This window comes from Chanodichthys erythropterus, chromosome 23 (assembly GCF_024489055.1).
Source record: "Chanodichthys erythropterus isolate Z2021 chromosome 23, ASM2448905v1, whole genome shotgun sequence".
Classification (NCBI taxonomy): Eukaryota; Metazoa; Chordata; class Actinopteri; order Cypriniformes; family Xenocyprididae; genus Chanodichthys; species Chanodichthys erythropterus.
In genome coordinates this window covers 22,570,294-22,714,472 of record NC_090243.1, presented here as the reverse complement: position 1 = coordinate 22,714,472, position 144,179 = coordinate 22,570,294, and the positions used below count along the sequence as shown (strand labels likewise).

The 144,179-nt window shown below is 37.6% G+C and overlaps 4 protein-coding genes across 17 annotated transcripts in view; 1 reads left to right on the top strand and 3 right to left on the bottom strand.

Annotated features, from left to right (window-relative positions):
- Positions 1-32,569, bottom strand: part of ptprma (protein tyrosine phosphatase receptor type Ma) — a 188,444-nt gene extending 155,875 nt beyond the window's left edge. For 7 of the 11 annotated variants that reach the window (XM_067377872.1, XM_067377874.1, XM_067377878.1 and 4 more), the window contains exon 1: positions 32,065-32,569. In XM_067377872.1, coding sequence (XP_067233973.1) covers positions 32,065-32,146 — 82 coding nt within the window. In that variant the 5' untranslated portion in view covers positions 32,147-32,569. The remainder of the gene's footprint in view (positions 1-32,064) is intronic. The other 4 variants (XM_067377880.1, XM_067377882.1, XM_067377881.1 and 1 more) reach the window with 2 other exon arrangements.
- Positions 32,570-49,691: 17,122 nt separating this feature from the next.
- lrrc30a (leucine rich repeat containing 30a) lies at positions 49,692-50,558 on the bottom strand. The gene has a single exon (XM_067378644.1). It carries the CDS (start codon positions 50,556-50,558, stop codon positions 49,692-49,694), a length of 867 nt encoding a protein of 288 aa, XP_067234745.1.
- An 8,145-nt stretch (positions 50,559-58,703) lies between these two features.
- On the top strand, positions 58,704-104,261 carry lama1 (laminin, alpha 1). The gene is made up of 64 exons (XM_067377689.1): positions 58,704-58,737; positions 59,272-59,349; positions 64,815-64,985; positions 65,155-65,267; positions 70,144-70,386; positions 71,151-71,330; positions 71,432-71,521; positions 72,025-72,142; positions 72,252-72,430; positions 75,385-75,490; positions 75,569-75,726; positions 75,883-76,023; positions 77,415-77,567; positions 78,052-78,153; positions 78,260-78,474; positions 79,481-79,592; positions 79,690-79,800; positions 79,880-80,007; positions 81,456-81,542; positions 81,636-81,847; positions 82,768-82,874; positions 83,052-83,232; positions 83,320-83,456; positions 83,535-83,768; positions 84,051-84,194; positions 84,270-84,452; positions 84,548-84,733; positions 84,813-84,940; positions 85,114-85,234; positions 85,894-86,034; positions 86,127-86,245; positions 86,353-86,439; positions 86,513-86,706; positions 89,145-89,287; positions 89,370-89,468; positions 89,556-89,667; positions 89,771-89,927; positions 90,016-90,226; positions 90,497-90,613; positions 91,495-91,658; positions 91,740-91,878; positions 92,210-92,297; positions 93,127-93,243; positions 93,594-93,776; positions 93,867-94,021; positions 94,094-94,237; positions 94,442-94,575; positions 94,656-94,803; positions 96,308-96,432; positions 96,573-96,723; positions 96,801-96,945; positions 97,024-97,165; positions 97,256-97,370; positions 98,794-98,961; positions 99,038-99,189; positions 99,261-99,443; positions 99,592-99,775; positions 100,278-100,384; positions 101,622-101,811; positions 101,902-102,054; positions 102,134-102,287; positions 103,520-103,653; positions 103,721-103,937; positions 104,017-104,261. Exons 1-64 carry the CDS (start codon positions 58,704-58,706, stop codon positions 104,175-104,177), a joined length of 9,285 nt encoding a protein of 3,094 aa, XP_067233790.1. The 3' UTR covers positions 104,178-104,261.
- A 352-nt stretch (positions 104,262-104,613) lies between these two features.
- Positions 104,614-132,154, bottom strand: arhgap28 (Rho GTPase activating protein 28). 4 transcript variants are annotated; one of them, XM_067378275.1, is made up of 15 exons: positions 132,002-132,154; positions 121,094-121,269; positions 119,059-119,279; positions 116,677-116,749; positions 116,304-116,476; positions 115,794-115,959; positions 115,630-115,721; positions 111,618-111,695; positions 111,252-111,411; positions 111,096-111,178; positions 109,195-109,392; positions 108,957-109,091; positions 107,096-107,223; positions 106,955-107,019; positions 104,614-106,879 (listed from the first exon to the last, which is right to left on the bottom strand). In XM_067378275.1, the coding sequence occupies exons 1-15, from the start codon at positions 132,091-132,093 to the stop codon at positions 106,788-106,790; spliced, it is 1,932 nt and encodes a 643-aa protein (XP_067234376.1). In that variant the 5' UTR covers positions 132,094-132,154; the 3' UTR covers positions 104,614-106,787. The 4 variants fall into 4 exon arrangements, with proteins under 4 accessions (XP_067234376.1, XP_067234377.1, XP_067234379.1 ...); XM_067378276.1 differs by lacking the exon at positions 132,002-132,154 and adding an exon at positions 128,738-128,889; XM_067378278.1 differs by lacking the exon at positions 132,002-132,154 and adding an exon at positions 123,837-123,948.
- Positions 132,155-144,179: the final 12,025 nt, after the last annotated feature.

Below are 144,179 nucleotides of genomic sequence, written 5' to 3'. Positions count from 1 at the left end.
TATTATCGTGGAGGTCTGAAGCTCTGAGCTGAATGTTGTGTTTGGAATGAGTCCAATGCGGCCCATTATAGTTCAGCATAGTTTGGGTCTTACGGGGCCTTTCAAACATGTTCTCCATCAGACTCTAGATAGAGACTAGAGTTACATCAGCGCTGAAAGAGACGAGTGTCCAGACAGAATTAACTGCAGCACACTCGTTAAACTCTCGCTGTATGACACACACTCTCAGTCCATTGTGAGGTGTGTTTATTTCACGTCCTGGTTTTGTTCTCCAGCGTCTCTAGACCTGCATGAGTGTCTGACCTCAGGACGTCCTGTGACCCGTTTATCCTCTGATGAGAGGAAATGATGTTGTATGAGTAGCCATCTGTTTTTACCAGGCATATTTAATAGAATTCTGTTCTCAGTCTCAATCTTCAATCAGGAGTTTAAGCTGCCGGCAACATTTTGGCGATTTGGAGGATTATTGTGGGGATTTATGGAAAAGAAGCTGTTTTCTCTGAAATATCATTATGGCTGAAGAGCCGTCGTGTAAATTGAGAATTGGTGAAGTTTAGAGTCGCCCTGTTTTATCTAATCAGACTCAATGCAGCAATGAAGACATCAAGATGTGCTCAACGTCTAAAGCAATTCTTCAAAACTTCATTTGAAATTAACAAAAAACATAACAGATTCATTTACCACAGATTAGATGGAGTGTTACTTTACTAAGTGATTAGACTTACAATTATGATTCACCTGCTGGACAATAAAACAACAACAAAAAAAATCCACAGATGAAGATTAAATGAGAGACCTGAGCGCCCACAACCACTCTAATAACCTCCTAGCAACTACCCAGAACACCTTAACAACCTCCTAGCAACCAGCCAGCACACCTAAGCAACCTTTAGCAATCAAACAGAAAGCTTCTAGCAACCTCCTAGAAACTATCCAGAACAGAAGAAATCTATTAACAACCTCCTAGAACAACCTAGCAACCTCCTAGCAACCACCCAGAACAGTAGCAATCTACTAACAACCTCCCAGAACAACCTAGCAACCAACCAGAACAACTTAGCAACCCTCTAGCAACCACCCAGAACACGGACAATCTTCTAACAACCAACCCAGAACACCCTAGCAACCTCCTAGCAACCACCCAGAACAGTAGCAATCACCTAACAACCAACCCAGAACACCCTTGCAACCACCCAGAACAAGTTAGCAACCTCCTAGCAACCACCCAGAACACGGACAATCTTCTAACAACCAACCCAGAACACCCTAGCAACCTCATAGCAACCACCTAGAACAGTAGCAATCGCCTAACAACCAACCCAGAACACCCTTGCAACCACCCAGAACAAGTTAGCAACCTCCTAGCAACCACCCAGAACACCCTATCAACCTTCTAGAAACCAGCCAGATCACCTTAGAAACCTCTAAGCAACCACCCTGAAAACTAGCAATCTTCCTAACAACCACCTAGAACATCTTGCAACCACCTAGCAACCACAAAGATCACCCTAGCAACCACCCAGAACATGAGCAATCTCCTAACAACCACCGAGAACACCCTAGCAACCTCCTAGCAACCAGCTAAGCACTTTAGCAACCACCCAGAACACCCAGCACTGTTTTACACAAGTAAACACAAAAATCCAGAGACTAAAACAAACATTTAAAATATCTTTAAGACTGCAAACAGTGATTCATTGCTAGTAAAATGACCACACTCAAAAAAAAAAAAAAAAAAATGCTTTTAATACAATTATTAAGCAATACAAGTCATTTATTTTGCTACTTTGTTAGCTGACTAAGGCTTATGCAAAAATGCAATATAAACTTGCACATTTAAATAATGTAATAATAGTAATAACAATGACAGTTTCATGTCTAACTCTTCTCCTCGCCAGGCTTCTTGCGGTCAGGAATGAACTTACAGTGGTTGTAAACAGAATGAAGGTGTTTACAAATGAAACTCACTGGTCTGCCTTAAGTTTATCCGAGCAAACCTGTGGACGATCACAGCCGCTCTCAAGCTCTGTTTAGTTTACCGTAGTAATATTTACAGAGCGTGTCTTTCCCTGGTGTCCTCACACGACCCTGCTATACCAGCACCTTCTCTAAACATTCAAGGGTTTCAGAGGATGAGAATAATGAGAATTCCAGTCAAAGCCCGGACAATATCGTTCATCCACCCCGGCAGCTCTGAGCATTCCAGAGAGGATTCATCTCAGCGTGAGACGGCTCTTCAAAAGCTCCCCGAGACCATAAACTCTCCCGCTCCTGGTGTGAGGAGCCTGTGGCGCTGGTTTACAGCCTTGATTACCGTCGAGAAGGTTCCTCCCTTTTGTCTCCTCAACATAGATCACTTTACAAATGAGCTCTCGACTGTTTCTCCTAGACAACAGTGACAATGGCAAACCCAGTCATCTGACCTTCAGAATGAAATCAACAATGTTTCAATGTTTATTTTACAACTATTGACTCATTTGGGTCTGTTTTAAATTCTCCTCAGGAAACCTTTCAATATTTGAAAAGTTTAAAAACGTTCTCAAGACGACCCAATTGACAGTTGGTGGTTTGGTGTCAAATGGTTGACATTCTGTGATGGATCACTAATGAGTTAACAGTTTGGAGAGGTTATTCCACAGTTTTCAAGACAACATGTGTTGATATTCCTCACACAAAACCCAGAACTTCTGCTATTAATTCAGCAAATGTTTATATGTGAAAGTAGGAGTGTATGATACTTACAAAAAAAGGATATCTTGATATTTTTGGGGATTTTCTCGATAATTAGACGATATTTCGCTGAGTGTGTTTATTGTGTTGGCACCTCTGGCAGGTTTAGGACAGTTTTTAAAATATTCTTCATATTCTGTGTGGTAGTCAGTTTGCTGCAGTGAGAGAAATCATCTTTTCCAATAAGTTTAAATCGACTTTCACCTTTTATGGGCATTCCTACCTTTATGAAGCCTCTTTTTTTACCTAATTAAATGTGTGCATCATCTTTTGTGTCACATTTTTCCATTTAATCAAATTAAATTGGAATAATAAGACACAATAGGGCTGTTACCAATCAAATGAAATCAGTATCAACAAAATTAATCTTTGAGGAAACAGAAGCATTTATACGCATTTACACAGACTGTTTAATGCAGCTCAGAGGGACATGAATGTGTTTAACCTGCAGTTACAAACACATAAATAATGTTTTGATGTTTTAAACATAAAATGTTTTTTTTTTTTTTAATGAAATGATAGGTGGCAGCAAGTCACTGTTAATGAGTGAGTCATTGAATTTTAACCGATTCATTCAAACGGCTGATTTATACAGGAATGAAGCATTTGACTGTCTTAATGAGTGAGTCATTGAATCATTCATTCAGATGATTCATTCATTCAGTAACAAAACTCAGACGCAAAACAGTCCTGTGGCTTTGTTTGGAACTATTTTTGATGGCAAAAACAGGCAATATGGTGTCTAAAATGTAAGTCACTTAATATTAACTTCTTGTTTATTGAATTGTTGTATAAAATCAATACCACATTTGTAATCATGCTGATATTTGGAGAAAAATATCTCTTGATTAAATATATTAACTTTTATAAATATAAAAGATATACAGAGGTATTTTTGCCTCTTATCTTGAATATTGAGGGTATTATAAATAGATTTTAACAGACTAAATCATGCAGTAAAAGTTTGCACTCTAAGCGCACAAGCGCACTAGCCTAACCTACTTGACTACATCTGTAGTAAAGTGAGGGACATGTCAGATCGCACATTGTTAACGATATACATCGCACACTCCTGTGTGAAAGCAATGGTTTAAATGTCATTCAGAGCTGTTACAGTGGAAGATTAAACCACTGGAACATTAGTCAGAAACTACTGCGCTGGCTTGAGATCTCCATCTTCAGCCTCATGTGACTGAATTGCAAATTCAATGCTAATCTGGAGTGTCATGAAAGGCTCTCTGTTCCTCTGCTCAAACATGGAGAAGATCGCCCTGGAGAAAGCCGGAACTGATCGATGCCCCGTCCGCAATGAAATGATTGCACAGTAATAAGAAAATTGCAGGGAAATGCAATGCATTTCTTCCGCAAACCTGCGTCGAACAATGGAGGCTTTGTTGGGTTGCCAGGCAGATTCGTGTTGCTGCTGTGGATGGTTCACTTTGTTCTTGGGTGGCTGTATGTGCAAGATTTATTACAGATGATGCACAGATATTATCTGTAAAAACAGCAAGATAAATACAAGCGTCAAACACAAAGCCCCTCATTCTTATCAGAGAACAGACGCAGCAGTGATTCGATGACCTCATGACCTCACAGGAAGAAAAACTCCACCCTCTTCTCAAACGTTTCTGTCATGGTTTACTCGTTTTGCTCATGACATTACAAACCTGCATGCTGTTATTCTGTTCTACAATAGTGAAGCCTAAACCTCACTAAATGAAATGTAAGAAGCTTGTAGCTTCTAGATTCACAGGAGCTTCCATTAGCTCATCTCGTAATCTTTCCCAGAGTGCCAGTGTGTTTGATGCTTCAACATCCAGACGATAAGAGCTCAGCGCACCACACCCAGTGACAGGGGTGGGAAACTCCACTTCCTGTCCTCCCAGCTGCTCTAGTGCTGATAGGACGTGTGTGTGTGGATTTACTCCACAAACATCACCCTGTCCTTCCTCTACGCTGCTCTCCACGGGCTGGGAGCTTCCCAGCCAGATTTCACACACCCACACAGACTGAAACACACACCACAGCCCCAGAGACAAACCAGAGCCAATAACATACCACTGTACACACACTCGAGCGCAGGGCTCAGGACGGCTCGTACCACAGACAAGACTGCTTAAAATCTCAGTTGAGATTAAATGGAGAGCAAACAGAGACTAGTGCTGATACATCAGAGAGCTCCGCGAGCAAAGAAAGAGCAACTTATGAGCAAGAAAATGTTTCTTGCCCCAGGGTTATTACAGTTACTAAACTAAAACTAAATCTATAATAATAATAAAAAACACTGTTACTTTAAACAAGTAACAGTTTCATTTTTCAATTTCTAGCAACCACTCAGAACAACTTCAGACCCTAGCAACCTCCTAGCAACAACCCAGAACACCCTAGAAACCTCCTAGCAACCAGCCAGAATACCTTAGCAATCTCTTAGCACCCACACAAAACACCTTAGCAACCTCGTAGTAACCACCCAGAAAACTGCCAAGTTGCAACCTCTTAACAATGTCTCAAAACACCATAGCAAACACCTTCAGACCCTAGCAATCTCCTAGCAACGACCCAGAACACCCTAGCAACCTCCTAACAACCAGCCAGAACACCTTAGCAACCACACAGAACACCTTAGCAACCTTCTATCAACCACCCAGAACACCCTAACAAGTAGCAATGTCCTAACAACGACCCAGAACACTGTAACAACCACTCAGAACATTTTCAGACCCTAGCAACCTCCTAGTAACTACCCAGAACACCTTAGCAACCTACTATCAACCATCTAGAACACCCTGGCAAATTGCAACCTCTTAACAATGACCTACAACACCCTAGCAACCACTCAGAACACCTTCAGACCCTAGAAACCTCCTAGCAACCACTCAGAACACTCTGGAAACCACAGAGAACATCTTAGCAACACCCTAGCAACCAGCCAGAACACCTTCAGACCTTAGAAACCTCCTAGCAATGACCCAGAACACTATAGCAACCTCCTAACAACCAGCCAGAACACCATAGCAACCTCCTAGCAAACACACAAAACACCTTTGCAACCTCCTAGCAACCACCTAGAACACCCTGGCAAGTTGCAACCTCCTAACAATGACCTAAAACACCCTAGCAACCACCCAAAACACCTTCAGACCCTAGAAACCTCCTAGCAACCACTCAGAAAACTCTGGCAAACACAGAGAACATCTTAGTAACACCCTAGCAACCACCCAGAACACCTTCAGACCTTAGAAACCTCCTAGCAAAGACCCAGAACACTCTAGCAACCTCCTAACAACCAGCCAGAACACCTTAGCAACCTCCTAGCAACCACCTAGAACACCCTGACAAGTTGCAACCTCCTAACAATGACCCACAAACCCCTAGCAACCACCTAGAACACCTTCAGACCCTAGAAACCTCCTAGCAACAGCCCAGAACACCCTAGCAACCACCCAGAGCACCTCAGCAACCTCCATTTTTTTATTTTTCATTTAGTTTGACTTGATTTACTAAAATAACTAAAATGGAAATGAAAATTAATGAAAAAACTGTTATAGTCAAAACTATAGTCTAACTAAACTATAGTCATTAAAAATGAATAACAAAAATGACAAAACACAATGAAATAAAAAAAAACAAAAAAAAAAAACTTAAACTTATTTCATTTCAGCTAGCTGCCAAGGCAACATTTCTCATTTTCATTTAGTGGATAAAATAACTAAAAGAAACAGTAAATATTAAAAATGACAAAAAACTTTAACTAAAACCACACACACACACACACATGTAATTACAAACTATAACTGCGTCTCAATGACAGTAAAATAACCCTGTCTCACACTCGATCAGTGAGCAGCAGTGCTCGATGTGTCGCTGGTTGTTAGGTCATTTCTGGTCATTATTTGGGATCAGTCCCGTGGGACGGCTGCACCACCCCTCCCTTCTCCTTTACACATTCTTCCCTGCTTCCTGAAGATACGGCTCCAGGGAGAACAGCAGCGCGGGCAGGAAAAGGAAAAGCCTGGTGCAGCCGGGCGGAAAATACCAGGCTTGACAAACGGGGGCCACAACATTTGTCATCCTCCACCACAAAAACAAAAGTGCACAAAGAAAAAGTGCTGCATAAACACAAAGCTAATGAAATTAAAAGTTAAGGCAGAATAATTAACTGTTTCATAGTCTAACGGTGCTTAATTAATTCCAGGAACTTGTAGAGGGAAACGAAGCGCTCTAACACAAGTAATAAAGACCGTCAGTGTAATGGACAGACCACAGCGCCGTGATTTATGACCGAAGGGACTCAAACTACACTGCAAAGAAAATGAAACGACCGTCCGAAGCAGATGAGAACTGCTTAAGATTGTCTGAGCAGATGAATATGTACGCGGCATGTTTTCTGATTAAATCTCAGTGCGGTCGGAGTCATCGAGACGGGATTAAATTTCCCTAAATCCAGATGATCTTTAAGCGAGAGCATAAATTTGACTGAATAAGATGATCTCGTTGGACCATCTGCACAGAGAACAGAAGGTTATCAGGCATTTATATTCATCTGACGGATGAACGGATCTTGATATTGACGTTAATCACAGCATATCATGGCACTGGACATCAGATCCCACCACAGAAGAACAAAGAGGGGAAGGAATCTGCACTTCCTGTTGACAACGAACCACCAGGTCTAAGCAATCGGTGCCACACTGCAAAATAACCGGCAAAGTAAAACAAACATTTCTTTGTGTTTAAGACAGACAGAGGTTTTCCTCTGGACACTAAAGCACCAGCGTCCGATAATGACATTACTGAAGTGTGGCGTGGCGATGGCTCACTCGCCGGGATCCACACGACACGGGCGGCTGGAACCGATGAGAAGTGACAGCGGGCCAGAGGAGAGCCGTACGGTCACATGACTCACTCCGGCCCTACAGGCCACAATTCACACACATGCACTGGTGAGAAACACACTGACGGACAGACAGCAGGTACTAGGACAGCAGACGGTTCTCGTTTAATACGCTCTCTTTATACGGTCTCTATCTTTCCGCTCTTGTTCTCCTAACATGCAGCAGGCGTGTTTCGGGAGGATCGAGTTACACTCCCCCAACATTTGCCCTCCACATTGATTTCTATAAATGGAACATTGATTGTGAGCAAAGTTCAGGAAACGCAGCCAAAACTCCACCCTGAACAAACCCTCTGACCCGAACAGCTCGTCGTGCTCGTGCTTCACTGCTTATACGCTCATAAAACTCTTCAAACTGATAATGCCGTATTTAAATATATCGATACTGACATTATTTATTAAAACTAAGGCATATCAATGTCAAACTTAGGGCTGCAAGATTGATCAGAGATTTCCATCGTTGTACAGGAAACACACTCCTGGTCAGTATAATCCCCCCTAACGTCTTCAGTTCTCCTGGATTGCACACTATCAGTCGAGCGGGAATGAGATTCGGCTGTTTTTTGAGTAACTCCTGTGATACACGAGGAGCATCAGTCTTTGATCTCTTTCCTCTCTGATCCTTCAGTTTGAAGGGCAAAGGAGACGTCGTGAGATCAGCGAGTCGATCTCTCTGGAATTACTGAAGGGAGGAATATAATCACCGCAAACAAACACTAATTGGAAGCTAATTTTGTTAGCTCTTGCCTGGCTGATTTATGGCCTCCGGGTCGGTATGAATAATTAACAGGCGTGGCGTGGATCGAGGCGTTGGACGCATTACGGCCACTGGATGCATTTGACAACGATAAGATGCAAAATATGAGTGCTGTTTACATGAGCAAAACCAAGTCAAATACACTCTAAAATTATACAAATGATAGAGTACATTATGTAAGAAAATACTATTTCAGCTTTTCTACTTCAAAATTTCATGTTTAATTCATTGTGGTTACTTGCCATTTCTTTGTAAAATTTACTGGCAATTTCTGAGTAAATGCAACACCAAATTTTTATGAATATAGCCTGGATTTATGGAAGCTTGTTTCTGCCACTAAATAAAAAAAGTAAAAACTTTATCTCACAATAATGACTTTTTTCTCAGTATTGCAGAATTGCAAGATATAAAGTCGAAATTGCGAGTTATAAAGTCGGTATTGCGAGATATAAAGTCGGAATTGCGAGATATAAAGTTGGAATTGAGTTATAAAGTCAGAATTGCGAGATATAAAGTCGGAATTGAGTTATAAAGTCAGAATTGCGAGATATAAAGTCGGAATTGCGAGTTATAAAGTCAGAATTGAGTTATAAAGTCAGAATTGAGTTATAAAGTCGGAATTGCGTGATATAAAGTCGGAATTGCAAGATATAAAGTCGGAATTGCAAGTTATAAAGTCGGAATTGCAAGATATAAAGTCAGAATTGCGTGATATAAAGTCAGAATTGAGTTATAAAGTCAGAATTGCGAGATATAAAGTCGGAATTGCGAGTTATAAAGTCAGAATTGAGTTATAAAGTCAGAATTGAGTTATAAAGTCGGAATTGCGTGATATAAAGTCGGAATTGCGTGATATAAAGTCGGAATTGCAAGTTATAAAGTCGGAATTGCAAGATATAAAGTCAGAATTGCGAGTTATAAAGTCAGAATTGAGTTATAAAGTCAGAATTGAGTTATAAAGTCGGAATTGCGTGATATAAAGTCAGAATTGCGAGTTATAAAGTCAGAATTGCGAGTTATAAAGTCAGAATTGAGTTATAAAGTCGGAATTGCGAGTTATAAAGTCAGAATTGAGTTATAAAGTCAGAATTGAGTTATAAAGTCGGAATTGCGTGATATAAAGTCGGAATTGCGTGATATAAAGTCGGAATTGCAAGATATAAAGTCGGAATTGCAAGTTATAAAGTCGGAATTGCAAGATATAAAGTCGGAATTGCGTGATATAAAGTCGGAATTGCGAGTTATAAAGTCGGAATTGCGAGTTATAAAGTCGGAATTGCGAGTTATAAAGTCGGAATTGCGAGATATAAAGTCGGAATTGCGAGATATAAAGTCTGAATTGCGAGATATAAAGTCTGAATTGCGAGATATAAAGTCAGAATTGCAAGTTATAAAGTCAGAATTGCGAGTTATAAAGTCGGAATTGCGAGATATAAAGTCTGAATTGCGAGATATAAAGTCTGAATTGCGAGATATAAAGTCTGAATTGCCAGATATAAAGTCAGAATTGCGAGTTATAAAGTCGGAATTGCGAGTTATAAAGTCGGAATTGCGAGATATAAAGTCTGAATTGCGAGTTATAAAGTCAGAATTGCGAGTTATAAAGTCAGAATTGCGAGATATAAAGTCTGAATTGCGAGATATAAAGTCTGAATTGCGAGTTATAAAGTCTGAATTGCGAGATATAAAGTCTGAATTGCGAGATATAAAGTCAGAATTGCGAGTTATAAAGTCAGAATTGAGTTATAAAGTCGGAATTGCGTGATATAAAGTCGGAATTGCGAGATATAAAGTCTGAATTGCGAGATATAAAGTCTGAATTGCGAGATATAAAGTCAGAATTGCGAGATATAAAGTCAGAATTGCGAGTTATAAAGTCGGAATTGCGAGTTATAAAGTCAGAATTGCGAGTTATAAAGTCGGAATTGCGAGATATAAAGTCTGAATTGCGAGATATAAAGTCTGAATTGCGAGATATAAAGTCAGAATTGCGAGTTATAAAGTCGGAATTGCGAGTTATAAAGTCGGAATTGCGAGATATAAAGTCTGAATTGCGAGATATAAAGTCCGAATTGCGAGATATAAAGTCAGAATTGCAAGTTATAAAGTCAGAATTGCGAGTTATAAAGTCGGAATTGCGAGATATAAAGTCTGAATTGCGAGATATAAAGTCTGAATTGCGAGATATAAAGTCTGAATTGCCAGATATAAAGTCAGAAATGCGAGTTATAAAGTCGGAATTGCGAGTTATAAAGTCGGAATTGCGAGATATAAAGTCTGAATTGCGAGTTATAAAGTCAGAATTGCGAGTTATAAAGTCAGAATTGCGAGATATAAAGTCTGAATTGCGAGATATAAAGTCTGAATTGCGAGTTATAAAGTCTGAATTGCGAGATATAAAGTCTGAATTGCGAGATATAAAGTCAGAATTGCGAGTTATAAAGTCAGAATTGAGTTATAAAGTCGGAATTGCGTGATATAAAGTCGGAATTGCGAGATATAAAGTCAGAATTGAGTTATAAAGTCGGAATTGCGAGATATAAAGTCAGAATTGAGAGATAAAAAGTCGCAATTACCTTTTTTATTTTATGGCGGTAACAAGCTTCCACAAAAATAGATATAAAAATTATAGTAAAAAAATCAAATAAAAAACTCCAGATCACATGATTTCACAGTAAGTAATCAGGTCTGTATCACACAAATGATTAAAAATACTACAGTTCAAAAATGAAATACAAATATTTATGCTTGCCTTAGAAAAAACAACAACTAAACAGCATCTGCTGCTTCTCTCTTCCTCCTCTTCTTCCTCTCATTAAACAAGCAAGAGTTTGTCTCAGCCTTCATTGGCAGAGAAAGACGGATTAGAAGAAGCCGAGGTGAAGAATGTCTGTCTTGACTGGATCTGTAAGAATGAAGGATGCTGGTGTGGACAGAGTCCATCTCAGAGGGCCGGCTGACATTTCACTGGTGTTTGTCTGAAGGAGGTTACAGGAGGCGCAGACCGCCTGAAGTCTCTGAATGTCAGACTGTCCACCAGATCTTCTCCGCTTGTTCTGAAGCAACATGCAAGACGACAGCGTGGGTCACAACATTCTGCTCGAGAGAGCGCTTTAAAATCAAGGGAATACAACGCAGCGAGCGATCATCATCGCGCTGACATGAGCCGCTCGCGACCGCACGAGCCCCATCCTGTTCCAGACGCTACATATTTCATGAGGACAAATTTGCAAAACAGAACTTACAACCCTCGCCTGAATATTTCATGGAGTCTCGCGCTGCGCTCCCGTGTTTATGGATTCTATATGCTGGTTATTAGAGCAGAAATAAGAGCTTCTGCTGCGTAAATGAGAGTCACACACCTGAGCGGCAGAAGAGAGGAAATTTACCATGCATTAAAATTTCATATTGGCAATCAAACTGTATTAAAAGTTTGGGTTCAGTAAGATTATTTTTTGCTTTTTGAATCAAATTAATACTTTTATTCAGCAAGGACAAAGTAAGTTGATCAAAAGTGACAGTAAAAACATTTATAATGGAGTGTAAACGCTGTTCTTTTGAACTTTCTATTCTTCAAAGAATCATGAAAAATAAAATGCATCACAGTTTCCACAAAAATATGACTGTTTTCAACACTGATAATAATCATAAATGTTTCTTGAGCATCAAATCATCATATCAGAATGATTTCTGAAGGATCATGTGACACTGAAGACTGGAGTAATGATGCTGAAAATTCAGGAATAAATTACACTTTACTATATATTCACATAGAAAACAGCTGATTTACATTGTAAAAATATTTCACGTTTTTTACTGTATTTTTGATCAAATAAACACAGCTTTGCTGAGCAGAAGAGACTCTTTCATAAACATTAAAAATTTCGCCAACCCAAACTTTTAAAGGATAATGTAGGATGTTTTTGAGCATCTTCAGTCTAAAAGTTAGTAAAGTTGTTAGATTTTCATCAGCAAGGGTCAAACTATCACTATTATAATGCTTGTTTGTTTTTTAAATGCCATACAATTTCATGGAGAAAATAAACTCTATCAGGTTTAAACTCTATAATGTCTCTAATAAGGTTCCCAGCAATTATTTACATCCCAAAACGTGTCCATGTGATCGTCACATAGAGGATCCAGAATGAACACTGGACTCTGTCTGCATGTATAAGATCACATGAATGCGTTCAGGGTCGCAGGATGGACAGACGGAGTGAAGGATGATAGAAATGTCAGCCGTTAAATGGCAGCGAGTGCCCAGCGGTGTTCGGTCCCTCCATGCGCCGCTTGTCTGCTCTGATCCGTCATCGTTACAGAGATGCAGCACCTCAGGAGACGGGCTGCCAGCGCCCGAGGTAACCTTTACCCCTCCGTCGCACGCTTTTACCCCTCTCGCTCTCGCGGCCTGGAGCGTCTGTCCTCGCCTGCTGTCAGAGTCGCTGCTTATCGCTCGCGATCGGCCGGAAGACGCTGCGTCACATCATCACCTCCGCCTGAGGCTCAAAGAACCAGTTCACAGTCATCATCACCTTCCTCCATATTCACATGATCACATCAAATCGTTCCTTCCAGCAAACTATCAGAAGCTCGCACTGTTCTCTAAAGGTAAATCTCTGTCCATTCAGCAGGTTTCTAAAGTTTAATGGCTTTGATGGGTCACATCTCACACCCGAATTATACTTTTGCCTTGACGAGAACATGTCCAGGTCACATTTCACCCTCAAATCACAAGAAAAACACAAAGAAAAAATGCTAACACTTTACAAATTAGTGCATTAACTAACAATGAAGGATACATTTGTTGGTTGTATTTTTATTAACAGAATAATGAATACTGTATTTATTGTTAGTTCAGATAATTAATATTAACAAATGCAACTTTCTCTCTCTCTCTCTCTCTATATATATATATAATTACATTTTCATGATTTGTTATCGCAACATTTTTTGTTTTGTCAAATCAACTTCAATAATTAATGCGGTTCAGATAACTTAATATTTTGAGTTTCTGTTAATTAAATCAATTGCCTTCATTGTATTAACTCAAATTTTTAATTTCAATGAACACAAAATTTTAAGGCAACCAGGTAACTTACATTAAGTTAAACCAATATATATAAATATAAAAATATATTTTATATAAAGTACATTATTATTACCATAATATAATTTTATATGAAATCTAAATATTTTATATTTATATTTTTTCACATGCGTGTTTTTGCTTTTTTAATTCTTCTTTTATTTTTCATTTTTTTACATTTTTAATACATTTTTAAAATTAAATCACCTCATTTCACATTACAATAATGAGAATTTGTAATCACTGTAATGAGAATTGGAAGGTAAATTAGCTTAATTGCCATAAAAATAATGTTACAATGCAAAACAATGTTCATTAAGGCTTCATTTGCTTCATGATAAATATAATTTCTTGCATATTTCTTTTGATTTGGGTGTGAAATATGACCTGGACACACTCTTGACAGAACGATAATGAGAATGCATAAATGTAATGATAATTGCGAAAGTAAATTTGATTAATTTTCACTGAATAATGGAAATTAAACACACAATGCTGCAATGCAATTCATTCAAATCACGGTACATTTAAGGCAATGCAACAAAGATTTACATGATGCATAAATTACACATATTATATATTCTTAGTTTTTAATAATACATCACAATTTTTTTACATTATTGTAACATGTTTTTGGGGTAAAATGCATGAAAATAATGTTGCAGCGGTGTCATTTTCCTTATGCAAAATATAATTTCTTTCAAACTGGGTCTAAAATGTGACCTGTACATGATCTCGACAGATTTCGTGAGATTCATCCCTAAATCTGGATGCAAAAATCCCCTCCTGACCTCACGTCAAGACTCCCGCCACCTGTCATTAAGACATATCATAAATGCAAAGATGGAAGAGAAGAATTAGAGTGTGATGTGTAAGAGGATAACCGCACCAGGTCACCGTCTTAATCTCCAAACCAGAAACACTTACAATAAACTTCCATCTGGGCGTCAGTGATGATATTAATAGAGAGTTTCTCATAATTGCTTTCCTGATGTCAGATAATACACACGGTCTAATCCTGACCTGCTTTCACTGGAGCCCGAGGACCAGGAAAATAACGTCTCATGAATAGCAGATGATTATTCAAAGAGAGCATTTCCATATCATGTGTTCTAAACAGAGTTTATTATCATACAGACTCCGAGAGCTTTCCTAATGGATCAGAACGCCACGTCTTGATGCTTGAATATGCACTAAAGATGGCCAAATAATGTCATGTGAATTACATCACACTCGCTGCATCAATTCTGGAGCATTGTGAATATGATTCGATTTTTACATTGCTGATGAAAACAAAAGAGGATAGAATATAACACTACAACTATAACACTACTAAGAATACCTCAAAAAGCACTTACATTTCTAAAACTGGGAGTGTGTCCATAAAAACACCTACATTTACTGGAAAACGCCTCCTGAATAATCTCACAAGCAGTATTTCAGGGCAGTAACTCATGATGGTGAAATGCATGTGGGCAGAAACGAAGTTCTGTTTTCCCTAAACATGGAGACGGAGAGTCCTGCAGCACTGCTGACTTGGATGTTTCCTCACTGAGGTTTATTAAAAAGGGATGTGGAGTTAAAGCCAAGATCCCGGCGGGGAACGGACAGCAAGCCTCCCCGAGAGAGCTGGAGCAATGCTTCCCAGGAGAACCAGAGATGATGAAATACTTCACACACACACACACACACACACACGCTCTGATGGGAGCGCTGTAATCAATAGGGCGACAAATGAACCTGCACGATTGACTTCAGCTTGTTCATTCATTATTAACGGCTCAGGCTAAATGAACTTAAATTGAAGTAGCAGGCGTTTGACAGCCCTAAGCTTCTCATTTAGCATTCAGCAACAAATCTTAATGTGAGGGCGACTGAAACACAGATACAGCTCCCGAGACGCTTCAGGACACTCGTGATTATGAACCAAAGGTGGACACTGTTTTCTCACCGAGAAAAAGCTTTCGCTCCTAATCATAAAGACTGAGTGTTATTTAATTGAGATACTATTATAGGTTCATTTCACATAAACTCAACCCCGGCTCAAATTTTTGGTTTTGTTAATATTTTTTCAAACAGAAATAGTGATGAAAGCCAAAATATTAAATTTCGCAAATGTATATTTACTGAGTAATCCACTATTTTGTAGAGTTTGGTTAAAGTGACTATTTTCACCTGGAGCCAAATTAGAGCGGTGTAAAAATGACTTTATAAAGACGGCAGCATCATTATTTTATTATGACACAGAGATTGGTAGATCTATTAGTGAAATCTGTTGACTTTATCAATCTTTGTGTCATTATATGCCAACGGTGACCGTTCAAAAATGGCAGAAAAGCACTTCTTGTGTTCTTTTCCTCAAGTTTGCATGCCTGTAACTCAAGAAGTATTAAAGATATCTTAATATCCTTTTAGATTCTGGTTCTGAACAAACATTTCTTTTGGTATCTTCATTTTAAATGCCCTCGATGGTTCAGTCCCAGAGATATGGAGATCTTAATGCGGCTCCATGAGTAAATTGGTCAATTATACACATTTTCAGTGGCCAAAAACAAAACGTGGGTCACTTTGCATATAGATGATACTTCTTTCTTTTAAAGAGGAATATCTGAAGAACAAATCATGTTGAAACTAGAAAAGTATCTTGTGTTTTTCTATCATCTCAATTGCATAAAACATTCCTGAGTGCCATAAATACTCCTTTTCCAAAGTTTGCATGTGTGTAACTCTAAAAGTATTCAAAATATCTTAATATCCTTCTAGATTCTCATTCTCAATAGACTTTTCTTTTGGAATCTCCATTTTTAAGGCCCTTTATAGTTCAGTCCCACAGATATCAAAACAGCTCCATGTTCAAATTGTTGAATTTTACCCATCTTCAAAATGGAAATTTGGTTGATTTGATACGGAATGACCCTATAGTTTTTATTTTATTTTTATGTTTTCCCTTCTAATTTTAGTTAAGTTAATTTTAAGTATAGTTAATTTTAGTTGTAGTCATGTTTATTATTTTATTATTTTTTAAAAATGTCTATCTAGTTAACTATAATGATAACCCTGTGAGGACTCGTAATCGACATGTTACTCTGAGATGTGGGTGTCGTTAATATCCCAGCATTCAGGAGTTTATAAGAGTTTCACCTGCTTATTTTCCACCACAGCGTTCCAGCTCACAGAAATCAGGTCACACGCCGCAACTTCCACAGAAGGTTTTCCGATGCATCAGACGCAATAATTGGAGCTATCAGCGATACATCAAAAGAAATCCCTGTGGGAACTGCAGCGGATTCAAGGTTCGTCTTTCTGGAGAGTTAATTAAGATGCGAGCTGTGATTCAAAGGGACACTCGAGTGTTTGGGTGTCAAACTAAAGAGAAAATCAAAAAGATTATTTTAAACAGACCCTATTATTCTTTAGTGTGTAATGTTGCTGTTTCAGTTCTTCTCCATATCAGTGTCAGTGTTTCTGAACTCCATCTTGAGTCACAATAGTCCTCATTTAAATAATTAATGTGCAGAATAAAGGGGTGGGGCCTGGTTGAGTTAGTTAGTAGTGTGTTATGGTAAGGGGCGGGACATTTCCCAAACACCAATCCCAACACACCGCTCCAGCCGACCAATCAGAGCACAGTGTGCTTTTCAGAAGGAGGGGCTTCATAGAGACAGGAACTAAATAGAGCGTTACTGACAGACTGGGAAGAGAGGAGCTGAACAATGGAGAATATGAGGAGAATAATCAACATTCAAGCAGAAAAACCTGTTCAAACAACATCAAGACTGTGTAAAAAGGCATAATATGCACATATGCACATGACCGGCTGGGAACCCGAGGTAAACACGCACAGATGACGGATCTGAGGACCTGCACTGAGAAGATCAGAAGCTGAGGAGGGGGTCGAACTCCGAAGGGTCCCGACCCGGAGAAACACGCAGCAGGTGGTTTGACGGCGTGCCACTAAAACACACACACACACACACACAGACAGGCAAATGTCTGTGAAAGGTCAGCGCTGACACGCCGTCCCCCTGATGGAGACACAATCCAGTGCCGTGGCGGATCTGCCGTGTTGCGGTGGAGTGATATTCCCACAGCTCTCCTGCAGAGAGAAGGTCACGTCCGGCCCGCAGCACCACTGAAGTCCTGCTTACCGTCACTCTCAAAGGTCTCGTCCCATGAGCGAGCTGTGAATCTAACTCTGTATCGCTGCTTCGCCTCAAACGATGTCACAAAAACAAACCATTTGTGAACACTGTTAGCCGTGAAAAGCACTGAACACACACACATCTTTAAAGCAGACTTACTGAAGTACATTAAAGGGGTGGTTAATTATGATGGGACTGTTTTAACTTTAGTTAGTGTGTAATGTTGCTGTTTGATCATAAACAACATCTGCAGAGTTACGACACTCAAAGTTCAATGCAAAGAGAGATATTTTCCTTTACAGAAATCACTTTTTAAGGCTGGTAGAGACTACAACGAGCTTCTTCCCGGGTTGTGACATCACAAACCCTAAAATTTACATAAACCCCGCCCCCGAGAACACACAACAAAGGGGGCGGGGCCATGTTGGGCTGCTTTAGAGAAGAGGAAGAGTTGTTGTTGACATGCCGTCATTTTACGCCAAAGGAGGGTCAATTCAACACAAAAGATGAACATGACGGCACATGCTAGTGGATGAGTTGAATCAACTCCACAGCAACTACATCAATTTATCCACTAACCATTCAGAAACGTCTAAAAGTTGTAACTTCTTCCTGAGTCTCTCCATCAGTGTCGACTCCGGTTTGAACAATGTAAGGATGAACACTTATTTGCATTTAAAGGGACACACACAAAAACGGAGTGTTTTTGACAAGCTCTAATAAATGATCTGTGGGGGATTTTGAGCTGAAACTTCACACACACATTCTGGAGACACCAGAGACTGATATTACATCTTGACAGGTCCCTTTTAAAGTAATAGTAAAGCCAAAAAGGTTTTTGAGACACCCAAGTATTGTCATTGCCTGTAATCTCACATATGCTGATCCTATAATTACAGCCGCTACTAGAAAGACTCACTTCCCATTCTGTCCTGGGATGAAGGTCTGTGTGTAAAAGTGCTGACGGCTGATTTTCACGAGCATAAACAGCTGTGTGTTCAGTAATCTGTGCCATGTGGCCCAACACACACAGAGACTCAGCAAAACTGCACTTAAATGCACATCTCGGGAACACAAGAGGCTCAGATCGCTCTAAATGTCCCACTGTCTCTATAATCACAGGCCTGTCGGGAAATGAACTCCCGCTCTGCGCTGATGAGGGTTCGTCCGCGCGCCGTGGCGTCTTGAACACTATCTGTTGAGCTCTGCGTCTGTCATGCCCGGCACTCTTTGCAATTTAACTGTCAGAGAGACGGAGAGTGAGTGCGAGGGCCGTGGAAATGGATTCCTGCATGACGGGATGACATCGGGTCCGGCCTCCTCTTTAAAGACAGAACAGCCCACCGGAGGAGATCCAGGCTGCAGGTTTGGGAGCAGCGAGGACACTGACTGCTGACAGAAACACACGCGTCCTCCCTTTGACAGCAATTAGCAGTGTCACAGTTTCATTAAAGCTTCAGCTTTCAGCTTAACCCGGTTCTTTAGAGCGGAGATAATAGGACGTCTATCCATGCTGTTACAGTCAGGCTTTGTTCAGGAAGTGGCTTGAAGTTGATCTCATGGATACAGAAGCAGAAACAAAGCAAGAATCACGGGTTTGGGGGAAACGCATCGATCAGGGTTTAGTGCTCTGAAATGAACTGAGAACGCTTTTTATATGAAGAGTTTGGTTCCGAAACGTGATAAACGCCATTTAAAAAAAAATTGTATTGTATCTGGTCGGTATTGAAAAGTCATTTATTAATTCTGCGCAAAATGCGATATCCGTCGTGTTATTCTGTCATGTTTTCTCCCTTTCTTTCCAAAACGTGACAAACGCCAGTCTCTCTTCTCTGCAGAACGCGATATATCCACTCAACCAATCACAGCGCTCCATTCCACACACTGTAAACATTGAAGGCTTTTTTAAAAAGCCGTTTTTAATACCAATGTACTCGACAAATGTGTTTATTTAACCGCGCGGTGGCGCCAGACACTCTTTAATCTGAAAAGACAAACCATTTATAACATTAACAAGATGACTAGTTGAATTCTACGGAAGAGGATTAGGGCCAAGCAATAATTAAAAAATAAAACCATCTCAAGATTAAACTCGTTAAATTTCGAGAAAAAAGTCGAGATAAAATGTTGAGAATAAACTCGTTAAATAACAAGAAAAAAATCGTTAAATTTCGAGAAAAAAGTCAAGATAAAATGTTGAGAATAAACTTGTTAAATAACAAGAAAAAAATCGTTAAATTTCGAGAAAAAAGTCAAGATAAAATGTTGAGAATAAACTTGTTAAATTACTAGAATAAACTCATTAAATTACGAGAAAAAACTTGTTAAATTTAGAGAAAAAAGTCAAGATAAAATGTTGAGAATAAACTCATTAAATTACCAGAAAAAATGTGTTAAATTTCGAGAAAAAAGTTGAAATAAAATGTTGAGAATAAACTTGTTAAATTACTAGAATAAACTCGTTAAATTACGAGAAAAAACTAGTTGAATTTCAAGAAAAAAGCCGAGGAAAAATCAAAATGTTGAGAATAAACTTGTTAAATAACAAGAAAAAACTTTTTTTTTAAATTTCGAGAAAAAAGTCGAGATAAAATGTTGAGAATAAATGTATTCAATTATGAGAAAAAAGTTGTTTAATTACGAGAAAAAAAATAAATCATAATTTAATGGATTTGTTCTCGTAATTTAACGACTTTTTTTCTCAAAATTTAACGAGTTTTTTCTCGTAATTTAACAACTTTAATCTCGAGATGGTTTTATTTTTTTATTATTGCTTGGCCCTAATCCTCTTCCGTAGAATTCATTTTGGGAGTGACGACTGAATGTATTTTCAGTAAAATGTCTGTATATAAGATAAATATTGACAGACTCTGTCATATATGTGGATCAACTTACTTTGTTGTGTATTTTCAGTTTGAAAAATAACTTTTATATTGATGGATTAATTGCATGAAGGTGTCATGGGGTCAGCTGTTGTGAGCGTGAATGTCTCATCAGCCTGTGCATCATGTCTCAGCGCAGGAGTGTGTGTCTGTTCATGGTTTGTTAGTATTAGTATGCTCCGTTCGCAGACGGCGATGCTGCGTCCCGCTGTTTGCTATTACTGCCCCTCCAGTGACTAAACAGAGGCTGCGAAACGCCCGTGGCTGGACTCGATTAGCTGCGAGAGACCTTCCCATTCAGTTCCACTGCGTAAACCCTCCGCGGGGGCCCGGCGACGGTTCACGCTTGAAAGCAACACTTAAGAATCTGACAACAAACCAAACTGCTTCAATTTAATCCATCTCCCTGGGTGAGAGGAGTTAGAGGTAAACATATGCCCTCATTATTTGCACTGCTGCATCTTGAGATTGCAGTTTCACTGTGGATATATGCAGACGTTACACCGCTGAAGAACACAAAATGACCCCGTTTACCTTTACAATACTCGTTCCAGGTGTTATTGTTCCCTATGCATCAGTGCAAGTTCTTCTAAAAGGAAAAAGTGTTCGACACCGACTTTACAAGAGTGCAGAAATGCATCACATTATAATAAGGATCTGTTTCATGTTGGCTAGATCATGAACTTTGCCTGATACAAAAAAGGGAGTTGGAGAGTTTGGAATATTTGGATGAGGCCGTAAGTATTGAGGAAAAGCCAATGACCTACTTATTCTTTGGTTGTAAGGGTGAGTCTTACAAAATACCCACCCTCTCAAGAGAGGGGAGCAAATTAGCCATGATGGGACGAAAGCCACAGAACAAACACTCTGTACTGCTGCATGATGGGAAACAACATTACGGCTAAACCCAAGAGAAGGGCGTCTCCCAACTGCCCCGGTTTACTAATGGAAATGAAGCGCTCATTCATGGAAAGAGAGAGACAAACGCTGCTTTCAAGTGTCCTGGGAAGAGCTTTGGACATTATATACAACCGGTCAAATGTTATGATTTTCTTCTGCCCATCAAGGCTGCATTTACTTCTGGTGAAAATGTGAAATATTTGTACAATTTAAAACAGCTGTTTTCTATGTGAATATATAGTAAAGTGTAATTTATTCAGCATCATTACTCCAGTCTTCAGTGTCACATGATCCTTCAGGAACCGTTCTGATATGCTGCTTATGTTGGAGCGGCCGAATGAGCTCAACATACACAAGCTACAGCACACAAACAAGCATTCACAGTGATCCTCTCGTACTGTTTCTCAAACACACTCTTCGTGAAGACGGAGAGCCAGTGCAGGGTTGGTAGTGTGGTTCAGGCCTGTGAGGCAGCTTTCGGGTCTGTCCCTGTTAATGCGGCGCCTGCGGACACGCCTGCGGCTCTGAGCTCCACCGGCTCCTGCGTCTCACATCTTATCTGCCTGCCTGTCCAAATGACCCTCCTCTCAGAATCTGTGGGCTTTATCTGCACATGTGCCTGTCTGCATCTCGTCTTCACCTGACAGCGATGCAGCCGCCACTCTCACGAACCCCAGTTTAGATCAGTTCTGTGTCACTTCTGCTCCTCTTCAACTTCAGCAAACAAAGTTGCCTGGGTTTTGTGAGATACGCTTCGTTTTTTGTCTCGGTTTGGGCAAGAAGTTGGAAGCGCGGCTCTCTGGACCAGCCAAGTAGCACCACACAGAATGATTTTCTTTTCTTCACTGATCTAAACAGGGATTTGCTTAATTTGGCATCTATTGGATTTCCCCAGCAGAGATTTGCCTCGTTTATCATTGTGGAGGGGCTCATTTCATGCTGCTGGCTCCTCTTCAAGCTTCTGAAGCAGTACGGTACTGCGACAGTGGACAGAAAGGATCTGCTCCACGAACCCTGCCATCCTTCGGGAAAAGCACTAAAACTAATTCTTTGCTCCATTGGGAGAAACAGTACAACGTCCAATAAAACCTCATGTACAAACCCCAATCCAACACTCTAAATATTTGCTGGGTTAAAAACAACCCAAGTTGGGTTGAAAATGGACAATCCCATCAACTGTGTTGTTTTAACCCAGCGGTTGGGTTATTTTTAACCTAGCAATTGGGTTGTTTTAACCCTGCGATTGGGTTGTTTTAACCCTGTGATTGAGTTGTTTTAACCCAGTGATTGGGTTTCTTTAATCCAGTGGTTGGGTTGTTTTTAACTCTGCGATTGGGTTGTTTTAACCCTGCGACTGGGTTGTTTTAACCCAGCCATTGGGTTGTTTTTAACCCTGCGATTGGGTTGTTTTAACCCAGCCATTGGGTTGTTTTTAACCCTGCAATTTGGTTGTTTTAACCCTGTGATTGAGTTGTTTTAACCCAGTGATTGGGTTTCTTTAATCCAGTGGTTGGGTTGTTTTAACCCAGCCATTGGGTTGTTTTTAACCCTGCGATTGGGTTGTTTTAACCCAGCCATTGGGTTGTTTTTAACCCTGCAATTTGGTTGTTTTAACCCTGTGATTGAGTTGTTTTAACCCAGTGATTGGGTTTCTTTAATCCAGTGGTTGGGTTGTTTTAACCCAGCCATTGGGTTGTTTTTAACCCTGCGATTGGGTTGTTTTAACCCAGCCATTGGGTTGTTTTTAACCCTGCAATTTGGTTGTTTTAACCCTGCGACTGGGTTGTTTTAACCCAGCCATTGGGTTGTTTTTAACCCTGTGAATGGGTTGTTTTTAACCCTGCGATTGGGTTGTTTTTAATCCAGCGATTGGGTTGTTTTAACTCTGCGATTGAGTTGTTTTAACCCAGCCATTGGGTTGTTTTTAACCCTGCGATTTGGATGTTTTAACCCAGCCATTGGGTTGTTTTAACCCAGTGAATGGGTTCTTTAACCCTGTGATTGGGTTGTTTTTAATCCAGTGATTGGGTTGTTTTTGTTTAAAAATTACTGTACTTCTTGCTTAAAATGAACCCAAAGTATGTTGGAAATGAACATTTATTAATAAGTTTAATGATTAAACAATAAACATTTATTAAATTGCTTAATAATGAATGTTCACCTTTTGATTATTATTGTTGCCTCTAGTAATTATGTGTCTGATTTTTAATATCTAACAAACTTTGGGTTCATTTTAAGCCAGCCATATAGTCATTTTTATACAATATTTGGGTTAAATAAAACTACCCAGCATGTTGGTCAAACATTTAACCCAAGCGCTGGGTCAAAACAACCCAATCACTGGGTTTGTCCATACTTAACCTAACTTCGGTTGTTTTTAACCCAGCATTTTTTCCAGTGAAGATGACTGCGACACAGGAGCGACGGTCCGTTTCAAAACGCCAAGATTCACATTCTCGGAACGTTCCGGAAATGTTCTCTCAAACGTTCTTCCATTAACATTAATAGAACATTCAATGTTATCTAGTCTTTAATAATGTCCTCAAACCATTAGGGTTAGTAATGTTACAACTTTCTTCCCTCCTTTCTAACCACCAATCAAATAGCTCAAAAATGATCATTCCATCATCGTTTACATCATTTAAATCTTTGCAAAATGTCCCTATATCATCGCCCAGCTCTAATCTGATAAACACGACTATAAAGCTGATTTGATGTTTTTTGGCCACACAATGGAAGTCAATTGTTTAGTTCTCAACATGCTACACAGTTTCTTCTTTTGTGTTTCACAGAATAAAACAGGAAAGTCACAGAGGTTTAATGACACGACGATGAGTAAATGATGACAGACTTTCATCCAATCAGTTCCCAAAGGATAAAGTCAGTTCCTGCCCTGCATTGTTTGACTTGAGTCTTGTGTTTCCTTTTCCATTATGAAAGCAGAACGGGTTTCGTGTTGACTTAAAGAACCATATCTCACCTGAACATGAAGCCACAGAAACCCTGAATAGACTCAGAGAGTTTTTATAAAGATATCCTCATTGTGAGGTCTGTCCTCTCGGTAACAAGTTTAGCCCCTAAAAAGCTCAGCTGCTCTAATTTTCAAGAGCGTTCTTAACCTCACTTAACTTTGCCCACGCCACAAGAGATTCCCCCTCCAGTTCCTTGAAAACGAATGACATACATACTGTGTTTCATCCATCAAGAGCAGATGAAATATGAGGTGTTAAGGAGCGGACCATGTCCTGGGGCGCTTCATAAATCCATATATCCTTCCTGCTCGGAGAACAGTGACAATGACCCAAAAACAGGCACACGGAACAAGTGCCACAAGAAAAGCATGCAGGAGTGCTGATACGGCCGTCAAAACGTGTTTCCGTGCGGATCCGGCAACACAAATATGAAAATGTTTCTTTTGAAGATTCAGATTTAAAGTGTTACATGAACATTCCATTTTGCAAACACTTTTCTGAACATTCTGAAACAAGTTGAATTCTATTCTATCACTAACTAAGCAACACAGATACCGCACATATTCACGTTTAATGTGGAAGGTGGTGATACAGATGTAAAGCAGCGATGGTTTCTCCACATCGACGCCTCAGGTGCTCCAGACTGTCTCATTCTTACTCTGCATGGCTTAGAGAAAAACTGTATAATGCCCAATTAAATATTTACACGCATTTGCCTTTCAGCTGTTATTGGGCTCATTTTAATATCATATTCCCTTTGCCTTCTTCTCAAAAGCCCCTGGAGTCGCTGTAAGCACCCAATTCAAGGTTAAAAAGACGTCCCACCGCTGTGAGCATTACTCCAAAAGGAGCTTCAATAAGAAACACTAATGCTGCAGTTTTATTTCGGTTCAATATTAATTTTACAAATTACACACATATTTTGCATAATGTTTATTAATGATCCAGCTCCCTTCGGTGAGCAACTTTCCGGCGCGCTGCTCCACAGTGAATGCTTGCATCAGCAGCATCTGTGCTTCAGCGTTCTTCTGATTCTCCAGCACACTACAGCTCTATCCCAGAAACCAACACCGCAATGATGCGTAATCAAAGCCAAGCCTCTGTTTCATTATCAATACAAACACTGGTTTACTCGGTGTGCGCATCATTGGTTTATTAACACGTTATTATCAAGCATGAAATGAAAACAATCTATTTTCTAAATTTGCATTAATAGATTTTGCATCGTCACGCTCAGCTCCGCCTCCATGAGTGAGAGCCACGCCCACATCTCAACATCCAATGCAACTTAAGTATGCATTTTTTAATTCATGCATATATCAAGCACAATCAAATCCCTAAAACACAATCATTGCATTTGTCTGAATATTTAACGTCACACACTGAATTATCAAAGAAACAACAGACTGCACTGATGGCATCTTTACTTCACAATGCTTATTGAAGACAACATGCACATAATAACCACTGGTTACTGTTTAAAAATAGCCGTTTGGTTCTTGTATTCATCTAAAGTTGTAGTGGAAAACTAATTACAGATGAAGGCTGTGAGCTGAATACACAGAGCGGTTTTCCTCGAGTGTTTCACTGAGACGGTATTCATGCAGCGGCATGGGAGTCTAAACAAGATGTGCCATTATTAAAATGGAAAGTCCTCCATTTTGGCTCTAACTGTTCTGGCATTTCCTGCGTTCCCGTGGCCGAGCGGGAGGCCGAGGCTCTGAAAGGGCAGGTTCAATGTCAGCACTCACTGATTGGATTATTAATGCAATTAAATCTGCACTCGTACACTGGGCTGGAGTTATCTGGAGTGTGAAACGACTGTTGTCAAAATAACACGAGAGGAAATAAAACTTGGTTTACCTTGAACTCGACTGAGACGAGTTTTTACTTTCCACTTAAGATTATATTAACGATTATAGAAGCATTTAAGCAAACTCACATTCAGATCTATCCACAAAAAATGATTCAAGATTCGAACAAATCCTTGCTGGCAAAAGCAGACGGTCTGATTCTAGTGGAGGAGAACAGAATGAAACATGAAATAAACACCAGAAACAACGTGTGAGAAATAATTAGAGTGTCATTAAAAAAACTATGTGGCACGACACGGTCCTCGCGTGCAGCTCAAATATTTACGCCTCCTCTATTTAGCGTCGACGTTAATAAATCTCTGGGATTAACGCCGGGCACCGATGCTTGGCAACAATTAAAAATGTCACCAAATGTGGGAGACGAACACATGGCGGCCGGTTTCCTCTGAGCCTGAACGGAGGAAACTTCTGCTTTCTTCTCTTGCCTCGAGCGGAATATGATGATGAAGAGGCCAACTTCCTGTCAAAAAATCTTTCAACCTTCAAGAAACAATGGCCTGAGCATAATTAGGGCAGGAGAACTACCCAGCTGAGCAGGACATGTTCTGGCAAGGGTTTGAACAAACGTTCCTCCAGTAACGTTAATAGAACGTTCGATCTGGTCTTTAATAATGTTCTCAAAATCATTCATGGAGTTTTCGGTTTCATTAGAGTTAAGTCTGACTCTGAATCAGTTCTTCTTAAAGAGCACATATGATGCTTTAATGTGTAATGTTTCAGTTTTATCAGTGTTTCTGAACTCCTCCGTCTTCACAATACTCCTCGTTTAAATCATTAATATGCATAATAAAGGGGCGGGGCCTGACTCCAACTGACCAATCAGAGCACATTGTGCTTTTCAGAAGGAGGGGCTTCATAGAGACAGGAACTAAACAGAGTGTTACTGACAGACTGGGAAGAGAGGAGCTGCAACCATGGAGAATATGAGGAAAATAATCAACATTCAAGCAGGAAAACCTGTTCTAGTAGAGCACAAACACAAAGGGCAAAGTATGACCTCTTTAATAAATCAGTCAAAATCATGAATCAATTTCAATCACCTGATGCTGAAGTGGGTCAATTTCTGTCATTAAATCTGTGTCTGCTTCAAGAAACAACGGCCTGATCATAATTAGGTCAGGAAAACATGGAAAAGTGCTGCAGTGAAGTTAAATGAGTTGTTAATGAGTCAAAGGAGGGCCATTAAAACTCTGCAGACGCAGGATGACAGTAATGGAGATATCTGCCTGTGGTCAAACACGCGCAGAGGTGCGTTCACCCGACGGCGGGCTGAGACTTTCAAAAAAGCCTTTGAAATTGGGACGGCGCCGGCCCATTGTGGATTAATTAGCGGTGTTTTTGAGCTGACAGTCACCTACAAAGGAGCCGCACCGAACTGAACAGCAGCCGTCATATTATTAGGGCGTAATCACCCAGTGCTTGTTTATTTATGGCCGTTTATGAAGCGTGATGATGCTACGGAGCCGCTGGCGGACCACCTGTCCACCTCATGCGCCGCAGCAGGTCTCTGCTGGTGGAAGCGGCTGATTCATTAGCTTTTATGCTCGTTTGTAGCCCACCCGAGGACGAGCGAGCTTTCATTAGTACAGCGCTGTTTACTCAGCACCTTACACACCGCTAACACACACACACACACACCGCTGTCTCTGCAGGTGAGCTTCGACACCAGCGCTGTGTGAATCACACACATATCCATAGGCGGAGCGTGTCTAAGGCTGGCAGTGGGTCAAAAATCAGAGCGGGCTTGGCCAAGAATGCATCTGCACATTTAAACTGAATCTAGTAAGAAAGTGAAAATGAAAATTAAATGGAAAGTGTTTATTGCGGCATTTAATATAGATCTGCTCATGTTGCATTGTACTTGTTATGCCCTATAACCAATCACACACGATTCTGTTGAGCTTACAATTGCAATGGCCAATCAGAGGCGTTCAGAGTTTTGTTCAGTGCTGAGTTCTGCACACTCAAATCCTCTCGTTATAATTGAACTTTAACAAAAAGTATAGTTATTATGTAGGCTAAATAAGATATTCATTGTTCAGTTAGCTTAACCGATTAGCAGAGCTTTGTGAGATCGCAATGAAGATGAGTGACAGCGTAGTGGAAATAATGGAAGGGCTTTTATGCACGCTTTCTAGGCCAAGGTATGGAAGCTCGTTTCCACTTAATAAAAAAATTAAAACATTACCTGTGACTTTTTTTTCGAGTTATAAAGTCAGAATTGCGAGGTATAGTCACAATTCTGATTTTTTTCTCACAATTCTTACTTTTTTCTTGCAATTCTGATTTTTTTCGCAATTCTGACTTTTTTGTTGCAATTACGAGTTATAAAGTCAGAATTGTGAAATATAGTCACAATTCTGATTTTTTTTCTTGCAATTCTGATTTTTTTTTCGCTATTCTGTTTTTTTTTCTTGCAATTCAGATTTTTTTCACTTTTCTGATTTTTTTTCTTGCAATTCAGATTTTTTTCCTCACAATTCTGACTTTTTTGTTGCAATTACGAGTTATAAAGTCAGAATTGTGAAATATAGTCACAATTCAGATTTTTGTTCTTGCAATTCTGATTTTTTTTTCACTATTCAGATTTTTTTTCTTGCAATTCTGATTTTTTTTTCACTATTCTGATTTTTTTTCTTGCAATTCTGATTTTTTTTCACTATTCTGATTTTTTTTCTTGCAATTCTGATTTTTTTTTCACTATTCTGATTTTTTTTCTTGCAATTCTGATTTTTTTTCACTATTCTGATTTTTTTTTCTTGCAATTCTGATTTTTTTTCTTGCAATTGCGAGTTATAAAGTCAGAATTGCGAGATATAGTCACAATAATTCTGACTTTTTTCTCTTGCAATCGCAAGTTTATATCTCAGAATTGTGACTTTATAACTCGCTTTTGTGAGAAAAAAAAGTCCGAATTGCGAGAGAAAAAAGTCACAATGCTGAGATAAAAAGTCGCAATTACTGTTTTTAATTTTTTATTTAGTGGTGGAAACGGGCTTCCATAATATAGGCCTGATTTATTCAGAATTTGAAGATCACATGTTTTTTTGCATTTATGTTGGGATGTGTATAGGTTGCTGATAGGTGACGCGTAACTATTTCATGACATAGACTCTGTGTTTTCATGCAGGAAGTTGCTTCACCCTCCGCCTGCACATATCTGTGAATATGCAACAAAAAACTAGTTTGTAATCCATATATAGTTTTATGAAGCCTCTCATTTCAGCAGTAGTCATCATACACTAAAACAAAATGATAGTTTTCTGTAATTTAAGCACAAAGTATACATGTACATTAAATGTAAAAAAAAAAATGAAGGTATCAAAAACTGATTCTGTGAAAAGGGTTCGGACAGCAAGAGTCTGATTCATGAACAAATGACTCTGATAAATAAGTCAAGAACACAAAATGAATCAGTTTCAAACGGTGTGTGTGTGTGTGAGCAGAGCTCAGAGGACGCACTGGAATTCAGCACAAGGGTTCAGAAATGCGTCTGGCACACACCGGTAAACTATCGAGGCTCTCCGAGACGGCCGTGTGTCTTACACAACCCTACAGTGAACCACTTGGCAACAACCTCACATGACTAACTCAAACATTCATGTCCGTTTCGTCTTATAGCCGGCCTCCTTCAATTAAAACGCAGATCTAGTTTCAAACTCCCATGAGTCTAGAAACGATTCATGAACATGATTTGGACTAATTAACCCTCTACAGCACAGCGTTGCCCTCAGGAAACAGAACATTTTCTTAAGCCCTATGTTTAGTACATAATGATTATAACCAATTAGAAAGGTTGAGGAAGCACCAAAGAACAGTCCAGTAAGGTCACTATCAAGCACCATCTGAAGGTGGGACATCCTCTTCAGTTCTGGTGTGAGGAGAAGGCAAGATTATGTGCTTTAGTAAAAATATGTGTGTGTGAAGGTGTAGAGAAGCCTTTTGTCAGGGTTTTTTTTTTTTTTTTTTTGCATGTTCAGAAATTCAGTTTTTCTTTTCGTTGTGCAATAAGGGGTACTTTTCGATGGTGTTTTGGACAGTACCTCACATTGGCAATAATAAGAAGGGAAGATGCAGGAACACGTAAAGTAGTAAAAATGATAACACACACCTCTATTTCACAGCAGAGAAGAACTGCTTTCTTAAATTTTCGTACGGAGTGAAATCTTGAAGTACATTATATGACATGACACAAACCTATGCATGGATCAAATTCAGTATATCAATGTTTTTCAAGTGGTTTTCCCATTTTACTTAATGATTCCTTGACATTTTTCCTCTCTGAGCATTGTCTTATGATCATTTTCTCCCATTGTTGCACAACGATGCCCTGAGGCAATGAAAAGAAATGTTGGGAGAGGGTGCTCAGGAAATGTTTTATCAATACAATGTTCCCAAATGAACCAAAAAATGTGGAATATATTTTTTTATTCATGTGCCATCAACATGTGTGCAGTAGAGGGTTAAAAGAACTAAAGGACGGAATTAAACTATTCACATATTTCAAAGCAGTTAATGTAGATGCGATCATCTGTCAACAACAACAATCAAACAGAACAATGTGAATCAGCAGGTCTGAATCCACGGAAGAGGCTGTTAGCTCAGGATATCCTCTGCGTCACCAGTCAAAATAATCTCCAGAAAGCTCATCCTGCGCTGAGGGCAACGGTCAGTGAATCTCAGCTTCTTTCTCCAACGCAAAAATCACTTCAACTGCATTAGAACTGAACTGACACTATTATTGGGGCATTATTTGCATCTTTGTAATGGATTTTAACCATGCATCTCCATTTGTATCACTTTATAATGACTGCATTCACGAAAAATCTTTTGTATTTATATATCCGTGACTTTTCCATAAAAAAAAGTTGCCTGATATTTCCAGGATCTAGCAGAACTACTCATTATGTGTCACACAAGCATCTGAGCATCTCATTTATTGGATTTTTGTGGGATTTGTATGATAGTGGGAATCTGGAGTTAATCATGTGTGATCACTGCTGCCCCCATCAGGACACCGACGGAATAACACCACAGCGACATCTGCAAAAATCATTCATCTCACTGAGATTAAAGCACTTCAGTATGCAGTTTAATTCAGGTAAATGCATAAGCAGCCGCCTCATTTACATCTACTGTAGTAAAGTGTGAAAATCACTCACGCATGTGTAAGTTTAGACGAATCCTGCATCTTTAAAATCATGCATAAAAACTAAATAAAGTGCATTAATAAAGCACACACATGATGCTCTTCAGGACAGAAACACACACAAGCTGTTCTGCGTCACATTTGACTGTTTTGCATTAAAATGATAGAATAACTGCAGATAAAAATAGCACAAAGGCTCTCTCTGTTTGAGTGTGTTATCTAGTGAAACACCCGTGACTGACAGCTGCTGGACACACACAACTAACGGCTCACTCCTGACAGGAGTATATTCACCTCAGTGTTTAGAAAGGATTACCATATTCACCATGGTAACTATCCAAAAAACATATCGGTACTTCGTGTTAGTTAAGCCAACAGTGCGACTGAAACATTAAAAGAATGAAATCCACAGATGAAACGAGCTCGTTTTATTGCGCAGACGGTGGAAAATCGTCATTCGCGCATTTGGAAAGTTTTGCGGCGCGCGTCAGAGACTCGATCTCACATCAAACACAACCGAGGCGCCGCGCGCTACACGGTGACAATGAACGAACTTTATAAAGTTCATCCGATCCTTTACATCCAGCGGAGACACTCAATCTCTGCGGAACTTTCCCGAACCATTTGCGCAACGGACGAACTTTCTGAACGTCTCCGGCAATAACCGATTGTTCTTACCTTGGAATTCTTGAACTGCTCCGGCTGAGATCAGAAGAACATCGGCGAAAAAGAGAAAACCCGTTAAAAGTCTCCGATCCATAGCGGGAGCCTCGCAAACGCCACCCCGCGCTCCTCTCGCGCTCCGCGCCAAACCCAAATTATTCCCGTTCGTCTGAGCAGTGACGCGCGCGGAGCCGTTACACCCCAGTCAGGGTCTTTGCACTAGTTTAACTGAGTCCGTCCGTCGTTACCGACTTTAGGACCGCCGCCGGAGGAGCGTGACGTCACCGCAACGCAAGCGCGCGCTCTCTCTCTCTCTCTCCAGCAGAGGGGCGTTCGCGTTCTGTGCCGCGCGCTCGGTCCTCTCGGTCTCCGGTGGAGTTGAATCGCGCACGCAGGTTCAGAGAGACGTCGGGGATTGTGAGCTGGAGCTGAGCTGAGCCGTGGGTTAGTTCACGAGAGCAGTGCGCGTGGCCATCAGAGGTGGATGTTCCCAAAAGTCACACGGAACGCGCACGGAACTGCTGCTCACAATGTGTGTGTGTGTGTGTGTGTGTGTGTGAGAGAGTGTGTGTGTGTGTGAGTGTGAGTGTGTGTGTGTGTGTGAGACGCAGGGAAACTTTGAAGCAGTGGATTTCAATCTGGGGTCCGCAAGGGAGTGCTAGAGGGTCCAGCAAAAAGGACTAAAGAGAAAAAGTGTAAAAACAAAACTGGAATAATATTAATAAAAAACAACATTTTATTGGTGTAAATAAACTAATTAGATTAAAATAAGGAGTAATATTCTGTAATATTTAAAATTCAATCCAAGTAGTATTTTTGATACATTTATATTATTCATTTATCATAATATAACTACATTTGGTCTTATGCAAGAAGCTATATAGATGACTTTTAAAGTTTAGTTTTTATGAAATGATCCGACTGGAAATTGATTGGATCCTTTGTTTTGTTTATTGTTTTTTCTGTTTATTTTTAGTTTAAATGTTTTTATGTTTTAAGGCGAGACACCCCAGACAACTAACAGATATCACCATACTTCCCCAGCTGATTACATTAAAAATTGCAGACATTTTTTTTGTATTACAAGTTTTCTAAAATGTTATGTTTAAATATGCAAATGAGGCGTTATTTAATTAAATATGCGCTAATTTGCATAAATTTCTAGAACAAAAATGTAAATATATTGGATGACGTCAGGTTCAAAATTCTTGTTTAATTTTTTTGGACATATTAAATTCAAAGGTTTTTACAGAGAGAATTTTAGATATCTGTTTTTATCACTCCATAAATCAGAAAATACTATCAACAGCCGAAAAATATGTTTTCACCATTTTTTAGGAATAAAATGTTGCACAAAATCAATTATATATATGAACAAATTCCTCGGTAAAGACCTTCAGAATATAGATAGGAATAAAACTGTAAAGTTTAGTTTAATTCATTGAGTTTAATGTGTGTAAGTTCTGCTGAAGTGGAGATTTCTGACTCAGAGCAGGAGAAAAACTCATTTTGAGAAAACGGCCTTTAAAGATATTTACTGGAATTGAAATCTATAGACGCAAATAGATAAAGTGCTATAAAATATACACTTAAAAGTGTATTTTGGATGTTTTCTTTCCACCAGCCTGAAATAAAACACTATGAAAAGCCAAAAAACTGACAGGTGCCTGAAAAAACAGTGTTTTTGCCTGTAGCGTCTCTCCTTAAGTCTTTATTGAGGCACTGGTCGTCACATTTTGACTCAAATAAATAAATATATTTTTAAATATTTGGAAAAGTACAAATGCACAGTGATCAAAGCGTTTTTGATATCTGTAATACTCACAAACATGAAGCAAAAATATGTGAAACACAAAGATATGAAGAAGTGCTCAAATAACCTCTTGTCATGTCTTTGATTTCAAAGAGGAAACGATTAAAAAGGTTCATTTCATCTGGGCTTCTTAGGCTTCCTTTTTTTCTTAATAAGAAATACTGAATAATAATATTTGAATTATTTTGAAATGCATGATGTGGACTAATCTGAAGTGTTGAAATGAAACATAAATCACAGCTGAACAGAAGCTCCAGCAATCACATTTTCCATTGGTCAAATCATAGATAATTAATGTGTATTTTGAGTTTCTGTTGATTAAATCAATCGCCTTCATTGTATTAACTCAAATTTCTCATTTCAATGAACTCGAAATTAAGGCAACCAGGTAACTTACTTGTTTAAGTTAAACCAACAATTCTTTTTTACAGTGATAAAACATGTCACAACTTGCCCCATCCTGACATTTATGTCAGTTTTCAGACTTAATCTACGTGAATCTATATCAGTGTGCTTTCATTGTGTTCACTTGTTACTGATATTTTTGTTCGGAAGACAGAATTCCCCACAGGTGATCCTAGTTTACGTTTTGAACTGGACGTTTGACTCTAAACCTGATACGACCCACGGGACGGTCTCTTGTGTGTAGTCACGGCTGTCATGTTTGTCGTGTGATGAATCAATAAGCATTAAAGAGGCAAGTATTCCCATCTGCTCTCGGATCAGTTTTAAAACATTCATCCTGGAATACGAGGCAGTTCCCAACATCCGGTCCTCGGCCCACAGCACGCCTGATCCTGACCCCGTGTTGACATGTTTAATTGTCCAAACTCTTGCCTGTTTATGTCTCTCCTCTTAACCAGCTCATAACCTGCTGAGTTGCAAAGCTTACCATCTGCTGACCGCAACAGTCTCGTTTCTGAAGCTGAAGCACTTTTTGAAAATCTCCGGATAAGCGGGTGTGCTGAATGCCGTGAACATACATGTGGTCCAAACGGTTTGGATTTGACCATCTGATTAGATGTGGAGTTCACAGATAATAAAATCAGACGTTCATCCATTCTCCTGTTGACCACGAGCTCTTTCAGCAGCAGGTCAATGATCCTTAAAGACACAGACACACGTTTGTCTGCCACTGAATCTGATTCGATACATGAATTTCTAAATGATCAACATGATATTTGCACACAATCTGTTACAGTCCTTCTGTCGTCTGATTGATAGTTTAGATATGTAAGTCTTTTAGTACGGTACATATTTTTGCTCAGTTTGAATAAAACTAATGTTTTTTCCTCCACGTTCTCAGATTATATGCGCCATAAAAGCCTGATGAATAAATTATACTCAACAAAAAAACAAAGTTTCATTAAACTTCCATTTCAAAAAGTAAAAAAAACGTTCTGACTATGTTTACGAGGTTAAATATAGTTCAGCATTAGTCACATGAATTAAATATTTTTGAGTTCTGAGGATCTGTACGTCGGCTGAAACGAACACTGCGACACTATAATGTTTTCAAGCAGGACTGATGCGGTCTGGTTTGGAGATCGGCAGAGTAATGCCACATAAATGCCTCTATATTTAGTGCTCTGAAGGAGAAGCGAGCGAGAAGGTCTCCGCGGCCGTAAACATGTAGAGTTTCAATTAACAGGACAAACACATCTGCCTCCGTCGCACACACACAGGCCAGAGACCTTGAGACGAACCAAACAAACGGGAGCTTGAAAGCTGCCAGCTGTATGTGGTTCACGCAGCGGGTCTCTGGGCACAATTTGGGAAAGTTTTCTGTTAAACAAGGTTATTAAATTTAAAGCTGACAGAGTGGCTGTGTGTAATTGAATTTCGTTTGTATTTTGGATGTCAAAGACCTCAGAAACTCAACCTCAGTCCATTCCTTCAAAACATCTGACTTCGTTTGTTCGCGTTTATGAGGAAGAGCATGTTCCGATCAAACACGTCCATAAAGCAAATGTTTGTAATGCAGTTCTCGTAGATGAGATTAGCTCACCGAAGAGCTTAAGGAACAGGAACCTGCAGATATATCATGACACTTGATAGATAACGTCTCACAGCGTTTCCTTAACAAGGTCAAGACACAAAGTCACCAGACAAACTTACACAAACTCAGCTGGAGTGAACCGGTTGTCTCTGGCTTTGAGCCATGTTGACATTCTCCGATGTGATCATTCACTCGACGGGAGAAACTGTGACTTCCTGGGAAATATATGGAAAAATTACAAACATTGGTCACAACATACCTTCATCATCATCATGAGCATGCATGCACATACATATTTATATTAATATTTGGCATAAACTATCAATACACTTTAAGCCAAAAACATGTTTGCATAATTCAAAATGAAAACAAACTTAATTAAAACTAAATCCATAAAATGATCCCACTAAAAGGTTCTCTATATGACAGAACCCTTTAAGATGCTATATATATATATATATATATATGATGTATATGTTTATATATAATGAACAAAGAAGAAAAACTGGACAAAAATTCACCAAGGACGTTTTTAAGCTGTGTCAGTTTGCCATATGCGTTTGATTTGTAACATGCTCTTTGAAATGTATTTTATGGCACTTTGTGGAAATACAGCAGGAAACCTGCAGTTCATTATTGTACGTATGGAGCAGAAGTTGCTCAAGGCTATTGTGCGCATCAACATACATCTCTCGCATATATTCATAAAACAAATGGCAATATCAAGCCAGACTGAACGTATAGAGACATGAAGGACAGCCATTCACTGCAGTAATCATTTTTCCTTTCAAAATTACATATTTCCATTCCTAAACATATGGTGCAAAGCCATCCAGCATCGGATTCGGTTCAGAAACACAGATGTTTTGATCGAGTACACAGATATATTCAATTAAGATTTCCTTTTTCTCCACATCAGTGGAAGTTCAACGTGTTTCTGCTTTAGCAACCAAAGATTTTATATTGATTTCAACCATGTCAGTCACGAGTACAAAGGACAATCAGAGAAAGGGCTCATGGGAAATCAATGTGTGCCATTTATAAAGCTTTCCTCATGTTATACATGCACTCCTAGAGAAGAGCTGGCTCATGGTCAGTTTTCTCCGTCTAAAATGCTTCTGGTGGAACTTGCCATGTGAGTAAAAATATACAAAAACATCATGTTTCAATACTGCAAAAGCTCTACTGTTCTGTGGTTTAATGAATGCTTTTAATGAACTGATTACGGCTTCATGATTATGACATAAAGATACTATTCAACAGCAATAAATGCCAATTCATATCTAATTCACACTCAGGAATTGAAATTGAGCCTTCATTTCTCAATGTCACACTTTCTCTTTATACATTGAATTATTGAGCCGAATACGAGTGAGCCTCATGAACTCTTCAGATGTGACGCAGGCCTATTTCAGTTCCCACAGAAACACCAGTTGACCACTAGAGGGCAGAATCCTCACTGGAGTCCAGCAGCTTCAGCTCATGTCTGGATCTCTGAGCTCATCTGAATCCTAGAGCGCTGAAATCTGCACTAATTAACGGCAGACATATGCATTTAAAATGTACACACACTTTTAACAACAAACGTTCCATTAATAATGTTTTTGTACTAACGTTCTGAGAACATTAATAAAGACCAGATCATTTTGAACAAATATTATAGTAACGTTACTGAGAATGTTTTAATCATTGAGAGAACCTTGACGCACACTGAGAATGTTCCCTGTTAGTTGGGACAGCAGTCATTGGTACTTCCTGAACACTCTTTATTGGTTCTTTGGCATCGATGGTTCATGAAGAACACCAGGAACTCAGGAACTCTCCACTACGGTAGTCCCGAGAACTAAGTGTCCCCCTGAGGCCATTTTGGTTTCATTTGCACTGGCAGTAGGAACTCTGAAGTGATGTAGGATGAGCGGAGGATGGATGACGCCGTGATCGTTCCTATAACTAAAATCATTCCCAGTTCCTGCAGTGCGAACACGGCAAAAAACGTGAACTAAGAAAACGTTCCTATGATGTTTTCACAAAAAGAACCTTTCAGTAAAAAGTTCTTAAAAGAACAATTTTTTGAACAATTTTCTGTGCAATGGATTTTAAAAGCGACTTTCACACCAGAGGAACGTTTTCCTTTAGTACGTTTTTTGGCGTGTTCACACCGCAGGACCTGGGAATGATTTTTATATAGGAACACATTTTGGACGGACTAAATTATCTTCTACTTTAGAGTAGGGTGTAATGGTGCGTTCAAGTCATGTTTATTTACAAACTGAACACACATGAACGCCACCACATATAGCATTATGTAAACAACATAGGAGAACGACAGAGGAGAGATGAATTTCTTGGATAAAGTTTGTTTTTGTGCACAAACTTGACGCTTCATAACATTAAGGCTGAACCACTGCAGTCACATCAACTATTTTAATGATGTTTTTACTACTTTTTTGGACCTTGAATGTGGTAATTATGTTGCTTTCTATGGGGGATTAAAAAAAAAAAAAACTTGGAAAAACTCAGATTTCATCAAAAATATCTTAATTTGTGTTCTGAAGATGAGCAAAGGTCTTACGTGTGGAACGACATGAGGGTGACTGATCAATGACAGAAATTTAATTTTTGGGTGAACTAACCCTTTAATTTAAGAAAAGTTACTCTTATTGCCATATGAAACACCAGCAACCGTGTTTTTAAAAAGCCTTGTAAACACACAGTTGAGTTTACATATGCTTCATGAACACGGAAAACAGCGATAGATGGAGCGATGCCGAAGTCTAGGCTATGGAGTTGTTGTTGAATACTGTGCTTACGGTCGGATTCAGAGTTCCTACTGCCGTTGTGAATGCAAGCAGGAAAATGAACCTAGTTCTCGGGGGATCGTACAACTACCTGCTGCATAAGCCCCTCATTTTGAAACTTTCATTTTTAAGAGTAGGCCTAAAGAGTGATGCTATTTGTTTGAGGCGGGACGACCTGTTTGCCAAACCAATGAATGAAAAGCTGTCTGGAATCAATCATTTCCAAATTAAACACTTGAATCTGCATTTATTTAGAGTCTTTCCCTCCTGCTCCAGGCAGAGCTGGTAAAATCATCCTGAAGACGCAGAGGAACAAAAGGCGAGCAGGTCCAAGTCTACAGCGTCCAAAATCCAGAATGAGCATGACAAAGACGAAGTAGTTTAATCAGCATCCAAGAAGAACGAGAGGAGGAAATTGAAAAAGTGCTGCGCCAAAAGCATCTCAGTCCTCCAGAAAGCGGCAATGACCCGAGAGCGGGTCAGTGATTCACACAAACAAACAAATCAGTCCAAAATCTCCCTGTATGCTTTCATACTGAGAGCAGCCCATTATAGAGCGGCTCGAGGTGAGCGTTATCTACAGCAGCACACATACATATATACTCACACCTCATTAGTCATCGTCGCGAGTGCAATTAATGCAACAGTTGCAGGAGCGTCATGTGAGTGTGATGCAGTGCAGCGTAACACAATAACTCCAGCTCACCTTGAGTGTTTCGGTCCGATAAGACACACACGACAGCAGAATGTGTCCGGGCTTGAAGCACTTATTTACACCTGTGTTTGTCTGGAGGTGTTTGTAACCCGCCAGAATTCCTCCGAGGGGCCGGGCGGGTTTGAGCATGTCAGCCGTGTGAGGTGAATTCATGAGGCGTAGCGCCGCAGGACGCCTGTGATGATGGAGGAACACAACACAACTCTGTAAAACCTGCTTTTGTTACCTTAAAAGAGCTGTTTTTACTTGATTAACTCATAAAAAGTTATTTTGTGAAGTTCCTAAACGTAATTTAGGGAGGAGCGAGACCATCTAATCTTCCAATCAACAGCCAGAGTATATAAGCAGCTGCTTACCTCTCTTCAGTCTCAGCTGTTCCAGCATCCCTCCACCTCCCCAACTCCACCTTCATTTCAGGTACCTTGCCCTATGTAATCATATCCTATATTTATTCACTGGGGGGGGTATCAGAGCTCGAGTTGAAGATGCTTCATCGAGCCCCTCCTCAGTGGACAGCAAGCCAAATTAGCTAAACTAATACCCTAAAGATTATATGGGCAAACGAACTCGTTTAGTTGGTATAAATTTATGTATTTAGGTTACTGAAGTCCTGAACCACACGGTGAAAAAAAAAAAAATGTATTATTTAAACATAAGTCATTATTTCAAGATATTAAGTCGTAATTTCAACATTATTTCGAGATATTAAGTCTTTTTTTTAAAATATCTTGTTATTTCAACATAACTTGTTATTTTGAGATATTAAGTCGATATTTTGACATTATTTCGAGATATTAAGTGGATATTTCAACATCTCGTTATTTCGACATTAAATCGCTATTTTGACATTAAATCGTTATTTCAACATAACTTATTTCAACATATTAAGTCGATATTTTGACATTCCAAGATATTAATTTGATATTTCAACATCTTGTTATTTCGACATTAAATCGTTATTTCAACATAACTTATTTCAAGATATTAAGTTGATATTTTGACATTCCAAGATATTAAGTCGATATTTCAACATCTGGTTATTTTGACATTAAATTGTTATTTCGACATCTCGATATTTCGAAATAACGATATTAAGTCGATATTTCGAAGTAACAATTTAATGTTGAAATAACGATTTAATGTCAAAATAACGAGATGTTGAAATATCGACTTAATATCTTGAAATAAGTTATGTCAAAATAACGATTTAATGTCAAAATAACGATTTAATGTCAAAATAACGATTTAATGTCAAAATAACGAGATGTTGAAATATCGACTTAATATCTTGAAATAAGTTACGTTGAAATAATGATTTAATATCAAAATAACGATTTAATGTCAAAATAACGATTTAATGTCAAAATAACGATTTAATGTCAAAATAACGAGATGTTGAAATATCGACTTAATATCTTGAAATAAGTTACGTTGAAATAATGATTTAATGTCAAAATAACGATTTAATGTCAAAATAACGATTTAATGTCAAAATAACGATTTAATGTCAAAATAACGAGATGTTGAAATATCGACTTAATATCTTGAAATAAGTTACGTTGAAATAATGATTTAATGTCAAAATAACGATTTAATGTCAAAATAACGAGATGTTGAAATATCGACTTAATATCTTGAAATAAGTTATGTCGAAATAACAATTTAATGTCGAAATAACGATTTAATGTCAAAATAACGATTTAATGTCAAAATAACGAGATGTTGAAATATCGACTTAATATCTTGAAATAAGTTATGTCGAAATAATGATTTAATGTCGAAATAACGATTTAATGTCAAAATAACGATTTAATGTCAAAATAACGAGATGTTGAAATATCGACTTAATATCTTGAAATAAGTTATGTCGAAATAACGATTTAATGTCGAAATAACGATTTAATGTCAAAATAACGATTTAATGTCAAAATAACGAGATGTTGAAATATCGACTTAATATATTGAAATAAGTTATGTCGAAATAACAATTTAATGTCGAAATAACGATTTAATGTCAAAATAACGATTTAATGTCAAAATAACGAGATGTTGAAATATCGACTTAATATCTTGAAATAAGTTATGTCGAAATAATGATTTAATGTCGAAATAACGATTTAATGTCAAAATAACGATTTAATGTCAAAATAACGAGATGTTGAAATATCGACTTAATATCTTGAAATAAGTTATGTCGAAATAACAATTTAATGTCGAAATAACGATTTAATGTCAAAATAACGATTTAATGTCAAAATAACGAGATGTTGAAATATCGACTTAATATCTTGAAATAAGTTATGTCGAAATAACGATTTAATGTCGAAATAACGATTTAATGTCAAAATAACGATTTAATGTCAAAATAACGAGATGTTGAAATATCGACTTAATATATTGAAATAAGTTATGTCAAAATAACGATTTAATGTCAAAATAACGATTTAATGTCAAAATAACGAGATGTTGAAATATCGACTTAATATCTTGAAATAAGTTATGTCGAAATAATGATTTAATGTCGAAATAACGATTTAATGTCAAAATAACGATTTAATGTCAAAATAACGAGATGTTGAAATATCGACTTAATATCTTGAAATAAGTTAAGTCGAAATAACGATTTAATGTCGAAATAAGATTATTTTGACAACTTGTTATTTCAAGATATTAAGTCGATTTTTCAACATATTTCATTATTTCAACATTAAATTGTTATTTCAATATCTTGTTATTTTGACATAACTCGTTATTTCAAGATATCAAGTCGTTATTTCGACATAACTCGTTAATTCAACATCTGGTCATTTCAACATTAAATCGTTATTTCGACATTTCGTTATTTCAACAATATCTCGTTATTTTTCGACATCTCATCATTTCAACATTAAATCATTATTTCGAGATCTCGTTATTTCACCATAACTTGTTATTTCAACAATATCTTGTAATTTCGACATAAGTGATTATAATATATCAAGTTTAATAAAAAAGCCGCAAAATTCAATGTCTTCATACACACAAAAACACACACTGAACAGGATTTCGTAAAAACCATAGTACAACTACAGCTGTTTTAAAGTTTTACATGATATTGTGGAGACTTTAGATGAAAAGTATTATTGTGCATGTCTGTTTGATTTAACAAAGTCTTTCGACCCAGTGGATCATGATATTTTGTTAGATATTCTTAAGTGTTGGATTATCAGATAAGGTAGTTCTGTGGTTACTGCTTATTAAAGGAAGAACTCCATGTGTTCAAATAGAAGGTGTTCAGTCAGATTTAATGGAGGTTGATTAGGGAGTCCCCCCCAAGGGTCTGTGTTGGGACCATTATTATTTACTTTAAACATACATTGTCTTGATTCCAATATGCAAGACAATAAGACAATAACATTAATTACTGTTCGGCCCCTTCTAAGCAGCAATCTTTGGCTTATTTACAATCTGCCTTTGACATCATTCAAGCAAGGTTTTGTGCTTTAAAGCTGGTTTTAAATATTGAAAAAACAGTGTATGTTATTATCAAATTCTAAAAATTCTAAAACGTTTAACATCAGATAACGTTGTCTTTTCAGATTGTCCAATTTTTAAAACAACTGAACGAAAATCACATTATTTCTATGTGCAGAATATGAGTCAAAGATTTTTGTCCAGAAGAGAGCAAGTGTAAATTAATTTGATGAAATAAAAACTCCGGCACACTGAGAGCAGAGCGCATGTAGATGTTTTTATCATGATTTTCTGATACAGATGCATCATTTCATCAGGCACTATGAAGATCTGATTAATGCTGAGATCTTGACTGAATCCCTAAATACTCTCCATCATAACTGATAGAGTTCATGATAATCATGCCATTTATTCCAGTATAGGCTTAATAAAGAAGAGTAATCACATTTCATTTCTCCAATCATGACAGAAAACATCTTTAAATTTACAAGTTTAATTATAAATTGTTACAGATCCTCCAAAGCTTCACCCCTCCTGAAGTGGCTCATGAAAACCGTGACCTTCACAACGAACAGACCTCATTTCTTTAAAGATCAACGATAATGTGAGAAAATATTTTTGATAAATGAATCTTGAAAGATAGAGCAGGTTCTATTACAGACAATAGACAATGTCAAATGTGTAGCCTTGTAAGAGGATGTTATTTAAAGGAACCGACCGCCAAACATTCAGTCGACATGCCACGTAACAAAATAATTATGTGAGGACCGGATGTGAGCATATCTTAAGCCTTTCCAATGGCACTATAAAGAAAAGGACTTGACTTTATTTTCAACCATGGATAGATTGTGTTGGACCTAAGGACTATATGATGCCATTAGAAATCAAATATGCTGGGAATAGGAGCCTAATGCTTATGGGAAACACACCCCTGTTTGAAGATGTGCGCATCAGGTGAACCAGGCTGGGCGAACCGAGCACCGCTTGTGACGTCATTGCCGTTGAAGTTGATGCGTGGTTATTAGTTGTTATTATTATTGGTTGTGACGAAACCCCAAACACGATTTTTGAATTTGAGAGCGAACAATTTCTTGAGTTTGAGGGTAAATTATTTTGAGTTTGAGAGCGAACGATTTTCGAGTTTGAGAACGAACGATTTCTTGAGTGTGAGGGTAAATTATTTTGAGTTTGAGAGCTGAGAGTGAGTGTGTGAGTACCTTCTCTCCTCTCTGGCCTGACATTTGGGGGAGGATCATCAAGCTTTTGTGGTGGATCAGGACCTGCAAGGAAAGGTAACTGCAGCATTTGTGGGAAAAAACAGAAACGAAATTTGCGATATGAACGCGATATTGCGTAGCTTGTCAGTGATCTACGGCGATAGCTGTGTCTGAAACCGCTCCCTATCCACTATATAGTCCACTATATCGGGTGTCGGCCATTTTGTAGTGGTGTCCGAATTCTGTGAACGACTTCATTCCCTACATTCGTTCACTACTTTATACCCACAATTCTCTCTGATTTCGAGTGTACATTCGATGTACACTTGCTGAAGCACTATTTCCCAAAATCCAATTTTTTTAACCTTTTTTTTTTTATTTATTTTTTATCACTACTTGAATAAAACCTACTAAAATGTAGGGGGACATTATTATATAGATGAATTAAAAAAAAAAAAAAGAAATTATATTAATAAAAATATTATTTTTATTATTAAAATATTATGTAGGCATTAAATCAATTTAATGTGTTTTTACTAACAGCAATGTGTTTTAATAATTTGTGGCACTGTTAACTCATTAAACTTTAAAAGATGATTATTTAGTGGATGATTTAAAAAAATTCGTTAATCATAGCGTATTCAAATTATAACGGTCGCCTGAGGGCGCTCAAAGACCACGTCATCTGTGAGCGTGAGCGTTTCCAACAACTTTATTAAAAAGCATAAATACATGAAATTATATACACTTGTTAATGTGTTTATTTTTGTTTGCAGTATTTTATAGTATTAAATGATTATGAACACATTAAGCATGACAAAAAAAATATACATCGATTAAACTACAAAGCTGGCACAGAGGCATGTATGATTACAAAATAAAGTCATTATGATTGTTATTGTTATTAACATTGTTTTATAATGTAAATAACATGTAGGATAAAATAGTTTTATCGTGTGTCGAGCCGTTTCTGAGACAGATATCTCCGACGCACAGTGTATACGTCAGCGTCCGAATTCACTCACTTCATTTCGTTCACTCCATACAGATATAGTGCACTCAAAAGCCATACACTATATAGGGATTAGTGAATGAGTGAACGAGTGAGTGGTTTCGGACACAGCTTCTGTCTATTAAATGCCGCTCCATTTGAAAGCAGGTGATGGTGATTTAGCAGTAATCAGGGAACCGGCTTTACTGACGAAATGTGCGTGACAATCTCATGCGATATATCGCCCCGCCCTATATATGTATATATATATATATATTATTTGTCACTCCATATCTCTTGGTAAGAAGATATGCTTAGTTTTATGATGATGAAAGCTCTATAATTTTTATTGTGGGGGGCAAAACAATGCAATATAGTGATGATTGATAGATGAACAAATAAATATTTCTCTGTTGTATCATATTTGATACACAAAATATACAAAACTTTCTAAATGACAACCATGCCCCCACAGTTTCAGAAAACCCTATGGGGAAACACTGCAATGTAACATTTTATAATTTCTTTTTGTTTGTTTGTTTGTTTTATTTGGTGTTACGTATGAAATAAAGGTATTATCTGTGTTCTTTTAAAAATTACAAAGCCCAGTGGTTCTTGAGCTTAGAAAAGTAATAAAAATGTTAGAAGAATATTGACTCTGTTGTATTTTCACTAAAAAACTACACAAGAAATGCCGCAAATTTTGAGAAAAGCCGCAGCAAAATCAGTCATTTTAGGCCGCAGAAATCAGAAAAAAATCCCACAAAATCCTGGAGGGGCTGATAAATATATATACAAGTTTGGAAAGATTACTATTTTTAATGTTTTCAAAAGAAGTCTCTTATGCTCATCAGCCCTGCATTTATTTGATCAAAAAAACAAAAAAGGAATATTGTAAAATATTATTACAATTTAAAATAATGGTTTTCTACTATAATATACTTTTAAAATATAATTTATGTCAGTGATCAAAGCTGAATTTTCAGCATCATTACTCCAGTCTTCAGTGTCCTGATATGATGATTCATTACAAATGATGTGCTGCTTAATATTTTATACTTTTTTTCAGGATTCTTTGATGAATAAAAAGTTAAAAAAGAGCAGCATTTATTTAAATAAATCTTTTGTAACAATATACACTACCGTTCAAAAGTTTGGGGGTCAGTATTTCTTTCTTTCTTTCTTGGAAGAAATTAACTTTTTTTTTCAGCACGGATGTGTTAAATTGATAAAAAATGATAGTAAAGATTTATATTGTTAGAGAATATTTCTATTTTGAATAAATGCATTCTTTTTGACTATTTATTCATCAATGAATGCTGAAAAAAGCATCACAGTTTCCAAAAAATATTAAGCAGCACAACTGTTTCAACATTGATAATAAATCATCATATCAGAATGATTTCTGAAGGATCATGTGACACTGGAGTAATGATGCTGAAAATTCTTGATGAGTGGAAGAGACCTCTTTTGAAAACATTAAAAATAGTAATGTTTCCAAACTTTTGACTGGTAGTATATACATTCTTCTACAGACAGGGGGCGCTAGAGCAACAACATTTTAGATGTTACTGGTTTCAGAACATTCAGAGAACATTCAAAAGTAACATTGTTTGCAAAACTGAATGTTTGTCTTAACGTTTGTGTAACCAAGAAAAGAGTTTTTAAAAACTGGATGTTTTGGACATTAAGAGAATATTCAGAATGTTTTCATAACTTAATAGGAAAATGTTCTTAGAAGATATTTTTGTGAGCTGGGAGCATTGTGTTTATTATTATTTTATTTTTGCATGCCTATGGTGGATAATGTCGCGTTAACACAGCTTTACTATGGTATTTTGGCATAAACTATAGTATTTGCATAATGGTCATTACGCATTAAAACACAAAAATAAACATAAATTGAGCATTAGTCACATGGATTTCTACATGTGTGTGTGTAAGTCTGTGTGTGCTGAAACACAATAAATCCAAGCGTCTGGTCTCGTCTGCAGCTAAACAAACCCACAGCGCTCAATACGGAGGTCTTCGGCCTGACCTTCTCTCAGTAATGGACGTGTGTTTGTTCTCTGCTGTTTGCCTACAGCTGCACTTCCTTCAGTCGCGGAGCTTTTTGCAGAACGAGCTGAGAAACAGAGATCAGCGAGTCAAAGGACGAGGAATTGAGTGTTTGTTTGGCTTGGTTTACCGTGCCCTCTCACACAACAAATGGAAGATTTCAATACGACTGACCTTCACCGGCTCAGACACGCTGCTGTGGCTTATGACCCTCTCAACACATTCGCATCAGCCTCTCTGGGTTTGAGTTGCTGTGAGGGTCTGGAATAAAGAAGCACCAGCACTTGACTCAATACAAACAGCTCCAGAGTTAAGATCCGTCAGCATCTGTGGAATCCCAGATAACAGGAAACATTCTAGGAACGTTCTTGTCAAAATGTCATGTCTAAAATGTTTTTAAAACGTTTTTCCTGATTACACGAAAGTTAGGATTAACGTTCCATTTCATCATTAAATGTAAACATTCCGAAACAAGTAGTGACATTTAAAAATGTTAGACGAACGTCCAAATAAAACGTTTTAAAAAGTTCCATGAATGATGAATTGAGAACATTATTAAAGACCAGATACCTGACCTTTCCAACATCACAGAGCAGTGCAAGACGAGCATTTGTGCTTAAAAAGTATATAATGTTTATTTTTGTAGTAAATGTCCGATGGTTTCTCTAGATGAGACTCTTATTCCTCGTCTGGGATCATGTAGAGCTCTTTGAAGCTGCACTGAAACTGACATTTGGACCTTCAACCCGTTGAACCCCAGTGAAGTCCACTATATGGAGAACAATCCTGGAACGTTTTCCTCAAAAACCTTCATTTCTTTTCAACTGAAGAAAGAAAGACATGATCATTGGATGACATGGAGGAGAGTAAATTATCAGGCAATGTTAATTCTGAAGTGAACTAATCCTGTAACGTTACTGGAAGAATGTTTGTTCAGACCTTGTAGGCTGCGACTTTGTTGCATTATTTCCACTGTAATGTTGCTTTGAAACAATCAAACTAAACAAATGCAAAGCTCGTGTTGTTAATTACTGCCTCAATAAACCATTGTTTCAAACAGTGTTTATTGTTTGTCTGCATTTATTGTGTACTGAAGCTGCAATCAAGCGTACTCTTACTACTTCTGCAGTATCTCATACTACAAACACTGAATTATCAATACAAAACATTTCTGAGATTCATTAAAATAGATATGCAACATGATGAGGCATACAGTTTCTCAACGTTTTTATAAATAGCATTCTGTGTATATTGCACATTATTTAGTAAGTATTCTGTACAGACAAATAAGTTTTTATATCAAACTAAACTACACTGTAAACCCAAATAAGTTGGCAAAACTCAAAAAAAAAAAAAAAAAAAAAATGAGGTAACCAGTTACATCAAACATTTTAAGTTAAGAAATTCAAAGTTTAAAGGGTTAGTTCACCCAAAAATGAAAATAATGTCATTTATTACTCACCCTCATGCCGTTATGAATCTTTTGTGTCGAATCAGCGGTTCGGAGCTTCAAAGTCACGTGATTTCAGCAGTTTGGCGGTTTGACACGTGATCCAAATCATGATTCAACACAAAAGATTCATAACGCTCCGAAGCTTCCTGAAGCAGTGTTTTGAAATCGGCCATCACTAAATAAGTCATTATTATTTTTATTTTTTTTGGCGCACCAAAAATATTCTCGTGGCTTTATAATATTAATATTGAACCACTGTACTCACATGAACTGATTTAAATATGTTTTTAGTACATTAATGGATCTTGAGAGAGGAAATGTCATTGCTCAGACTTCACTGAGCCATCGGATTTCATCAAAAATATCTTAATTTGTGTTCTGAAGATGAACGAAGGTCTTACGGGTGTGGAACGACATGAGGGTGAGTAATTAATGATGTTATTTTCATTTTTGGGTGAACTAACCTTTTAAGTAAGCAGAAGTGGCAGATTTCAATTTTGTACTTTTAATTTAATTGCTCTTAACTTGAAATTTTTAAGTAAGATGAATCATGCATTAAACTTCAAATTATCATGTAATCTTGCAAATTATCAGCAATGTAGAACATTTATGAAATATCTGTTCTCAAACGAAGCCCATGATGGTAACCTCCCAAAAACAGAAACTCTTCTAAAGTGGGATAGCAAAGCATTAAACGCTACTAAATCCCCCCCCAACTTAATTTTAGCATTTATTCTCCCTTTCGAGTGTCGTGGCAAAGCATGCTGGGAAACAGAAATCCCAGCCCAGTTTCAGGTAAATTTAAGTTTGTCTAAATCAAAAGAAACAAGTTCATAAAACTCAAAGCAATCAAACAATTCCAATTACTAACTAATTTGTTTAATTTGAGTTTGCCCTACTCAAGCCAATTAATTATTTTGAGTGCTCGGGTTTACAGATACTATACTGTTTTTTCACAGTAGTTTAGTTGTGTTTCCTGCTTCTCAAATGTAAAACATCCTTTAAAATGTTCTGAATTTATAGTAAACCCATTTTGAACAGCAGCACATGAACTCTGAGATTAAACATAATACAATTCTTGAGACCTCGGTGAAGCTGCGTCTCTCAGAGACGGTAAACAAGGTTATTTCAAGAGGTCTAGTGTTTCACGTGGCCTTCAGATAACTGTAGAGCGCTTGCAGACCTCCGTCCAAAACCTCTTTGATGGGTTTCAGCAGGGGATTGTGCATGATGTGAAGTCCTTTGTCCAGCGGGTGGCACGCTAACTTCTCCAGCCGTCTCAGCCGGTGCATCTCCTCTGGAACGTTCTGGATGTCGTTGAAGTCCACATTCAGGAGCTCCAGCTTGGTTAGACGGCAGAGCATCTTGGGAAGCGAGTGGATGCAGTTGCCCTCAACGATGAGGATCTTCAAGTCGGCCAGCGCCTGGATCTGATCGGCGATGTTTTCGAGTCTGTTGCAGGCCAGCTGCAGAAACACCAGGCTCTTCATGGTGTAAACGCAGCCGGGGATGTGAGTGATGTGATTGTGGCTCAGGTTGAGCTTCTTGAGTCCGGCGAGGGCCGAGAGCGACGGCGGGAGGCCGGTCAGCTGGTTGTTGGCGAGACTCAACACCTCCAGTTTGGTGCAGCAGCCCAGCTCTTCGGGAACCTCGCTCAGACGATTGCGATACGCGAAAAGCACCTTCAGGTTTCTGAGCTGGCCGATTTCAGGCGGCAAACTGGTCAGCTGGTTTCCCCACAGATTCAGCACCACGAGGTTTTGCAGCAAACCCAGAGAGGACGGGACGGACCGCAGCGCGTTGAGCGACAGGTTGAGCTTCTGCAGTTCGGTCAGCTCCCATAACTCCTCCGGAAGGTCCAGCATGCCGCGGCGAGCGAGGCTGAGCACGCTGTAGCCGAAGTGCTTGGTCATGTGCTTGCGTATGCGCTCGACCGTCGGAAGGTTTTCGTCGGGACACGCGCTCTTTCTAGCATCGTCTGCCACGCTCTGCTTTGATTTCTTTCCACCCATTTCTGGTCTCCTTCTCAGCTAGACGCTTCTTCTCATCTGCTAGAGACTCAAAGCCAAGACATCCAAAGGACGTCACAAACACGTTCCACATGCTGACAGTCCGGAGACACGGTGTGGATTGGTAACAACATCCCCTTGGCAACTCCTACTGAGTTTCACGGCCCTCTTGTCCAGTTGCTCCTGTCACTTGAGCGTGAGCGGCTGGCGATAACTACCCTTGATTGTGCCCAGAGATGAGGACGGACATTTTTGGGGTGAAATATGATGGCGTTGACCTCTCATGCCACTCGTGACCCAAAATAAAGCCATGCATGAAGTCCAAGTTATGAAATAGACAACTGTTATGATAAAGTTAGCCTCCTTTCAGAGTTAAAACTAAAACTAAAACCATTACTTAAATGCTTTACAAGTATGCATCTTTTATCCAATGCAACTTACAAGAGAGGAAGAACCGCCAAGTAACATTGAATTAATCATGACATTTAGATGTAGAAAGACTGAAATAGTATTTTCTTGTGCTTTTTTTATAACTTATATTGAAACAACACTGGCTGCTTTACTATAACACATCTTTATCAGCACAAACGGAGGTGCTTTGACATAACGACTGACCTATTTATAGATCAAATCCCCCGACGGACGTTGACCTGGTGGCTCAAATGATTCTATCCTGAGCTTCATTTCACGTATGTAAACAAACACTCAAACAGCTCGTCAGAACCAGTAGTGAAACATCCATGCATGTTATTTAATGCTGAAGTTCAGTTGAAGCCTGTAACTTTAATGATCATTTCTCAGCATATTAAATAGCCACAGATTAAAGGGTTATAAATGGTGTCGTGGTTCAACATTAATTGGGACATCTGTCGGCAGTTCTTGGCTTTGCCTCTTGGCATCTCGCTGCCAAATAAATAACCGGAAATCTGCAACGTTCCACCGTGAATAGAGAGACGGAAATCAGTAATAAATCACATTCAGTAGTTAAAGTGTGTTTAGCTGGTTTATTTTAAGCAGAAATCTCTCAAGAACTCATACCGTGTGGATGATCCGTCATTAGCGGCATCAAACATGAGTTTAGTATGTGTTGGTATTTCAGCACCTACTCAGACTGGGTTTCATAACGTTATTCTCAGGGTGTAAAATCCATTTAGCAAACTATATAATGACATTTGAGAATTAAAACATATTGAGTCTGATGACTTAAGATCAATTTCAGATGTACAGTGACAGACAGACCAGCTGATATTACATTCTAAACAATGCTGGAATTAAAACAACCCAAGTTGGGTTGAAAATGGACAAACCCAGTGACTGGGCCGTTTTAACCCAGCGAATGGGTTGTTTTAACCCAACAATTGAGTTGCTTTAACCCAGCGAATGGGCTGTTTTAACCCAGCGATTGGGCTGTTTTAACCCAGCGATTGGGTTGTTTTAACCCAGCGATTGGGCTGTTTTAACCCAGCGATTGGGTTGTTTTAACCCAGCGATTGGGATGTTTTAACCCAGCGATTGGGTTGTTTTAACCCAGCGATTGGGATGTTTTAACCCAGCGATTGGGTTGTGTTAACCCAGCGATTGGGCTGTTTTAACCCAGCGAGTGGGCTGTGTTAACCCAGCGATTGGGTTGTTTTAACCCAGTGAATGAGTTGTTTTAACCCAGCGATTGGGCTGCTTTAACCCAGCGATTGGGATGTTTTAACCCAGCGATTGGGCTGTTTTAACCCAGCGAGTGGGTTGTTTTAACCCAGCGATTGGGTTGTTTTAACCCAGCGAATGAGTTGTTTTAACCCAGCGATTGGGCTGCTTTAACCCAGCGATTGGGATGTTTTAACCCAGCGATTGGGTTGTTTTAACCCAGCGATTGGGATGTTTTAACCCAGCGATTGGGTTGCGTTAACCCAGCGATTGGGCTGTTTTAACCCAGCGAGTGGGCTGTGTTAACCCAGCGATTGGGTTGTTTTAACCCAGTGAATGAGTTGTTTTAACCCAGCGATTGGGCTGCTTTAACCCAGCGATTGGGTTGTTTTAACCCAGCGATTGGGCTGTTTTAACCCAGCGACTGGGTTGTTTTAACCCAGCGACTGGGCTGTGTTAACCCAGCGATTGGGTTGTTTTAACCCAGAGATTGGGCTGTTTTAACCCAGCGAATGGGTTGTTTTCACCCAGCGATTGGGTTGTTTTAACCAAGCGATTGGGTTGTTTTAACCCAGCGATTGGGTTGTTTTAACCAAGCGATTGGGCTGTTTTAACCCAGCGATTGGGCTGTTTTAAGCCAGCGATTGGGCTGTTTTAACCCAGCGATTGGGCTGTTTTAAGCCAGCGATTGGGTTGTTTTAACCCAGCGATTGGGTTGTTTTAACCAAGCGATTGGGCTGTTTTAAGCCAGCGATTGGGCTGTTTTAAGCCAGCGATTGGGTTGTTTTAACCCAGCGAATGGGTTGTTTTAATCCAGCGATTGGGTTGTTTTAACCCAGCGATTGGGTTGTTTTAACCCAGCGATTGGGCTGTTTTAACCCAGCGATTGGGCTGTTTTAAGCCAGCGATTGGGTTGTTTTAACCCAGCGATTGGGTTGTTTTAACAAGCGATTGGGCTGTTTTAACCCAGCGATTGGGTTGTTTTAACCCAGCGATTGGGCTGTTTTAAGTCAGCGATTGGGCTGTTTTAACCCAGCGATTGGGTTGTTTTAACCCAGCGATTGGGTTGTTTTAACCCAGCGATTGGGATGTTTTAACCCAGCGATTGGGTTGTTTTAACCCAGCGATTGGGTTGTTTTAACCTAGCGAATGGGTTAAATGTTTGCCCAACCTGCTGGGTAGTTTTATTTAACTCAACTATTATTTAAAAATGACTGTATTTCTTGCTTTAAATGAACCCAAAATATGTTGGTAATTAACATTTATTAATATGTTTAATAAATTAACATTTATTAATGTTTAATCAATAATAATTAAACAATAATCATTTATTAAATTGCTTATTAATAAATGTTCATCTTGATTATTATTGTTGCCTCTATTAATTATGTGTCTGATTTTTAAACAATAGTTGAGTTAAATAAAACTGTCCAGCATGTTGGTCAAAACAAGCCCAATTTCTTCATAACGTTGAGAGAACATTGCCAGAACGTTCCCCGTTAGTGTGAAGCTGCTACCAGCAGAGATAGATAAATCATTTATCTTCAGACTCAGACAAGAACATGCTGAAGTGAAGGTGATGTAAATGACACGGCTCATAAATGTAGGTCAGAAAACATCTGAGTTTCAAGAGTGTGTACATACAGCCCATTGATTTGGTTTTGCTTTGTAAACAAACAACTGAGGAAAAGCCCTTACTGTGCATTTACACGTTCACAAACACGTACATAAATATACAGATGTATTTGGATTGTGTTTGTCTACAGATGCCCTAAAGCAAACACACGTCAGCTGATTTACAAGAAGAAATTCACCACTCTTTACAGCTGCTGGCTCATACAATATATATCAGATATATCTTCTGTGTGTTAATAAGAAAACTTAGTCATGAGAACAAGAGAACACGGCTGAATCCATAAACTACTGTAGAAGTAAATAATACAGTGTCGCTAGATGTCCGTCAAGGATTTGTGAAGATAAAAAAGATATGTTTAGTATTTATAATTTAAGTTTGACTCTTGAAAGGACCTTTTGACCTACAGCCTCCATTTAGCCCTAAACCTGACCTCTCTGAGCCCAGCTGACGTATAAATAAACTCTGAATACTTGACCTTCTAATTCTTTCACTCGCAGACAGAGATATAGTGAAGCATTAATACGAGCAGAGCGTGTTAAGGGTTAACTTTACAACACTTTTTACGCTCATAATGTTATTTCTGTGTCAAAAAAAAAGGATATTTGATAAGAAATGTGATTTAAAAAAAGTAATTTCCTCATTCTTCAACCACTTTACCTTTTTTAATCAGAACTGTATCATAACTGAGTAAGGTTTAATGTGGTTACTAACTAACTGAGAATGAGCATTTGAGCATCTCTTGATAATGTTGCCTATTTCTTTCCACTCTTTTAGTGTGATTTGTAAGTGCTGGTGGGCAAGTGTTGTGTAATAGATGCAAGTGTTCACCGGAGACAGTTTAATATCTCAGCTATAATTTCTTCATCGAGTTCTTCAGCAGCAGCAGCGAGAGGGAAAATGGAAGTGTGAGAGTAAAGGGAGATAAAATGCGAGAAGAAGTGGCTGAGGATGATGAATCGATGGGGAGGATACACACTATTACACAATATAAAGATGTCATTTGTAATGTCTGTGGAATGAGAGGGCGGCAGAAGAACTACCAATGCAGTCACACACAGGCCAAAGCAAAGAGAAGACGTGAATATAGAGGAACCAAACCGATGACACGAGACAAGCACAACATGCACAGAGTTAAATCAGCTCTGCTCAGAGTACATACGGTCCCTCTCTAAAGAGTGTTAAAGTAACACTGAAGCAGAGTTAAAGTTAATGAGATAATTAAGCAATTAATAAGGCTGTGTTTCTCTTTTCTTCAGTGATTCTGCTTGTTAACAGCAGGTGTTCATCACTAATGCACAATCATTAATTAATTAATTGCTTAATTATCTCATTAACTTTAACTGTGCTTTAGTGCTATTTTAACACTATTTAGAGAGGGACCATATGTACTCTGAGCAGAGCTGATTTAACTCTGGAGATTCTGCTGTGTAGATAGATAGATCTCTACTATCCAAACAGGCGCAGCTGGTTGACGGTTCAGCTCATCCCACTGGATCAAGCGTGTTCTGCCAGGTGGGCAACAGAACCGGGTCTTGATGAAGGCGAACACAGCAGCCAAAACTCCTGTAAATGGGTTTCAGCTGCGTTACGCCCGTCTGTGCCATTAGAGTTCTGTGAGTTTAACTGAAGCCAGACAGAGCGCGACGCAAGGCAGACTTGATGATGATAAACGGGGCCAAAACAGTTCAATGTTCATCTAATAACATGGTCAGGAGCCAGAGCTGAACTTTATTCTGAGAGGAAATGAACTTCACTGCCTAATCAGAGTCAGATCCCGCTTGCAAACAAAAAGCATTATATTTTTATAGCTGCACGTTCTCTTCTAGCAGACAGTAATGGACATGGCACAGATGTCAGCGTAGGATGTTTATCATTCATTAGAGACTCTTTTCTTCAAAATCTAAAGTACCGGCCATGAAAACACTTCCTGTAAATGTGCATCATGTGTCTCAAAGCTAGCTGTGTAGTCTGTTAGTGGAGCAGTGATAATATTTCTCTCAGGGTTGCTAAGCACTGAAACACAAAGTAAGAGGAGAGAGTTAGTCTGAGAGCCGATTATCAGCCGTCACTGACCCCTGCTGGACAAACCGGAGATAATCAATACAACGGCTGGAGGTTAAAGGGTTAGTTCACCCAAAAATGAAAATAATGTCATTAATTACTCACCCTCATGTCGTTCCACACCCGTAAGACCTTTGTTCATCTTCAGAACACAAATTAAGATATTTTTGATGAAATCCGATGGCTCAGTGAGGCCTGCATAGCCAGCAATGACATTTCCTCTCTCAAGATCCATTAATGTACTAAAAACATATTTAAATCAGTTCATGTGAGTACAGTGGTTCAATATTAATACTATAAAGCCACGAGAATATTTTTGGTGCGCCAAAAAAACATTCAATTATGAATCTTTTGTGTCGAATCAGTGGTTCAGATCGCCAAAGTCACGTGATTTCAGCAGTTTGGCGGTTTGACACGCTATCTGAATCGTGATTCAATACAAAAGATTCATAACGCTCCGAAGCTTCCTGAAGCAGTGTTTTGAAATCGGCCATCACTAAATAAATCGTTATTTTGTTTTTTTGCCGCACCAACAATATTCTCGTGGCTTTATAATATTAATATTGAACCACTGTACTCACATGAACTGATTTAATTATGTTTTTAGTACATTAATGGATCTTGAGAGAGGAAATGTCATTGCTCAGGCCTCACGGAGCCATCGGGTTTCATCAAAAATATCTCAATTTGTGTTCTGAAGATGAACAAAGGTCTTACGGGTGTGGAACGAAATGAGGGAGAGGAATTAATGACATTATTTTCATTTTTGGGTGAACTAACCCTTTAATATTTGTAGCCTGACTGTTAATGGTGAGAAAAAAGTAATAATTATAATAATAAAGAAAGAAAGAAAGAAAGAAAGAAAGAAAGAAAGAAAGAAAGAAAGAAAGAAAGAAAGAAAGAAAGAAAAATAACTACTTATTGTACTGGAGCTCACCTGCTCCTCTAACTCAGCAGGTGTAATGAACAATAATAATAATAATAATCATTTTATTTATATATTGCCTCTCTCAGAGCAACATTCTCAAAGCAAACATTCAACACACCTTGAATGAGGTCCAGCTGACGCTTCAAGAGTTCATGTGAGGTCAGATCTTTTCAACACATCTAGATGATTTCCAGAAGATGGCAGCAAAACCCACACAAAGAACACAAATGATTATCATGAGGATTGTGACAATGTATCATATTCATATTTGACTTTAGTAGCGTTAAACCCCAAGATGTAACAAATAGAAATATGCATTAGCATTTACATTAATGCATTTGGCAGATGCTTTTATGTAAAGTGACTTACATTGCATTTAAAGAATTAGTTCACTTCAGAATTAAAATGTTTAGATATTTAACGTTTACATTCTTTCTTCAGTGGAAAAGAAATGAAGGAAAACATTCCAGGATTTTTCTCCATATAGTGGACTTCACTGGGGTTCAACGGGTTGAAGGTCCAAATGTCAGTTTCAGTGCAGCTTCAAAGAGCTCTACATGATCCCAGACGAGGAATAAGAGTCTGGGATCATGAAACCATCGGACATTTACTACAAAAATAAACATTATATACTTTTTAAGCACAAATGATCGTCTTGCACTGCTCTGTGATGCTCCACGCATGACGTAATCATGTTGGAAAGATCACGCGTGACCTCAGCAATTGCAGAGCAACTCCCTAGAAACCAGCCTCAACACCCTAGCAACAAAAACAGCAATGCGCTAAAAAATAACTGGGAACACCTAGCAACTGCATAGCAACGCCTGACATTTCTTCAGAAAATATTAAAACGTTGTTTCATTAAGATACAGTTAATAATGTTTCACATTTATAAATGCATATGCTCATTACTGATTCATAGATAACACTTTGATTAAAGGTTTAGTTCACCTAAAAATGAAAATGATGTCATTAATTACTCTCCCTCATGTCGTTCCACACCTGTAAGACCTTCATTCATCTTCAGAACACAAATTAAGATATTTTTGATGAAATCCGATGGCTCAGTGAGGCCTGAGCAATGACATTCAATTCAATATTAATATTATAAAGCCATGAGAATATTTTTGGTGCGCCAAAAAAAACCCAAAATGTCTTTTTAACAATATCTAGTGATGGCCGATTTCAAAACACTGCTTCAGAACGTTATGAATCTTTTGAGTCGAATTAGTGATTCGGATCACGTATCAAACTGCCAAACTGCTGAAATCACGTGACTTTGGAGCTCCGATTTACTGATTCGATTCGTAAAACTCCGAAGCTTCCTGAAGCAGTGTTTTGAAATCGGCCATCACTATATAAGTCATTATTTTGTTTTTTTGGCGCACCAAAAATATTCTCGTGGCTTTATAATATTAATATTGAACCACTGTACTCACATGAACTGATTTAAATATGTTTTTAGTACATTAATGGATCTTGACAAATGTCATTGCTGGCTATGCAGGCCTCACTGAGCCATCGGATTTCATCAAAAATAATTTGTGTTCCAAAAATGAACGAAGGTCGAGAACGACATGAGGGTGAGTAATTAATGACATTATTTTTATTTTTGCGTGAACTAACCCTTTAAATGGAAACCATTATATGACCTATGAAGTGTTCGCTATCACAAACGATTCTGGGAAAGACGGGATTGTTCGCATTTTCAAATATCTTCACGCGCAACAACTTAAGCGCTTCACAACGTTCATAATTCTTAAGCCAAAACGGATTACATTATTAAAATCCTTATCTTAAAACTTAAAATAAATAAACACAAGTTGGAACTTACAAAAACAGCTTCATCTCGCATTGTCAGAGATTCTAATTCACGATTCGCAAAATGGCCTCTTTGATGATCATAGGATTCGACTCAAGTGATTCATTCGCGAATTTGCAGTCGCAAATCTAACGAAACCATCTTGTGTGTCTAAATAAAAGTGTTTTAATAAAAACAATACCAAATTTATATATTATTTATATCGCCTTAATGATTAAAATACAGTCATAGCTGAAACGGTCAGTGCGTTGCTATGGAGTTACTAGCGTGGCCTGGACAGATTTCGCGCCGCTGCCTTTGTTCTTGTGGTTTGAATTGTTTACTATGGGATTATTTCACCTGTTTTTAAAAATAGTAAATCTCATAACATAACTTAATAATTTCAGTCGTGTTTGGAGAGGTACAGGGCGAAAATAAAATAAAACGAACCCCTCACATGAACAATGGTACATTCCAGCGGGATTCCCCCTCTCTAAACTCATGGAACATTCCAGCGGAGTCACTGAATGACTAAAGTTTGAATGAAAGAGAGAAGGACCAGAACCAGAACCGATGGACATCTACATGAAACTCTGGTGATTTCTGCACAATTTCAGTTTGATTTAGTAGTTTATTAATTGAGTAATTCTAGAGAAGATGAGGATGAGGATGCTGTGGCGGTTCGCGGTGATTTTCTCCTCAGTGATTTGTGTTCAGGCTCAGCAGAGAGGTGAGCTCAAATATATAAACACATCGCTTTATTGTTCGAACTAAGAGTTTAAATTGTGTAAATAATAATAATAATAATGCTAAAATATTTAAAATATAAGATTTTAGATTAGAGCATGAGCAACTGAAACTCTTTATTCTGCTCATTGTGTGCTTTTACTCTCTTCCCATGTGTTTAGATTTAGTATTTACTGCAGATATTCTTTAAAATGTTTACTAAAAGTAGACTGCTTTGGTGAAACCATGATAAAATGATGGGAATACAGTGGAATTTCCAGAATAGAATATATATTGCCATGGTAAAACTATAGTAGAGTTGTGCTTTTTACTTATTTTATAGATATGTGAACATATGTAGGTGATGAATTAAACCATTAAATAGGCTTAAAGGATAGTTAACCCAAAAATTAAAATTCTGTCATCATTTAGGGGTGATTTCAGGTGGATTTGGACAATTTTTGGCATTGAGATGACTGGAAAAAGTGTCCCAACAAACCTGAATTTATTCTTAAGTTGTTTTAAACCTGTATGAATATCTAAACAACACAAAAGAAGATATTTGGTAACCAAACAGTTGATGGACCCCATTCACTTCCATAATAATAATGATTTTTTCCCATACATCAACTGTTTGGTCACCAACATTCTTCAAAATATCTTCTTTTGTTTTGTTCGGCAGAAGAAACAAATTCATACAGGTTTGCAACAACTTGAAATGATGACAGAATTTTAATTTTTGTCCGAACTATCCCTTTAAGTGTAAGCAAAAGCTTAGTAAATGTTAAATGCTTCATGTGGTCTAATTCGATTAACAGACATGCAAATGATCATGGGTATTTGCATAGATAGTATAGCATTTGCCACATTAATGAGATTTCTCACCCACAGGTTTGTTTAACACATCTAACACGTTTCCACCGGTGAGGTCAGGAAGCCACTAATGTAGTTTTAGCTGTGACCCGTAAAAGCAGCGAGTGTCTTCTTACACCTCGCTACAGACTGAACTTTCATCTGATCTGTGTGTGTTCTTTGTGTTTATTTCAGCTGAATGTATGCTTGAGCTCGGGTCACATGAGACTTCTGTACGGCTCCATTAACGGCTAATCCTGGATGTTTAGTTCTGTAGTTAGTTGGTCATAAAAGCCTCTCAATGTGACTTATTCTCATGAATAACATGAGCAGAGCAGGTGACGAAATCGTTTCACACTACAGGGACTAAAAATGTGTTTTGTGTAACATACCGTTCAAAAGTTTTAGATCTGTAAGATTTCTAAAAGAGTCTCTTCTGCTCATAAAAGCTGCATTTAATTGATCAAAAATGCTGGAAAAATGTGAAATATTTTTACGATGTAAAACAGCTGTTTTCTATGTGAATATAGTAAAGTGTAATTTATTCCTGTGATCAAAGCTGAATTTATTTGATTAAAAAAAACAGTAAAATCACAAAATATTGTTAGAATTTAAAACAGCTGTTTTCTATGTGAATATATATAGTAGTGTAATTTATGCCCGTGATCAAATCTGAATTTATTTGATTAAAAATACAGTAAAAATCACAAAATATTATTAGAATTTAAAACAGCTGTTTTCTATGTGAATATATAGTAAATTGTAATTTATTCCTGCGATCAAAGCTGAATTTATTTGATAAAAATACAGTAAAAATCACTAAATATTATTAGAATTTAAAACGGCTGTTTTCTATGTGAATATTTAGTAAAGTGTAATTTATTCCTGTGATCAAAGTTGAATTTATTTGATACAAAATACAGTAAAAATCACAAAATATTATTAGAATTTAAAACGGCTGTTTTCTATGTGAATATATAGTAAATTGTAATTTATTCCTGTGATCAAAGCTGAATTTATTTGATAAAAATACAGTAAAAATCACTAAATATTATTAGAATTTAAAACAGCTGTTTTCTATGTCAATATATAGTAAATTGTAATTTATTTCTGTGATCAAAGCTGAATTTATATGATTTAAATACAGTAAAAATCACAAAATATTATTAGAATTTAAAACAGCTGTTTTCTATGTGAATATATAGTAAATTGTAATTTATTCCTGTGATCAAAGCTGAATTTATTTGATTAAAAATACAGTAAAAATCACAAAATATTATTAGAATTTAAAACGGCTGTTTTCTATGTGAATATTTAGTAAAGTGTAATTTATTCCTGTGATCAAAGCTGAATTTTCAGCATCTCCAGTCTTCAGTGTCACATGATCCTTCAGAAATCATTCTAAAATTCAGCTTTGATCACTGAATATAAATTAACTTTATGTTCACATAGAAAACAGCCATTTTAAATTGCAATATTTCACAATTTTTACAGAATTTTTGATCAAATAAATGCAGCCTTGATGAGCAGAAGAGACTCTTTCAGAAACAAAGCGTTTGATCGTTAGTGTAAATATTCTCTAGTCTCAGCTGTCTTCTCCTGCTTCAGTCGGTCTGTAAGTGTGTGGTTTCTAATCAGCCGTTTATCTCTGAAGGGCATTTCATGCTGAATTGACTGAATCACATTGTGAGTTTCTTATCAGCTCCACTTACATCTGATTACAGACTCTGTTCACATGCAAATCCAGCAGATCATCCGGTCTGTCCCGGAGCCTCTTCATCCAGACGCTTTGATTCGCTCTCTGCTGATCTCATCACCAGTGCATGCCACTTCAAATGCTGTTCTAGACATGATTCAGGAGAGGCTTTGTGGACCTGAACTTCTTCCAGTTCCTTTTTTGAAAATATTCCTAGATGTAATGAAATACAAATGCTTGTTTTCCAAACCCGACTGAAGCCGCAGCGAATGAGGAGTCATTTGTGTCTGAAGCGTCAATCATGATGCTGTTGTATAAACTTTAATGAGCCACTGAGACGCTTAAAAAAGCAGGAGAGCAATTATCTTCAGCTAAAATCCCTCTTAAGCTTCAGGAGAAATCTGACCCGTGTGAGGAGCGCCTGCTGCTTGATGTGATCCTGCTGAATATATTAGCTGTTTCTCTTTATCTCTAAACCATAAAAAGTGCATCAGAAGTCAATCCACTCAAATATCTAATTCAGTTTAGCTGTGTAAAGAAGAAGATCTTTAGTTAGCAGCTGACAAATGTGTTTGTTTGAAGGTGTTTTGATTGATTCAGATGCTTTGAATGCCGGTGGTCGCTCGGCTCTCAGCATGTGTGTCACATGCAAACGCAGGCCAGATGTGCTGTAATGACTTCAGTCATCAGCGTCTCTTTATCTGCAGAGCGTTTGAAGTTTCTGTGTGTTCAGCACCGCCGGGGTCCATCAGAGGCTCAAATCCCCCGAGACACTGACCGGTTTAATTGATACTCAGTGTTATTTTACTATCATTTTGCATGACATTTCTATGGAAGCCCGTTTCCTCCACTAAATGATATAAAGTCAGAATTGCGAGATATAAAGTCGGAGTTGTGTGATATAAAGTCAGAATTGCGAGATATAAAGTCAGAATTGCGAGATATAAAGTCGGAGTTGCGTGATATAAAGTCAGAATTGCGAGATATAAAGTCAGAATTGGGAGTTATAAAATCAGAATTGCGAGATATAAAGTCAGAATTGTGTGATATAAAGTCAGAATTGCGTGATATAAAGTCAGAATTGCGAGATATAAAGTCAGAATTGCGTGATATAAAGTCAGAATTGCGTGATATAAAGTCAGAATTGCGTGATATAAAGTCAGAATTGCGTGATATAAAGTCAGAATTGCGTGATATAAAGTCAGAATTGCGAGATATAAAGTCAGAATTGCGAGATATAAAGTCGGAGTTGTGTGATATAAAGTCAGAATTGCGAGATATAAAGTCAGAATTGCGAGATATAAAGTCGGAGTTGCGTGATATAAAGTCAGAATTGCGAGATATAAAGTCAGAATTGGGAGTTATAAAATCAGAATTGCGAGATATAAAGTCAGAATTGCGTGATATAAAGTCAGAATTGCGTGATATAAAGTCAGAATTGCGAGATATAAAGTCAGAATTGCGTGATATAAAGTCAGAATTGCGTGATATAAAGTCAGAATTGCGTGATATAAAGTCAGAATTGCGTGATATAAAGTCAGAATTGCGTGATATAAAGTCAGAATTGCGAGATATAAAGTCAGAATTGCGAGATATAAAGTCAGAATTGCGAGATATAAAGTCAGAATTGCGTGATATAAAGTCAGAATTGCGAGATATAAAGTCAGAATTGCGAGATATAAAGTCAGAATTGCGAGATATAAAGTCAGAATTGCGAGATATAAAGTCAGAATTGCGTGATATAAAGTCAGAATTGCGAGATATAAAGTCAGAATTGCGTGATATAAAGTCAGAATTGCGTGATATAAAGTCAGAATTGCGTGATATAAAGTCAGAATTGCGTGATATAAAGTCAGAATTGCGTGATATAAAGTCAGAATTGCGAGATATAAAGTCAGAATTGCGAGATATAAAGTCAGAATTGCGTGATATAAAGTCAGAATTGCGAGATATAAAGTCAGAATTGCGAGATATAAAGTCAGAATTGCGTGATATAAAGTCAGAATTGCGTGATATAAAGTCAGAATTGCGAGATATAAAGTCAGAATTGCGAGATATAAAGTCAGCATTGCGAGATATAAAGTCGGAATTGCGAGATATAAAGTCAGCATTGCGAGATATAAAGTCAGAATTGCGAGATATAAAGTCGGAATTGCGAGATATAAAGTCAGCATTGCGAGATATAAAGTCAGAATTGCGAGATATAAAGTCAGAATTGCGAGATATAAAGTCAGCATTGCGAGATATAAAGTCAGCATTGCGAGATATAAAGTCAGAATTGCGAGATATAAAGTCAGCATTGCGAGATATAAAGTCAGAATTGCGAGATATAAAGTCGGAATTGCCAGTTATAAACTCGCAATTACTCTTTTTATTTTTTTATTTAGCGTCGGAAACGGGCTTCCATACATTTCACCTCTAAAGTCTCTTTTAAGTTATTTTAGTACTTCAGATTAAACTAAACAAAAATGAGAAATGGTGATTTTGCAAATATGTGTCGTTGCAAAGCTTTAAAATCAGACTTTGACCTCCTGACTTGCTGGAGGGAAGAGGATCTCCTTCATCTTCTCGGTTCCCTCTCATTGAGCTCTTTGCTGTCAGTAATGAGCGGTCAGCAGTGGATGATGGTTATCTCCTCATCATGAGAATTGATGGCTGCTTTTGTCAATTGTCCAAGATGTAGTTATTTGTGTCATGAATGGCGGCACACAGACACGTGGGCGGGTTGGACGGGGGTCACTCTTCGAAGAAAGAAAGAAAGAAAGAGAAAAAAGCAGTTCTGCCTCTTCAGTGCAAGAGCCCTATTCTGCTTTTCTCCATCTTCATCTGTCTTTAGTGTGTAATGTTGCTGTTTGAGTTCTTCTATATCAGTGTCAGTGTTTCTGAACTCCCTGAAACACCTCCATCTTCTGTCGTTCCAGGTCTGTTTCCTGCGATCCTGAACCTCGCCAGCAATGCTGAAATCACCACCAACGCCACCTGTGGCGAGCCCCTTCCTGAGATGTACTGTAAACTGGTGGAACATGTTCCTGGAAGACGAATCCGTAACCCTCAGTGTCGGATCTGTGACGCAAACAGCCAGAATCCCAAAGGTAATGAGATTCAACTTGAATTATCGGTAATTTTTTTAATGCATTAACTTACAGTAAGTAACAATGAGTAATACATTTTTCACAGTATTTAATATTATATTAATAAATGCTTTAGAAGTATTTCTCCTGTTAGCTTAACTGTAGATCATGTTTATTCCTGTTCAAACAGAGCAACATCCCATTACTAACGCCATCGATGGCACAAACCTGTGGTGGCAGAGCCCGAGCATCAAAAACGGCCGTCAGTTCCACTGGGTCACCATCACTCTGGACCTGAGACAGGTACGACTGGTTAAATCTCAGGTTCAGATGCTCACTTTCAGTCCTGAGTCACTATTCTTCAGCTCATTTTGCTCCGCAGAAGTCAGCAGTTTTCATTAGCGCTATATAATAACTAGAAGAAAAACGATATATTTTGCGTTTTTATTACAATAATAATAACATAATATAATAACAAATACCAGTTTGCATCAGTGTTATTTTAGCAGCTTTCATTAATATTTTCAAGTAGTTTTTATTTTTTTGTTTTCTGTTTTCAATTTTATTTTTGTTAGTTTGAGGGTATTTTTGCTTTTTTATTTTTAAATATGTCTATATAGTTTGTATTCATCTTTAGTTTCAGTTATTTCAGAACATCTGGTTAAACTAAATGAACAGAACTTTTGCATTTGCAACTAGGTGAACTTTTTTTTTACTTTATTTTATTTTAAGCAACAAAAATGTTTTTAAGGTTTTATTTAACTGTAATAACCTCGGTTTACAACATCTAACAGAAAATATGATGCATAATTTTAAAAAAAGATGATAAACATTAAGATCTTTTGATGCCGCCCTCATCTATAGTAAGTAAACATAATTAAACATTAGCTAACAAGAGGTTTTTAGTTTTATTCTAAGTTCTCCTTATTATAACTAGTTTAGATTTTATTTATGGTGTAAAAAGCCAAAAAAAATCATTATTTTGACCCACATTAAGTAGCATTTTAGATTATGTCCACAGTGTCCAGTGTTCCCAGATGATGCTCTTAATTAAGTGTGGAATGTTCATGCATTTAGTTATCAGTTTTAATTGTTTATCAGAGGGGGCGGAGCTATCAGACACACATGCAAAATAACCTTTCAAAAGTCAAACACTAGACGGTTGAGTACATATACACCATTTAGGACACAACTGAGGTGCTCAAGTTTTTTCAGCAGCATTTGTAGTGTTCCAGCTAACAAGCGGAGGGCCGTTTCCTAGTAAAATGAAGCTTTTACATTCCCCTCCTCCTCCTCTGTCATTGTAGATCAGTCCCGCCGTTAACCTGAATGCTGTGCTAATTGTACGCTAGCTGCTGGTTTCCTGTGTGTTTGAATGGAGGAGCAGCGAGGAGGTGTTCGAGCCCCTCAGGGGCCGTCGAACACAAGTGTGTTTGTCCAGAGACACGCTAATCCCAAAACTAGAAACAATCCGCAGCATTCCAGCACTGATAATACTCACAACTATTCCATACTGTGATCCGCCGTCCGTCGCTCACACTCTGACTCTTTTATTCAAATCACTGCAGGGCCATAAATGTATCTTGATTTAAGAATGTTTGTGCTGGAAAACAAGACAAAAACATCATGCTGTGCCGAAACCCATCTGTTACCACAGAAATCTGAATAACTCTCCAGCTTCAATGTTGAAGCGCTGACGCGGCTCAGGCTAAAGAATCCGCCGATGTGGCAGCGATGGAGGCAGACGAGCGTGTGTTTTAATGTTAGTCTGGAGTGAGGATGAGTCAGGCCTTTGTCTGCGTTCAGTGAGGGCCGCGGGGGGAGGGAAACGACCCTGACAGGGCCTCAGGGCCTCAGTGCAGGATCACACATGCTAATGGACCCCACATACACACACACACACACACACACACACACACACCTGAGGGAGCGGGTGGAGCTCAGGTGGGTTTACCAGCTTCACAGCCTCCGTTTGAGCTCTAAATGGCTGAATGTCATTCATTAGATTAAAAGAAAGACACTTTACAATCAAAACATTTGTGGAAAAAGAAGTTTAATCTGTTTAAAATGTTAAAAGAGTAGCTGTGGTGTTGAAAATTAAGATTATTTTGTGGTTATTCACACTCAGATGCTAAACATTTGATACTTTGATATGATAATACCACATTTTTTGGCATTGCTCATATTGTTGCATATGTATTTGAGACTTTAGTAAAGTGTTAATTAATTACTAGCTACTAATTACAGTGTAATTAGATTACTGTACTAACTACTCTCTAAAAAGTATTGGATTGCTTATTACTAATTACTTTCTGAATCCCATAATAGTACAAGGACAGACACAAAACTGCACTTTTAATTCTTTTAAATAAACAATATACAATTGCATAAATTATTCTTGAGCTGACCAAAGTGTGTAAAGGGTAAAGTTTACACTAAAAACATACATTTTAACATTACATTTTGATGTGAAATAGAATTGTTGGATAGTCTGTACAGTATTTAATGCAAATACATCAGAAGTAACTGTAATTAAATTACAGTAATTAGTCATTAATTGCACCCAAACTCTGCTTTAGACATTTAAAATATCATGATAGCATGAAAAATCAAAGAATATGAAAAATAAAAATCATAATAAAGTTTAAATTATTAAATGCATTTTTAGGGTCTTCCCTAAAAGAGATTATAAAAATACATTTAATAATTTAATTTTTCATTCCGCATTGTCTAAAAATATATTGTTGTATTTTTTCATATTCTTTGATTTGCATACTGTCATATTTTAATGTCTAAAATCTCAATAATATTAGCAAGGCCTAAAAATGTGTATAATAATTTTGAAGGCAAAGATTACAGTATTAAAACACTTTGGTACTTTTTTGTTGTATGTTAACATTGGGCATGCCGATCCTGTCATTTACTTAAAATCATATTTAATGTGTAATTTCTGGCCTCTAAGGAACTGCAGAAAATGCTGTTTTCAAACAGGTTTCCTGAACGCTCTTCCCGCTTGTCATCGGTCGCTCAAACAGATAGCTCCGCAAGTTTGTATTTGTAATGAATGATTTTGCAGAGGTCAGAGTTCAGAGATATTTACGTTTCTCTGACGCGCAACACAAAGCAAACGTCAGCAGCATGTTTGATCGAGTGAAGTCGAAGAGTAATCTGGAAACACTGTTTACGGCTTCTTCACGGCTGTGTGTGTGTGTGTGTGTGTGTGTGTGTGTGTGTGTGTGTGTGTGTGTGAGGACCAACACAGCTGTTGAAGATCCTCCGGAGGTGTTTGGACAGCAGACCGTGTGTGTTTACGGTCTGATAGTGTCACTGTCTGGGAGAAAACGGCCCCCAAATGGCTCTTCAGCTTGTGTTTGTTTGGTCATGTTGTGTTAGCTGGATGATGAGACGGTTTTATTTATCCTGAATGTGTGAATCTGGTGGAATTCATCCAGTTTTGGTGGGATTTCACTGATAAATTCCGAAAGAGTGGCGTTATTGGCATGATGAAGTCGTTGTCAAAGCACTGGTAATGTTAAATTACACACATCCACATTTACACCAAAAAGTGTGACAACACAATAACAATGCGAACAAAAAGTGTGCAAAACGTTATCTAAAAGTTATTTAGCCTGTTGCTGTTTGAATCATCCAAACGCCCTTGAGTTTATCCAGACGAAACAATGTTTTACGTCTTCAGAAAACATTGATTATTTTGTCTAATGTGAAGTTCAGACCCTTGATAAGGAACGAAACTCAACTTCCAGTGTCAGAATGAGATGATCTGTGATGTTTGACCTCCATCAGAGCAGAAAGCTTTGCTCAACGACTTAAATAACATTTTCAGAAGAGTCGTTCACGATCAAATGTTATTTGTCAGCCGAACCCCTTCGACCTAAAATGTTCCTTGTACGTTTATTATGAACATTTCATGTATTCAATACATATTTCTTATAGATCAACTCATTAAAATCCAGCAGTTGTTGTTGTTTTCCCTAGCAACCATCCCATAATTCTATAGTCAAGCAACCTGTGATTATCATCACAGCTGTATGAAAGTGGAAAATCACCCTGTAATCCGTGATTTCCCTGCGTCTTCAATGACTTTTCATTCCGGGGATTCCGGAAATCTCCTGAACGCAGATCAAATGCAGAGAGGACGACAGACGCTCGTACGCTGTCATTACACTCAGATGAGAGGAGAGCAGCAGGTCTGAGATCAGAGTGAAGATGCGTGTTTGTGTTTGTCCTCGTCTGTGCATTGCTACGCATCCAGTACACACACACACACACACACACACACACACTGGAGTCAGATGGGATGTTCTGGGTTTAACATGAGCTGTATCAAGTGCATTTGTGGCATAATGTTGATGAGAAAATAGTGACTGTACAGTCAGGTGAGACGTGTCTTCTAGAGCTCAGGAGGATCGAGCGTCTGACGGCCGCAGGGAGACACACACTCTCTGAGATCAGCGCTTCCCATCATGAGATTTCTGCCAGAACTTGTTTTGTCTGAGCGGGACAGATGGCGGATGATATTTCAGAGTCATTACTCAGACTGAGGGTCATTAGAAGGTAAATGTGTAAATGTGCGGTTGAGACGACAGGAAGAGGAAGTCACCAGTGTCCTTCAGCCCAAAGGAACATTAAAGGGCTGGTTGATTATGATGTGACTGTTTTAACTTTAGTTAGTGTGTAATGTTGCTGTTTGATCATAAACAACATCTGCAAAGTTACGACACTCAAAGTTCAATGCAAAGAGAGATATTTTCTTTTACAGAAATCACTTTTTAAGGCTGGTAGGGACGACAACGAGCTTCTTCCCAGGTTGTGACATCACAAACCCTAAAATTTACATAAACCCCGCCCCCGAGAACACACAACAAAGGGGGCGGGGCCATGTTGGGCTGCTTTAGAGAAGAGGAAGAGTTGTTGTAGTCGAGTGTTGTTGTCATGCCGTCATTTTACGCCGGACTGCTTCACAAACGAGGGTCAACGTGTTTTTGCTCACACCCAAATAGGGGCAAATTTGACAAGCTATAATAAATGATCTGTGGGGGATTTTGAGCTGAAACTTCACACACACATTCTGGAGACACCAGAGATGTTTATTTATGGTGTAGTTAACTATAACAACCCTGCTGTCAATGTGACCAAGCATTTGCTCTTCCTCCTGCAGGTCTTCCAGGTCGCTTACATCATCATCAAAGCGGCGAACTCCCCGCGACCCGGAAACTGGATTCTGGAGCGCTCTCTGGACGGAGTGGACTTCCAGCCGTGGCAGTACTACGCCATCAGCGACACCGAGTGTCTGACCCGCTACAACATCACGCCCCGCCTCGGCCCGCCCACCTACAAGAGAGACGATGAGGTCATCTGTACGTCCTATTACTCTCGACTGGTGCCGCTGGAGCACGGCGAGGTGAGCGGTGCATGATGGGTAATCAGGGTTGTGCGGGGTCACGCTCATCATGTATCATTTTTAGAATGCTGAGAAGTGTTTGTATCATTCATTGGTGAGAATTCCATTCAGACACAAAAGTATCACATTTTCAGATTATCAAGGCAAGAAGCTCCAGTGTTTTTCATGCTCCGTTTTGCTCTAGTGGAAAGAAAACATCCAAAACACACATTTAAGTGTTTATTTTATCTGCGTCTGTAGAGTTTGAGTCAGAAATCTCCACTTCAGCAGCTTTACACTTTTATTCATATCTATATTCTGAATGTTTGTTCATGTATCGATCACCTGATTTTATTGCTAAAAACATGGTGAAAATGTCCGTATGACAGTATTTTCTGGTTTATGGAGTGATAGAGAGAAATCCAAAATACCCTCTGTAAAACCCTTTCAAATGTCAGCAAAATCAAACAAGAATGTTCAGATTTCTGTTCTGGAAATGTATGCAAATGAGTGCATATTTAATTAGATAATGCCTCGTTTGCATATATAAACAGAGTTTCAGAAAACATGCAATACAGAAACAATTGTGTTAATGTACTGTGATTAATCATCTTGTGAAGTGATATGTTATCCTGTTCACCTGTGGTGTGTGTGTGTGTGTGTGTGTGTGTGTGTGTGTGTGTGTGTGTGTGTGTGTGTGTGTGTGTGTGTTTACACCCATTAAAAGAGCAAAATAAAGCCTTTCTCCAGACGAGGAGTTTTGAAAGTGTCTTGTCTCTCCGCAGATCCACACGTCTCTCATAAACGGCCGTCCCAGCGCTGATGACCTGACTCCAGAGCTGCTGGAGTTCACCTCGGCTCGATTCATCCGCCTGCGTCTGCAGAGAATCCGCACGCTCAACGCTGACCTCATGACCCTCAGCTACCGCGACCCCAAAGATGTGGACCCCATCGTCACCCGCCGGGTATGAAGCGGTTTGATGTTTGCTCGTTCATAGACTGTTATAAACGTAGTGATCACCATATTCATATAGTCTAACTCTGTCCTGGTCTCATCTGGTTTCAGTATTATTACTCCATCAAGGACATCTCTGTGGGCGGGATGTGCATCTGTTATGGCCACGCCCAGAGCTGCCCATGGGACCCTGTTACCAAGGTAACAGACAACAAGCACCATCCCACTGAAAGTGAAGCTGCCAATCAGATGATGGTGTGAACTTTAGCTCCGCCTCTCTGAAGACACTATAATTGCACCCGCGGCGGTTATAAAAACACTGTTAACATCAGTTAAAGCATTAGTTATCCAAAGCCACTTACGAATGAGATATATAATACATTTTTAAAGCATTTATTATCTTTGTTATAAATACAATTGTTCATGTTGGTTCACGGTGCATTAACTAATGTTATAACAGATATAACTTGATTTTAATAATGTATTAGTAAATTTAAAACATCAACTATATCTCCTTATCAGTTCAGTGTGTGTGTGTGTTCAGTGTGTGTGTGTTCAGTGTGTGTGTTCAGTGTGTGTGTGTGTGTGGTCTCTCTGTTGGTCAGTGGCGTCTCTCTGGGACACATTTCCTTTCGTCTCTGTCTATCCTCCCCCTCTGCTGTTTGTTATGCGTGTCTCACTCTGTTCTCTCTTGTGTTTCACAGAAGCTGCAGTGTGTGTGTGAGCACAACACTTGTGGTGAGAGCTGTAATGAGTGTTGCCCTGGATACCATCAGGAGCCATGGCAACCAGGAACGCTCTCTGACGGAAACACATGCGAGAGTAAGACAATAAATAACATCACAAATATGACATATTCAAACACAAAACTACACCTTTATTTATAACGATCACGGCCCTCCTGATCTGTGTGTTCTCTCTCATTGGTCAGAGTGTAACTGTCACAACAAGGCCGACGACTGTTACTACAACCAGACGGTGGCGGATCTCAGGCTGAGCTTGAACACGCAGGGTCGGTTTGTGGGCGGAGGCGTGTGTGTGAACTGCTCCCAGAACACCGCAGGAGTGAACTGCCAAACCTGTGCGGATGGGTACTACAGACCACACCAGGTGTGTGTGTGTGTGTGATTGACAGATGACAGCAGTAAACATTAGGGCTGGGTAAAAAAATATCGATTTCTCGATTTTAATCGATTCTCATTTTTATGAACCGATATCGATTCTTAAATCCCAGGAATCGATTAGTCTAGTCTGTTTTCAGTTGATGAATGAGCAGAATATGTAGCTCCTCCCATCCAATAAATGCATCTTTGTTACTTTTGATATGAAGCAAAGTCTCAGATTTCAAATGACGTCCATCTTATTATGAGATTCAAGAAATAAATACGGTTTTGGCGCTGTTTAATGTGGCGTGACGGATCGCTTTAGCGCCTCAGTTAAAGAGAAGCATGTGATCATCCTCTCCTCCGCTTTAATACCAGTTACAGCGAAATAAACATGAACATCTGAAGGTATGTTAAAATATACAGTACAACTTACTGAAATCCGTATCATGTCTCGTGTAATCGCTCAATCAGTGCTTCAACCTCGGAAAGACGTCAATAAAACTTAAACAATGTCACGTGACGTCACATTTACCTCAGAAAAACATATTCAGTGACCATAAACTCATTAGTCAGCTAGAAAAGTGCTCTAGAAAGATAAATATAGCTATGCACCGTTACATATTCATTATAATTTATAATGTTCTTCAATATTTAATGCATGTAAATCAGAATTAATTTAATAAATAATTGAATAAATCAGTTTAAAAATTGAATAAATCAGTTATGACAGCCGCAATTTAAATGTTTATATGTAAAAAAAAAACGAATTGGAGTAGAAATATGATTTATGTAATTCTAAACTTTATTTATAATAAAAAAATCATTTAGTGTAATTTAATTGTTTGTATATAAATATATAAATATATAGTAGTACCAGCTGACTCTCATGTGTAGTTTACAGCATTAGTTGAGATTTATTCCTCTAGAAAATTTGCCATGTGCTGAAACTGAAATACTACATCCAAAATAATCGAATCGAATCGAAAGCATGTGAATAGTAATCAAATCGAATCGTGAAAATTGTGTCGATACCCAGCCTTAGTAAACATTAAAGGGGCGAAACTAAAACGTTTCAGTAAAAACATTCCATGAATGATGTATAAATAATAGGGGTGTAACGGTACACGTATTTGTACCGAACCGTTTCGGTACAGGGCTTTCGGTACGGTGCACGTGTGTACCGAAGCATTACATTGCAACCAATATTCACCACCAATAACCGCAATAAGCTCTGCGTTTTGTTACTTTCGATAAGAAACAAAGTGTCATCCTTCAAATTCTGTCCACGAAATCATTAAGTTTAAACAGAAAATGCCATTTTGACGTGCTTTGATGTGGGGTGACAGATCACTGTACAGGCGCCTCAGTTCAACCGGCAGCGCGAGCGCGGAGCGCAAGTGAACGTGTTCATCTACAGATGAACATTACAGAATAAACATGAAAGAACATCTGAAGGTATGTTGCAAGATTCAGTAGAACTTACTGAAACGGTCATATCTCATGTAATCGCTCATTCAGTGTTTCAACGGTGGAAAGACATCAATGAAAGCGTCCGTATTCAACAATATGTCATGATGCATTTACCTCAGAAAAGCCATTCAGTGTTCACAGCTTGTTAGTTCGCTAGAGAAATGAACTCTTTCGCTTAATATATGCACTGTATTAGCCAATATATTCATTATTTTACTTAACCTTTTAGTGATATCCTGATACAGGCTATTTAATGTATGTTTAAATAAATCTGATGTTAAAATAACAGCCACTGTGTAGAAATGATTATATTTCAACAACGAATTGGAAAAAAAAAACATTTAGAAGTTAATGCAAAAACTGCCTTAGGTGCAGCTTACAGGTTTGCATACAATTTGTTATTTAATTGAGTGTTGATTATTTTATCTCAAAATAAAAAGCAATTGAATTTAGGCTAATAGTTTGGGCTTCTTTCAAGTTAGGGCTCCCTACATAGTTTATAGCATTAGCAGAGATCATTTTTTTTATCCTTAAGAAACTTTTAGTTTTAATTTAATTTAATATATTTAAAGACAAAAACACAATTTGTTCAGTAAACCTCTGTTTAATAATAAAAAAAAAGCAATTTTATGTTGAGTTTTCTCTCCACCTGCTGTACCGAAAACTGTACCGAACCGTGACTTCAAAACCGAGGTACGTACCGAACCGTGAGTTTTGTGTACCGTTACACCCCTAATAAATAATGTTTTGAGAACATTATTAAAGACCAGATAACTTCTATTAACGTTACTGGAAGAACGTTTGCCAGAACGTTCCCTGTGTCACAATTGCAGCAGATTTACTTTATTTATAAAACAAAGAAGGCTTTTCAGCTGGCGAGAATCATTGTAACAGCGTCACTAAAGGAAAGACAACAGCAGACAGTGAGGAGAGCTAAACTGAGGGCTTAAACACACAGGGGAAACAAACTGAACAAGAAACAGGTGCGCAAAGCAATCAGTAACCATGGCAACAAACAAGGGCATAATCAGTAAACTAGGAAACGGAAAAGCAGGAAAATGGGGAATTAAAGAAGCAGTTACAGAATGCAGGGAACAATGAAATACAAACTTAAAAGTTCATAAAACAGAAACTGAAATACTACATCCAAAATAATCGAATCGAAATCGAATCGAATCGAAAGCATGTGAATAGTAATCGAATTGAATTGTGAAAATTGTGTCGATACCCAGCCCTAGTAAACATTAAAGGGGCGAAACTAAAACGTTTCACTAAAAACATTCCATGAATGATGTATAAATAACGTTTTGAGAACATTAAAGACCAGATAACTTTTATTAACGTTACTGGAAGAACGTTTGCCAGAACGTTCCCTGTGTCTCCATTAGAGCTCCAGAAGAGTTTCCAAACATCTTCATGATGAATCTGCTTCAAAATAAGGACTGTAGATACTTAACCTGTTGACGTGTGTGTGTGTGTGTGTTTCAGGTGTCTCCGTATGCCAATAACCCGTGTGTCGAGTGTCAGTGTGACGCAAGAGGTTCAGTGAGTCCCGTGTGCGTCCGAGACGATGATCACGTGAACGCCGACACAGGTGGAACATCACTGCATCTGTTTCCTCTTGAATATCTCTGAATGCAGTATTTCTGAGCTGCTGGTTTGTGTCCTGTAGGTCTGTCTGCAGGTCAGTGTTTGTGTAAGGAGGGTTTTGCGGGTGAGAAGTGTGACCGCTGTGCATTCGGCTTCAGAGATTTCCCACAATGCACTCGCTGCGAGTGTAACCTGGACGGAAGCCACAACAGCGACCCCTGCAGGGAGTGTGTGTGCAAGGTATGCATATTTTTGCTATTTTTTTCTTCATATTCTCACTATATCAGCCTATATGAGCCATAAAAACCTGATGAATCAAATATGATACACTGTTATTTCATATGTCAGGCTTTTAGCATTAAATGACACTTGCGTAACCTCTCTCTCTCTCTGCAGGATAACGTGATGGGCTCGAACTGTGATCTGTGTAAGCAGGGTTTCTATAACCTGCAGGCCAGTAATCCCGAGGGCTGCACAGAGTGTTTCTGTTTCGGAGTGTCAGATGTGTGCGAGAGCTCCACCTGGTTCACCAGCTCGGTATGTTTAATTACTGCAAATATCACACCAAAAATCAGTACATGGTGAAAAAACTACATTACCCAGGATTCTGTAAAGAAATCTCTACCAATCAGAGAATCTAAACAAGCAAATTGTGCCAATTTTGTCTCATTTTTATTTAATTTAACTTGATGTACTTAAATCTGAAAAATTAATAAACTAATGCAAGTAAAGAGGAGTAGAAGATCACAATTGCAGCAGATTTACTTTTATTTATTAAACGAAGAAGGCTTTTCAGCAGGCGAGAATCATCGTAACAGCGTCACTAAAGGAAAGATAACAGCAGACAGTGAGGAGAGCTAAACTGAGGGCTTAAACACACAGGGGAAACAAACTGAACAAGAAACAGGTGCGCAAAGCAATCAGTAACCATGGCAACAAACAAGGGCATAATCAGTAAACTAGGAAACGGAAAAGCAGGAAAATGGGGAATAAAGGAATCAGTTACAGAACGAAGGGAACAATGAAATACAAACTTAAAAGTCAATAAAACAGAACATAATCGTTACAGTATAGTAAAGCTGCACAATTAATCGTTAAAAGATCACAATCTCGATTCAGACACACACGTGATCTCATTCCTAAATGACGACAATTCACCTGTGTCTATTAAACCTTTGACAAAATTATACCTAAACATTCAAATCTGTTTGTGCTGCTGCTGACCCAGAGAAAGCTGTTATCTAGGTCTGAAACAGCTTCACAAACAGGTCTTTTCAGCCACACAGTATCATTATTTCTGTGTTGCAAAGATTCAAATCATCACAGAAGTACTGGGATAAAAGTTTATAGTTCGGATATAAACACTGATGTCTACAAAATAGAGTAAATCACCTTTAGAAATTAACTTGATGCTTCAAATAACGATTTTATCGGTTACATCGTTACACCAGTAGGTGGCGACAAGTGACTGTTATAAGAGATTTGTTCAAAAACACTGATTCATCCAGTAATGAAACAAGTGAAGTCTTTATGAGTGAGTCATTGAATCATTCACTTAAACCCATTTTATATATAATATATATAATATATATATATTCATTAATTAAACATTTTCAAATAGACAACAGCAATTAACATTTTGTCAGAATCTCTAGTCAATTACATTTAGTTTAGTTGTTTGCTCAGAATCATGTGAAAATCATGATCTCTATTTGAAACAAAAAAATCGTCATTCTAAATTTATCCAGAATCGTGCAACTCTACAATATAGACATGTTTAAATAAAAAAAACTAATAAAAATGAGAAAATCGCACAACGAAATGACAAAAAACTAAAATGAAAACGAAAAATACAAAAATAAAACCTAACACAATATATGCGCTGTGACTGCGGTTTGAAACGGAGCTTGTGTGTCGTTGATTGTCAGGTGGTTCACAGAGACGCGGTTCTCCTTCGATCCCTCCAGAGCTCCACCGTCTTCACGTCTCCCATCTCAGACGACAACCTCATCGTGTCCAACGGCTCAGCGTCCGCAGGCGTGTGGTCATGGGCCGCGCCGGAGTCTTTCCTCAACAACAAGGTGACTGACACACTACTTCTGTCTCTGTGTTTCTGCGTCTCACGGGGCGGTTCACACTCATTAACACATTTACAGCTAATTAGCTTACACACGTCCACAGCGTCTGTCCCCAGGTGATTAATGACATTAAAATACCTAATTAAAGCATTAATTTCCATCAGCTCGTAGAGGAGGAGCTGCTGCTCGCTCTCCATTCACAATGATTACAGTAATTATGACATTACAGTTGTTTATTTTTACTACTTTTAATACACTTATTATTTACACTTGACATTTTAAATGATTATAATAAAATAGTATGTTTATTGAATGAACTATTATTGAACACTATCAGCTGAGAGCTGATAACAGCACTATTGTCTTCTGTTGAGCTGCTTTTACAGCTGAAGTTGAGTTCGTTTTTATAACTGATGAACATTAACAATGTTTTACCGCAGTATTCTGACAGGTTTACCTAGTGTATCTTCATCGTTTCTCTGTGTAGTTGACGTCGTATGGAGGTTTCTTGAACTACAGCGTTGCGTACGACATATCTGAGGAGAATGTGGACAAAACGCTGAGCTCACATTTCAGTGTAATTATTGAGGTAAGATGATAATTATTCTGCATTCATGTCTTGTTATAATTACTTGTGTTCAGACTCAAATGATTTGTTTGTCACATATAAAATTGTTTATGATTGTGTGTATCAGGGAAACGGCCAGACGCTGAGGCAGACGCCGTCCTCTCATCTGCTGCTGAACGCTCACACGGAGCAGCGCGTCTCGCTGCAGATCCTGCCGCACGTGTTCATGGACGCTCACACCGGGAGGAGCGTTCAGAGAGACGAGCTGATGACGGTGCTGGCGGACGTCGCTGCGCTCAGGGTTCGAGCTCAGCTGGAGGGCAGCGCTGAGGGAACGCTCCGGTCAGAGAGAAAGTTCTAAAAAATGCAAAAAAAAAAAAAAATTTTAAATTCCAAAATATTCTAAAATAAAAATTCTATATGTTTATTTATTTATCAAAATTCTAAAATACTCTAAAATAAAATTCTATATATTTATATCAATATACTAAAATAAAAATTCTAAATATTTATTTAATTATTTATATATGTATACTTCTAACTATATTTACTATATATATATATGTAAAATGAAAATTCTAAAATATTCTAAAAATGAAAATTTTATATATATATATATATATATATATATATATATATATATATATATATATATATATATATATATATATATATATTCTTATTCAATTCTTATTATAAATTATTTGAGTGTATTTTAGAATTTTGATAAGTAAACATACAGTATGTAGCATTTTTATTTTATAATTTTGATATAGAGAATTTTAAATTTTAATTGTTAAAGCACTAAAATTATTAACTGAAAATAAAGGAAAACTAAAACTGAAATAAAAATAAATTAAACCTAAATAGTAATATAAAAAAACTCATAAAATGACAAAAGCACATTAAGAAATTACTAAAAAAAATTTTACTAAAATCAACATGAAAACTAAAAATAAATTATAAAAGTTAATTTAAAAAATAATTAATTTGTATTACATTTTATTAATTGTTATAGAATTTAATAATATATGTATTTATATAATATGTGAGTAGTTAAAAAATAAATAAATAAATAAAAGGCTGCATTTATATTCATATTCATTCCAGAGACACTTTTATCCAAATGAGAAATATCACAAGTTATTTGTCATAAATATAATTATTCATACTGGCCAAAACTGTATGTTGTTATATTATTCTGTATATAGCTGTTATTTAGCTTTAGTTGTATAAACTAGTATTTAAACGATATAATTCATGAATCGGCCTGTCTAATATTTTGATTCTTGTTTTGTTGATTCTTTAATTGTTTAATTAAACATGTAAGCATGTTTGTTGTCCGCAGGTTGAGTCACGTGTCTTTAGGTGTTGGAGACACAAACTCTGATCTCTCTAAAATCCCTCTGGATGTGGAGCAGTGCGAGTGTCCGTGGGGATATTCAGGCACTTCCTGTGAGGTGAGGAAACCACATCCGAGTCGATTTGTCCTTCCGCATGAGCATACAAACCAGCGTTTGTCGAGTTTCTAACCCAGCAGTGTGTGTGTCTCTTCAGTACTGTATTCCTGGCTTCTATCGGGTCGGTGGGATCTTGTTCGGAGGAAACTGTCTCCAGTGCGAGTGTAACGATCACGCGAGCGAGTGTGACATCAACGGAGAGTGTGTGGTAGGTGTTCTCTGACGCTGACGGTTTCTCAGTGCAGTCTAGAGACGGCTGTAACGGTGCGGTGTGATTGATTCTCCAGGGCTGCTCGCACAACACCACGGGGCCTCACTGCGATCGCTGCATGCCGGGTTTCTATGGCGACGCCAGCGAGGGCACGCCGGGCGACTGCCAGAGATGCGCTTGCCCGCTGACACTGGCGTCTAACAAGTGAGTAACTGTGCCGGATCTGTCCGGAAGCTTCCAGAGGGGGAGGAGAGCCTTTTGTGTGTCTGAATGTCTGAGCGTTTCTCACAGTAACACAAACTGTCTTCATTTGAGAACTCACATTCATGCTTTCTATCACTATATATCAGATCTCTGTACTCTGTTTTAAGATGGTCAAGACACTCAATTCCATCCAACAGAAGGTTATTACTCAATGTGCTTCAAAAAACAGGCCAGATCCTGTCTTAACTAGTTTGACCAACTAGCAGTTACACAATAATAGTAATTAGGTAATTAGTCTTACTTTTCCAATGTAAATTAGACCAGCCTACTTCTTTATGAATCTGACTTTAAAATAGGAGCAAGAAAGAAAAAAGATTAGTTAGTACAAATTATATAAAATTGTAAAAATGTTATTTAGTTGTACTTTAATTTGTGTGTGTGTGTGTATATATATATATATATATACACACACACACACACACACACACACACACACACACACACACACACACACACACACACACAAATTAAAGTACAACTAAATAACATTTTTACAATTTTATATAATTTGTACTAACTAATCTTTTTTCTGTGTGTGTGTGTATATATATATATATATATATATATATATATATATATATATATATATATATATATATATATATATATATATATATATATATATATATATAGAAAAAAAATATAATGGAAAAAAAATTAATTAAATGTTATTATATTTAATGCTGTATATAGATATACATTAAAATTGACTAATATACATTATATTTAACTTATTTAAATGCAATAATTTATTGAAATAATTTTTTACATTTTATTTATTAAATGTAATTAAATAAAACATTATAAAACACACACTTTTATATAATTTGTATATATAATATAATTATAACTTTATAATAATGTATATATTGTAAAGTAGAAATTATATAAAATTGTAAAAAATGTAAAAAATTTAATTGTACTTTAATTTGTATTCAATTAAAATTTGTATTAAATTGTATTTATTTAATTAATTATGTGTATATATGTGTGTATATAAATGGAAAAAGTGTAATTAAATGTTATTAAATTTAATGCTGTATATAAATATAAATGAAAATTTAATGATATAGTTATAAATTATATTTAACTTATTTAAATGCAATAATTTATTGCATTTATTTATAAATAAATGTGTATTTATTAAATGTAATTAAATAAAACATTATATATACACACAAATAAGATAAGATTCTTTGATAAAAATTAATTACAAAATGTAAATTAATTTAGATATTGTCATTTGTGATAAAAATTTAATTCTATGTAGATTAATAAAAAATTCTCATATGTGTGTTTATTAAATATAATACAATATATATAATTTATTTTATTGTAAGTGTGTGTAAATTAATAGATTGTGTATCTGATGGATGTGTGTTCTGCAGTTTCAGCCCCACATGCGTTCTGCAGGGTCCCGGTGATGTCGTCTGTGACCAGTGCCAGCTGGGATACGCAGGAACCAAGTGTGAGAGGTACGAGATCTGCCTCACTATTGAAGAGATTTGATTTTGAGAGAGTAATGTCAGAAACAGCCTGAACCCTCTGCTCTCATCCTCTCTCATCAGGTGTGCTAACGGTTACTATGGCGACCCGCTGGTCCCGGGGCAGCGGTGTTCAGCGTGCGAGTGTAACGGTAACGTGGACCCGTCTGAAGCGGGTCACTGCGACGGCCTCACTGGAGAGTGTCTGAAGTGTCTGGGTCACACGTCGGGTCGGCACTGCGAGCGCTGCGAGGACGGGTTCTACGGAGACGCCGTGACCCGGAAGAACTGCCAGGGTGAGACAAAAACACCCGTCTGTGTTCATTTAATACATTAATTTATATATTATTTTTGTTTTTAAATCACAGAAGAAGTCATTTTTTCAGTCATAGAAAAGAGATGTGTATATTTTATATATTTTAATATTAATATTATTTGAAATATAATATTATTATAAATTAACTCATTTTATATAGTATTTGTTCATTATTTAATTTTTTTAATCTCTTTTTGATGTAATTTTTTCATAGAAAAGATGGATATATTTTTCTATATATTTTAATATTAATATTTTTTCTATATATATTTTCATGTTAATATTATTCAATATTATTTGAAATTTTTATATAGTACTAATTTTATATAGTATTTGTTAATTATTTAATATATATATTTTTGTTTTTAAATCTCTCTCTTTTAAATCTATTATTTTTTATATTATTATAATTATAATATTATAAATTTAAACTTGTAAAAACTATTTTATATATAGTATTTGTTAAATATTTTATTGTTTTTAAATCTTTGTGGTCAACTTTGTGTCAAAATGTCAATTTTTTTGCATAATTTCATTGCATAATTTCACCACAGAATAAACAATTTAAAAAAAGGCATTTGCAGCTTTATATCTCACAATTCTGAGAACAAAGTTACTTTTTATATTTAAAAAAAATATATTCTTCCCTATTGACCTTTATCAATACATTTCTGTTTTTCTGTTGTGCAATAATGACTGAATAAAATGTTTGTTTAAAGTAATCATAGTAATATTATCTATACAAAAGAGTAATATTTAAATAATAAAACATGATTAACCTTTATTTAAAATCCTCCTGTGAGGTGAAGCTCTAGTGACGTCCAGTGGACAAACGCGGTACTGACCGTCAGTTACTGTAGCGTGTCTGAAATCATGCCGTCTGTGTTTCTGTCTGTCTAGCCTGTGGTTGCCATGGTAACGGGTCTCTGTCCGCCGTGTGTAACGTGATCACGGGTCAGTGTGAGTGTAAATCCAACGTGGTCGGACAAACATGTGACCGCTGTCAGGTACGTCTGCTGCGGTGTTTACGATCTATTTATGTACCTTTATGTAATGGAGCGTTTTGTTGCTTATAATTCCATGAAAATGAAAATTGAATGAAAATTCTTTAATAAATGAAAATTCTTTAATAAATATCTTTTTATTAATAGTCTCAGTGTAGCCTGATCGTGTGTGTGTTTCAGGCTGGTTATCACGGCATTAACAGCGGCGATGGCTGCAGACTGTGTGAATGCAACCAATCAGGCTCTCTGTCTGCGTCATGTGACGAGGAGGGGCGGTGCCAATGCATCACCGGAGTGACAGGTGATAAATGTGATCGCTGTCAGCGCGGATATTACAGCTTCAGAGAGAACGGATGCACACGTAAGAACATCAACCACATATATTTTCATTGATTTATATGTGTGTGTGTGTGTGTGATGTAATCTCGTCTCATTGTGTCTCCTCTAGCATGTGACTGCGCACACACACACGGGAACTGCAACGCAGAGACGGGCGAGTGTATCTGCCCTCCACACACACACGGGCCGAAGTGTGAGGAGTGTGAGGAAGGTCACTGGGGTCACGACGGCGTGTCCGGCTGTAAGGTGTGACAAGCTAATGCTAATAACGTGTACTACGGTATCACCACAGTAGATGTTGTAAAGGTCTCTCTGTGTGTGTAGGCGTGTGACTGCAGTGCCGTCGGCTCGAGCTCGTCTCAGTGTGACCTGCTGTCGGCTCAGTGTCCCTGCAGACCACAGTTCTCCGGCCTCAAGTGTGACCGCTGCGCTTTGGGCTACAAAAACTTCCCAGAATGCACCGCATGCAACTGTAACCCCGACGGCACGCACGAGGAGTTCTGTGACGGGACGCTGGGAGTGTGTGGATGTGAGGATCATGGGCAGTGTTCCTGCAAGGTGACGACAGCGACGCCTCCGTACACTGTTTTAGGTTCACATCATCGTTGAACAGGCCCATATTATGCCCTCAAAGTCTTGATGTTGTTTTTCTCCTCATATTCTGCATTGTTCAGCTCCTCTCTTCCCAGTCTGCCAGTAACACTCTGTTTAGTTCCTGTCTCTATGAAGCCCCTCCCTCTGATTGGTCAGCTGGAGCAGTGTGTTGTGATTGGTGTTTGGGAAATGGAGGTGTTTCAGGGAGTTCAGGAACACTGACGCTGAAACCTCTTCTGTTTTCAGGAGAATGTTGGCGGCAGCGGCTGTGACGAGTGTAAGAGCGGGACGTTTGGTCTGACGGCTCAGAATCCGTCCGGCTGCAGTCCGTGCTTCTGTTTCGGTGTATCCAGCGTGTGCGAGGAGCTGAGCGGCCTGATCCGAGTGCCGGTGAGCGGCGACACTGATGAACACATGTTGAATATTCATGAATCACTCTATAACACGTCTCTCTGTGTGATTCAGATCACTCTGGGTTCTGCTCCGGCTCTGCTGCGTGTCGTGTCTCAGAGTGACCTGCAGGGGACACTGGAGGGCGTGTATCACACCGATCAAGAGATGCTGTTGGACGCAGCTCACCTGCACAGTCTGTCTGTCCTCACCGCACCGTATTACTGGAGACTTCCTCAGAAATACCACGGTAACAAGGTACAAACGCCACGGTTCGTTGTTAGTTCAGTTTTAATAATGCATTAGCAAGTATTTTTCATTGATGTGTTGTCTTGCTGAACGTTTCTTCGCAGCTGCTGTCGTACGGAGGAAGACTCTCCTACACGCTCGCGTTCTTCGCTCTCGATGGCGTCGGCCTGGTCAATCACGAGCCGCAGGTTCTGATGAGGGGCGGACACCTGCGCAAGCTGGTCATCTACACCGACGCTCCCGCACCTGAAAACGGAGTGCGCACGGCACAGGAAGTTCCTCTGACCGAGGTGAGTGTGCTTACATCGGCTCTGGACCGTGTTGTGTCATAAAGCCGGATCTCTGACCGTTCCTCTTGTTTGTGTGCAGCACAAGTGGAAGTATTTCAACTCCGTGTCTGATGAGGCCGTGAGTCACGCCGACTTCATGTCTGTGCTGAGTAACGTGGAGTACATCATCATCAAAGCCTCGTACGGCTCCGGACTGCAGCAGAGCCGGTCAGTGTGTGTCTGGATATATTCCTGAATCATTCATCATGTCACATGTTTCAGAGCAGGAGCTGATTTTATCCAACAGGATGAACTGTGATGTCATTGATTAATAGGTGGAGCAACTACATCTAGATTCAAAGACAAACATGAATAACATCACAGATGTGATCTCTCTCCAGGATCTCTAATATCTCCATGGAAACGGCGCTGGAGGCGGACGAGGTTCCTGCGGGTGGAGAAGTGGCGCGGCTAGTGGAGATGTGCGAGTGTCCGCTGGGATACGCTGGACTCTCATGTCAGGTCAGATAAACTTTAATAGTCGAATCCTGTCAATTATCTTAATGTACAAACTCTGATAAATACCTTGTTAAACTATACAAATAAAATAAAATGCAAAAATAATATAAAATTAATCATTAATTTATTGAGGATAAGACGGTGTGTGTGTGTGTGTGTGTGTGTGTGTGTGTGTGTGTGTGTGTGTGTGTGTGTGTGTAAATATATAATACATTTTGGCTTATACTATATGATTTTATAAGATAATATACATTTAATATATCAATACAAAGTATCATTAATAATATAATATAATTATATATATATATATTTATATATTTTAATTTATATTTAATAATTTAGTATATTATAATTATTATATTATTAATTTTATACTATTTATATTCTATTTAGATTTTATATATTGTATTATATTAGATGATAATATAATATAAAAAAAATAAATTAATTATATTATTAATGATTCATTTTATTACTGATTTTATTTATTGTATATTATATTGTCCCCTAATTTAATATAAGGCAATAAATTGTATTATTTATTTTATATTATTTGTATGCTTTTTATATTTTATATATTAAATTGTCATATATTTTATTATTTTATATTATAAAGCAATATAATATACAAAAATTTTTACCCATCATGCTCTGTGCTGCAGGAGTGTGCTCCGGGTTATTACCGCCAGGCCGTGTCTGAGCTCAACATGAAGGGCAGAAACCGGCCGCTCATTCAGCCCTGCGTCCCGTGCCGGTGCAACAACCACAGTCTGTCATGTGACCTGGAGACGGGCGAGTGTCTGGTGAGAAAATCCAGATTGATGAACCTGCTTTATCCACATCGAACTGATGATGAAATCAGCTGCTTGAGATGCTTGAATAATTGTGTGTTCAGGGATGCCAGCACAACACCGCAGGAGAGCACTGCCACGTGTGCGCCGCAGGGCATTATGGGAAGGTGCAGGGCTCCATCAGTGACTGCTCGCTGTGTGCCTGTCCGCTGCGGGGTCAGAGGTGAGGTCACATGACACAGTACGGCTGTGTTTAGGTGATTCTGGAAATGTTTATTTGATTAAATCGTGGATTATTTTGGTCCTAGCTGATGTTTTGCGTGTCTTTAGTTTCAGCGCGACGTGTGTGCTAGAGGGCGCTGGAGATTTCCGCTGCGACCGCTGTGAGGAGGGATACGAGGGCCGTTACTGTGAGAGGTGAGGTCATGTGACATTACGGGACACGCACAAACACACACTCGTTCACTAACGCTCTCTCCCTCTCTCTCAGGTGTTCGGTCGGTTACTATGGTAACCCGTCTGAGCCGGGTGGGCGGTGCCAGGCGTGCCAGTGCAGCGGGGCGGGGTCAGTGCACGGCATCTGTGACGGACGCACGGGGCAGTGCGAGTGCAAGGTTGGGGTCAGAGGTCACCTGTGTGACCAGTGTGAGGAGAGACACGTGCTGGTCAGCGAGCAGTGTGTGTGTAAGTCAGCTTCATTTCTATACATTGATTCAAAGCAGCTTCACAGTGACAAACATTAAATAATAACAGTGTCGATGTTGCAAAATTCATCAATTTTGAAACCAATTCAATTCAGTTCAATAACCGTGTCAGTGTTGCAAAATTATCAGTTCAGTTCGTTGTTGATTCAGTTCAGCTCAGTGTTGATTCAGGTCAGTGTTGATTCAGTTCAGTGACAATGTTGATTCAGTTCAGTGACAGCGTTGATTCAGTTCATTGACAGTGTTGATTCAGTTCAGTGAAAGTGTTGATTCAGTTCAGTGAAAGTGTTGATTCAGTTCAGTTCAGTGTTGATTCAGTTCAGTCACAGTTTTGATTCAGTTCAATTCAGTGGTGATTCAGTCATTTCAGTGACAGTGTTGATTCAGATCAGAGGTGATTCAGTTCAGAGGTGATTCAGTCAGTTCAGTGACAGTGTTGATTCAGATCAGTGACAGTGTTGATTCAGATCAGTGACAGTGTTGATTCAGTTCAGTGACTGTTGAATCAGTTCAGTGTTGATTCAGTTTAGTGACTGTGTTGATTCAGTTCAGTGTTGATTCAATCAGTTCAGTTACAGTGTTGATTCAGTTCAGTTACAGTGTTGATTCAGTTTAGTGACAGTGTTGATTCAGTTCAGTGACAGTGTTGTTTCAGTTCAGTGACAGTGTTGATTCAGTTCAGTGACAGTGTTGATTCAGTCAGTCCAGTGACAGTGTTGATTCAGTTCAGTGCTGATTCAGTCAGTTCAGTTCAGTGTTGATTCAGTTTAGTGACGGTGTTGATTCAGTTCAGTATTGATTCAGTCAGTTCAGTGACTGTTGGTTCAGTTCAGAGTTGATTCCGTACAGTTCAGAGTTGATTCCGCACAGTACAGAGTTGATTCCGTACAGTACAGAGTTGATTCCGTACAGTACAGAGTTGATTCCGTACAGTACAGAGTTGATTCCGTACAGTACAGAGTTGATTCCGTACAGTTCAGAGTTGATTCCGTACAGTTCAGAGTTGATTCCGTACAGTTCAGAGTTGATTCCGTACAGTTCAGAGTTGATTCCGTACAGTTCAGAGTTGATTCCGTACAGTTCAGAGTTGATTCCGTACAGTTCAGAGTTGATTCCGTACAGTTCAGAGTTGATTCCGTACAGTTCAGAGTTGATTCCGTACAGTTCAGAGTTGATTCCGTACAGTTCAGAGTTGATTCCGTACAGTTCAGAGTTGATTCCGTACAGTTCAGAGTTGATTCCGTACAGTTCAGAGTTGATTCCGTACAGTTCAGAGTTGATTCCGTACAGTTCAGAGTTGATTCCGTACAGTTCAGAGTTGATTCCGTACAGTTCAGAGTTGATTCCGTACAGTTCAGAGTTGATTCCGTACAGTTCAGAGTTGATTCCGTACAGTTCAGAGTTGATTCCGTACAGTTCAGAGTTGATTCCGTTCAGTTCAGTGTTGATTCGGTTCAGTTCAGTGTTGATTCGGTTCAGTTCAGTGTTGATTCGGTTCAGTTCAGTGTTGATTCGGTTCAGTTCAGTGTTGATTTGGTTCAGTTCAGTGTTGATTCAGATCAGTTCAGTGTTGATTCAGTTCAGTTCAGTGTTGATTCAGTTCAGTTCAGTGTTGATTCAGTTCAGTTCAGTGTTGATTCAGTTCAGTTCAGTGTTGATTCAGTTCAGTTCAGTGTTGATTCAGTTCAGTTCAGTGTTGATTCAGTTCAGTTCAGTGTTGATTCAGTTCAGTTCAGTGTTGATTCAGTTCAGTTCAGTGTTGATTCAGTTCAGTTCAGTGTTGATTCAGTTCAGTTCAGTGTTGATTCAGTTCAGTTCAGTGTTGATTCAGTTCAGTGTTGATTAGGTTCAGTTTAGTGTTGATTAGGTTCAGTTTAGTGTTGATTAGGTTCAGTTTAGTGTTGATTAGGTTCAGTTTAGTGTTGATTCGGTTCAGTTTAGTGTTGATTCGGTTCAGTTCAGTGTTGATTCAGTTCACATCAGAGTTGATTCAGATCAGTTCAGTGTTAATTCAGTTCAGAGTTGATTCAGATCAGTTCAGTGCTGATGCTGCACGGTCAGTCTGATTCAGATCAGTTCAGTGTTGATTCAGTTCAGAGTTGATTCAGTTCAGTTCAGTGTTGATTAGGTTCAGTTTAGTGTTGATTAGGTTCAGTTTAGTGTTGATTAGGTTCAGTTCAGTGTTGATTCAGTTCAGTGTTGATTCGGTTCAGTGTTGATTCAGTTCACTTCAGAGTTGATTCAGATCAGTTCAGTGTTGATTCAGATCAGTTCAGAGTTGATTCAGATCAGTTCAGTGTAGTTCAGTTCAGTGTTGATTCAGTTCAGTGTTGATTCAGTTCAGTTCAGAGTTGATTCAGATCAGTTCAGTGCTGATGCTGCGCAGTCAGTCTGATTCTCCAGCTCATGTTTCTGCAGCATGTGATGACGGCTGCACCGGAGTGCTGTTGGACGATCTGGATGCTTTGGACGGATCCGTCGCATCTCTGAACCTGTCAGGTGTCATTATCGCCCCCTACAGCCAACTGATGACCCTTGAGAACCAGACCCGAGAGGTCAAGGTCAGTCACATGACCTAGTCTGCATGTAACTTTGTATGCATGAATACTTCATATGTAAATTTGCATGTGTTTCATCGTTCAGAGTTTGATGTCATGGGAGCAGAGCCCAGAGTATCAGCTGACCAGAGGAGAACGACGCTTGAGCAACCTGAACAATCGCATCACTGACCTGCAGCAGCAGGTACGGCTCACATCCCTCCTCACGGTATCCATGGCGACGAGCAGACTGATGCTGTGACTCGATGTGTGTGTGTTCCTTCATCTGCAGGTGCAGAGCGTGCTTGAAGGCAGTGAGGATGTGCTGCTGACCTCTGAGGAGAGATTCACACAGGGCAAACAGCTGCTGGACCTCATCACTAACATTCATTCTGCCATCCACGGTAACTCTGACTTCCTCTCAGAGAGTAATCCACCATCGTTAATGTTGTCAGTTAAAATAAGAACGTGATTTGATTGGCTGCTGTTGGTTTGTGATTGGTTCAGGCCTGATGGAGAAGGTGCGTTCAGTGAATGTGGCGATGGACGACGCTCTGGATGAAGTGAACGGCACATACCTGCTGGAGGAGACGAACACGGTGCTGAAGAAGATCAGGACCTTCAATCTGACGCACTGCAGCACGACTGCGCAGAACGAGCTCAGGCACGAAACACCGACATCCAACACTCATCTGCACAAACACGTGTGCGTCCGGCCCAGTTTCTAATGTAGTGCATGTGTGTGTGTTCAGTTCTGCAGTGTCTGTGCTGCTGAAGGTTCAGGATGAGATGTCACAGCCGCTTGGTCACAACCAGTTCAGACTGGAGAACATCTCCACAACAGTCAGCAGATACAAGCAGCAGCTCCTGCAGGTCCAGGAGGCCCTGAACACGGCCGAGAGCCACAACAACCACAGCCAACGTCTGCTCGAGGACATCCAGATCAACCTGCGGCAGCTCGCAGTGAGTCTTCATCAGACGCAAAATAACTGTAGATCTTCTGCTCACCAAAGCTGCATTTATTTGATCAAAAATGCAGAATAAATGTGAAATATTTTTACAATGTAAATCAGCTGTTTTCTATGTGAATATATAGTAAAGTGTAATTTATTCCTGTGATCAAAGCTGAATTTTCAGCATCATTACTCCAGTCTTCACTGTCACATGATCCTTCAGAAATCATTCTGATATGATGATTTGATGCTCAAGAAACATCAAAATCTCTTTCTTCAGATCTCCAGAAACAATGTCAGCAGTCTGAACCAGGAAGTAGAAACACAAGTACAGGAAGCACAAGACCTGCTGACTGATGCCCTCAATATAGCTGAAGACATGGACAACGGGACAGCTGTGAGTGACGTTTCTACATCATATAACTCTGTTTACACGTATATGACACAGTGAATGTTAGGGCTGGGTATTGACACAATTTTCACGATTCGATTCGATAATTTTGGATGAAGTATTTAAGTTTCAGTACATGGCAAATTAAAAAAATCTCTCCACTAATGCTGTAATCTACACATGAGAGTCAGCTGGTACTACTATGATAATACTGAAGGTTAAATTAAGAATTAAATTAAGAACATTATAAATTATAATGAATATGTAACGGTGCATAGCTATATTTATCAGAATGCTGCTTTCTAGAGCACTTTTCTAGCTGACTAATGAGTTTATGGTCACTGAATATGTTTTTCTGAGGTAAATGTGACGTCATGTGACATTGTTTAAGTTTTATTGACGTCTTTCCGAGGTTGAAGCACTGATTGAGCGATTACACGAGACATGATACGGATTTCAGTAAGTTGTACTGTATATTTTAACATACCTTCAGATGTTCATGGTTATTTCGCTGTAACTGGTATTAAAGCGGAGGAGAGGATGATCACATGCTTCTCTTTAACTGAGGCGCTAAAGCGATCCGTCACGCCACATTAAACAGCGCCAAAACGGTATTTATTTTCTGAATCTCATAATAAGATGGACGTCATTTGAAATCTGAGACTTCGCTTCATATCAAAAGTAACAAAGATTATTGTGATTTATTGGATGGGAGGAGCTACATATTCTGCTCATTCATCAACTGAAAACAGACTAGACTAATCGATTCCTGGGATTTAAGAATCAATATCGGTTCCTAAAAATGAGAATCGATTAAAATCGAGAAATCAATATTTTTTACCCAGCCCTAGTGAATGTAATTCCAGATGATGCGTTTGTCGTTCCAGACTCTGGATGAGATGTGGAACGATCTGGAAGGGTGGACTCCGATTCTCAGGAGGCATGTGGACGATTTAGTGATGGATTTGACCAAAAGAGACGCCCTACAGATGGTGTACAGGGCCGAGGATCACGCACAAGCCCTCAGCAAACAGGCACATGCTCTTAACAGGTGTGTCACCCTATAATAATCTCACAGAACGTGTCATAAATGTTGTTCGGATTGTAACGAGACTCGATGTCTTGCGTTCAGTTCTCTATCTGAGGTCAGATCTGCATCAGTAAATGCAACCAGCGCCACTCAGACCAACAGCAACATCACAGGAAACATACAGCTGGCGGAAGATCTGGCTCACGCCGCCAATCAGAATGCAAGCTCCGCCCTCAATCTGGTATGTCGACCAATCAGAGCTTGAATACTATACAGGACGGTTTCACAAATGTTTTTGGCTTGTATGTATATACATTGTTTAAATCAGAATAGAACACTTACTAAAAGAAGATTAGATATTTTATCTATTAATTGCATAATTTGTTGTTAAATTATTGAAATATTAACTTTTTTTTAGATTTTTAGTAAACATTTTACGCCCAAGGCATTCGACTGAGGAAGAAACTGCTATACATCATCAAATGTTATTCAAAATGCAGGAAGGTATTATAATAAAGTCACTAGTCATTATTGCTGATTTGTCCATTTCCTGTAAGACGTCAGATTCGGAGGACTCGCTGACTGAGCAGGGGACGAGAATGCTTCAGACGAGCGCAGAGATTCTGGACGCCAGCAGAACCCTGAAGAACCTCAATGAAGGTAAAACACGCACCACATGACAGATCAATATGATCATACAGATAATAATAATCCCCTGATACAGCACGTCTACGAATAAAAAACTAAAACCAATAAAAAACTTGAAATTAAATAAGTTCATTTTTGTGTAAAGTCGAAGTACTAAAATAACTAACACTAAATAAATTAACTAAAATAATAAAAGCTATATAGACATTTATAATAAAACAAAAATTAATAAAAATGACAAAAACTAAGAAATCTAAAAAATAAAAATGTAAATGTAATAAAATAAAATGTAAAAGCCCTCTCACAACTTATTTATTTGAAAAAGTAACTTAGATGTTTTTATTTGTAAATTTAAAAGTAATCTGTTATGTAATCAGATTACTTTTCCTAGTAAAAAGTAACTAGTAAAGTAACTTGTGATGTCATTGATATACTATTATAGTTTTTATTAATATTTTTAGTGTTTTTGTCTTTTTTTTTATTAAATGTCTCTATATATAGTTTTTATAAATTTTATTTCAGTTTTAGTTATTTTACTACTTAAACTAAAAGAAAATGATGCCTTTGCAACTAGCTGAAATAAATTTGTTTTTCATATTTTATTTCATTTTAATTCAAGTAACAAAAATGTTTTTTATGGTTTTAGTTAATGATGTAGAACACTTTTTTTGGCTCACAGTCTTCCATAAATGACAGAACTAGATGACATAAAGAAAAGACACAACAACATGCGCTAGTTTATCTGAACATGTACATAACGACTGTACACATGAACAGATGTCTGTAGAGCAAAGCTGTCGACTCTCACTGATATATTCGTGTTTCTGTCCGTGTGTTTCAGGGCTGGTGTTTAACGTCAGTGAAGTTACCAGCAGGTTGAGTCTAGTTAGAGCGAATGTTCAGAACTTCACTCAACTGCTCCCAGAAGCCCTCAGCATCCTGAGAAACCTTCCCAACGGTACGTTCAAAAGATCAACCAATGCATTCTTCTGTCTGTGATCCCAGCTAACAAAAACATACTCAAAGAACGTTTTGCCAACGTTATTTAAGAATGTTTTAAAAATGTTTTTTCTTGGTTATGTGAACGTTAAAGGAACATTCCATGTGATCATTCTTCAAATATTATGGAATGTTACTTTTCTGAAACAAGTAGTAACATTTAAAGAACGTTCCATAAACGAAGTATAAATAATGTTTTTGTGCAAACATTTAGAGAACATTATTAAAGACCAGATAACTTTGAACAAACGTTCTATTAATGTTACTGGAAGAACTTTGAGAGAACGTTTCCTGTTTTCCGTCTCTCAGGCAGCAGAGATGCGATTCTCGAGGCGAAGCAGCAGGCGGAAGCGGCGAATGCGTCTTTACAGAAAGCGCTGGAACGTTTGCAGGATTATCGGATGAAGCTGGACGAGTCTTTGTCTGTCGTCGGCGCGGTTAACACCAGCAGCCGGAGCGCCAACCAGCTGGTCAGAGACTCCGAGGAGACCGGTGAGTGATTTCAGTGGACTCTCTCTCTCTCGTGTGCGTGTCACGAGCGTGTCACGAGCGTCTCATGAGCGTCTCCATCTCGCCCCTCAGCCAACGCAGCCAAATCCACTCTGAACGAGGCTCATCTGAAGGCCGAGCGGCTGTTCGACCGTCTGAAGCCTCTGCAGACGCTGGGAGAGAACCTGAGCAGAAACCTGTCCGAAATCAGAGAGCTGATCAATCAGGCCCGCAAACAGGCAGCTTCGGTGAGTCTCGCGTCATGTGACCTCTCAAAATCACACACAGCTTTGCAAATGCTCACGCTCTGATCTCTGTAGATTAAAGTGGCCGTTTCGGCCGACCGGGATTGTGTCCGAGCGTACAGACCGGAGGTGACGTCCAGTAACTTCAACACCCTCACGCTGACCATGAAGACCACTGAACCCGACAACCTGCTCTTCTACATGGGCAGCAGCGCCAGCGTACGTCACATGATCAACAGTGTCATTTTAGTATGGGAAAATGGCTACATATGAATCTCTGTGTATTTATTGCTTTTGCACGACATTTGGATGATTTTGTGTTACTTTACGCCAACATCGCAACTGATAAAAATGGCTTCAGAGTTGTTTTTTATTCCCGCAGAATATTTCAGTGTTTAAAGTCTCTGTTTAAATTCACATCAGGAGGATTTCATGGCTTTGGAAATGCGTCATGGGAAGGTGTCTTTCCTATGGGATACTGGCTCTGGACACACCAAACTGGAGTATCCCAACGTTCAGATCAACAACGACAAGTGGCACAGGATCAATGCGACGCGGTGCGTGACTCTCGGTGCTGATGTCACGTTCACTTCTTCTCTTTGAATGATAAACGCTGACGTCTGTCATGTTGACGCAGGTTTGGGAGACACGGCACCCTGACCGTTCAGCAGACGGACTCTGAGCCGCTGCCCGCCGTGAAGACCACAGCGTCCGGCTCCTCCACCGTCATGGACGTCAGCAGATCCACCTGGGTGTTTGTCGGAGGACTCGGCGGTCAGGTGAAGGTGAGACCAACATCCTCAGAGTTCAGATCAAACCTGAGCAGTTCAGACAGTCAGAATGAGGGATGAAAACAAGCTTTTCACACACACACACACTCTCACTCTCACACACATTCACACACACACATATATTATTTATTTTGTGCAAAACACTTTATTAACACTGTAACTGATCATCAATGAACATTAAAATCATTAAACAATCCATGTCATGACCCCTTTAATACCGGAGCTCCCATTTGCGTGTCTCTGTTTAAGAGCTAATAAAAAACGGACCCATATAGATCGCACAAAAATTCTTTTTGCATACAAAACCAGAGACTTTACACGTTCATATCAAGCCTCCAACATGCTTCTGTTGTGTTGTTTTCACCCTCTAATGAGTCTAACAGCACAGCCGCTAACTGAATACAAATATGTATATTTCACGTTCTCTTAACTTCATGAAAAATGATCATAGAAAATGATCACAGATCATAGAAAATGGCACATCATTATTTGAAGATTCTCACAATTAAAATTAATATAATATATTGCGTTTACTCGCGGAATGATTTAACATACTTGGCTAAAAACATGTGAGAGATGCAGTGTGTATCAAATGATCCCGGACACATCCATGTTCATTTTCCAATGTAGAATAACACAAAATAGTATCATCTTAAAGCTTAGAATCTCCTCTTTTTAATGCATTTAACCATTTTGAAAAACTCCTAACGAGTGCTGAGAAGCCCGTGGGAAAAAATTAATAACAATTTATTAAACTAAACTTTATGCTATCACCACAAAATTTGAACCAGATGCAGCTCACATGTAGGAGAGCATCACCAAAAAAGATTTTTTTCTCAGATCTTATTGCCTTCCTGAGTTATTCCTTGTCAAATAAAAAAAGAAAAATTATTTTAAAAAAAATATTTTTTTTGTATTTTATCAGCAGTTTCTCAGCATGAAAATGTCCGAACGTAATGTAATTGCATTTGAAAAGTGATATTTGATAGAAAAGTGTTCTATCAAATGATACCTACCTTTTGACTCTCCTTGCTTCAGTTTTGGAGTTATTTTCCTTTTGTGTGTCGCTCAGCAAAAAAAAAAAATATATATAAATAAATAAATAAAAAATTAAATAGGTTTTTATACAAAAACAGCTTTTTATGTAAAATTCACTTTATAAAAGACCCAAATTTCTAGCTTTCATTCATGGGGATCACATGGATAATTTGACATGGTTTAGTGTGAGATTTTTGCCCATCTTTTGGAAAATGCAGTTTTAAAAGTAAAAAATGATCACTTTATCCAGTAGATGGCAGCAGAGCTCCACTATTTGCTGTTTGACTGACTGAAAGAATCTTTACACAATATTTAGATATGAATCCACTGAAAATACTTATGAAATCACAATTATGACAATAAAAGCTACTTTTTGTCAAAGTTTAGTATTTTTTACAAAGAAAAAAAATCTGTTTTTGTCATGTCATGACCCCTTTAACATTTGTTGCATTTCTCCCAGAAATCCCCAGCGGTGAAAATGACTCATTTCAAGGGCTGCATGGGCGAAGCTTCGCTCAACGAGAACAACATCGGATTATGGAACTACGCGGAGCGGCAGGGCGAGTGTGGCGGCTGCTTCATGAGGTGAAAGCCCTTCATCTGTCTCAAAAACACATCAATGACATTCAGAACAGACGGTCGTTTGACTCCACACGTCATCTAGACTTCCTTCACTCGGGTCTTCAGGTGTGTTTTTGACGCTCTTCTTTCCTCTGTTTCATCAGTCTGCGCACAGAAGACACCTCGTTCCACTTCGACGGCAGCGGGTTCTCTGTGGTAGAGAAGTCTCTTCGCTCCATGTCCACCAGCGTCATCATGTTCTTCAAAACTCTGTCTCCGAACGGCCTGCTGCTGTATCTGGCCTCCAACGGCACGGTACGTTCCCGCTAGCGCTCGTGATCCTCACTGATCCATGTGTGCAGATCCCTCACGCTTGTCTTCTGTACTTACAGAGAGACTTCCTGTCCATCGAGCTGGTGGAAGGGAAGGTTCACCTGACCTTTGAACTGGGCTCCGGCGTGCTCACCCTGACCTCTAGCAGAACGTACAACACGGGCACCTGGTACAGAATCGCCCTGCAGAGGAACAAGCGCAAAGGTGTGTTTTTATTCTCGATTCTTATGGTTAGTTGTTGAAGGGTTTGTTAACAGGAGGTGACATCTGTTCTGTCCGCAGGCCATTTATCAGTGATGGCCGCTGATAACCCGTCCGAGAGAGAGGTCATGGAGGCGGAGTCACCGGGTTCGGCCTCTGACCTCAATCGCTCTGACCTCGACCCCATTTACATCGGTGGATTGCCAGCCTCTCGACCAATCAGGTGAGACCGGCGTCTCAAGGCTTCATCGCTTTGTTTAAATACTTCCTTTTTTGTCTTTAAATGCATGGTTGATGTGCTGGATCTTCGCAGGAGGCAGGTTGTCGCTCGCTCTTTTGTCGGCTGTATGAAGAACGTTGAAATCGCTCGCACAAACTTCGACCTGCTCAGAGAGGCGTATGGAGTGAAGAAAGGCTGCGTCCTCAAGGTACAGAATCACAGGGTTAAAACATAAAAAAAAAATACTTGAAATAACATAAACGTTAACTGAAAAAAAAAAAATATATATATATATTATTTCAGCTTTTTTATTTTTTATTTTTATTTAGTTTAACTTGAACTAAAATAACTAAAACTGAAATAAATATTAACAAAAACTAGACAAAATAGACATATTTAAAAAAAAATGCTGAAATTAAAGTGAAAATAGAAAATGCAAAAGAAAATAAAAAAGTAATTCAAAATATTTTAAAGTACAGTATTTTTCCATCCCACTTCATTGAAATAATACATTAAATAAAATCATTTTAAAAATTATAAAAAAATATTTAAAAACGATTGAAATAATATTAATAACTACTACAATATTACTATAATAATTGCTATAGTAAGATAATATATTATATAAATATTTATATTAAATTATATTCATATTTTTTTTTGTATTTATTATTACCAAAGATAATTTTTAAAGACTCTTAATTATTATATTCTTTGACCACCACTTTTATTTTCTTTTTTGTGTGTGTTTTACTTTAAAAATTACTATAATGATATAATACATTATATTAATTATTATATTATTATTTATTTGTTTATTATTACTAAAGATTATTTTTAAATTCCCTTAATTATTTTATTCTTTGACCACCCCTTTTATTTTTTCTTATCGGAAACTAAATTATTACAGATTATATATATATTATAATATTATTTTATTATTATAAATATTATAATCAATAGAAAATATTATTACTATAATTTTATATTCATATTTTGAATATGTTATATAAATATTTATTATTACTAAAGATTATTTTAAACTCAATTATTTTATACTGTGACCTTTCATTTTCTGTATCTAAAACTCTGAATTATTAAAATATTATAATCAATACATTTTATAATATTTTTTATATTATAGTATTATTATAATTATAATTTATAATTTCTTTGACCGCTCACTTCAACGCCCCCCCATTTTCCTTATCTGAAACTTTTAATTTTTATAAATATTATAATCAATAGAACATATTATTTCTTTAATAATTGTATATTGATATTCATAATGTATTAAATAAATATATATTATTACTGAAGATTATTTTAAACTCCCTTAATTATTATATTCTTTGACATTCATTCTTTTTTTTATCTAAAACTAAATATTATAATCAATAGAAAATATTATTACTATATATATTATAATTTTTAGAATTTATTATTATTTATTATTGCTAAAGATTATTTTAAACTCCTGTGATTATTATATTCTTTGACCCACGTTCATTTTCTACACTCTTATAATACAAACACAAAAGTGATGATTATCCCCCAGAATGAATATTTCTTCTTTGGATTTGTAGTGTTTGTAAAGGCAGATGAATGTTCATGTTCCTGTGTGTTTCCAGCCCATCCGCAGCGTGTCCGTGTTCGGCAGCGGGTTTCTGGAGATGCCCGCTGTCCTCTTGGGTTCCCACACGGAGATCATGACCACCTTCTCCAGCAGACGGGACGGCGGCGTCATCCTGGCGGGATTCAGCGTGGCCGCGGGCCGCTCGCGCAGACAGACGTCACAGGTCAGGACGCGATCATCAGTGTGTCTGTACACGTGTCAGGTGGTGCGTGTGTGTTTACCTGTCGCTCTGCTCTCAGTCGTTCCTGCTCGTGATGCTCGTGTCCGGAGCGGTGGAGGTCCATGTGGCCGTGGCAGAGGGCGGGGCCGTGCACAAAGCCGTCGTCAAATCACAAAACGGCTCCTTCAGTGACGGACAGGAGCATTCGCTCGTCCTGCAGAGGAACAAACGGTGTGTAGCAGAATGTTTCCAGTGAGAACACGCTTGAGTTTAGTTTCTTCATCTCCATGTTTGTGCTTCAGGTCCATCTCAGTGTTTGTGGACGAGCAGAACCAGGTGGCGGTGAAGCTGGGCTCGTCTGCTGATAGAGCTCTGGCGCTGGGCCGGCTCTTCATCGGCGGCGTTCCTCCAGGAGAGGGCGCTGCTGTGCCGGGATCTGCCGGCTCCTTCTACGGCTGCATCAGGAACACGGCAGTGGACGGCATGTGAGTGACACACATCCACAGATCACACATAAAATATAAAAAAACTGATTTCATGTATTAGTATCTCAATGGTACTAACATTTATATATTTATATTATATAATGAAATATAATCAGCTGCAGAGACTGAATGAGAAGGTCTAATGCAGGTTGTTGGATCTGTCCGGCGCGCTGCACTACGAGGACGTGGACATGGACAGCTGTTTACTGGAGGAGAGACCCAAACGTGTGCTTCTACCTGACGACGTGGAGGTGGAGCCGACCTCTGACCCCTCCGCACAACCCCTGTCGCCCGCAGCGGAGCTGAGCGCGCTCACACCGGGCAGCACCAGCGTGAGTCACACACACGTTCAATCTGAAACACACCTGCAGATGCGATCGGGAATGTGTAAATGTTTATAAATATTTAGTGCAGCGTTTTTATAACAAATATATTTAGATTCAAACATCACCTGCAACAACATGAAGACACATTTGGGTTATGAAAGGCATGATAACTATATCAGTGTGTGCGTCAACAGAGAAACTTCATCAATGTCATTTGAAAGCTCAGTCTCAATCCTATGGATTTTATTTTATTGCATGTATTTTATTGTTTTAGAACCTAAATATTTTATTGCGACTCATTATGACAGGTGTGTTTGACCCCTGTGTCACACATGTGACATTCTTCAGATAGTTTCTGTAAACACAGAACATGTTACTCACATCTGTAACATCATAAGAATGTCATACCTGTCTCTGTCTCACACCCTTATATGGTCACATGGTCACACTGAAACAAGCATTGTCTGAAACAATATGTATTGTGAACAACTGAACTTCACTTCCTCAGTGTGCGGCCGCGGACCAAACAGACAGCATCCCAGAATCCCACCTGTTCGGACTGTCCCGACACAGTCACATGATCATGGGCTTCAAGAATAAGACTGTCAGAACCAGGTAAACGAATCAAACAGACTCGATCACATTAACCATCATTCTCTCGTGCTGTTACAGATATCAGTCCTTCATTCGCTAAAAAATAAAAGCAAAAATCACATATTAATGTGCTTATGATGGAAGAGCATCACAATAAACATTAATATACACAGTGATTGGACACGTGTGTACCTGGCCACTCTTGAAAGCACAAAAAAACTTTTATATTACAAATTCAACAATAAAATAACCTTTACAGACACATTATTATGAGCAAAAATATAAGAAAAAAGAAAAACAGTTTATTAATAAAAGAATATTTTAAATATAAATATTAAAACATATATATATATATATATATATATATATATATATATATATATATATATATATATATATATATATATATACTTATTATTTATTTTAATATTATTTTAAATAGTTTAGATTTTTTATTATATTTATTTATTTATTATATATAAATATAATGTTTATATATGTAATTATTTATTTAAAATATATAACTAATAAAATATATCAACATTATATATTTTATTAAAATATATGTTTATATATTTTAATATTTATGAATAAAAGAAATTATATATAATACTTATCACTAATTTTAATATTATTTTAAATTCATATTTTTTTTAATATTTATATTTAATAAAATATATGCACTGTTGATATATGTTTATATATTTTGATATTTCTAAATAATAAAAAAATAATTATGTGTGTTACACACACACACACACACATATATATATGTATATGTATATATATATATATATTATATTAATATAAAATATTTTCCTCATGATCGAAGAACAAACACTAAACTTGGTGAAGGTGTTTATCTGACAGAATTATTTGGCAAAAAAGGCAAACTACAGCTACAGGTTTTATTTTATTTTATGCAAAAAAATGCAGAGAAAAACATGAAGCTGACAGGAAAAAGAAACATTGACTACAACTTGTTCAGTTATTAGTATTTCGTTGGATCTCTCTTGTTTTTGCATGTTCATAATTTGTTTTATGTAGCACAATTTGTCATGTTTCATTGCATTATTATCACAAATAAAACAATCAAAATCTTCAATAATATTTGAATAAAGGGTGAAGATGTCAATTTTCATGACTTTTGCGCACTAATATATGGTGTTTATTTGTATATGTATTTTATGTGCATGACTTCACAGCTGACAGTGACGCAGGCGCTCTGTAACGTGTGATTGTGTGTTTGTCGTCTCAGTTTCGCGGTGAAGCTGTCCGTGCGGACGTTCGCTCACAGCGGCCTTCTGTTCTACATGGCCAACGCCAACCAGCAGGATTACGCTGTTCTGCAGCTGCAGGCTGGCCGTCTGCTGCTGTCATGTGACCTGGGCAGAGGACCCGCCAGCGCCACGCTGCCCGCCGCCATCAGTGACGGCCTCTGGCACACCGTGAGTTCTGCTCCAGCCGCCTCAGATAACGGGCAGAAAGATCTACGTTTGGAAATTGATAGAAATAAATGAAATATTTTCTGTTTGCAGGTGAAGGCCGAGTTCGGTAAGAAGTCTGTGATGGTCAGTGTAGACGGGAGCGAGTCCGACCGCATCGCCACTAAAGGACACACGCTAGACGTGGAGGGGAAGCTGTACCTCGGCGGACTTCCTGCCACATATACAGCCAAGAGAATCGGAAACGTAACGGATGTTTTTCAGTCTGAGATGATTTCATGTGAACTCATTTGCAGTGATAACAGGACTGTGTTTTGTTCCTCAGGTGACCCACAGTCTGGCGGCGTGTCTGCAGGACGTGACGCTCAACGGCGTCCCGATGAACCTCAACAGTCCGCTGGGGGCTCATGGGACGGGCTCCTGCTTCAGCAGCGCTCAGGACGGCACCTTCTTCAACGGCAGCGGATACGCAGCTTTCAGTGAGCGGCCTTCCTGTTTAACACTGACATCACACACACACACACACACTGACTGACGGCAGAGATATGGGACATCACTCTTTCATTTCAACAACATATATAACGCATGCGTAACTGTGGAAGCCCATTTCTGCCACATCATGCTTCTAATCTTATCATAATTATGGCATAAAACGTCATTATAAGATTAAAGACTCAAAATTATGACATACTTAGTCATCTTTATTACTTTTTATGCCATCATGACTGTCATAATTTTGTCTTTTGTCATTATGAATTTTTATCTCTTATGAATGACTGTCATAATTTCAACTTTTCTTATACTTCTTTTTTTCATAATTTCAATTTTTTTCGATTTTTTTTTTTTTTTTTTTTTTTTTTTTTTCTCATTCCCTTTTTTTAAATTTGTCTTTTGTCATAATTGACTTTTTCACATCAACTTTTTGTCTTTTTTTGTCATAATTATAATTATCATTTACTTATGTCGTACTTTTATCTTTGTCATAATTATGACTCATTATTTCAGCTTTGTCAATTTTGACTATCATAATTGACTGTCTTAATTTCAACTTTTTTGTCATATCGTTTTGTAGTATTTGTATGTCAATTTTGAATGTCGTCATAATTTACTTTTTGCCATAATTTCAACTTTTTGTCAATTTTGAATTTATCAATTGACTGTCATAATTTCAACTTTTTGTCAATTTTGACTTTATCATAATTTACTGTCATAATTAACATTTGTCATAATTTCAGCGTTTTGTAATTTCAACGTTTTGTCAATTTTTACTTTTTTATAATTGACTTTTTGTCATAATTTCAACATTTTGTAATTTCAACTTTGTCAATTTTGAATTTTTATCAATTGACTCAATTTCAACTTTTTGTCAGTTTTGACTTTATAATAGAGTTTTTGTCAGTTTCAACGTTTTGTAATTTTTGACTTTTTTATAATTGACCGTCATAATTTCAATTTAATTTCAATTTGAATTTTTATAAATTGACTGTCATAATTTCAACTTTTTGTCAATTTGGACTTTTTATCATAATTTCAACTTTTTGTCATTTTTTACTTTTTTTATAATTGACTTTTTGTCATAATTTCAACTTCTGTCAATTTTGACTTTTTATCAATTTATTTACTATCATTTAAATTCCATGTCATAATTTCAGCATCTTTTTATATCAGTATTTTGGCTTGTGTTAATGCTGACCCGCCTCTGTTCCTGCAGTGAAGGAGGGTTATAACGTGGGCTCGGACGTCACGGTGAGTCTGGACTTCCGCTCCACGGCGCCGGACGGGGTTCTGTTGGGAATCAGCAGCACTAAGGTGGACGCCATCGGCCTGGAGCTGCTTAACGGACAGGTCGGTACCGTTAGATTTCCCCTGACTATGCGGCACTGACCGTTACTGACGCTCTGACCCGTCGCAGGTGGTGTTTAACGTTAATAACGGCGCGGGCCGGATCACGGCGAGCAGCAGGAGCGGCGTGTCCATGTGTGACGGCCGCTGGCGCACCCTGGTGGCCAAGAAGCAGAAGCACAGCTTGAGTCTGACCGTCGACGGCGTGACGGTGACCGCGGAGAACCCGTACTCTTCATCCACCTCCGCCGAGACCAAAAACCCCATCTATGTGGGCGGACATCCAGGTACTGACAGTTCAGTGAGCTGTGATTGGCTGCGGTGAGGTCAGTCATGACGTTGATCATGTGTGTTTGTGTCTCACAGCTGACGTGAAGCAGAACTGTCTCAGCACCAGAGAGCCGTTCCGCGGCTGCATGCGGAACCTGCGGGTGTTCAAGGGTCACGTGACGGACGTTCTGGACTTCAGCGCCGCGTTCGCGCACCCGCACGTCTTTCCTCATTCCTGCCCTGCAAGCGCCGCATAAACCTTCTGCTTTACACAGTCACTGCGTACCGAGAATAATTCTAGAGATTTTAATCACGATTGTTTGTGAACTTTGACTCGTAACATGCAGATGTCAGTAACTCTTTACAGTAAGGTCTCATTTGTTAACATGACTTTATTTTAATGTTTTTTAATGTTAGTTTACACTGATGATATCAAATACGTTTGATTTTAAAAATGTTGTTTTTCATTGTTCATGTTAACTGAAATCTTATTTGTAAAGTTTTACCAGATGTTGTCTAGATTTGATACTTGTTAATAAAATACAGCTCGTTTCTTAGTCGAGTGTTTGTTGTTTTACTGATGATGAAACTCCAACATTCCTTCACTATCCGGAACATTCCGGAACGCTGATAGTGAAACTCATTCCCACAAAGAGCTTTACACACACACTTGATCTTACACAACACTGAGGTTTCATGTCTTTTAATTGGATTAGTTCATAATGACCTGTCGTTTCACCCAAATATTACAGCATGACTAGTCAAACTTCAGTACATATTCAACATCTGTCTATGATATGAAATATGGCTACATGTTCTTCTTCATAATACTCACGTTTGGCCGACGTGTTTTGATGAAACGAGGCAACAGAAAAATGGCTTTGCTGTAAAAGGTCAATATGATAAAACACTTCAACTAAACGATCAGAACACAAACTCAGATGGCAACATGGAGAAAATCAAAACAGGTGCACATTTCAGTACATCATACGTAAAAAATAGCTTTTAGATAAAAAAAACAAACAGACACATCTTCAACAAAGATGATGACGTATTATTGGCTGACCCTATCCAGTCCTCATCAGGGTTCAAAGGTCATTTGTCCTCTGATTCATCTTCCTTGTCTTTGCAAAGTTTCAGTTCTCTCACTCAATTCCTTCAGTCCAGCTCGTGTTTGATGACATTGGCATTAATATTCATCAGGTTTAATTTGAGGTCATATTTTCCTGCGCAGCTCATATTCAAACCCAAATCAAAAGGCAAAATTGGTCTAAAATAATGTCACAATACAAAAAAAAAAATGTAATAAAGGACAAAACATTTTTTGATTCATATTCTTAATGTTGATTCTCATTACTGTAACAGTATTTTTCAGTAAATATAATGTATTAATTAAAGGCAACGATTAATTTAAACATTTCCCTCATTTTAGTAATTCATCAACAATGAGAATTTGACATAAAATGTGTTTTTGTTCAAGAAAACGTCAACAAGGTTCTCAGGACGGATTTATTAAAGGGTTAGTTCACCCAAAAATGTCATTAATTACTCTCCCTCATGTCGTTCCATACCTTCATTCATCTTCAGAACACAAATTATTTTTGATGAAATCCAAGAGGTATATGACTCATAATCAACACTTTCAAGGTCCAGAAAGGTACTAAAGACATCGTTAAAACGTGATCATATCATGTGATCATAATTTTATTTTTTTCTCATAATTGTCTGTCATTATTGACTTTTTTCATATCAACTTTTTCATTATTATCATAATTATAACTTATCTCATCATTTACTTATGTCGTACTTTTATATGTCATAATTATAACTAATTTCAGCTTTTTGTCAACTATGACTATCATAATTGACTTTTTGTCATAATTTCAATGTTTTATAGTAATTTAAATTTGTCAATTTTGACTTTCATAATTAACTGTCATAATTTCAACTTTTTGTCAATTTTGACTATCATAATTCACTTTTTGTCAATTTTGACTATCATAATTCACTTTTTGTCATAATTTCAACTTTTGAATGTCGGCATAAGTGACTTTTTGCAATAATTTAAACTTTGTCAATTTTGAATTTGTCATAATTGACTAATAATTTCGTCTTTTTGTGAATTTTGAATTTAATCATATGTCATAATTTCAACTTCTTTGTCAGTTTTGGCTATCATAATTGACTTTTTGTCATAATTCCAACAAAAGATTCGTAAAGTTAATGAAACAGTGTTTTGAAATCACTAGAGATTGTTGAATAAAGTGGTTATTTTTGTTTTGTTTTTGTGCACAAAATGTATCCTAATGTCTCTTCATAACATTAAGGATGATCCACTGCAGTCACATGACTGTTTTAACGATGTCTTTAGTACCTTTCTGGACCTTGAAAGTGTTGATTATATTATTATATGAGTCATAAACCTCTTTGATTTCATCAAAAATATCTTCATTTGTGTTCTGAAGGTCTTACGTACATGAGGGTGAGTAATTAACGACTGAATTCTCTTAATAACCCTTTAATTGCAGTGATTTGGGGTGAGTATGAGCCGCTCAGATTCAGGGTTTGTAGTGTTTCAGTTCACATGGCTTCATCACAAACATGCAGCGTATATAAACAATACAAAATTATCATACAGCAGGATAAATTAGTGGTATAAATACTTTATGTACATGCTCTTTTTTACACTCTCGAGTGGTATGATGAAACATGCTTCCACACACACCGGGACGGTCACAGTTTTGGCACCAAGCAAACTCAATGACCAGCATTGAAGCGCGCCACAAAGGTCAACGTCAGCGTTTGACCCTTGACCTCCGTCAGCAGCTGACGGTCTCTGCAGTAAACACACGTGTGTCCGGCTGGTCTCAGGTCAGCCGTGACTTTAAGACCCACTCGCAGTGAGGGTTAGCGCGGTAAACGTCCATTAAATGTGCGTCTGGATCCAGGCAGCGCTCGCCTGCGGAGAACCAATCGATTAATGGCTTCAGTCTGAGCAGAACATTAATATTATCGGCCGATGAATGTAACTCACCGATGTTTCCTCCCACCTCGAACAGAAACTGTCTCTGTCGGCGACTGGCGCTGCGCGACCCGCGCCTGCAATCAGACAGGGATTGGTTAGAATCGTTTGGTTTGGTCACGTGACCGGTGTGCCTTTAAGTCGCTCACTTACCCGTTCTCGATGTCGAAGCGCGCCATGATGTCTCTGGCCTTCATCTCGCCGTTCAGCTGAATCGCCATGGAAACCTTGGCTTGAAGCGGCGCGTGAACTCTGATGACACCTTCACGAAGGTCAGTGACCTGAGAAACATTATTATGTTATTACTATTGATATTTTCAGAACTGTTTGTTTACAGTCAGTGCAGGTTTTTTTGCGCCAGTAGGTGGCGCCAAATGACATCTTTGTGACATTAATTCAGCTTATTTGTTAAAACAACGATTCAATTAGGACTAAACAAGGTGTTGAAATTATTTTAATAATTTTTAATAATTATTATTATTTATATCTTTCTAGGGATTTTTTATTATCTCATTATTACCGCCTTAAAAGGCTCAACTGTCAAGCAACGCGTTGCCGTGGAAACGGTGAATCTGAGGCGCCATTTTATATCATCGACCCGCGCAGAAGCTCATCAAGTGAAATCAGCGTTACAATATTAAAAGGATGTTCCTCAGCGGTCATGACGCATTATTTGTATGAATTTATGACTGTACCTGGAGATTAAATGCTCTTAACAGATGAAGGTAACTTAATCGCATACGCTCCGGCCGTTCACACAGAACGCGTTTTTGGATTCCACAACTAGACCATGAGGCGTTATAAAACCTAGCGCTCAAGTTAAAATGTGTTAGATAACGTTTAAAATGCGTTTAATACAAGTAAAGGTAATAAATAAACACATAAGATGCCAAATGGATGCCACATTTCAGATGCCGTCGTCATATATGTCGTTTTTTCCCACTGACCGGCGTTCAGCTGACAAGCAGAAATTTCATCTCGAGATCAAATATGAGATTTTAAGTTCATATTTCAATACATTCATGTTCACAGCAGTGTTATTTTAGCATAATTTAGATACTATTCCAGTTTTTTTTATTAGTTTTTATTTTTATACTTTCCATTGTCTTTTATTAGTTAGGGTTAGGGCTGTATTTGCCATTTTCATTACCTTTTTTAATATCTAAATAGTTTTATTCATTTTATTTCAATTTTTCAATGTTTCAATGTTTTAGTTATTTTAATACTTAAAGGGTTAGTTCACCCAAACTGAAAATAATGTAATTTATTACTCACTCTCATGTCGTTCCACACCCATAAGACCTATATAAGGTATTTTTGATGAAATCAGATGGCTCAGTGAGGCCTGCATAGCCAGCAATGACATTTCCTCTCTCAAGATCCATTAATGTACTAAAAACATATTTAAATCAGTTCATGTGAGTACAGTGGTTCAATATTAATATTATAAGCCATGAGAATATTTTTGGTGCACCAAAAAAAAACTAAATAACGACTTATATAGTGATGGCCGATTTCAAAACACTGCTTCAGGAAGCTTCGGAGCAATATGAATCTTTTGTGTTGTTTGTGAACTGCTGAAATCACGTGACTTTGGCGCTCCGAACCGCTGATTCGACACAAAAGATTCATAACGCTCCGAAGCTTCCTGAAGCAGTGTTTTGAAATCGGCCATCACTAAATAAGTCGTTATTTAGTTTTTTTGCCGCGCCAAAAATATTCTCGTGGCTTTATAATATTAATATTGAGAGAAAATGTCATTGCTCAGGCCTCACTCAGCCATAGGATTTCATCAAAAATATCTTAATTTGTGTTCTGTAGAGGAACGAACGGTGTGGAACGACATGAGGATGAGTAATTAATGACATTATTTTCATTATCCTTTAAAGTAAATGAAAACTGTCTAATATTTTATTTCAGTCAACTATATTTATTGTTTTAGTTGGCTATAATAATAACCCTGATTCATGTTTCTCCCATATCTTTATCCAAACTCAATCCCATGAGCACTCACTTCGCTGCGGTCTCGGTCCTTCTCCAGGTTCCATCTCTTCAGAAGTCTGCGTTTGCTTTTCTCTGAGGTCGGCGTTTTCTTGCCCATGGCGGCCTCGTTCATTTTTCTGACATGTGAGATCAGGAAACACGGGACCTGCGGATGCGAATAACGGACACGGAAAACAATGACTGTGAATGTCATTTCATCACCTCATTAATATTCATTTCTGCATATCATGTGGTTAATGTATGCTCACCGTCCACAGCAGGTCCTGATGGGTAATGAGGAGACGCACAAGCTGGGCGGCAGCGACGGCGCCCTGCATCTCCTCCTGTTTGGCGTTCTTCCCGCGGAAGGTGAAGAGATTGGGCGCGACGATCATGGAGACGTTCCACAGGCTCATGCGGTTCTTGTCCTCGTACGCCACTACCTTTCGCAGGAACTCCAGAAGAGCCTGTCAACAAACATCATCAGATTACTAGAGAAGAAATTCTGATAAACTCCAAACAGGAAGTTTCACTGGAAGCCTCTGCATTTACATGCATTCATTTTACTCCCACTGCATTGAAGGTTCATTCCCCGTGACCTTGGCGTCACGCTCTGCTGGGTAAATATGCCTGTACTGCATCTGCACGGCGCTTTCAGCTGATTTCAGCAGGAACGGAATCAGCGCTGAATCTCCACATGAGAATATGGGCACAAACATGACGTCAAACAGGCCTGATTCTCTCTCACGTCTCTGTGTGTGTGTGTGCGTGTGTGTGTGTGTGTGTGTGTGTGTTCATGCCACTCGTCCAACCGGTTCATCCACTTCACCTGAGAACACCGTCATTTAAATACTTCACAGTTCTCTAAACAGGGACAGTGACTCAGACACAGACTCCTGCTGTTTTATAAACTCAAACACACTGAAAACTTTTTTAGATCTTTTATAGATCGTAAATAGATCCATTTATTATAAATGCCAGAAGCTCCTTAACGGAGGTTTTGTCAGATTCAGCTCATGTCGAGACAAATCCGACCTTGAAGCAGCAGTTCCCAAGCTTTAAAATAAGCTAAAAATCAAGATGTGAGCTGAAATCTCATTTTAACAGCCTTGATCCTGGATATAGTTTATATAGCTGAATCGCCTAGATACAACAAAAGTTTGGAAACATTACTATTTTTAATGTTTTCAAAAGAATCTTATGCTCATCAAGCCTGCATTTATTTGATCAAAAATACATAAAATAAAGAATATTGTAAAATATTATTAGAAATTAAATTAGCTGTTTTCTATGTAAATTTATAGTAAAGTGTCATTTATTCCTGTGATCAAAGCCGAATTTATATGATTAAAAATACAGTAAAAATCACTAAATATTATTAGAATTTAAATCAGCTGTTTTCTATGTGAATATATAGTAAAGTGTAATTTATTGCTGTGATCAAAGCTGAATTTTCAGCATCATTACTCCAGTCTTCAGTGTCACATGATCCTTCAGAAATCATTCTGATATGATGATTTATTACAAATGTTGTGCTGCTTAATATTTCTTTATAACATGATATTTTTTTTCAGGATTCTTTGATGAATAAAAGGTTTAAAAAAGCAGCATTTATTTAAATTAAATCTTTTGTAACAACATACACTACCGTTCAAAAGTTTGGGGTCAGAATTTCTTTCTTTTTTTGGGGAAGAAATTAATACTATTTTTAAGCAAGGATGTGTTAAATTGATAAAAAGTAATAGTAAAGATGTTAAAAATATTTCTATTTTGAATAAATGCTAAATCAATGAATCCTGAAAAAAGTATCACAGTTTCCAAAAAATATTAAGCAACACAACTGTTTCGATATTGATAATAACTGGGCATCAAATCATCATATCAGAATGATTTCTGAAGGATCATGTGACACTGAAGACTGGAGTAATGATGCTGAAAATTCAGCTTTGATCACAGATTTTATTTTAAAAAGTATTTTAAAATAGAAAAACATTATTTTAAATTGTAATAATATTTTACAATATTACCATTTTTTTTTTTTTTTTCAAAAACATTAAATATAGTAATGTTTCCAAACTTTTGACTGGTTGTGCATACGAGGCCCTAAATTATAGCTGGTGATTTTTGCGCATGCATCAACTTCAGAAAGCGCGTGAGGAGATGAACAGACCTTCAGCGTGTCTCTGTTGGCTTCAGGCAGCAGCATGATGAGCAGATGAAGAGCCTGGATCTGATGTTTGGGCGATGAGATACCTGACAGACGGAGAGAGAGATGAGTGACACTGAACACTCAGTGATGGACACGCGTGTGGATGTTCAGACTCACAGTGAGCGGCCGTGAACGCCGGCAGGTGCTGTTGGGTCAGCAGAGGATACGGCAGCTCGCGGATGAACATCTTCAACAATCCCGCCGCGTCGTTCTGACGCACCTGATCCCAGTCGAAGCGATCCTCGTAGAACTTCAGCTCCAGCTCCTGACGCAGGTGCTGTGGAGGAACAACACGTGAAACATCCATCAGTAAGCAGTCAGGAGCTTCAGTCGTGGCTAAATAACACTGAGCTCTGTGGAACTACAGCTGGAATCAGTGGGAGAAATCCGGGTCGGATGCTTTACGGATGTGTCACTGACCACATGAGTCAGAACAAGCCAACAACGCAGATACTGGACCAGGCTGTGTTCATCTGGATTTACCTTCACTCTGGATGCTGATCCTGGAACCCTGAGGATTCCCTCCGTCTGTAACCCCGTCTGCTCCAGTTTAGACAACAGCTGAAAACAGAAACGCAAACTTCATCACATGAGATACGCAAACACACACGTGCTGGGTATTAACACGTCTTACTGCAGCAACACCATGGTTTCCAGACTTTTACTACATTAACAATATTTTTTCTGGAGTTTTACTGCAGTAACACCATGTTTGCTGGACATTTACTACAGTAACACAATGTTTTATGGATTTTTACTACAGTAATACTATGTTTTCCAGACATTTACTATGGTAACACCATGTTTTCCAGACTTTTACTACAGTAACACCACGTTTTCTGGACATTTACTACGATAACACCTTATTTTCTAGACACCACAGTAACACCATGTTTTCCTGACATTTACTACAGTAACACCATGTTTTCCTGACATTTACTACAGTAACACCATGTTTTCCAGACTTTTACTATGGCAACACCATGTTTTCTGGACTTTTACTATGGTAACACCATGTTTTCCGGACTTTTACTATGGTAACACCATGTTTTCCAGACTTTTACTATGGTAACACCATGTTTTCTGGACTTTTACTATGGCAACACCATGTTTCCCAGACATTTACTACGGTAACACCATGTTTTCTGGACTTTTTCTACAGTAACAACATGTTTTCCAGACAATTACTATGGTAACACCATGTTTTCCAGACTTTTACTATGGCAACACCATGTTTCCCAGACATTTACTATGGTAACACCATGTTTTCTGGACATTTACTACGGTAACACCATGTTTTCCAGACTTTTACTATGGTAACACCATGTTTACTACAGTAACACCATGTTTTCCAGACTTTTACTATGGCAACACCATGTTTCCCAAACATTTACTACGGTAACACTATGTTTTCTGAACTTTTACTACAGTAACACCATGTTTTCCAGACTTTTACTATGGTAACACCATGTTTACTACAGTAACACCATGTTTTCCAGACTTTTACTATGGCAACACCATGTTTCCCAAACATTTACTACGGTAACACTATGTTTTCTGAACTTTTACTACAGTGACAACATGTTTTCCAGACTTTTACTATGGCAACACCATGTTTTCTGGACTTTTACTATGGTAACACCATGTTTTCCGGACTTTTACTATGGTAACACCATGTTTTCCAGACTTTTACTATGGTAACACCATGTTTTCCAGACTTTTACTATGGTAACACCATGTTTTCCAGACTTTTACTATGGTAACACCATGTTTTCTGGACTTTTACTATGGCAACACCATGTTTCCCAGACATTTACTACGGTAACACCATGTTTTCTGGACTTTTTCTACAGTAGCAACATGTTTTCCAGACAATTACTATGGTAACACCATGTTTTCCAGACTTTTACTATGGCAACACCATGTTTCCCAGACATTTACTATGGTAACACCATGTTTTCTGGACATTTACTACGGTAACACCATGTTTTCCAGACTTTTACTATGGCAACACCATGTTTCCCAGACATTTACTACGGTAACACCATGTTTTCTGGACTTTTTCTACAGTAACAACATGTTTTCCAGACAATTACTATGGTAACACCATGTTTTCCAGACTTTTACTATGGCAACACCATGTTTCCCAGCCATTTACTATGGTAACACCATGTTTTCTGGACATTTACTACGGTAACACCATGTTTTCCAGACTTTTACTATGGTAACACCATGTTTACTACAGTAACACCATGTTTTCCAGACTTTTACTATGGCAACACCATGTTTCCCAAACATTTACTACGATAACACTATGTTTTCTGAACTTTTTCTACAGTAACAACATGTTTTCCAGACAATTACTATGGTAACACCATGTTTTCCAGACTTTTACTATGGCAACACCATGTTTCCCAGCCATTTACTATGGTAACACCATGTTTTCTGGACATTTACTACGGTAACACCATGTTTTCCAGACTTTTACTATGGTAACACCATGTTTACTACAGTAACACCATGTTTTCCAGACTTTTACTATGGCAACACCATGTTTACTACAGTAACACCATGTTTTCCAGACTTTTACTATGGCAACACCATGTTTCCCAAACATTTACTACGGTAACACTATGTTTTCTGAACTTTTACTACAGTGACAACATGTTTTCCAGACTTTTACTATGGCAACACCATGTTTTCTGGACTTTTACTATGGTAACACCATGTTTTCCGGACTTTTACTATGGTAACACCATGTTTTCCAGACTTTTACTATGGTAACACCATGTTTTCCAGACTTTTACTATGGTAACACCATGTTTTCCAGACTTTTACTATGGTAACACCATGTTTTCTGGACTTTTACTATGGCAACACCATGTTTCCCAGACATTTACTACGGTAACACCATGTTTTCTGGACTTTTTCTACAGTAACAACATGTTTTCCAGACAATTACTATGGTAACACCATGTTTTCCAGACTTTTACTATGGCAACACCATGTTTTCTGGACATTTACTACGGTAACACCATGTTTTCCAGACTTTTACTATGGCAACACCATGTTTTCTGGACTTTTTCTACAGTAACAACATGTTTTCCAGACAATTACTATGGTAACATCATGTTTTCCAGACTTTTACTATGGCAACACCATGTTTCCCAGCCATTTACTATGGTAACACCATGTTTTCTGGACATTTACTACGGTAACACCATGTTTTCCAGACTTTTACTATGGTAACACCATGTTTACTACAGTAACACCATGTTTTCCAGACTTTTACTATGGCAACACCATGTTTACTACAGTAACACCATGTTTTCCAGACTTTTACTATGGCAACACCATGTTTCCCAAACATTTACTACGGTAACACTATGTTTTCTGAACTTTTACTACAGTGACAACATGTTTTCCAGACTTTTACTATGGTAACACCATGTTTACTACAGTAACACCATGTTTTCCAGACTTTTACTATGGCAACACCATGTTTCCCAAACATTTACTACGGTAACACTATGTTTTCTGAACTTTTACTACAGTAACACCATGTTTTCCAGACTTTTACTATGGTAACACCATGTTTACTACAGTAACACCATGTTTTCCAGACTTTTACTATGGCAACACCATGTTTACTACAGTAACACCATGTTTTCCAGACTTTTACTATGGCAACACCATGTTTCCCAAACATTTACTACGGTAACACTATGTTTTCTGAACTTTTACTACCGAAACACTATATTTTCTGGACATTTACCATGGTAACAATGTTTTCTTCACTAAGACCATGTTTTGCAGGCCTGTACCATGGTAACAGCACAGTACTCAGTTTGGAGTAGCATGTAAACAGCATCTATGAGCTGTTGTTTTCTGACAGATGATTGAGATTCCAGCTCACTCAGACACACAGAGTCTTTATCAGTCACTGATAAGAGCGTTCAGGACTCATCAGCGGTCACAGACGCAGCTGTCCACCAGCCGAGGGTCTCCGTCCGCATCTTCCCGTCAGGTCTCGAGTTACCCAACACAAATACTGACGGTGTTGCAATGCGGGAAGAATCTCGGAGTGAGCAGATTCACAGCTGAGCGTTTATTAAAGTGTCTATTTTAATCCTCCGTCTCTGTGATTCTAAGCGTTTCCTCAGTAAATCTCTGAAGGGGATTCCTGTGAAACAATAAACGGCCTCCCTCATTCCACTTAAAAACAGAAACATCGAGGTCAAGACAGCCGTGTAAAACAAACCAGAGCACTTCTGGCCACCGCCTTTGTTTTTGGGAAAAGCGAGACGAGCGTGGGCTGGCAGGTCACGATAAAGCGAGATAGCGAGCCTCGGATCTGTCCAAGGATGCGGGAGGGAAGAGTATCCGAACCCCGAGAAGTGCTGACCGGGAACTTTCCGCTCACAATCTCCATCACAACATTCCAGTGTTTCAGCCTCGTTTCTAACAACCAAAGAGGGAAAGAAGAGCCACGTACCTTCCTGAAGACCAGAGGAACTCTAGAGCCGGGGTATTTCTTCTGGTCGTTCTCCAGCAGCGTAGCGAGAGGAACGCCGAATATCCCACTGTCTGTGGGAACAAACGACAGCATTAGCAGCCAGTTTTACCCGGTTTCTGACTCTCAATATGACGGAGACGCACCTCTCGCTCTGCTGCGCACCACGCGGTTCCTCTTCATCTCGATGCCCAGGGTGTCGTAGAAGGTGGTCAGCTCGATCAGAGAGATGTAGCCGATCTTCCTGATGTCCTCAGACGACAGATCGTTCACTCGCGTCACACCCTGTCGGGGCTTCACTATCTGGAAACTCTGAGACCACAAACCTCATTAGACCACAGCATCTGATCTGATGCTTTCAGTTCATGTTTCAGGCAACAGAACGGTAAACACTGCCGGTAAAACATGCATTAGAGACCCCATGAGATGCTTTCCTGTGCTGACAACAAGGTCAGGGTTCGGCTTGTTTTATTTAGACCTGATATACACACGTTTGAGCTCAGTAAGAAATTAATACTTTTATTCAGGAAGGACGCATTAAATTGGTCAAAAGTGACATTCGTAACATTACATTCTATTCATCAATGGATCCTGGAAGAAAAAATGTTTCTTGAGGATCATGTGATCAAACAGATCTGGATCGGGATGAGACGCACCGGTAAATCCCTGTCATCTTTACGGATCCTCCTGCAGTCTTGGCATTCGCGGCCTTTCCGATGAGCTCGTGCTGCTTCTGAATACGGCACGTCGAGCGATAATACGATGGTCTCCGAACCGCTGCTGGAGCCGTTACTGTCCGCCGGAGTGAAGACGGCACACGGCGGAGAGACTGGACACACAAAACCAAACAACATTAAGCTCATTTAATCACAAATGTTCATAATATTTCCATGAGCTCTTAACTAAATCAGAACCATAAACACTGGCACTCCAGCTACTGCTTCCCATCATCTACTGTAAATATTATGTGCTGCTCGTGATGTTCTGCATTTGTGAATCACGTCTAAAAATCTAAAAATATTGTCCAACCTTTAGGAGGATTCCACTGGGGCAGTTTGGGAGCGATCTGTCCGTTTGGAGAAATGGGAGGCGTCAGTTCCGACTGTAAGAGAACACAATGACATCATCATCATCATCATCATCACACGGATCCGACAGAGGTAAACATGTTCTGATAACTCATAATCAATAATTGCAACAGTCCTTTCTACAGTATATTGTAAGTGAAAGGAAAGCAGTTTAGAAAGTGTCACATCATTTCAGCATGTGTATATAATGTCTGTAAAGATGATGTCCTGCTGAACACTGGACTTTTGTTGGACTATTTCGGACCAATGAATCTGTCCTTCATATCCAATCAGAGAATGAGATATTTCAGCTGTCGGAGCAGCTGACCGTGACTCACGACTGATTCATCCTCTGTCTGACTGACCGTTTACTGACCACACATCCTCTAAATCTAACAGAAACCACAGCACCATATATTAATTATTATTAAATGCATCTATGCATGCTGTTATTCAAAGTGGCTCACATTGCATTCAATTATACAGTTTTGCATTCACTGAGAAATCGAACTCATGAGCTTGTCGTTGCAAGCGCCCTGATCTAGTATCTGAACTACAGGAATGAAACACCACAAACTATTTGAACATCAACTTTAAAACCGGCATGAAATGCAAATTCACCCCATCTATTTTATAAATGTGTTATTGTGAACAATTCACCCATGCATGTTTCATTAAAAAAAATGTAATTTTAATCATAATGAAAATATCATATATAGCTACACGATTCTAGATTAGAAAAACGATTCTCCCACGGTTCTGAATAGACAACTAAAAAATTTTTTTTACAAAATGTTAATTTGCTGCAGTCTGTTAAAAATATATATTTAATTGATTTGAATTTATTATTTTTTTAAAAATCGGTTTGCATGAATGATTCAATGATTCACTCATAAAGACTTAATCTCTGAATGAATCAGTGTTTTTGAATGAATCTCTTGAATGATTCAATGACAAATACAAGTTTTTAACAGTCACTTGTCGCCACCTACTGGTTAGCAATATTTATTTGAAGCGTCAAGAAGCCTCTGGTGATGTATGCAGGATTCTCTAGTCATTTAGTGCGCATAAACGCCGCCCCTGCAAGCTCACGCTCAGCTCCGCCTCCACTTTAAAAGCCATGCCCACATCTCAACATCCAATCAACAACCGATGCACAGAACCAAGTCCCGCCCTACATTTTCTCTTTTCAGATACACATTCAGCTCAAAACTCAGATGTATGTCAATTCAGCAGGAATGTGGAAGGTTTGTCGTTTTCTGGATACTTACTATAGTAAATGTCTGGAAAACAGGGCATTACTGTGGTAACACCATGTTTTCTGGAAATTTACTACAGTAACAACATATTTTTTAGACTTTTACTACAGTAACACGTATTCCAGACATTTACTACCAAAACACCTTGTTTTCTGGACATTTACTGCAGTAACACCATGTTTGAAACACAACAAACCATTTGAGCATCAACTTTAAAACCGGCATGAAATGCAAATTCACTCCATCTATTTTATAAATGAGTTATTGTGAACAATTCACCCATGCATGTTTCATAAAAAAAAAAAAAAATGAAATTTTAATCATAATTTTTAATGAAAATATCATATATAGCTACATGATTCTGGATTAAAAAAAAAATCATGATTCTCCCACGATTCTGAATTGGCAACTAAACAAAATAACATGTAATTTACAAAATGTTAATTGCTGCAGTCTGTTAAAAAATATTTAATTAATTTGAATTAATTATTTTTTAAAAATCAGTTTGAGTGAATGATTCAATGACTCACTCATAAAGACTTCATCTCTGTACGAATCAGCGTTTTTGAATGAATCTCTTGAATGATTCAATGACAAATACAAGTTTTTAACAGTCTCGTCACCACCTACAGGTGTATAAACCCACACTCAGCTCCACCTCCACTTTTAAAGGTCACGCCCACATCTCAACATCCAATCAACAACCAATGCACAGACCCAAGTTCAAAATTAATCTGTCACTACTTCTGTTTCAACAGCTCCTCAAAACTCTCTGACATTTTTCCAACATGTATTCATGTCATTTACAAGAACTCAAATGTGTCAATTCAGCAGGAATGTGGAAGGTTTGTCATCTCATCTGCTGTCATGAGGCTAATTTTAACCACGTCTGGGGTTTCCTCATGTGTTGCTGCTCATTCCAGTCTCGGTTATTTTGAGACACATTCACACGCCGAACAAACGGCCACAGCAGCTGCAGTGACAAATGACCACAGGAAGCGCCAAACTGTGAAAATCAGACGACACCTGCAAACCTGCCTGAGTGGACTGAAACTTCTACTGAATGTTAGGAAACCGACGCTCACCGACGCATCTGGCATGGAGAACACGTCCCGCACGTGTCTCATTGGCTGTCTGTTCCGCTTGTGCAGCGTCTGCGTGTAGTTGTCCAGTCGCTTCTTCACCATGGCGGCCTGCGAGCGCGTGAGCGTGGAGAGAAGAGCCTCGGCCGGCCCGTCGCTCTGAGTGCCCGTCACCAGTGTGGAGAGACCCGCCTCCTGGAGCCACGCCTCCTCAAGCTCCGCCTCTGAACCAATCAAACACACACTAATTAGACTGCTGAATCACATGACTCAAAACAGAGATTATGACAAACATGAAATGACATTCATAACTGATGAACATTGCAAGATTAACAGTATTATTTTCGGTTTATTACGGTAAAGATGCTTTGAAACAATCTGAATTGTATAAAGCGCTATAGAAAAATGGAGAAGGAAAGTAATCTCAGAGTTTGAGCAAGTTATAAGATTAAAAATACAAATGTTTTTTGTTTACAAAAGTAAACGGACTCAATGCTGATTTCATGCTGACTTTAACAGGGTTTGTTTAATTAAAATCATCATATACTTCCGTTCAAAAAACACTGATGATGTTTTAATAAGATGAAAGTGTTTGTGACTCCATAAAAGGACCAAAAGTACCATAAAAATACTATATGAAACAAATGTCCATATGACTCCACCATATTCTTAATCATATGATTGACTTTATATTGATTTTCTGGTACACTGTAAAAAAATTTCCACCTACTTAAAAAGTTTAAAACACTTAAGTTGGGTTGCTGCCATACATTTTTAAGGTAAAATCAAATTGGCTGTAAACGTCATTTCCACTCATTTTTAAAATCTTGTCTAGTTGAATCTCAAACAAATTACGAAATTGGTTTAATTATTAGAGATGCACCGATACTAAATTTCTCTATCTGCCGATAACGATACCGATAACGATACTGATAACGATACCGATACCGATAACTATACCGATAACGATACCAATATCGATACCTGTAACAATACCGATAACTGTACTGATAACGATACCGATAACTATACCGATAACGATACCAATATCGATACCTGTAACGATACCGATAACTGTACTGATAACGATACCGATAACTATACTGATAACGATAACGATAACTATACCGATACTGATACCTATAACGATACCAATATCGATAACGATACCGATAATGATACCGATAACGCTACCGATAGTTTGGGGGTTCTGCCTTTTATACCTTCTTTTAAATTAATGATAATTTCATTATAATTAATAATTAATCATTACATTTTGAAATAAATGCAAATAAAAACTTTATTCTGTCCGTTTTATCAACTTGTTTCAGAGTAACTGGTATCAGTTTATAAACAAACACACTCAAATTAATATTAACACACATTAACGAAATTCTGAAGATTAAATTAATATTTCTTTGAATGTTATTGATTCATATAATTACTATTAATATTGAACATCAAACAGTGCATTTTCCTGCCCTCCTTTGATTGACAGGATATATCGGCCCTGACTATTAAACTATCAATACCGATTATTGGCCGATATATCAGTGCATCTCTAAATTTGAGTTAAATAATGTAAAAAGTAGTGCTGTCAAATCGATTAATTGCAATTAATCGCATCTAACAGAAAAGTTTGTAAATGTAATATTTTTTATATTATATAATATATAACAAATACACACACACATATATATATATACTAATTTATGTTAGATGTGATTAATCACGACTAATCGATTTGACAGCACTAGTAAAATCACATGCTGCAATGAAATTTCCTACTTTTATGGTGGGTTTTTTGTCCTTTGAATTACACCAGTCCCGTCCATTATCACTGTTTAAAAACGAGTCACATGATCAATTTGCTAACAACACCGTTTGCGTTTCATGGAGGAAAGTCATTCATACGGGTTTGAGAGACATGATGGTGAGTGAATAGCTGCTTTTCCACCACTTTCTTTGCTTAACTGTTCCGTACAGCCCGATGGTGGAAAAGCGGCTCATGATGACAGAACAGACCGTCGGTACGCACCGTCCACACTGGCCCGCTCCGTCAGCTCCTCGTGTCGTTCCTGACAGTCCTCCTGGATGTTCTTCATCTCGCTCCAGTAGTCCTCCATGGAGTCACGGGACACGGAGCGCTCCGGAGATGACGGAGACACGGCGCCGGGCAAACTCATGCTGCCTATCCTCCGGTACTGCGCTTTCCTGCGGAAACAGAGAAACGAGCCGTGAATCCATGCGGGTCTTCATCAGGGATTCATTAACAATTAAAGCAGGCTAATATACCGTACAAACCACACGCCAACAGAGGAAAATCAAGAATTCTTCATCTCATCATCTTCATGTTTAAACTGCAACAACTATTACAGATGTGTCAGATCATAATTCATAAGCATGCTCAGTGATGGAGACAATACAGCAAACGAGCCAGTTTCAAGTTCATATGAGCTTCTATCAAATATTGATAAGGCTACAGGAGCTGATGATGGTCTGTCGGCGTCAGGAAGTGAACCGGCGTCATTTAGAGGAAGTTATCGATCATGATGGAGCCTGAATTGTGTTACACGAAGAACTTAATTGCCTTCAAATGTTCCTGCCTCAGTTTACACACATCAGCCTTCAATGGAAACAATTTCCCTGCAATTTTCACACAAAGCTTTAGCTGGAATAACACAGTGTGTGGATCAGGCTCACGCCAGTGAAAACTACTTCCTTCACACATTCCATCAGCGAGAGGAACGTCAGGATCGCGGTCGAGCAGGTTCACAACTGAACACTGAGTCTGTGCGTCTCGCTTCAATTTCAGCATCTCACTGCGAGATTTGAGCCGATCTGAACACACTTCATTGATATTATCAGACAGTCCTGACATCACAGCAATATTCCAGGTGAAATGCAGCTTTTTAACAAATAAATTCAGTTAATTAAATGCTTGACAAACACCACAAACAATATAAGATTTCCAGATAAGAACTCATACATGCACTACCATTCAAAAGTTTGGGGTTGGAAAGATTTGATAATTTTTCTGAAGTCTCTTCTGCTCAGCAAAACTGCATTTATTTGAGCAAAACTACAGGAAAAATTCTTAAATATTTTTAGAATGTAAAACAGCTGTTTTCTATGTCAATATATAGTAAAGTGTAATTTATTCCTGTGATCAAAGCTGAATTTATTTGATTAAAAATACAGTAAAAATCACTAAATTTTATTACAATGTAAATCAGCTGTTTTTTATGTGAATATATAGTAGTGTAATTTATTCCTGTGATCAAAGCTGAATTTATTTGATTAAAAATACAGTAAAAATCACAAAATATTGTTAGAATTCAAAACAGGTGTTTGCTATGTGAATATATAGTAAAATATAATTTATTCCTGTGATCAAATCTGAATTTATTTGATTAAAAATACAGTAAAAATCACAAAATATTATTAGAATTCAAAACAGGTGTTTGCTATGTGAATATATAGTAAAATATAATTTATTCCTGTGATCAAATCTGAATTTATTTGATTAAAAATACAGTAAAAATCACAAAATATTATTAGAATTCAAAACAGGTGTTTGCTATGTGAATATATAGTAAAGTGTAATTTATTCCTGTGATCAAAGCTGAATTTTCAGCATCATTACTCCAGTCTTCAGTGTCACATGATCCTTCAGAAATCATTCTAATAATGATTTGCTGCTCAGGAAACATTTATGATTATGTTGAAAACAGTTCATATTTTTATGGAAAATGATGCATTTTATTTTTTATGATTCTTTGATGAATAGAAAGCATGAAATATAATCTTTTGTAACATGATAAATGTCTTTACTGTCACTTTTGATCAATTTAATGCATCTTTGCTGAATAAAAAAATCTTAGTGACTCCAGACTTTTGAATGGTTATCATCAGACTTAAGAGAGTCAATAAACACAAGAAATTCAACACAAAGACCTTAAAGCATGGTTCAGAATTGCTCCTTTTGCTTTTTCATGTATGAAAAGGTGAAATAAGACTGAAGTTCTACTGGACAGCTAGACATTTATGAGCACTGAATATAAACAAAATCAGGTGTAAACCCAAAGAAAACAATGTGTTTAACATGAAGAACCTTTGGAAGAACATGGAAAAGGTCTTTATAGTGGAAAAAGGTTATGATAAAATGAAAAAATGGTTGTTTTAAGAACTGATCACTGAAAGGTTCTTTAGGGAATCTTTATTTTTAAGAGTGCTCAGCGAATCACTAGCATTAGACAGAACGTAATCTGTGTTTAACCCCGAATATTCCTTCAAACAGAGTGTTTAACTCACAGGTGACCAAACGCACGGCATGATGGGTCACCGGCTCGTGCCAAACAAAACACACAAAAGAATCACGACACCAGAAGGAAAACACAAACTCAGAGCTGTCATGTGTGTGTTATTCAGCCACCGATTCTCATTTTCACAGCATCCACACAGATATTTACACACACCAGACACGGAGATATTCTCAAACTCATGCTCATATCATTATTCTGAGACATGAACAGCAGCTAAAGCATCTTCAGACTCACTGTTTGTGTTCAGACCGATGTGAAATCAGGACTCAGAAACCCAAACTATGAATCAAACTAGAACCGAACAAAGAATCCACAAATCCAGCTGACGGCGTCAATCAGGTCCTGTATAAACTCCATAAGTCCACAGCGTTTGAGGATCTCCAGAGAACCGAGTCTGATATAAAGCCTCTCTGTGGGTGTTCTCCATCAGGTCCTGTTCAGAATCGATTCACGTACCTCTCAGCGCTGCGCTGAACTCCAGAGCGGACGGAGAGACATCAGACAGCTGTGGAGAACAAGACCACACTACAGACGGAGAGAGAGAGACGCGGTGAGGGTTTCCTCCGGGAGAGTGTGTGTGTGTGTGTGTGTGTCTCCACCCACTGCTCTGACCTCTCGCTCTCTCTCGTGTCATTTTGTGTCCATTGTCTTCTCCGTTTACAGCTCTTCCTAAAGCTCATCTCTGACTTTCAGACACACAGAATCGAGTGTGATTTAGGAAAACCGCTTCCAGATGTGGCTAATGACCACAACAACATTCCCAACACCGCTTAAACAAACATCTCACTCCATTCAGAGCCTAATTATGGACGTTTGTTTCTGCCACGGAATAAAAAACTTTTTTTAGATATAAAATCTCAATCCTGACTTTTTCTCTTACTGAATTGTGAGAAATAAAACTCATAATGGTGAGGAATAAAGTCAGAATTGCATGTTTATATTATCTGTATATATTTATGTGACTTTTTCTCAGAATTGCAAGATATAAACTCGCAAATGCAAGTTATAAAGTCAGAATTGTGAGTTCATAAAAAAGTCTATCTCAGAATTGCAAGTTTATATTATTTATATATATATTTGACTTTTTACCTCACAGAATTGAGATGTAAACTTAAAATGGTGAGAAAAAAAGTCAGAATTTCGAGTTTGTGACTTTTTCTCAGAATTGCGAGATATAAACTCACAAATGCAAGTTATAAAGTCATAATTGTGAGGAAAAAAAAGTAAATTGTGAGTTTATAAAAACGTTTTTATCAGAATTGTGAGAAATAAAACTTGGAATGGCGAGGGAAAAAGTCAGAAGTGCAGGTTTATATATATATATATATATATGACTTTCTCAGAATTGTGAGATATAAACTTGCAATTTCAAGGAAAAACGTCAGAATTGTGAGATAAAGGCACAATTACCTTTATATTTTTGATTCTGTGGCTTCCGTACGTAACATGACCCGAGACACGATCTTTCCGATGGCTTTAATCTTCACAAACAACCGTTTTCAAGGTTTTGATTGTCTCAAGCACAAAGTCACTGGTTAAAAAGTTATTGTTTGCCTTTTTATTGCAGTGGATTATTGATATTCCTTCTTCACCACATTATTATACCGAAGGGAAAATGCTTGTCCTCATAAATCTGATGTTTCAGTCAATCGCTTGTTAAAGTCACAGATTAAAGTGTTTCCTCACTGAATAATCTGCTTCTCTAAGAAATACATTATTGTGAAGATTGCTTCATATTAACTAGTTATTCATTATCAAATAAAAAAAATCATGTTCGGGAAAACATGATGAGATGCTGACGAGGATAATGCATATTTGACACAGATGACATTCATGATGACTCTGTAACGGTCTGGACGTCCGCGGCCCCCCGTGATGAATGTAGGTCAGTGTTGAGAGAAACTAAACTCAAAACATGTGTCACGATCCCTGTGCGACTCCGAAATCATGATCTCATTCCTGCAGGAACGCAAACAGCTGAACCAGAGACTCAGAAACTAGATGTTACAGAGCTCAGAGTTTTCTTTATGAAGGGCGTTCATTTAATCAAATCAAGCCTGATGAAAACAGCCGACCATTTCATCAGAATAACGGTGCCAAGCATCTGAATCTGGCACGTCCTCGTGAAATGTGGGCTCTCAGGTTTGTTTTCACTCTCCGGGCCGCATAAACTATCATGAATCCATCAGCCTTTCCTCCCAAAAGTCTTAAAGAGAAACATCTGGCGTCTAAAAATACCTTTAGAGTCCAACAGGACCAAACCTTGAGGAGGAACTCAAACTGACTGAAGTGATGAAGGGGCTTCCTTACTAATAACAGAGATGCTCCAAATATACACCGACACTAGTCGCAGCTCTACTTTTGATTTACTCATCCAAAATGTGTTTAAAACACACTCCACAGCTGGAATCTGACCCCTAAACGCCACACACACTAGATTTAATCAGCGCGGCCCAACTTACCCCGAGCACTTCACCACCGTCAGCAGATCGCAGCACTTCAGCCGGTTAAAAGCCGGAGCATTAGCCAGAGGACGTGCTGGGAAACAGATCAATAGAGCGGCTCTGGAGCGTTTGAGACGTTGGCATCAGTGAATTATGGGCCGGTTCATGCGCTAATGGAGCAGTAATGACTAAGAGCGTTAGTGTCCAGTCGTCTCGGTCACACTGAACCGGCACAAACCACAAACACTCGTTCATTATCAAGAGCTTCGCTCACAGAACAGCCAGATTTATCAGATCAATATAAGATGAAATCAGAGCGAAACACTGAAAATCAAGCAAGATTTATGATGAGGAATTCGACTGCGGTTTTACCGTGGTATCAGATGGTACTGAATCTATACTGTGTTTTTGTTTACAAGAAAATATACATTTCACATTGTGTCACTTGCCATTTCTTTGTAATTATTTGTGAAAATTAATAGAAATTTCCAAATCAAAAGAGGTAAATTCACACACCAATTTTTTTTCCCAGTGTAGAAAACAATTTCTTTTGATATTACCGTATTCAAATACGTTGCAATTTACATAACAGAACCAGGGTTATTATTATAACTGAAACTAAAACCATAAAAATCATTTCAGTACTGAAAATAAAATAAAATATTTAAAAAATGTGTCCGAGGCAAAAAAATGTGTTTTCAGTTTATATTTAGTTTATCTTGATGTTCTAAAATGACTAAAACTAAAACTGAAATAAAAATTAACTGTATTGACATTAAAAAAAAGCAAAAACAACTAAATTACTTTAACTGAAATTAATGAAAATGGAAAATATAAACAAAAATCTCATTCAATAGTATCTCAATAATACTAAAAGAACACTGGATAGGTCAAAAATCATATTACTGTAAAAATTGTGTAATTTCTGTTCCTATAACAAACAATGTGATATAATTTTTCATCTACCGTTCTGTTAAATTTTTTAATGTTTCTGAAAGAGTCTCTTTGGCTGCGTTTATTTGATCAAAAATACAGTAAAAATAACAAAATATTATTAGAATTTAAAACAGTTGTTTTCTATGTGAATATATAGTAAAGTGTAATTTATTCCTGTGATCAAAGCTGAATTTATTTGATTAAATACAGTAAAAATAACAAAATATTATTAGAATTTAAAACAGCTGTTTTCTATGTGAATATATAGTAAAGTGTAATTTATTCCTGTGATCAAAGCTGAATTTATTTGATTAAAAATACAGTAAAAATCACAAAATATTATTAGAATGTAAATCAGCTGTTTTCTATGTCAATATATAGTAAAGTGTAATTTATTCCTGTGATCAAAGCTGAATTTATTTGATTAAAAATACAGTAAAAATCACAAAATATTATTAGAATGTAAATCAGCTGTTTTCTATGTGAATATATAGTAAAGTGTAATTTATTCCTGTGATCAAAGCTGAATTTATTTGATTAAAAATACAGTAAAAATCACAAAATATTATTAGAATGTAAATCAGCTGTTTTCTATGTGAATATATAGTAAAGTGTAATTTATTCCTGTGATCAAAGCTGAATTTTCAGCATCATTACTCCAGTCTTCAGTGTCACATGATCCTTCAGAAATCATTCTAATATGATGATTTGCTGCTCAAAATCAACATTTTATTTTGCATTGTCTCTTTTGACTAATTGAATGCATCCTTGCTGAATAAAAGTATTATTTTCTTTCTTTTTTTGTACCTTTATTAAGCAGAAACTGACGTACGAGCGTGTTCCCTAAGTGTGCTCTCAGAACTCCACAGACAGGAAGTCCAGTGCCACTGAAACTTCCTGTTTTGGCTGAAGTGATTGGAAAGTCTGTGCTGTATAATCAGGCATGTGCTATATAATGCTCTATATTACCCTGAACACACCCTCAGAAATCAATAAACCAACATTAACTTCCTATTATCCTCAGCGAGGACGCTCTCAGACAGAACGGAAGAGCCGAGAGGACATGATGAGCTGTCGAACCTTCACCTGATGAACGGCTGACCACACTAACACTCACAACAAGATGTGAAATTACAATAATCCAGCTCAGATTACACGAGCACAGTCTTCATCGCACGTCTAACCAATCCAGACACAAAACACATGATTTAGATTCATTCAGGGGACAAACTCCCAACAAAACAGCTCGAGTCTTTTGTTTCCAACGGTACCAATTTACCATTCAAATGATGGCAGCTCACGTTCATGCAAAGCAGCTCGTGACTGCGGTAAAGTCACACGAACACAACAAACACACACATTCAGCAGGATTTCAACACCTCGTTTACACAGAACACGTCCTCTGATCCGCCACTGAAGGTTTGTTCATTCTTCTGCTCTGTTTTGAGTCTCAACGTGAGAAAAATGAGGCAAAACAACCAACAGCTTCTCAACAAATCTCTCAAAGTGGGGTTTTGATGAAATAGAAGCAGCATTTCAGGTTCCCCAAAGAAAATTTCATAAAAATAGAACCATTTTTTCTTAGTGTAAACAATATTCAAACAATCTTAAAGATTCTGCTGATGTTGAATGTTCTTCAGTGAACCATCAATGCCAATTTGACAAACTGCTCGTGTTGGATGAAAATATGTTTAAACACGTCTGAGAAATCACAGAACCGGTTCAGAGTTTGATCTGATCTAAGATCTCTCAAACACACCAGCTTTGAGTTTAAATATTAATCATCTTCTCTTCTGACACAAACAAAGTTTATGACGATGATAATATCACTTCAGACTATTACAGCAAAGCATGAATAAATAATCCACCGCATTAGTAAACGCTCCTATCTACAGCCGAACATCAGTCAAACTCCTCGTTTGACCCACAAACATCATCATTTACACTAATTTACTGTAGTAAAGCTCCAGGGATTACCTGTGCATGACGGCGTGTGTGTTTCAGCGCGAGCGGCTGCTCTCGTGGCCGTCTGGACGCGACTGGAAGAGTTAGTGACGGGAATGCTGCTGCTCTTCCGTCCTCGTTCCTCTGGGCTGGAATGCGGTCCGGCAGCATTGATGTCACCGCGCACTCGGATCACTCGGATCTTTATGAGTTCATGTGTGACTTATGAAGAAACAGCAATCGAGTTCAGAGATTCTACAGAATTAAAATGTTCTGGGATGAAGAACATCTCGAAAAACTGAGCGTTTGTACTAATAATCCACAACCTGAGAGATTTTATGTCATAACGTGGCTAACGAAATCTATATCTTGCTTAAAAATCTAGATTTTCATATTCATGTCTCATAACCACCAAAAAACACAGCACTTCTTTGTAAAGTCACTTCATATTCCATGCGCTTTACTCTTAAAAATAAAGGTTTCAAATGCTTTTTCTTCAAAGAAGAACCAGTTTTGGTTTCACAAAGAACCATTCTTACAGGATTAGTTCAGTTCAGAATGAAAATATCCTGATAATTTACTCTCCTCCATGTCATCCAAGATATCCATGTCTTTCTTTCTTCAGAAATGAAGGAAAACATTCCAGGATGTTTCTCCATATAGTGGACTTCACTGGGGTTCAACGGGTTGAAGGTCCAAATGTCAGTTTCAGTGCAGCTTCAAAGAGCTCTACATGATCCCAGACGAGGAATAAGAGTCTCATCTAGAGAAACCATCGGACATTTACTAAAACATAAACATTATATACTTTATAAACACAAATTCTCATCTTGCACTGCTCTGTGATGCTCCACGCATGACGTCATCATGTTGGAAAGATCATGCGTGACATGGGAGGAAGAACCGCAGTAAAACTCCATCTCATTTTCTCCTCAGACTTTAAAATGGTCTTTTTTTGTAAAGACTCGTGGTGCGTTCACACCAGAGGCGAATGAAGCATTAAGCGCGAGTGATTTACATGTTAAGTCAATGCAAAGACACGAATAGACATCCTGCGGCGCAAATTGAGCGTTTCGGGTGTTTGACGCGCGATTCACGCAAGTTAAAAAATCTGAACTTTGGAGAATATTCGCGCCGCATTAACCAATCAGGAGCTTGCTCTCGTAGTGACGTGAGCGAGCGGAGGCAGAAATCCGAATCAGCAATGGAGGACAAAATCATCGTCGCTGTACGAAACATCTTCATACTTTTATAGAAACATGAATAAAAAGGTTCTTGCTTGGAAGAGAGTGAGTGAGGAGGACGGACAATCTGGTAAGTTGTAAAAAACGCTCTTTACTCAGTTTGAGCTAGCTAAAGCCGGCAAATTGAGCTTATTCTCCGTGTTTTACAACTACTTTTCCGCTGAGAAGTTGATGTTTATTCAGAGGAAGTGTGCAGAAACGAGACGAAGCCCCTCTCATGACGTGAATGAAGCAAGTAAACTTAAAATGTTCAAGCATCCAACTACGAACGAATAGCGTGATTTATTCATGCAAATCGTGTCTGGTGTGAACGCCCCATTAGTCTTTGACGTTCTCTTAGTAAACACTGGATCGGTTCTTCCTCCTACGTCACACGTGACCTTTCCAACATGATCACGTCATGCGTGGAGCATCACAGAGCAGTGCAAGACCAGCATTTGTGCTTAAAAAGTATATAATGTTTATTTTTGTAGTAAATGTCCGATGGTTTCTCTAGATGAGACTCTTATTCCTCGTCTGGGATCATGTAGAGCTCTTTGAAGCTGCACTGAAACTGACATTTGGACCTTCAACCCGTTGAACCCCAGTGAAGTCCACTATATGGAGAAACATCCTGGAATGATTTCCTTCATTTCTGAAGAAAGAAAGACATGAACATCTTGGATGACATGGAGGAGAGTGAATGATCAGGATATTTTCATGCTGAAGTGAACTAAATGGACATTTTAATAATCGAAAGAATCTTGGATGTTAAATGTTCTTCACGGAACGATCGATGCCAATAAAGAAGCTCTCATTAGATCTGTGTTTAATGCATCAATGTTCAGTGTCAGAGGACAATGTGAAAGTCTCTGGATTAGAGATGAATAGAAATTGATTTACATTCAGTTCTAGTTTACAGTCACTGAACGAAGCGACTACTTCCTCTGATACTGACTGTTCTAGAATCACATTCGTCTGAATCAGACTCGACTCAAAACTGCTCCAAACATCGTAAAATACAGGCTCCATTTTCTTCATGCAAAATATCTGTTCTTATTTCTCTTTTGATTTGGAACACGTCCCAGAGATTCTCCTGACGGAGTGATTTCAGTTTCAGGATGATAGTGTGGAATCATCCAGCGCTCACTCACACACACACACACACACACACCAGCTTCCTTTTGTGCTCAATACAAAACACTGACAAACCAGCTTTCAGCACAAACCTCTCATGAGACAAACACACACACACACACACACACACACACACGTGCCGTCAGCACACACAACAGAGCTTTCAGCCTGTGAGAATTATGTCACTTATGAGGATACGACACGACACTGACCTCTGGACAACAGCTCTGTGTGTGTGTGTGTGTGTGTGTGTGTGTGTGTTGCTGGAGTTAAACACTACTCTCAGCAGAATGTGGAGCAGTAATCAGACACACACACTGATATTAAAGCTGCTCATCATGTCATTAACTCCATCAGACTCCGTCTGTGTTTATGTTTCCTGAAGCTGCAGCATAAATCATCCGGACATCACGCCTGATCCTTCAGGACGCTCTCTGGCTCTGATCTAATGTAAATATTTTAAGACTCGAGAGAGGAGAGCGTCCCATCGCTGCCTGACTCTGACCCGTCCTGATCATGACATCATCCTCTGAAGAGATGCATGCTGGGTACATCAGAAGACACACTGAGCAACTTTACAAACACTTTTACTGACATGCAACAAGTGATTTCTGCATGTTCAGATAAACTGCAGCACTGATGATCACGGAGGAGGAATATGGGACAGGGTGGAATATGATCATGTGTTTACTCAGCAAATATTTGAACATTTATCAAACATGAACAGCGTTACAGTGTGCTTCAGTCTCTAAATAAAGATGCAAAATTCATTTACTGCTGATATAAATACATAAAATCATATTAAAGACCTGAAACACTGATAATAAATCATTCAAAACGTGAAATGGAACCGAATGAGAGTGAAATTATCATCTCAAATTTAAAAACAAAACATAAAAGAGAGTTTAAAGTGTGTGTGTGTGTGTGTGTGTCTGACCTGTTGTCTGCTGCGTGTTTCTGCTCATCTGACTGAATCCTGAATGAATGAAACGCGGTCAGAATCACTCCGCCACAGTCCTTCACATCCATCCTCCATCAGATCGCGGAGATCACTGCACGCGTGTGTGTTTCTGTAATTCACGCGAGTGTGTGTGAGATTCGCCTGCCATGGAACGCGGCGGGGGGCGGGGCTACAGCCACCCGCGTCCAATCAGCGCACAGGGGGCGTGCATAAATTAACACATGAAATTTATATCCTCTGGTTAAACATTCTTAAACATTCTTGCATTAAAGGATTAGTTCACTTTCAAATAAAATGTTCCTGATAATTTACTCTCCTCCATGTCATCCAAGATTTTCATGTCTTTCTTTCTTCAGTCGAAAAGAAATGAAGGTTTTTGATGAAAACATTTCAGGAATATTCTCCATATAGTGGACTTCAATGGACTCCAAACGATCGAAATGTTTCAGTGCAGCTTCAAAGAGCTTTAAACAATTCCAGACGAGGAATAAGAGTCTTATCTACAGAAACCATTGCTCATTTTTGAAAGAAATGCAAATGTATATGCTTTATAAACACAAAATATCGCCTTGCATGTACTTCCACTTTCCGTATTCTTCAAAAAGCTTACGCTGTATGTCCTACGCCTTCTCTATTCTACTTACGGAAAAAAAAAAAAACGAAATGGCGCCATTCGTTCTGTAAGTTGCTTTTTTAAGAATACGGAAAGCGGAAGCATGTGCAAGGCGATCATTTGTGTTTATAAAGCATATACAGTTGTATTTTACGAAAATGAGTGATGGTTTCTCTAGATAAGACTCTTATTCCTCGTCTGGAATTGTTTAAAGCTCTTTGAAGCTGCACTGAAACTGACATTTCGATCGTTTGGTGCCCATTGAAGTCCACTATATGGAGAAAAATCCTGGAATGTTTCCCTCAAAAACCTTCATTTCTTTTTGATTGAAGAAAGAAAGACATGAACATCTTGGATGACATGGAGGAGAGTAAATTATCAGGAAAATTTCATTTGAAAGTGGACTAATCCTTTAAGAATTTAACATTTTCCACATAATGATGAAAATAACACAAACGGACATCATGAAATGAAATTGTCTGGATTCCAGCTCTAAGAAACGACATTCCAACACAGACAAACGAGATGTTAATGAAACATCTGAAGGATCTTATGTAACTTCTTCAAACATTAGTTCTTCATCCGGGCGTCATGATAAATTCACCTGACATTGATCTAGTTCCTCTGTGGTCACATCGATCTGCTTCTGTCAGACTGTGATTTACAGTATAATGATGAACTTTTATAGACCGACTGTCACAGCAGGTTTTGTTCATCTGTTGAGATAACCAGATGATGTTCATCATAATTCATTTTCTCTCTTCAGTGCACTGACAGATCAAGACAAATCAAACGCCTTATGAGAGTCGACAACACGACACTACTGTATCCATCTGAAGAACAGCGGAGGCATCACTGTTACTGATAGATAGATAGATAGATAGATAGATAGATAGATAGATAGATAGATAGATAGATAGATAGATAGATAGATAGATAGATAGATAGATAGATGTGTGTTTGCTGCACAATAATCAGAGCATGAGGTCATCGATGTATGATTTATTCAGTACATGAGGATTGATTTCTCTCAGCGTTTACCGTGAGCCACTTCCTGTTTCAGGGCTGCTGCTTCTCCTCAAAGGGCTGAATAACTGATGACTGACGGGGTTTATTGGACGGGCTGCGGCCCCAGAGTGGATGAGACGGGGTATCTGGTTCCACTGCATGTCAAAACATTATAGATCCTTCCAGAACCATCTGGAGCGATTCTGGAGTGTTGTGCCATCCTTCAGGAATCACAGGAACACACAAACCCTGCTCATCCTGAGCTTCATTTCACCTTTAAAGTCGGCATGAAACAGAAGTTCCTTTTTCCTTATTGATTGATTTTGTCCATTGGGGAATTGACTGGATGCTTTTTTATTGTCCAGCAAAAAATGACTATCATCAGCATCAAAAAATGCAAAGAAACATTATAATTCTTCCAAGGGGAACCATATATAAGTTCAAAAGAAGCGGGCCCAGCACAGAACCCTGAGGTACCCCATTAATAATAGGTATAATAATAGCTAATTTGCCATGCATATAATCACCAGAGATTCAATTGTGCACATGTAGTGAAAGGATACTGTCTTTTTTTATGTCCTCAAGACAGTCCAGCAAAGGCTGAATAGTATTGCCAGTTTTAAACGGCAAATAAAGCTGACTATAATAAGCATAAAAATGCAAAGAAACATTATAATACTCCCAAGCAGAAGCATATATGTTAAAAAAGAAGCGGGCCCAGTACAGAGCCCTGAGGTACCCCACTAAGAATCAGAGCTGAGGATGAGTAAAACTTACCCAAAGCTTACCCAAACTAAACTTGTGTGTCTCTCAGTAGCATCTGCGCACAAATGAGCCATAAACGAGCGCTAAACGAGCTCAGGCGGGATGCGGAATAGAGCGCACACAATATAACGGACCATCCGATCTCTCCTAAACAATCTGCTTGGGAGGCAATCAGCAGTGCTGCTATTCCTGTAGCTCACCTTTCCCAGCCAAATAATCACCAGAGAATCAATTTAATAAATACTGCAATTTCATGGTGACTTTAAAGATCTCACGTATATTTCTCAACAGGACTGTTGTTTGTTCAGGTGCAGCGTGCGATCGGTTTAGATCTGGCTCATGATATGCTGAAGAATATCTGCTGTTCCTCTAATGACTCTGATTTTGCTCTCAGGAAAAGCTTGTCTTGTAAGAGCGTGTCTGTATTTAGCTCCCACTATCAGATTTCCGGAACTCACCTGGCTGCCAAATTTCCATGCTGAATTTATCAAGCACCTACAGTGAACCGAGTTAGAGTAGAAATTCCATTGTAATGAACTCAAAATATCTTATACGCAATGAGCTTAACCTAAAATAATGAAAACAGCAGCAACAACTACACAGTAAGTGACAGAATGAGAGGTTTTTGGTCACTGATGTGGGATCAGTGCTGGACGCTGCAGTGGAAACAGTGTGCGTCTCCATTTCACTGGATCTCTGGGAAACTCTAGCAGACGCTGGTGCCACACGGCCCCTGGAGGATCTCGCTTATATCTCTCCTCGCTGTCTGCTGCTTCCTGCGACCTCCGAACTTTCCCTTTCCTTTCAGAGCGAGGACATTACAGCGGTTGCGTAGCAGGCCTGAGTAAACACACAATAACTGAGGTTAGCCAGCGCTGCGCTCATATAACAAGAAGACACCTGTACTGACCCACGGCATGACGCCATACATGACTGAACGAATGATGAAATATAATATATCACAGACTAGTGTGTGTGCGGAGCCATTAACGGGATCATCTGCATTATTAATGAGGATGGCATCTGTGCCACAGAAAGACAGCAGTACAATTATGTTTTCTTGGAAAAATTATGCTTTTATTCACAATGATTTACACTGCATTCAAGGTACGCATGTTTATGCATTCAATGAGAGTCGAACCCATGACCCTGCCGTTGCGAGCACTGAGCTCTACTGTTAGGAGGGATATGTTTGAGATTCGCTCCAGGAGTGTAAGACAGCAGAAATCAACACAGCCCTGGAATGTTCCAAGATATTCCGACCCCTGATCCCTCATTCCTGCCGGAGATAACGGCTCTGCCTCATCCACACATCTCTCTTCCTCTGTAATCTTTAGTTTTTTACAATCGCTACACATTTCTCAATATTTAGGTCACTTTTTCAAAACTCTTTACACACAGTTCTTCTGAACAACTTGTGTAACAAATGTAATGTAATGTGATATAATGTAATGTAATGTGATATAATATAATGTAATGTGATATGATATAATATAATGTAATGTAATGTAATGTAATGTGATATAATATAATGTAATGTGATATGATATAATATAATGTAATATAATGTAATGTAATGTGATATAATATAATGTAATGTGATATGATATAATATAATGTAATGTAATGTAATGTGATATAATGTAATGTAATGTGATATAATATAATGTAATGTGATATGATATAATATAATGTAATGTAATGTAATGTGATATAATGTAATGTAATGTGATATAATATAATGTAATGTGATATGATATAATATAATGTAATATAATGTAATGTAATGTGATATAATATAATATAATGTGATATGATATAATATAATGTAATATAATGTAATGTAATGTGATATAATGTAATGTAATGTGATATAATATAATGTAATGTGATATGATATAATATAATGTAATATAATGTAATGTAATGTGATATAATATAATATAATGTAATGTGATATGATATAATATAATGTAATATAATGTAATGTAATGTGATATAAAATGATGTAATGTAATTTGATATAATATAATGTAATGTAATGTGATATGATATAATATAATGTAATGTAATGTGATATAATATAATGTAATGTGATATGATATAATATAATGTAATATAATATAATGTAATGTAATGTGATATAATATAATGTAATGTAATGTAATGTGATATGATATAATATAATGTAATATAATGTAATGTAATGTGATATAATATAATGTAATGTAATGTGATATAATATAATGTGATATAATATAATGTAATGTAATGTAATGTGATATAATTTAATGTAATGTAATGTAAAATAATATAATGTAATGTAATGTGATATAATATAATGTAATGTAATGTGATATAATTTAATGTAATGTAATGTAAAATAATATAATGTAATGTAATGTGATATAATATAATGTAATGTAATGTGATATAATATAATGTAATGTAATGTGATATAATATAATGTAATGTAATGTGATATAATATAATGTAATGTAATGTAATGTAATGTGATATGATATAATATAATGTAATGTAATGTAATGTGATATAATATAATGTAATGTAATGTAATGTGATATAATATAATGTAATGTAATGTAATGTGATATAATATAATGTAATGTAATGTAATGTGATATAATATAATGTAATGTAATGTAATGTGATATAATATAATGTAATGTAATGTAATGTGATATAATATAATGTAATGTAATGTAATGTGATATAATATAATGTAATGTAATGTGATATAATATAATGTAATGTAATGTAATGTGATATAATATAATGTAATGTAATGTAATGTGATATAATATAATGTAATGTAATGTAATGTGATATAATATAATGTAATGTAATGTGATATAATATAATGTAATGTGATATGATATAATATAATGTAATGTGATATAATATAATGTGATATAATGTAATGTAATGTGATATGATGTAATATAATGTAATGTAATGTGATATAATATAATGTAATGTAATGTAATGTGATATGATATAATGTAATGTGATATAATATAATATGATATAATGTAATGTAATGTGATATGATGTAATGTAATGTGATATGATATAATATAATGTAATGTAATGTAATGTAATGTGATATGATATAATGTAATGTAATGTGATATAATATAATGTAATGTGATATAATATAATATGATATATTGTAATGTAATGTGATATGATGTAATGTAATGTGATATAATATAATGTAATGTGATATGATATAATATAATGTAATGTGATATAATATAATATGATATAATGTAATGTAATGTGATATGATGTAATATAATGTAATGTAATGTGATATAATATAATGTAATGTAATGTAATGTGATATAATATAATGTAATGTGATATAATATAATATGATATAATGTAATGTAATGTGATATGATGTAATGTAATGTGATATGATATAATATAATGTAATGTAATGTAATGTGATATGATATAATGTAATGTAATGTGATATAATATAATGTAATGTGATATAATATAATATGATATATTGTAATGTAATGTGATATGATGTAATGTAATGTGATATGAGGTAATGTAATGTGATATGATATAATATAATGTCATGTAATGTAATGTGATATGATATAATGTAATGTAATGTGATATAATATAATGTAATGTGATATAATATAATATGATATAATGTAATGTAATGTGATATGATGTAATGTAATGTGATATACTATAATGTGATATAATGTAATGTAATGTGAGATGATGTAATGGAATGTGATATGATACGATATAATATAATATAATGCAATATAATATAATGTGATATAATGTAATATAATATAATGTAATGTGATATAATGTGATACAATATAATGTGATATAATGTAATGTAATGTAATGTAATGTAATGTAATGTAATGTAATGTGATATAATATAATGTGATATAATATAATGTAATGTAATGTGATATAATATAATGTAATGTAATGTAATGTAATGTAATATAATATAATGTAATGTGATATGATGTAATGTAATGTAATATGATGTAATATAATGTAATGTAATGTAATGTGATATAATATAATGTAATGTAATGTAATGTAATATGATGTAATATAATGTAATGTAATGTAATGTGATATAATATAATGTAATGTAATGTAATGTAATGTGATATAATATAATGTAATGTAATGTGATATAATGTGATATAATATAATGTAATGTGATATGATATAATATAATGTAATGTAATGTGATGTGATATGATATAATATAATGTAATGTAATGTGATATAATGTGATATAATATAATGTAATGTGATATGATATAATATAATGTAATGTAATGTGATGTGATATGATATAATATAATGTAATGTGATATGATATAATATAATATAATGTAATGTGATATGATGTAATGTAATGTAATATGATGTAATATAATGTAATGTAATGTAATGTGATATAATATAATGTAATGTAATGTAATGTAATATGATGTAATATAATGTAATGTAATGTAATGTGATATAATATAATGTAATGTAATGTAATGTAATGTGATATAATATAATGTAATGTAATGTGATATAATGTGATATAATATAATGTAATGTGATATGATATAATATAATGTAATGTAATGTGATGTGATATGATATAATATAATGTAATGTAATGTGATATAATGTGATATAATATAATGTAATGTGATGTGATATAATATAATGTAATGTAATGTGATATGGTATAATATAATGTAAAATAATGTGATATAATATAATGTAATGTAATGTGATATAATATAATGTAATGTAATGTGATATAATATAATGTAATGTGATATGATATAATATAATGTAATGTGATATGATATAATATAATGTAATGTAATGAGATGTGATATGATATATTATAATGTAATGTGATATGATATAATATAATATAATGTAATGTAATGTGATGTGATATAATGTGATATAATATAATGTAATGTAATGTGATATGATATAATATAATGTAATGTGATATGATATAATATAATATAATGTAATGTAATGTGATGTGATATAATGTGATATAATATAATGTAATGTAATGTGATATGGTATAATATAATGTAAAATAATGTGATATAATATAATGTAATGTAATGTGATATGGTATAATATAATGTAAAATAATGTGATATAATATAATGTAATGTAATGTGATATGGTATAATATAATGTAAAATAATGTGATATAATATAATGTAATGTAATGTGATATGGTATAATATAATGTAAAATAATGTGATATAATATAATGTGATATAATGTAATATAATATAATATAATATAATATAATATAACTAAAACCACTAAAATACTTAATTTATTAGATGATTCACTCAACAGAGACAATAGTTTTGATGATGTTTGAGTGAAAGTGAGAAATGTGTTCATGTATTTGTTTGTGACAGAGTGTGTGAGTGTGTGTGTGTGTGTGTGTGTGTGTGTGTGTGTGTGTGTGTGTGTGTGTGTGTGTGTGTGTGTGTGTGTGTGTGTGTGTGTGTGAGTGTGTGTGTGCTTTTGTTTATATTACATTGTGGGGACCAAATGTCCCCATGATGTAATATAAACCTGAGTTCACCTACATCGTGGGGACCAGCCAGCGGTCCCCACAATGTAAATGGGTTTATAAATCATATAGAATGAGTTTTTGTGAAAAAGTAAAAGTTTGCACAGTTTCCTGTGAGGGTTAGGTTTAGGGGTAGGGGCAGGGTAGGGGGATAGAATGTACAGTTTGTTCAGTGTAAAATGCATTGAAGTCTATGGAAAGTCCCCACAATTCACAAAAACAAACATGTGTGAGTGTGTGTGTGTGTGTGTGTGTGTGTGTGTGTGTGTGTGTGTGTGTGTGTGTGTGTGTGTGTGTGTGTGTGTGTGTGTGTGTGAGTGTACTTGTTTTTGTGAAATATCAGGACACAAATGTGTATAATGACATGGGTATGACATAGGTATTACAAAAAGAGGTGAAATATGAGGACATTCAGCATGTCCCCACTTTTCAAAAGGCTTATAAATCATACAGAATGAGTTTTTGTGAAAAAGTAAAAGTGTGCACAGTTTCCTGTGAGGGTTAGGTTTAGGGGTAGGGGTAGTGTAGGGGGATAGAAAATACGGTTTGTACAGTATAAAAACCATTACGCCTATGGAATGTCCCCACATTTCACAAAAACAAGTATGTGTGTGTGTGTGCCATGAATGAGATAAGAAATCCATTACACCATCTGTCCAGGTTTATAATGTGAAAGTAAAACTGCGTCATTGTTTTTTAAAGGAACAACAGATGATATGGATTATTATATTCCACATGTGTTTGTGTTTGTAAACAGATATTTGATGAATGAGATCCAGATCAAACACTGAGATCTTGTAGAATGTGGGAGTGAAACGTCCCCGTGTTTCCCAGAATCAGGAGTGTTTTGCATCAAGTGAATTCCCAGCTGACAGAAACTACGTCTGTACAGCTTTAATTAGGCTTCAGGTTTTAGTTCTAGTTTATTTAGTTTTCATTAATTTAGTCCTTCAATTTAAAGTAAATGATACAGAGAAAGTCTTGACAACTTGCTGAAATAAAATGTGTTTTTAATGTTTATTAATTATTTATTCTGAGGTAATGAAAATGCTTGTTTTATGGTTTTAGTTTTAGTTAGTGTGTGTGTGTGTGTGTGTGTGTGTGTGTGGTCGTGATGAACTCATAATGAATGTGTATTTTACATCAGGTGAAATTCCTGCTTGAAAGTAACTTCCCTGTCATGAATGAGGCCGAGAATGTGAAGCACGAGACTCACGTCAAGATCCTCTGAACAGGAAGTGTGTTCTACATGTTTTACGCTGTGTGAAGGAATGTTTATGAGTGTTATAAAACACACACACACACACACACACACAGTGAGTCAATAACACAATCTCTGAGCTAGTTTACTTGAGTTAACCAGAGATCGGATCTGTCACTCCTGAAGCGTCTCGGGCATGCACAGGTTTCCAAACACTGACCTCTGACCTCACAGTATCTGATCCTGAGGAATGACATGTTGACCTCAGATAGAGTTTGAACTATTGTTGTGATTACAGGAATGTCTTTTACTGTTTGAAGTCTATTTTTCGCCACTGCACTCGTCATCATCAGAGCGGTTGTGCTCAAATCTCGGCTGCGCTGTGACGGCTACATGAATTATAACAGATTACATTCAGATGAATTATGAGCTGGATGAGAATCATCACGGTCAGTGACTGTGAGAATGGCTCTTCACGGTCTGTGCATTAAGATACTGCTGTCAGATGAGCTCATATAGATCCATATGGTTTTAATCAACAAACAAAATAAATAAATGAGCAGCTCTTACAGTAGTGTGAACATAACATTACACGTCATGATCAGCTCTGTGACTATACTGCCCTCTACTGGAGCACAGGATGAACTGCACTTCTGAGACAGAGAGCAAATATAATACACATAATGTATTGTAATATAATGTAATGTGATATAATGTAATGTAATTTGATATAATATAATATAATATAATATAATATAATAACGTAATGCAATATAATGTAATATAATATAATGTGATATAATGTAATATAATATAATGTAATGTGATATAATATAATATAATATAATAAATATAATATAATAATGTAATGCAATGTAATGTGACAATGTAATATATAATGCAATGTAATGTAATATGATATAATATAATGTAATGTGATATAATATAATATAATATAATATAATATAATATATTGTAATGTAATGTGGTGCAATGTGTTATAATATAATACAAACCCGATTCCAAAAAAGTTGGGACACTGTACAGATTGTGAATGAAAGCAGAATGCAATGATGTGGAAGTTTCAAATTTCAATATTTTATTCAGAAAACAACATAGATGACATATCAAATGTTTAAACTGAGAAAATGTATATAATTTTAAGGGAAAAATAAGTTGATTTTAAATTTCATGGCATCAACACATCTCAAAAAGTTGGGACAAGGCCATGTTTACCACTGTGTGGCATCCCCTCTTCTTTTATAACAGTCTGCAAACGTCTGGGGACTGAGGAGACAAGTTGCTCAAGTTTAGGAATAGGAATGTTGTCCCATTCTTGTCTAATACAGGCTTCTAGTTGCTCAACTGTCTTAGGTCTTCTTTGTCGCATCTTCATCTTTATGATCCAAATGTTTTCTATGGGTGAAAGATCTGGACTGCAGGCTGGCCATTTCAGTACCCGGATCCTTCTTCTACGCAGCCATGATGTTGTAATTGATGCAGTATGTGGTCTGGCATTGTCATGTTGGAAAATGCAAGGTCTTCCCTGAAAGAGACAACATCCGGATGGGAGCATATGTTGTTCTAGAACTTGGATATACCTTTCAGCATTGATGGTGCCTTTCCAGATGTGTAAGCTGCCCATGCCACACGCACTCATGCAACCCCATACCATCAGAGATGCAGGCTTCTGAACTGAGCGCTGATAACAACTTGGGTTGTCCTTGTCCTCTTTAGTCCGGATGACATGGCGTCCCAGTTTTCCAAAAATAACTTCAAATTTTGATTCGTCTGACCACAGAACAGTTTTCCACTTTGCCACAGTCCATTTTAAATGAGTAAACGCCTGCGCTTCTGGATCATGTTTAGATATGGCTTCTTTTTTGACCTATAGAGTTTTAGCCGGCAACGGCGAATGGCACGGTGGATTGTGTTCACCAACAATGTTTTCTGGAAGTATTCCTGAGCCCATGTTGTGATTTCCATTACAGTAGCATTCCTGTATGTGATGCAGTGCCGTCTAAGGGCCCGAAGATCACGGGCATCCAGTATGGTTTTCCGGCCTTGACCCTTACGCACAGAGATTGTTCCAGATTCTCTGAATCTTTGGATGATATTATGCACTGTAGATGATGAGAACTTCAAACTCTTTGCAATTTTTCTCTGAGAAGCTCCTTTCTGATATTGCTCCACTATTTTTCACTGCAGCATTGGGGGAATTGGTGATCCTCTGCCCATCTTCACTTCTGAGAGACACTGCCACTCTGAGAGGCTCTTTTTATACCCAATCATGTTGCCAATTGACCTGATAAGTTGCAAATTGTTCCTCCAGCTGTTCCTTATATGTACATTTAACTTTTCCGGCCTCTTATTGCTACCTGTCCCAACTTTTTTGGAATGTGTAGCTCTCATGAAATCCAAAATGAGCCAATATTTGGCATGACATTTCAAAATGTCTCACTTTCAACATTTGATATGTTATCTATATTCTATTGTGAATAAAATATAAGTTTTTGAGATTTGAAAATTATTGCATTCTTTTTTATTCACAATTTGTGCAGTGTCCCAACTTTATTGGAATCGGGTTGGTATATAATGTTATATAATGTAATGTGATATGATGATATAATGTGATATAACATAATGAAATGTAATATACAATATAATACAATGTATGGTAATAATAATATAAAATGATATAATATAATTAATATAATAATATATTCATTACATGCACAAGATGAAAGATTCTGTGAAATCTGTAATATCATTATGGAGAATATGCCACAAACATGAAGATATTTGCAGATGCCTCAACTGTTTAACATTATCTTCTTATTACTATTATAATAATTAATAATAATAGGAATCATGAAGAAATATAATAATAAATTGTCATATTATTGTTCATATTAAGAAAGTTCAT

Excerpts from the sequence above, each read along its gene's own strand:
- arhgap28 (XM_067378275.1), bottom strand. The coding sequence starts at position 132,093 with ATGGATGTGAAGGACTGTGGCGGAGTGATTCTGACCGCGTTTCATTCA. Across the intron at positions 116,477-116,676 it reads CCAGTGGAATCCTCCTAAAG|TCTCTCCGCCGTGTGCCGTC; the intron begins GTTGGACAATAT and ends TTGTGTGTCCAG. Across the intron at positions 106,880-106,954 it reads CGAGGTGGGAGGAAACATCG|GCGAGCGCTGCCTGGATCCA; the intron begins GTGAGTTACATT and ends GGTTCTCCGCAG.
- lama1 (XM_067377689.1), top strand. The coding sequence starts at position 58,704 with ATGGCCTCTTTGATGATCATAGGATTCGACTCAA. Across the intron at positions 86,246-86,352 it reads TGTCCGCTGCGGGGTCAGAG|TTTCAGCGCGACGTGTGTGC; the intron begins GTGAGGTCACAT and ends GCGTGTCTTTAG. Across the intron at positions 94,238-94,441 it reads ACATGGGCAGCAGCGCCAGC|GAGGATTTCATGGCTTTGGA; the intron begins GTACGTCACATG and ends AATTCACATCAG.
- lrrc30a (XM_067378644.1), bottom strand. The coding sequence starts at position 50,558 with ATGGGTGGAAAGAAATCAAAGCAGAGCGTGGCAGACGATGCTAGAAAG.